The sequence below is a fragment of the Mesoplodon mirus genome, assembly GCF_964341445.2.
Source record: "Mesoplodon mirus genome assembly, chromosome: 9".
In the NCBI taxonomy this organism is placed as follows: domain Eukaryota; kingdom Metazoa; phylum Chordata; class Mammalia; order Artiodactyla; family Ziphiidae; genus Mesoplodon; species Mesoplodon mirus.
In genome coordinates, this window is record NC_138985.1 from 7,114,041 (window position 1) to 7,258,219 (window position 144,179).

Here is a 144,179-nt window from a genome sequence, read left to right on the forward strand (position 1 = left end):
AATTCCTTCAGGGTCTCTGATGCAACCTGGAATGACCCTATCTACAATGACAGCTGGATGTGGCATAAGGCTGGACACTTTGGACTGAGGGGATGGGTGAGATTGGGTGAGCAAATGCAGACCCTTTAAAGCAATAATGCATGGCTCCCATTCCTTGGGTCCCAGCTCTCCAGGTTGAAGGGAATATTACTACAGCTATAACATGTACGGGAAACCTAGAGAATGGACACACTCTGAATACAAATGGTTTCTAAAACTCAACGAAGAGCCCCTCTCCTGGTGCTCCGGTTTGACTTTCCAACTGCTTTCCTATCAATCTCCCAACTTGGAGAGACAGCCCCTTTAAGCTCCTGGTTCGCACAGGTTGCCAATTTGGCAGAGGATGAAAGGGAAGAGGGAGAACCAATGAGAGAGTAGCTGTTAGGCATTTGTATGGGCACATGTCACTCTAATTTCCCGGCAGGAAGAAGAATTAACCAAAGTCTCAGCCACCCACCGGGAACCAGTATAGGTCCTGAACCAAAAGTTTGGACTTGCGTTCAGCTCACAAGAAACGAGTTGAAAAATGGAGCTCAGGGGCACAGCAATTCACAAACTGGCAGAGTAATCAAGGCCAACTATCGTCCAAAAATCTGTTGAGGGAAGGCAACGAGGCGGACTTGAAAGCGAGGCAGAATAGCAGGAAACAGATTTCAAGAGGTACGTTGGAATCACCTGTAAAGCACAGGAAGAGGGGCACAACTTCGACAATGATGCACTTGGCCAAAAAGGGCGTATGCGTTTTCTCCTGAATATATTCAGGAGAAAACGCATACGCCCTTTTTGGCCAAGCAAGCAAGCGGGCAATGCAAATCTGCACTACAAAGAAGTATCACTTCCCACCGGTCAAAAGGGACATCCACAAAATGTGTAAAAACCAGAAAGGCAAGACAGGCCCTGGAGAACAGGGAGCCTTGTTATGCTGATGGGCCGGATGTAAGTTGCCAACTGCCTCACTGGAGGAGTGCATTGTGTTCCCTAAAACAAGTAAACAACAGAGCTACAGAGCCAAGGGCACTTCCAGTCTAGGGAATATACCTTGGGAAAACTGAAAATCCATAAGACAGAGCCACCCCCAAATTGAGGGCTGCACTGCTTACAAGAACCTCAACCTGGATACACCTGAAATATCCCAGGAAATATAAAAATGGTTCCAAACATTGTGGAACTTACGTACGATGGAATATCCCTCAGCCATGAAATCAATGTCATAAGACCAGTAGCAGCAAAATGAGTGGATTCAGGTACGATGATTCTAATGAAAGAAGTCACACAGGAAAAGAAACTTATCATAAGATATCACTTAGGAAGATCCTGTAAACATGGCTACACATGAACTGAGTTAGGCAAGAGAACAGAGTCTCACATTTAGAAAACACTCTTATGCCTGCTTAAGGGGGAAGGAGAGGTGGGGTGATGCATCAAACCAGAGTTTGATATAAGCACAGGTACCGTTCCAAAATCCAACTATGGTATAGACAAGACCTACACCTTCCTCAGTGAAAGGGACTCAAAACCCCATATTTCCCGCAGAGGAATAGATCTGACTAGTAAGAATCTTAAAACCTATGTATTGATATGTCTCCGTAAGGGAATCAAGTGTGTCTAGACTGGCATAAACAGGGCAGCGAGAATCAGCTCAAACCCACTCTAAAAATGAATTTCAAAAACAGAACAAAGAAACAGGGAAATTCTTTACAATTCCTTCAGGGTCTCTGATGCAACCTGGAATGACCCTATCTACAATGACAGCTGGATGTGGCATAAGGCTGGACACTTGGGACTGAGAGGATTGGAGAGATTGGGTGAGCAACTGCAGACCCTTTAAAGCAATAATGCATGGCACGCATTCCATGGGTGGCAGCTCTCCAGGTTGAAGGGAATATTACTACAGCTATAACATGTACGGGAAACCTAGAGAATGGACACACTTTGAATACAAAAGGTTTCTAAAACTCAACGAAGAGCCCCTCTCCTGGTGCTCCGGTTTGACTTTCCAACTGCTTTCCTATCAATCTCCCAACTTGGAGAGACAGCCCCTTTAAGCTCCTGGTTCGCACAGGTTGCCAATTTGGCAGAGGATGAAAGGGAAGAGGGAGAACCAATGAGAGAGTAGCTGTTAGGCATTTGTATGGGCACATGTCACTCTAATTTCCCGGCAGGAAGAAGAATTAACCAAAGTCTCAGCCACCCACCGGGAACCAGTATAGGTCCTGAACCAAAAGTTTGGACTTGCGTTCAGCTCACAAGAAACGAGTTGAAAAATGGAGCTCAGGGGCACAGCAATTCACAAACTGGCAGAGTAATCAAGGCCAACTATCGTCCAAAAATCTGTTAAGGGAAGGCAACGAGGCGGACTTGAAAGCGAGGCAGAATAGCAGGAAACAGATTTCAAGAGGTACGTTGGAATCACCTGTAAAGCACAGGAAGAGGGGCACAACTTCGACAATGATGCACTTGGCCAAAAAGGGCGTATGCGTTTTCTCCTGAATATATTCAGGAGAAAACGCATACGCCCTTTTTGGCCAAGCAAGCAAGCGGGCAATGCAAATCTGCACTACAAAGAAGTATCACTTCCCACCGGTCAAAAGGGACATCCACAAAATGTGTAAAAACCAGAAAGGCAAGACAGGCCCTGGAGAACAGGGAGCCTTGTTATGCTGATGGGCCGGATGTAAGTTGCCAACTGCCTCACTGGAGGAGTGCATTGTGTTCCCTAAAACAAGTAAACAACAGAGCTACAGAGCCAAGGGCACTTCCAGTCTAGGGAATATACCTTGGGAAAACTGAAAATCCATAAGACAGAGCCACCCCCAAATTGAGGGCTGCACTGCTTACAAGAACCTCAACCTGGATACACCTGAAATATCCCAGGAAATATAAAAATGGTTCCAAACATTGTGGAACTTACGTACGATGGAATATCCCTCAGCCATGAAATCAATGTCATAAGACCAGTAGCAGCAAAATGAGTGGATTCAGGTACGATGATTCTAATGAAAGAAGTCACACAGGAAAAGAAACTTATCATAAGATATCACTTAGGAAGATCCTGTAAACATGGCTACACATGAACTGAGTTAGGCAAGAGAACAGAGTCTCACATTTAGAAAACACTCTTATGCCTGCTTAAGGGGGAAGGAGAGGTGGGGTGATGCATCAAACCAGAGTTTGATATAAGCACAGGTACCGTTCCAAAATCCAACTATGGTATAGACAAGACCTACACCTTCCTCAGTGAAAGGGACTCAAAACCCCATATTTCCCGCAGAGGAATAGATCTGACTAGTAAGAATCTTAAAACCTATGTATTGATATGTCTCCGTAAGGGAATCAAGTGTGTCTAGACTGGCATAAACAGGGCAGCGAGAATCAGCTCAAACCCACTCTAAAAATGAATTTCAAAAACAGAACAAAGAAACAGGGAAATTCTTTACAATTCCTTCAGGGTCTCTGATGCAACCTGGAATGACCCTATCTACAATGACAGCTGGATGTGGCATAAGGCTGGACACTTGGGACTGAGAGGATTGGAGAGATTGGGTGAGCAACTGCAGACCCTTTAAAGCAATAATGCATGGCACGCATTCCATGGGTGGCAGCTCTCCAGGTTGAAGGGAATATTACTACAGCTATAACATGTACGGGAAACCTAGAGAATGGACACACTTTGAATACAAAAGGTTTCTAAAACTCAACGAAGAGCCCCTCTCCTGGTGCTCCGGTTTGACTTTCCAACTGCTTTCCTATCAATCTCCCAACTTGGAGAGACAGCCCCTTTAAGCTCCTGGTTCGCACAGGTTGCCAATTTGGCAGAGGATGAAAGGGAAGAGGGAGAACCAATGAGAGAGTAGCTGTTAGGCATTTGGATGGGCACATGTCACTCTAATTTCCCGGCAGGAAGAAGAATTAACCAAAGTCTCAGCCACCCACCGGGAACCAGTATAGGTCCTGAACCAAAAGTTTGGACTTGCGTTCAGCTCACAAAAAACGAGTTGAAAAATGGAGCTCAGGGGCACAGCAATTCACAAACTGGCAGAGTAATCAAGGCCCACTATCGTCCAAAAATCTGTTGAGGGAAGGCAACGAGGCGGACTTGAAAGCGAGGCAGAATAGCAGGAAAGAGATTTCAAGAGGTACGTTGGAATCGCCTGTAAAGCACAGGAAGAGGGGCACAACTTCGACAATGATGCACTTGGCCAAAAAGGGCATATGCGTTTTCTCCTGAATATATTCAGGAGAAAACGCATACGCCCTTTTTGGCCAAGCAAGCAAGCAGGCAATGCAAATCTGCACTACAAAGAAGTATCACTTCCCACCGGTCAAAAGGGACATCCACAAAATGTGTAAAAACCAGAAAGGCAAGACAGGCCCCGGAGAACAGGGAGCCTTGTTATGCTGATGGGCCGGATGTAAGTTGCCAACTGCCTCACTGGAGGAGTGCATTGTGTTCCCTAAAACAAGTAAACAACAGAGCTACAGAGCCAAGGGCACTTCCAGTCTAGGGAATATACCTTGGGAAAACTGAAAATCCATAAGACAGAGCCACCCCCAAATTGAGGGCTGCACTGCTTACAGGAACCTCAACCTGGGTACACCTGAAATATCCCAGGAAATATAAAAATGGTTCCAAACATTGTGGAACTTACGTACGATGGAATATCCCTCAGCCATGAAATCAATGTCATAAGACCAGTAGCAGCAAAATGAGTGGATTCAGGTACGATGATTCTAAGTGAAAGAAGTCACACAGGAAAAGAAACTTATCATAAGATATCACTTAGGAAGATCCTGTAAACATGGCTACACATGAACTGAGTTAGGCAAGAGAACAGAGTCTCACATTTAGAAAACACTCTTATGCCTGCTTAAGGGGGAAGGAGAGGTGGGGTGATGCATCAAACCAGAGTTTGATATAAGCACAGGTACCGTTCCAAAAACCAACTATGGAATAGACAAGACCTACACCTTCCTCAGTGAAAGGGACTCAAAACCCCATATTTCCCGCAGAGGAATAGATCTGACTAGTAAGAATCTTAAAACCTATGTATTGATATGTCTCCTTAAGGGAATCAAGTGTGTCTAGACTGGCATAAACAGGGCAGCGAGAATCAGCTCAAACCCACTCTAAACAGGAATTTCAAAAACAGAACAAAGAAACAGGGAAATTCTTTACAATTCCTTCAGGGTCTCTGATGCAACCTGGAATGACCCTATCTACAATGACAGCTGGATGAGGCATAAGGCTGGACACTTGGGACTGAGGGGATTGGTGAGATTGGGTGAGCAACTGCAGACCCTTTAAAGCAATAATGCATGGCTCCCATTCCTTGGGTCCCAGCTCTCCATGTTGAAGGGAATATTACTACAGCTATAACATGTACGGGAAACCTAGAGAATGGACACACTGTGAATACAAAAGGTTTCTAAAACTCAAAGAAGAGCCCCTCTCCTGGTGCTCCGGTTTGACTTTCCAACTGCTTTCCTATCAATCTCCCAACTTGGAGAGACAGCCCCTTTAAGCTCCTGGTTCGCACAGGTTGCCAATTTGGCAGAGGATGAAAGGGAAGAGGGAGAACCAATGAGAGAGTAGCTGTTAGGCATTTGGATGGGCACATGTCACTCTAATTTCCCGGCAGGAAGAAGAATTAACCAAAGTCTGAGCCACCCACCGGGAACCAGTATAGGTCCTGAACCAAAAGTTTGGACTTGCGTTCAGCTCACAAGAAACGAGTTGAAAAATGGAGCTCAGGGGCACAGCAATTCACAAACTGGCAGAGTAATCAAGGCCAACTATCGTCCAAAAATCTGTTGAGGGAAGGCAACGAGGCGGACTTGAAAGCGAGGCAGAATAGCAGGAAACAGATTTCAAGAGGTACGTTGGAATCGCCTGTAAAGCACAGGAAGAGGGGCACAACTTCGACAATGATGCACTTGGCCAAAAAGGGCGTATGCGTTTTCTCCTGAATATATTCAGGAGAAAACGCATACGCCCTTTTTGGCCAAGCAAGCAAGCGGGCAATGCAAATCTGCACTACAAAGAAGTATCACTTCCCACCGGTCAAAAGGGACATCCACAAAATGTGTAAAAACCAGAAAGGCAAGACAGGCCCTGGAGAACAGGGAGCCTTGTTATGCTGATGGGCCGGATGTAAGTTGCCAACTGCCTCACTGGAGGAGTGCATTGTGTTCCCTAAAACAAGTAAACAACAGAGCTACAGAGCCAAGGGCACTTCCAGTCTAGGGAATATACCTTGGGAAAACTGAAAATCCATAAGACAGAGCCACCCCCAAATTGAGGGCTGCACTGCTTACAGGAACCTCAACCTGGGTACACCTGAAATATCCCAGGAAATATAAAAATGGTTCCAAACATTGTGGAACTTACGTACGATGGAATATCCCTCAGCCATGAAATCAATGTCATAAGACCAGTAGCAGCAAAATGAGTGGATTCAGGTACGATGATTCTAAGTGAAAGAAGTCACACAGGAAAAGAAACTTATCATAAGATATCACTTAGGAAGATCCTGTAAACATGGCTACACATGAACTGAGTTAGGAAAGAGAACAGAGTCTCACATTTAGAAAACACTCTTATGCCTGCTTAAGGGGGAAGGAGAGGTGGGGTGATGCATCAAACCAGAGTTTGATATAAGCACAGGTACCGTTCCAAAATCCAACTATGGAATAGACAAGACCTACACCTTCCTCAGTGAAAGGGACTCAAAACCCCATATTTCCCGCAGAGGAATAGATCTGACTAGTAAGAATCTTAAAACCTATGTATTGATATGTCTCTGTAAGGGAATCAAGTGTGTCTAGACTGGCATAAACAGGGCAGCGAGAATCAGCTCAAACCCACTCTAAAAATGAATTTCAAAAACAGAACAAAGAAACAGGGAAATTCTTTACAATTCCTTCAGGGTCTCTGATGCAACCTGGAATGACCCTATCTACAATGACAGCTGGATGTGGCATAAGGCTGGACACTTGGGACTGAGAGGATTGGTGAGATTGGGTGAGCAAATGCAGACCCTTTAAAGCAATAATGCATGGCACCCATTCCATGGGTCCCAGCTCTCCAGGTTGAAGGGAATATTACTACAGCTATAACGTATACGGGAAACCTAGAGAATGGACACACTGTGAATACGAAAGGTTTCTATAACTCAACGAAGAGCCCCTCTCCTGGTGCTCCGGTTTGACTTTCCAACTGCTTTCCTATCAATCTCCCAACTTGGAGAGACAGCCCCTTTAAGCTCCTGGTTCGCACAGGTTGCCAATTTGGCAGAGGATGAAAGGGAAGAGGGAGAACCAATGAGAGAGTAGCTGTTAGGCATTTGGATGGGCACATGTCACTCTAATTTCCCGGCAGGAAGAAGAATTAACCAAAGTCTCAGCCACCCACCGGGAACCAGTATAGGTCCTGAACCAAAAGTTTGGACTTGTGTTCAGCTCACAAGAAACGAGTTGAAAAATGGAGCTCAGGGGCACAGCAATTCACAAACTGGCAGAGTAATCAAGGCCAACTATCGTCCAAAAATCTGTTGAGGGAAGGCAACGAGGCGGACTTGAAAGCGAGGCAGAATAGCAGGAAAGAGATTTCAAGAGGTACGTTGGAATCGCCTGTAAAGCACAGGAAGAGGGGCACAACTTCGACAATGATGCACTTGGCCAAAAAGGGCTTATGCGTTTTCTCCTGAATATATTCAGGAGAAAACGCATACGCCCTTTTTGGCCAAGCAAGCAAGCGGGCAATGCAAATCTGCACTACAAAGAAGTATCACTTCCCACCGGTCAAAAGGGACATCCACAAAATGTGTAAAAACCAGAAAGGCAAGACAGGCCCTGGAGAACATGGAGCATTGTTATGCTGATGGGCCGGATGTAAGTTGCCAACTGCCTCACTGGAGGAGTGCATTGTGTTCCCTAAAACAAGTAAACAACAGAGCTACAGAGCCAAGGGCACTTCCAGTCTAGGGAATATACCTTGGGAAAACTGAAAATCCATAAGACAGAGCCACCCCCAAATTGAGGGCTGCACTGCTTACAGGAACCTCAACCTGGGTACACCTGAAATATCCCAGGAAATATAAAAATGGTTCCAAACATTGTGGAACTTATGTACGATGGAATATCCCTCAGCCATGAAATCAATGTCATAAGACCAGTAGCAGCAAAATGAGTGGATTCAGGTACGATGATTCTAAGTGAAAGAAGTCACACAGGAAAAGAAACTTATCATAAGATATCACTTAGGAAGATCCTGTAAACATGGCTACACATGAACTGAGTTAGGAAAGAGAACAGAGTCTCACATTTAGAAAACACTCTTATGCCTGCTTAAGGGAGAAGGAGAGGTGGGGTGATGCATCAAACCAGAGTTTGATATAAGCACAGGTACCGTTCCAAAATCCAACTATGGAATAGACAAGGCCTACACCTTCCTCAGTGAAAGGGACTCAAAACCCCATATTTCCCGCAGAGGAATAGATCTGACTAGTAAGAATCTTAAAACCTATGTATTGATATGTCTCTGTAAGGGAATCAAGTGTGTCTAGACTGGCATAAACAGGGCAGCGAGAATCAGCTCAAACCCACTCTAAAAAGGAATTTCAAAAACAGAACAAAGAAACAGGGAAATTCTTTACAATTCCTTCAGGTTCTCTGATGCAACCTGGAATGACCCTATCTACAATGACAGCTGGATGTGGCATAAGGCTGGACACTTGGGACTGAGAGGATTGGAGAGATTGGGTGAGCAAATGCAGACCCTTTAAAGCAATAATGCATGGCACCCATTCCATGGGTCGCAGCTCTCCAGGTTGAAGGGAATATTACTACAGCTATAACGTGTACGGGAAACCTAGAGAATGGACACACTGTGAATACAAAAGGTTTCTAAAACTCAACGAACAGCCCCTCTCCTGGTGCTCCGGTTTGACTTTCCAACTGCTTTCCTATCAATCTCCCAACTTGGAGAGACAGCCCCTTTAAGCTCCTGGTTCGCACAGGTTGCCAATTTGGCAGAGGATGAAAGGGAAGAGGGAGAACCAATGAGAGAGTAGCTGTTAGGCATTTGGATGGGCACATGTCACTCTAATTTCCCGGCAGGAAGAAGAATTAACCAAAGTCTGAGCCACCCACCGGGAACCAGTATAGGTCCTGAACCAAAAGTTTGGACTTGCGTTCAGCTCACAAGAAACGAGTTGAAAAATGGAGCTCAGGGGCACAGCAATTCACAAACTGGCAGAGTAATCAAGGCCAACTATCGTCCAAAAATCTGTTGAGGGAAGGCAACGAGGCGGACTTGAAAGCGAGGCAGAATAGCAGGAAAGAGATTTCAAGAGGTACGTTGGAATCGCCTGTAAAGCACAGGAAGAGGGGCACAACTTCGACAATGATGCACTTGGCCAAAAAGGGCGTATGCGTTTTCTCCTGAATATATTCAGGAGAAAACGCATACGCCCTTTTTGGCCAAGCAAGCAAGCGGGCAATGCAAATCTGCACTACAAAGAAGTATCACTTCCCACCGGTCAAAAGGGACATCCACAAAATGTGTAAAAACCAGAAAGGCAAGACAGGCCCTGGAGAACAGGGAGCCTTGTTATGCTGATGGGCCGGATGTAAGTTGCCAACTGCCTCACTGGAGGAGTGCATTGTGTTCCCTAAAACAAGTAAACAACAGAGCTACAGAGCCAAGGGCACTTCCAGTCTAGGGAATATACCTTGGGAAAACTGAAAATCCATAAGACAGAGCCACCCCCAAATTGAGGGCTGCACTGCTTACAGGAACCTCAACCTGGGTACACCTGAAATATCCCAGGAAATATAAAAATGGTTCCAAACATTGTGGAACTTACGTACGATGGAATATCCCTCAGCCATGAAATCAATGTCATAAGACCAGTAGCAGCAAAATGAGTGGATTCAGGTACGATGATTCTAAGTGAAAGAAGTCACACAGGAAAAGAAACTTATCATAAGATATCACTTAGGAAGATCCTGTAAACATGGCTACACATGAACTGAGTTAGGAAAGAGAACAGAGTCTCACATTTAGAAAACACTCTTATGCCTGCTTAAGGGGGAAGGAGAGGTGGGGTGATGCATCAAACCAGAGTTTGATATAAGCACAGGTAACGTTCCAAAATCCAACTATGGAATAGACAAGACCTACACCTTCCTCAGTGAAAGGGACTCAAAACCCCATATTTCCCGCAGAGGAATAGATCTGACTAGTAAGAATCTTAAAACCTATGTATTGATATGTCTCTGTAAGGGAATCAAGTGTGTCTAGACTGGCATAAACAGGGCAGCGAGAATCAGCTCAAACCCACTCTAAAAAGGAATTTCAAAAACAGAACAAAGAAACAGGGAAATGCTTTACAATTCCTTCAGGGTCTCTGATGCAACCTGGAATGACCCTATCTACAATGACAGCTGGATGTGGCATAAGGCTGGACACTTGGGACTGAGAGGACTGGTGAGATTGGGTGAGCAAATGCAGACCCTTTAAAGCAATAATGCATGGCACCCATTCCATGGGTCGCAGCTCTCAAGGTTGAAGGGAATATTACTACAGCTATAACGTGTACGGGAAACCTAGAGAATGGACACACTGTGAATACAAAAGGTTTCTAAAACTCAACGAAGAGCCCCTCTCCTGGTGCTCCAGTTTGACTTTCCAACTGCTTTCCTATCAATCTCCCAACTTGGAGAGACAGCCCCTTTAAGCTCGTGGTTCGCACAGGTTGCCAATTTGGCAGAGGATGAAAGGGAAGAGGGAGAACCAATGAGAGAGTAGCTGTTAGGCATTTGGATGGGCACATGTCACTCTAATTTCCCGGCAGGAAGAAGAATTAACCAAAGTCTCAGCCACCCACCGGGAACCAGTATAGGTCCTGAACCAAAAGTTTGGACTTGCGTTCAGCTCACAAGAAACGAGTTGAAAAATGGAGCTCAGGGGCACAGCAATTCACAAACTGGCAGAGTAATCAAGGCCAACTATCGTCCAAAAATCTGTTGAGGGAAGGCAACGAGGCGGACTTGAAAGCGAGGCAGAATAGCAGGAAAGAGATTTCAAGAGGTACGTTGGAATCGCCTGTAAAGCACAGGAAGAGGGGCACAACTTCGACAATGATGCACTTGGCCAAAAAGGGCGTATGCGTTTTCTCCTGAATATATTCAGGAGAAAACGCATACGCCCTTTTTGGCCAAGCAAGCAAGCGGGCAATGCAAATCTGCACTACAAAGAAGTATCACTTCCCACCGGTCAAAAGGGACATCCACAAAATGTGTAAAAACCAGAAAGGCAAGACAGGCCCTGGAGAACAGGGAGCCTTGTTATGCTGATGGGCGGGATGTAAGTTGCCAACTGCCTCACTGGAGGAGTGCATTGTGTTCCCTAAAACAAGTAAACAACAGAGCTACAGAGCCAAGGGCACTTCCAGTCTAGGGAATATACCTTGGGAAAACTGAAAATCCATAAGACAGAGCCACCCCCAAATTGTGGGCTGCACTGCTTACAGGAACCTCAACCTGGGTACACCTGAAATATCCCAGGAAATATAAAAATGGTTCCAAACATTGTGGAACTTATGTACGATGGAATATCCCTCAGCCATGAAATCAATGTCATAAGACCAGTAGCAGCAAAATGAGTGGATTCAGGTACGATGATTCTAAGTGAAAGAAGTCACACAGGAAAAGAAACTTATCATAAGATATCACTTAGGAAGATCCTGTAAACATGGCTACACATGAACTGAGTTAGGAAAGAGAACAGAGTCTCACATTTAGAAAACACTCTTATGCCTGCTTAAGGGGGAAGGAGAGGTGGGGTGATGCATCAAACCAGAGTTTGATATAAGCACAGGTACCGTTCCAAAATCCAACTATGGAATAGACAAGACCTACACCTTCCTCAGTGAAAGGGACTCAAAACCCCATATTTCCCGCAGTGGAATAGATCTGACTAGTAAGAATCTTAAAACCTATGTATTGATATGTCTCTCTAAGGGAATCAAGTGTGTCTAGACTGGCATAAACAGGGCAGCGAGAATCAGCTCAAACCCACTCTAAAAAGGAATTTCAAAAACAGAACAAAGAAACAGGGAAATTCTTTACAATTCCTTCAGGGTCTCTGATGCAACCTGGAATGACCCTATCTACAATGACAGCTGGATGTGGCATAAGGCTGTACACTTGGGACTGAGAGGTTTGGAGAGATTGGGTGAGCAACTGCAGACCCTTTAAAGCAATAATGCATGGCACCCATTCCATGGGTCCCAGCTCTCCAGGTTGAAGGGAATATTACTACAGCTATAACGTGTACGGGAAACCTAGAGAATGGACACACTGTGAATACAAAAGGTTTCTAAAACTCAACGAAGAGCCCCTCTCCTGGTGCTCCGGTTTGACTTTCCAACTGCTTTCCTATCAATCTCCCAACTTGGAGAGACAGCCCCTTTAAGCTCCTGGTTCGCACAGGTTGCCAATTTGGCAGAGGATGAAAGGGAAGAGGGAGAACCAATGAGAGAGTAGCTGTTAGGCATTTGGATGGGCACATGTCACTCTAATTTCCCGGCAGGAAGAAGAATTAACCAAAGTCTCAGCCACCCACCGGGAACCAGTATAGGTCCTGAACCAAAAGTTTGGACTTGCGTTCAGCTCACAAGAAACGAGTTGAAAAATGGAGCTCAGGGGCACAGCAATTCACAAACTGGCAGAGTAATCAAGGCCAACTATCGTCCAAAAATCTGTTGAGGGAAGGCAACGAGGCGGACTTGAAAGCGAGGCAGAATAGCAGGAAAGAGATTTCAAGAGGTACGTTGGAATCGCCTGTAAAGCACAGGAAGAGGGGCACAACTTCGACAATGATGCACTTGGCCAAAAAGGGCGTATGCGTTTTCTCCTGAATATATTCAGGAGAAAACGCATACGCCCTTTTTGGCCAAGCAAGCAAGCGGGCAATGCAAATCTGCACTACAAAGAAGTATCACTTCCCACCGGTCAAAAGGGACATCCACAAAATGTGTAAAAACCAGAAAGGCAAGACAGGCCCTGGAGAACAGGGAGCCTTGTTATGCTGATGGGCCGGATGTAAGTTGCCAACTGCCTCACTGGAGGAGTGCATTGTGTTCCCTAAAACAAGTAAACAACAGAGCTACAGAGCCAAGGGCACTTCCAGTCTAGGGAATATACCTTGGGAAAACTGAAAATCCATAAGACAGAGCCACCCCCAAATTGAGGGCTGCACTGCTTACAGGAACCTCAACCTGGGTACACCTGAAATATCCCAGGAAATATAAAAATGGTTCCAAACATTGTGGAACTTACGTACGATGGAATACCCCTCAGCCATGAAATCAATGTCATAAGACCAGTAGCAGCAAAATGAGTGGATTCAGGTACGATGATTCTAAGTGAAAGAAGTCACACAGGAAAAGAAACTTATCATAAGATATCACTTAGGAAGATCCTGTAAACATGGCTACACATGAACTGAGTTAGGCAAGAGAACAGAGACTCACATTTAGAAAACACTCTTATGCCTGCTTAAGGGGGAAGGAGAGGTGGGGTGATGCATCAAACCAGAGTTTGATATAAGCACAGGTACCGTTCCAAAAACCAACTATGGAATAGACAAGACCTACACCTTCCTCAGTGAAAGGGACTCAAAACCCCATATTTCCCGAAGAGGAATAGATCTGACTAGTAAGAATCTTAAAACCTATGTATTGATATGTCTCCTTAAGGGAATCAAGTGTGTCTAGACTGGCATAAACAGGGCAGCGAGAATCAGCTCAAACCCACTCTAAACAGGAATTTCAAAAACAGAACAAAGAAACAGGGAAATTCTTTACAATTCCTTCAGGGTCTCTGATGCAACCTGGAATGACCCTATCTACAATGACAGCTGGATGTGGCATAAGGCTGGACACTTGGGACTGAGGGGATTGGTGAGATTGGGTGAGCAACTGCAGACCCTTTAAAGCAATAATGCATGGCTCCCATTCCTTGGGTCCCAGCTCTCCATGTTGAAGGGAATATTACTACAGCTATAACATGTACGGGAAACCTAGAGAATGGACACACTGTGAATACAAAAGGTTTCTAAAACTCAAAGAAGAGCCCCTCTCCTGGTGCTCCGGTTTGACTTTCCAACTGCTTTCCTATCAATCTCCCAACTTGGAGAGACAGCCCCTTTAAGCTCCTGGTTCGCACAGGTTGCCAATTTGGCAGAGGATGAAAGGGAAGAGGGAGAACCAATGAGAGAGTAGCTGTTAGGCATTTGGATGGGCACATGTCACTCTAATTTCCCGGCAGGAAGAAGAATTAACCAAAGTCTGAGCCACCCACCGGGAACCAGTATAGGTCCTGAACCAAAAGTTTGGACTTGCGTTCAGCTCACAAGAAACGAGTTGAAAAATGGAGCTCAGGGGCACAGCAATTCACAAACTGGCAGAGTAATCAAGGCCAACTATCGTCCAAAAATCTGTTGAGGGAAGGCAACGAGGCGGACTTGAAAGCGAGGCAGAATAGCAGGAAAGAGATTTCAAGAGGTACGTTGGAATCGCCTGTAAAGCACAGGAAGAGGGGCACAACTTCGACAATGATGCACTTGGCCAAAAAGGGCGTATGCGTTTTCTCCTGAATATATTCAGGAGAAAACGCATACGCCCTTTTTGGCCAAGCAAGCAAGCGGGCAATGCAAATCTGCACTACAAAGAAGTATCACTTCCCACCGGTCAAAAGGGACATCCACAAAATGTGTAAAAACCAGAAAGGCAAGACAGGCCCTGGAGAACAGGGAGCCTTGTTATGCTGATGGGCCGGATGTAAGTTGCCAACTGCCTCACTGGAGGAGTGCATTGTGTTCCCTAAAACAAGTAAACAACAGAGCTACAGAGCCAAGGGCACTTCCAGTCTAGGGAATATACCTTGGGAAAACTGAAAATCCATAAGACAGAGCCACCCCCAAATTGAGGGCTGCACTGCTTACAGGAACCTCAACCTGGGTACACCTGAAATATCCCAGGAAATATAAAAATGGTTCCAAACATTGTGGAACTTACGTACGATGGAATATCCCTCAGCCATGAAATCAATGTCATAAGACCAGTAGCAGCAAAATGAGTGGATTCAGGTACGATGATTCTAAGTGAAAGAAGTCACACAGGAAAAGAAACTTATCATAAGATATCACTTAGGAAGATCCTGTAAACATGGCTACACATGAACTGAGTTAGGAAAGAGAACAGAGTCTCACATTTAGAAAACACTCTTATGCCTGCTTAAGGGGGAAGGAGAGGTGGGGTGATGCATCAAACCAGAGTTTGATATAAGCACAGGTACCGTTCCAAAATCCAACTATGGAATAGACAAGACCTACACCTTCCTCAGTGAAAGGGACTCAAAACCCCATATTTCCCGCAGAGGAATAGATCTGACTAGTAAGAATCTTAAAACCTATGTATTGATATGTCTCTGTAAGGGAATCAAGTGTGTCTAGACTGGCATAAACAGGGCAGCGAGAATCAGCTCAAACCCACTCTAAAAATGAATTTCAAAAACAGAACAAAGAAACAGGGAAATTCTTTACAATTCCTTCAGGGTCTCTGATGCAACCTGGAATGACCCTATCTACAATGACAGCTGGATGTGGCATAAGGCTGGACACTTGGGACTGAGAGGATTGGTGAGATTGGGTGAGCAAATGCAGACCCTTTAAAGCAATAATGCATGGCACCCATTCCATGGGTCCCAGCTCTCCAGGTTGAAGGGAATATTACTACAGCTATAACGTATACGGGAAACCTAGAGAATGGACACACTGTGAATACGAAAGGTTTCTATAACTCAACGAAGAGCCCCTCTCCTGGTGCTCCGGTTTGACTTTCCAACTGCTTTCCTATCAATCTCCCAACTTGGAGAGACAGCCCCTTTAAGCTCCTGGTTCGCACAGGTTGCCAATTTGGCAGAGGATGAAAGGGAAGAGGGAGAACCAATGAGAGAGTAGCTGTTAGGCATTTGGATGGGCACATGTCACTCTAATTTCCCGGCAGGAAGAAGAATTAACCAAAGTCTCAGCCACCCACCGGGAACCAGTATAGGTCCTGAACCAAAAGTTTGGACTTGTGTTCAGCTCACAAGAAACGAGTTGAAAAATGGAGCTCAGGGGCACAGCAATTCACAAACTGGCAGAGTAATCAAGGCCAACTATCGTCCAAAAATCTGTTGAGGGAAGGCAACGAGGCGGACTTGAAAGCGAGGCAGAATAGCAGGAAAGAGATTTCAAGAGGTACGTTGGAATCGCCTGTAAAGCACAGGAAGAGGGGCACAACTTCGACAATGATGCACTTGGCCAAAAAGGGCTTATGCGTTTTCTCCTGAATATATTCAGGAGAAAACGCATACGCCCTTTTTGGCCAAGCAAGCAAGCGGGCAATGCAAATCTGCACTACAAAGAAGTATCACTTCCCACCGGTCAAAAGGGACATCCACAAAATGTGTAAAAACCAGAAAGGCAAGACAGGCCCTGGAGAACATGGAGCATTGTTATGCTGATGGGCCGGATGTAAGTTGCCAACTGCCTCACTGGAGGAGTGCATTGTGTTCCCTAAAACAAGTAAACAACAGAGCTACAGAGCCAAGGGCACTTCCAGTCTAGGGAATATACCTTGGGAAAACTGAAAATCCATAAGACAGAGCCACCCCCAAATTGAGGGCTGCACTGCTTACAGGAACCTCAACCTGGGTACACCTGAAATATCCCAGGAAATATAAAAATGGTTCCAAACATTGTGGAACTTATGTACGATGGAATATCCCTCAGCCATGAAATCAATGTCATAAGACCAGTAGCAGCAAAATGAGTGGATTCAGGTACGATGATTCTAAGTGAAAGAAGTCACACAGGAAAAGAAACTTATCATAAGATATCACTTAGGAAGATCCTGTAAACATGGCTACACATGAACTGAGTTAGGAAAGAGAACAGAGTCTCACATTTAGAAAACACTCTTATGCCTGCTTAAGGGAGAAGGAGAGGTGGGGTGATGCATCAAACCAGAGTTTGATATAAGCACAGGTACCGTTCCAAAATCCAACTATGGAATAGACAAGACCTACACCTTCCTCAGTGAAAGGGACTCAAAACCCCATATTTCCCGCAGAGGAATAGATCTGACTAGTAAGAATCTTAAAACCTATGTATTGATATGTCTCTGTAAGGGAATCAAGTGTGTCTAGACTGGCATAAACAGGGCAGCGAGAATCAGCTCAAACCCACTCTAAAAAGGAATTTCAAAAACAGAACAAAGAAACAGGGAAATTCTTTACAATTCCTTCAGGTTCTCTGATGCAACCTGGAATGACCCTATCTACAATGACAGCTGGATGTGTCATAAGGCTGGACACTTGGGACTGAGAGGATTGGAGAGATTGGGTGAGCAAATGCAGACCCTTTAAAGCAATAATGCATGGCACCCATTCCATGGGTCGCAGCTCTCCAGGTTGAAGGGAATATTACTACAGCTATAACGTGTACGGGAAACCTAGAGAATGGACACACTGTGAATACAAAAGGTTTCTAAAACTCAACGAACAGCCCCTCTCCTGGTGCTCCGGTTTGACTTTCCAACTGCTTTCCTATCAATCTCCCAACTTGGAGAGACAGCCCCTTTAAGCTCCTGGTTCGCACAGGTTGCCAATTTGGCAGAGGATGAAAGGGAAGAGGGAGAACCAATGAGAGAGTAGCTGTTAGGCATTTGGATGGGCACATGTCACTCTAATTTCCCGGCAGGAAGAAGAATTAACCAAAGTCTGAGCCACCCACCGGGAACCAGTATAGGTCCTGAACCAAAAGTTTGGACTTGCGTTCAGCTCACAAGAAACGAGTTGAAAAATGGAGCTCAGGGGCACAGCAATTCACAAACTGGCAGAGTAATCAAGGCCAACTATCGTCCAAAAATCTGTTGAGGGAAGGCAACGAGGCGGACTTGAAAGCGAGGCAGAATAGCAGGAAAGAGATTTCAAGAGGTACGTTGGAATCGCCTGTAAAGCACAGGAAGAGGGGCACAACTTCGACAATGATGCACTTGGCCAAAAAGGGCGTATGCGTTTTCTCCTGAATATATTCAGGAGAAAACGCATACGCCCTTTTTGGCCAAGCAAGCAAGCGGGCAATGCAAATCTGCACTACAAAGAAGTATCACTTCCCACCGGTCAAAAGGGACATCCACAAAATGTGTAAAAACCAGAAAGGCAAGACAGGCCCTGGAGAACAGGGAGCCTTGTTATGCTGATGGGCCGGATGTAAGTTGCCAACTGCCTCACTGGAGGAGTGCATTGTGTTCCCTAAAACAAGTAAACAACAGAGCTACAGAGCCAAGGGCACTTCCAGTCTAGGGAATATACCTTGGGAAAACTGAAAATCCATAAGACAGAGCCACCCCCAAATTGAGGGCTGCACTGCTTACAGGAACCTCAACCTGGGTACACCTGAAATATCCCAGGAAATATAAAAATGGTTCCAAACATTGTGGAACTTACGTACGATGGAATATCCCTCAGCCATGAAATCAATGTCATAAGACCAGTAGCAGCAAAATGAGTGGATTCAGGTACGATGATTCTAAGTGAAAGAAGTCACACAGGAAAAGAAACTTATCATAAGATATCACTTAGGAAGATCCTGTAAACATGGCTACACATGAACTGAGTTAGGAAAGAGAACAGAGTCTCACATTTAGAAAACACTCTTATGCCTGCTTAAGGGGGAAGGAGAGGTGGGGTGATGCATCAAACCAGAGTTTGATATAAGCACAGGTAACGTTCCAAAATCCAACTATGGAATAGACAAGACCTACACCTTCCTCAGTGAAAGGGACTCAAAACCCCATATTTCCCGCAGAGGAATAGATCTGACTAGTAAGAATCTTAAAACCTATGTATTGATATGTCTCTGTAAGGGAATCAAGTGTGTCTAGACTGGCATAAACAGGGCAGCGAGAATCAGCTCAAACCCACTCTAAAAAGGAATTTCAAAAACAGAACAAAGAAACAGGGAAATGCTTTACAATTCCTTCAGGGTCTCTGATGCAACCTGGAATGACCCTATCTACAATGACAGCTGGATGTGGCATAAGGCTGGACACTTGGGACTGAGAGGACTGGTGAGATTGGGTGAGCAAATGCAGACCCTTTAAAGCAATAATGCATGGCACCCATTCCATGGGTCGCAGCTCTCCAGGTTGAAGGGAATATTACTACAGCTATAACGTGTACGGGAAACCTAGAGAATGGACACACTGTGAATACAAAAGGTTTCTAAAACTCAACGAAGAGCCCCTCTCCTGGTGCTCCAGTTTGACTTTCCAACTGCTTTCCTATCAATCTCCCAACTTGGAGAGACAGCCCCTTTAAGCTCGTGGTTCGCACAGGTTGCCAATTTGGCAGAGGATGAAAGGGAAGAGGGAGAACCAATGAGAGAGTAGCTGTTAGGCATTTGGATGGGCACATGTCACTCTAATTTCCCGGCAGGAAGAAGAATTAACCAAAGTCTCAGCCACCCACCGGGAACCAGTATAGGTCCTGAACCAAAAGTTTGGACTTGCGTTCAGCTCACAAGAAACGAGTTGAAAAATGGAGCTCAGGGGCACAGCAATTCACAAACTGGCAGAGTAATCAAGGCCAACTATCGTCCAAAAATCTGTTGAGGGAAGGCAACGAGGCGGACTTGAAAGCGAGGCAGAATAGCAGGAAAGAGATTTCAAGAGGTACGTTGGAATCGCCTGTAAAGCACAGGAAGAGGGGCACAACTTCGACAATGATGCACTTGGCCAAAAAGGGCGTATGCGTTTTCTCCTGAATATATTCAGGAGAAAACGCATACGCCCTTTTTGGCCAAGCAAGCAAGCGGGCAATGCAAATCTGCACTACAAAGAAGTATCACTTCCCACCGGTCAAAAGGGACATCCACAAAATGTGTAAAAACCAGAAAGGCAAGACAGGCCCTGGAGAACAGGGAGCCTTGTTATGCTGATGGGCGGGATGTAAGTTGCCAACTGCCTCACTGGAGGAGTGCATTGTGTTCCCTAAAACAAGTAAACAACAGAGCTACAGAGCCAAGGGCACTTCCAGTCTAGGGAATATACCTTGGGAAAACTGAAAATCCATAAGACAGAGCCACCCCCAAATTGTGGGCTGCACTGCTTACAGGAACCTCAACCTGGGTACACCTGAAATATCCCAGGAAATATAAAAATGGTTCCAAACATTGTGGAACTTATGTACGATGGAATATCCCTCAGCCATGAAATCAATGTCATAAGACCAGTAGCAGCAAAATGAGTGGATTCAGGTACGATGATTCTAAGTGAAAGAAGTCACACAGGAAAAGAAACTTATCATAAGATATCACTTAGGAAGATCCTGTAAACATGGCTACACATGAACTGAGTTAGGAAAGAGAACAGAGTCTCACATTTAGAAAACACTCTTATGCCTGCTTAAGGGGGAAGGAGAGGTGGGGTGATGCATCAAACCAGAGTTTGATATAAGCACAGGTACCGTTCCAAAATCCAACTATGGAATAGACAAGACCTACACCTTCCTCAGTGAAAGGGACTCAAAACCCCATATTTCCCGCAGTGGAATAGATCTGACTAGTAAGAATCTTAAAACCTATGTATTGATATGTCTCTCTAAGGGAATCAAGTGTGTCTAGACTGGCATAAACAGGGCAGCGAGAATCAGCTCAAACCCACTCTAAAAAGGAATTTCAAAAACAGAACAAAGAAACAGGGAAATTCTTTACAATTCCTTCAGGGTCTCTGATGCAACCTGGAATGACCCTATCTACAATGACAGCTGGATGTGGCATAAGGCTGTACACTTGGGACTGAGAGGTTTGGAGAGATTGGGTGAGCAACTGCAGACCCTTTAAAGCAAAAATGCATGGCACCCATTCCATGGGTCCCAGCTCTCCAGGTTGAAGGGAATATTACTACAGCTATAACGTGTACGGGAAACCTAGAGAATGGACACACTGTGAATACAAAAGGTTTCTAAAACTCAACGAAGAGCCCCTCTCCTGGTGCTCCGGTTTGACTTTCCAACTGCTTTCCTATCAATCTCCCAACTTGGAGAGACAGCCCCTTTAAGCTCCTGGTTCGCACAGGTTGCCAATTTGGCAGAGGATGAAAGGGAAGAGGGAGAACCAATGAGAGAGTAGCTGTTAGGCATTTGGATGGGCACATGTCACTCTAATTTCCCGGCAGGAAGAAGAATTAACCAAAGTCTCAGCCACCCACCGGGAACCAGTATAGGTCCTGAACCAAAAGTTTGGACTTGCGTTCAGCTCACAAGAAACGAGTTGAAAAATGGAGCTCAGGGGCACAGCAATTCACAAACTGGCAGAGTAATCAAGGCCAACTATCGTCCAAAAATCTGTTGAGGGAAGGCAACGAGGCGGACTTGAAAGCGAGGCAGAATAGCAGGAAACAGATTTCAAGAGGTACGTTGGAATCGCCTGTAAAGCACAGGAAGAGGGGCACAACTTCGACAATGATGCACTTGGCCAAAAAGGGCGTATGCGTTTTCTCCTGAATATATTCAGGAGAAAACGCATACGCCCTTTTTGGCCAAGCAAGCAAGCGGGCAATGCAAATCTGCACTACAAAGAAGTATCACTTCCCACCGGTCAAAAGGGACATCCACAAAATGTGTAAAAACCAGAAAGGCAAGACAGGCCCTGGAGAACAGGGAGCCTTGTTATGCTGATGGGCCGGATGTAAGTTGCCAACTGCCTCACTGGAGGAGTGCATTGTGTTCCCTAAAACAAGTAAATAACAGAGCTACAGAGCCAAGGGCACTTCCAGTCTAGGGAATATACCTTGGGAAAACTGAAAATCCATAAGACAGAGCCACCCCCAAATTGAGGGCTGCACTGCTTACAGGAACCTCAACCTGGGTACACCTGAAATATCCCAGGAAATATAAAAATGGTTCCAAACATTGTGGAACTTACGTACGATTGAATATCCCTCAGCCATGAAATCAATGTCATAAGACCAGTAGCAGCAAAATGAGTGGATTCAGGTACGATGATTCTAAGTGAAAGAAGTCACACAGGAAAAGAAACTTATCATAAGGTATCACTTAGGAAGATCCTGTAAACATGGCTACACATGAACTGAGTTAGGAAAGAGAACAGAGTCTCACATTTAGAAAACACTCTTATGCCTGCTTAAGGGGGAAGGAGAGGTGGGGAGATGCATCAAACCAGAGTTTGATATAAGCACAGGTACCGTTCCAAAAACCAACTATGGAATAGACAAGACCTACACCTTCCTCAGTGAAAGGGACTCAAAACCACATATTTCCCGCAGAGGAATAGATCTGACTAGTAAGAATCTTAAAACCTATGTATTGATATGTCTCCGTAAGGGAATCAAGTGTGTCTAGACTGGCATAAACAGGGCAGCGAGAATCAGCTCAAACCCACTCTAAAAAGGAATTTCAAAAACAGAACAAAGAAACAGGGAAATTCTTTACAATTCCTTCAGGGTCTCTGATGCAACCTGGAATGACCCTATCTACAATGACAGCTGGATGTGGCATAAGGCTGGACACTTGGGACTGAGAGGATTGGAGAGATTGGGTGAGCAACTGCAGACCCTTTAAAGCAATAATGCATGGCACCCATTCCATGGGTCGCAGCTCTCCAGGTTGAAGGGAGTATTACTACAGCTATAACATATACGGGAAACCTAGATAATGGACACACTGTGAATACAAAAGGTTTCTAAAACTCAACGAAGAGCCCCTCTCCTGGTGCTCCGGTTTGACTTTCCAACTGCTTTCCTATCAATCTCCCAACTTGGAGAGACAGCCCTTTTAAGCTCCTGGTTTGCACAGGTTGCCAATTTGGCAGAGGATGAAAGGGAAGAGGGAGAACCAATGAGAGAGTAGCTGTTAGGCATTTGGATGGGCACATGTCACTCTAATTTCCCGGCAGGAAGAAGAATTAACCAAAGTCTCAGCCACCCACCGGGAACCAGTATAGGTCCTGAACCAAAAGTTTGGACTTGCGTTCAGCTCAAAAGAAACGAGTTGAAAAATGGAGCTCAGGGGCACAACAATTCACAAACTGGCAGAGTAATCAAGGCCAACTATCGTCCAAAAATCTGTTGAGGGAAGGCAACGAGGCGGACTTGAAAGCGAGGCAGAATAGCAGGAAACAGATTTCAAGAGGTACGTTGGAATCGCCTGTAAAGCACAGGAAGAGGGGCACAACTTCGACAATGATGCACTTGGCCAAAAAGGGCGTATGCGTTTTCTCCTGAATATATTCAGGAGAAAACGCATACGCCCTTTTTGGCCAAGCAAGCAAGCGGGCAATGCAAATCTGCACTACAAAGAAGTATCACTTCCCACCGGTCAAAAGGGACATCCACAAAATGTGTAAAAACCAGAAAGGCAAGACAGGCCCTGGAGAACAGGGAGCCTTGTTATGCTGATGGGCCGGATGTAAGTTGCCAACTGCCTCACTGGAGGAGTGCATTGTGTTCCCTAAAACAAGTAAACAACAGAGCTACAGAGCCAAGGGCACTTCCAGTCTAGGGAATATACCTTGGGAAAACTGAAAATCCATAAGACAGAGCCACCCCCAAATTGAGGGCTGCACTGCTTACAGGAACCTCAAACTGGATACACCTGAAATATCCCAGGAAATATAAAAATGGTTCCAAACATTGTGGAACTTACGTACGATGGAATATCCCTCAGCCATGAAATCAATGTCATAAGACCAGTAGCAGCAAAATGAGTGGATTCAGGTACGATGATTCTAAGTGAAAGAAGTCACACAGGAAAAGAAACTTATCATAAGATATCACTTAGGAAGATCCTGTAAACATGGCTACACATGAACTGAGTTAGGCAAGAGAACAGAGTCTCACATTTAGAAAACACTCTTATGCCTGCTTAAGGGGGAAGGAGAGGTGGGGTGATGCATCAAACCAGAGTTTGATATAAGCACAGGTACCGTTCCAAAAACCACCTATGGTATAGACAAGACCTACACCTTCCTCAGTGAAAGGGACTCAAAACCTCATATTTCCCGCAGAGGAATAGATCTGACTAGTAAGAATCTTAAAACCTATGTATTGATATGTATCCGTAAGGGAATCAAGTGTGTCTAGACTGGCATAAACATGGCAGCGAGAATCAGCTCAAACCCACTCTCAAAAGGAATTTCAAAAACAGAACAAAGAAACAGGGAAATTCTTTACAATTCCTTCAGGGTCTCTGATGCAACCTGGAATGACCCTATCTACAATGACAGCTGGATGTGGCATAAGGCTGGACACTTTGGACTGAGGGGATTGGTGAGATTGGGTGAGCAAACGCAGACCCTTTAAAGCAATAATGCATGGCACCGATTCCATGGGTCGCAACTCTCCACGTTGAAGGGAATATTACTATAGCTATAACATGTACGGGAAACCTAGAGAATGGACACACTGTGAATACGAAAGGTTTCTAAAACTCAACGAAGAGCCCCTCTCCTGGTGCTCCGGTTTGACTTTCCAACTGCTTTCCTATCAATCTCCCAACTTGGAGAGACAGCCCCTTTAAGCTCCTGGTTTGCACAGGTTGCCAATTTGGCAGAGGATGAAAGGGAAGAGGGAGAACCAATGAGAGAGTAGCTGTTAGGCATTTGGATGGGCACATGTCACTCTAATTTCCCGGCAGGAAGAAGAATTAACCAAAGTCTCAGCCACCCACCGGGAACCAGTATAGGTCCTGAACCAAAAGTTTGGACTTGCGTTCAGCTCACAAGAAACGAGTTGAAAAATGGAGCTCAGGGGCACAGCAATTCACAAACTGGCAGAGTAATCAAGGCCAACTATCGTCCAAAAATCTGTTGAGGGAAGGCAACGAGGCGGACTTGAAAGCGAGGCAGAATAGCAGGAAACAGATTTCAAGAGGTACGTTGGAATCGCCTGTAAAGCACAGGAAGAGGGGCACAACTTCGACAATGATGCACTTGGCCAAAAAGGGCATATGTGTTTTCTCCTGAATATATTCAGGAGAAAACGCATACGCCCTTTTTGGCCAAGCAAGCAAGCGGGCAATGCAAATCTGCACTACAAAGAAGTATCACTTCCCACCGGTCAAAAGGGACATCCACAAAATGTGTAAAAACCAGAAAGGCAAGACAGGCCCTGGAGAACAGGGAGCCTTGTTATGCTGATGGGCCGGATGTAAGTTGCCAACTGCCTCACTGGAGGAGTGCATTGTGTTCCCTAAAACAAGTAAATAACAGAGCTACAGAGCCAAGGGCACTTCCAGTCTAGGGAATATACCTTGGGAAAACTGAAAATCCATAAGACAGAGCCACCCCCAAATTGAGGGCTGCACTGCTTACAGGAACCTCAACCTGGGTACACCTGAAATATCCCAGGAAATATAAAAATGGTTCCAAACATTGTGGAACTTACGTACGATTGAATATCCCTCAGCCATGAAATCAATGTCATAAGACCAGTAGCAGCAAAATGAGTGGATTCAGGTACGATGATTCTAAGTGAAAGAAGTCACACAGGAAAAGAAACTTATCATAAGGTATCACTTAGGAAGATCCTGTAAACATGGCTACACATGAACTGAGTTAGGAAAGAGAACAGAGTCTCACATTTAGAAAACACTCTTATGCCTGCTTAAGGGGGAAGGAGAGGTGGGGAGATGCATCAAACCAGAGTTTGATATAAGCACAGGTACCGTTCCAAAAACCAACTATGGAATAGACAAGACCTACACCTTCCTCAGTGAAAGGGACTCAAAACCACATATTTCCCGCAGAGGAATAGATCTGACTAGTAAGAATCTTAAAACCTATGTATTGATATGTCTCCGTAAGGGAATCAAGTGTGTCTAGACTGGCATAAACAGGGCAGCGAGAATCAGCTCAAACCCACTCTAAAAAGGAATTTCAAAAACAGAACAAAGAAACAGGGAAATTCTTTACAATTCCTTCAGGGTCTCTGATGCAACCTGGAATGACCCTATCTACAATGACAGCTGGATGTGGCATAAGGCTGGACACTTGGGACTGAGAGGATTGGAGAGATTGGGTGAGCAACTGCAGACCCTTTAAAGCAATAATGCATGGCACCCATTCCATGGGTCGCAGCTCTCCAGGTTGAAGGGAGTATTACTACAGCTATAACATATACGGGAAACCTAGATAATGGACACACTGTGAATACAAAAGGTTTCTAAAACTCAACGAAGAGCCCCTCTCCTGGTGCTCCGGTTTGACTTTCCAACTGCTTTCCTATCAATCTCCCAACTTGGAGAGACAGCCCTTTTAAGCTCCTGGTTTGCACAGGTTGCCAATTTGGCAGAGGATGAAAGGGAAGAGGGAGAACCAATGAGAGAGTAGCTGTTAGGCATTTGGATGGGCACATGTCACTCTAATTTCCCGGCAGGAAGAAGAATTAACCAAAGTCTCAGCCACCCACCGGGAACCAGTATAGGTCCTGAACCAAAAGTTTGGACTTGCGTTCAGCTCAAAAGAAACGAGTTGAAAAATGGAGCTCAGGGGCACAACAATTCACAAACTGGCAGAGTAATCAAGGCCCACTATCGTCCAAAAATCTGTTGAGGGAAGGCAAGGAGGCGGACTTGAAAGCGAGGCAGAATAGCAGGAAACAGATTTCAAGAGGTACGTTGGAATCGCCTGTAAAGCACAGGAAGAGGGGCACAACTTCGACAATGATGCACTTGGCCAAAAAGGGCGTATGCGTTTTCTCCTGAATATATTCAGGAGAAAACGCATACGCCCTTTTTGGCCAAGCAAGCAAGCGGGCAATGCAAATCTGCACTACAAAGAAGTATCACTTCCCACCGGTCAAAAGGGACATCCACAAAATGTGTAAAAACCAGAAAGGCAAGACAGGCCCTGGAGAACAGGGAGCCTTGTTATGCTGATGGGCCGGATGTAAGTTGCCAACTGCCTCACTGGAGGAGTGCATTGTGTTCCCTAAAACAAGTAAACAACAGAGCTACAGAGCCAAGGGCACTTCCAGTCTAGGGAATATACCTTGGGAAAACTGAAAATCCATAAGACAGAGCCACCCCCAAATTGAGGGCTGCACTGCTTACAGGAACCTCAACCTGGATACACCTGAAATATCCCAGGAAATATAAAAATGGTTCCAAACATTGTGGAACTTACGTACGATGGAATATCCCTCAGCCATGAAATCAATGTCATAAGACCAGTAGCAGCAAAATGAGTGGATTCAGGTACGATGATTCTAAGTGAAAGAAGTCACACAGGAAAAGAAACTTATCATAAGATATCACTTAGGAAGATCCTGTAAACATGGCTACACATGAACTGAGTTAGGAAAGAGAACAGAGTCTCACATTTAGAAAACACTCTTATGCCTGCTTAAGGGGGAAGGAGAGGTGGGGTGATGCATCAAACCAGAGTTTGATATAAGCACAGGTACCGTTCCAAAATCCAACTATGGAATAGACAAGACCTACACCTTCCTCAGTGAAAGGGACTCAAAACCCCATATTTCCCGCAGAGGAATAGATCTGACTAGTAAGAATCTTAAAACCTATGTATTGATATGTCTCTGTAAGGGAATCAAGTGTGTCTAGACTGGCATAAACAGGGCAGCGAGAATCAGCTCAAACCCACTCTCAAAAGGAATTTCAAAAACAGAACAAAGAAACAGGGAAATTCTTTACAATTCCTTCAGGGTCTCTGATGCAACCTGGAATGACCCTATCTACAATGACAGCTGGATGTGGCATAAGGCTGGACACTTTGGACTGAGGGGATTGGTGAGATTGGGTGAGCAAACGCAGACCCTTTAAAGCAATAATGCATGGCACCGATTCCATGGGTCGCAACTCTCCACGTTGAAGGGAATATTACTATAGCTATAACATGTACGGGAAACCTAGAGAATGGACACACTGTGAATACGAAAGGTTTCTAAAACTCAACGAAGAGCCCCTCTCCTGGTGCTCCGGTTTGACTTTCCAACTGCTTTCCTATCAATCTCCCAACTTGGAGAGACAGCCCCTTTAAGCTCCTGGTTTGCACAGGTTGCCAATTTGGCAGAGGATGAAAGGGAAGAGGGAGAACCAATGAGAGAGTAGCTGTTAGGCATTTGGATGGGCACATGTCACTCTAATTTCCCGGCAGGAAGAAGAATTAACCAAAGTCTCAGCCACCCACCGGGAACCAGTATAGGTCCTGAACCAAAAGTTTGGACTTGCGTTCAGCTCACAAGAAACGAGTTGAAAAATGGAGCTCAGGGGCACAGCAATTCACAAACTGGCAGAGTAATCAAGGCCAACTATCGTCCAAAAATCTGTTGAGGGAAGGCAACGAGGCGGACTTGAAAGCGAGGCAGAATAGCAGGAAAGAGATTTCAAGAGGTACGTTGGAATCGCCTGTAAAGCACAGGAAGAGGGGCACAACTTCGACAATGATGCACTTGGCCAAAAAGGGCGTATGCGTTTTCTCCTGAATATATTCAGGAGAAAACGCATACGCCCTTTTTGGCCAAGCAAGCAAGCGGGCAATGCAAATCTGCACTACAAAGAAGTATCACTTCCCACCGGTCAAAAGGGACATCCACAAAATGTGTAAAAACCAGAAAGGCAAGACAGGCCCTGGAGAACAGGGAGCCTTGTTATGCTGATGGGCCGGATGTAAGTTGCCAACTGCCTCACTGGAGGAGTGCATTGTGTTCCCTAAAACAAGTAAACAACAGAGCTACAGAGCCAAGGGCACTTCCAGTCTAGGGAATATACCTTGGGAAAACTGAAAATCCATAAGACAGAGCCACCCCCAAATTGAGGGCTGCACTGCTTACAGGAACCTCAACCTGGGTACACCTGAAATATCCCAGGAAATATAAAAATGGTTCCAAACATTGTGGAACTTACGTACGATGGAATATCCCTCAGCCATGAAATCAATGTCATAAGACCAGTAGCAGCCAAATGAGTGGATTCAGGTACGATGATTCTAAGTGAAAGAAGTCACACAGGAAAAGAAACTTATCCTAAGATATCACTTAGGAAGATCCTGTAAACATGGCTACACATGAACTGAGTTAGGAAAGAGAACAGAGTCTCACATTTAGAAAACACTCTTATGCCTGCTTAAGGGGGAAGGAGAGGTGGGGTGATGCATCAAACCAGAGTTTGATATAAGCACAGGTACCGTTCCAAAAACCAACTATGGAATAGACAAGACCTACACTTTCCTCAGTGAAAGGGACTCAAAACCTCATATTTCCCGCAGAGGAATAGATCTGACTAGTAAGAATCTTAAAACCTATGTATTGATATGTCTCTGTAAGGGAATCAAGTGTGTCTAGACTGGCATAAACAGGGCAGCGAGAATCAGCTCAAACCCACTCTAAAAAGGAATTTCAAAAACAGAACAAAGAAACAGGGAAATTCTTTACAATTCCTTCAGGGTCTCTGATGCAACCTGGAATGACCCTATCTAAAATGACAGCTGGATGTGGCATAAGGCTGGACACTTTGGACTGAGAGGATTGGTGAGATTGGGTGAGCAAATGCAGACCCTTTAAAGCAATAATGCATGGCACCCATTCCATGGGTCCCAGCTCTCCAGGTTGAAGGGAATATTACTACAGCTATAACGTATACGGGAAACCTAGAGAATGGACACACTGTGAATACGAAAGGTTTCTAAAACTCAACGAAGAGCCCCTCTCCTGGTGCTCCGGTTTGACTTTCCAACTGCTTTCCTATCAATCTCCCAACTTGGAGAGACAGCCCCTTTAAGCTCCTGGTTCGCACAGGTTGCCAATTTGGCAGAGGATGAAAGGGAAGAGGGAGAACCAATGAGAGAGTAGCTGTTAGGCATTTGGATGGGCACATGTCACTCTAATTTCCCGGCAGGAAGAAGAATTAACCAAAGTCTCAGCCACCCACCGGGAACCAGTATAGGTCCTGAACCAAAAGTTTGGACTTGCGTTCAGCTCACAAGAAACGAGTTGAAAAATGGAGCTCAGGGGCACAGCAATTCACAAACTGGCAGAGTAATCAAGGCCAACTATCGTCCAAAAATCTGTTGAGGGAAGGCAACGAGGCGGACTTGAAAGCGAGGCAGAATAGCAGGAAAGAGATTTCAAGAGGTACGTTGGAATCGCCTGTAAAGCACAGGAAGAGGGGCACAACTTCGACAATGATGCACTTGGCCAAAAAGGGCGTATGCGTTTTCTCCTGAATATATTCAGGAGAAAACGCATACGCCCTTTTTGGCCAAGCAAGCAAGCGGGCAATGCAAATCTGCACTACAAAGAAGTATCACTTCCCACCGGTCAAAAGGGACATCCACAAAATGTGTAAAAACCAGAAAGGCAAGACAGGCCCTGGAGAACAGGGAGCCTTGTTATGCTGATGGGCGGGATGTAAGTTGCCAACTGCCTCACTGGAGGAGTGCATTGTGTTCCCTAAAACAAGTAAACAACAGAGCTACAGAGCCAAGGGCACTTCCAGTCTAGGGAATATACCTTGGGAAAACTGAAAATCCATAAGACAGAGCCACCCCCAAATTGAGGGCTGCACTGCTTACAGGAACCTCAACCTGGGTACACCTGAAATATCCCAGGAAATATAAAAATGGTTCCAAACATTGTGGAACTTACGTACGATGGAATATCCCTCAGCCATGAAATCAATGTCGTAAGACCAGTAGCAGCCAAATGAGTGGATTCAGGTACGATGATTCTAAGTGAAAGCAGTCACACAGGAAAAGAAACTTATCCTAAGATATCACTTAGGAAGATCCTGTAAACATGGCTACACATGAACTGAGTTAGGCAAGAGAACAGAGTCTCACATTTAGAAAACACTCTTATGCCTGCTTAAGGGGGAAGGAGAGGTGGGGTGATGCATCAAACCAGAGTTTGATATAAGCACAGGTACCGTTCCAAAAATCAACTATGGTATAGACAAGACCTACACCTTCCTCAGTGAAAGGGACTCAAAACCTCATATTTCCCGCAGAGGAATAGATCTGACTAGTAAGAATCTTAAAACCTATGTATTGATATGTCTCCGTAAGGGAATCAAGTGTGTCTAGACTGGCATAAACAGGGCAGCGAGAATCAGCTCAAACCCACTCTAAAAAGGAATTTCAAAAACAGAACAAAGAAACAGGGAAATTCTTTACAATTCCTTCAGGGTCTCTGATGCAACCTGGAATGACCCTATCTACAATGACAGCTGGATGTGGCATAAGGCTGGACACTTTGGACTGAGGGGATTGGTGAGATTGGGTGAGCAAACGCAGACCCTTTAAAGCAATAATGCATGGCACCGATTCCATGGGTCGCAACTCTCCAGGGTGAAGGGAATATTACTATAGCTATAACATGTACGGGAAACCTAGAGAATGGACACACTGTGAATACGAAAGGTTTCTAAAACTCAACGAAGAGCCCCTCTCCTGGTGCTCCGGTTTGACTTTCCAACTGCTTTCCTATCAATCTCCCAAGTTGGAGAGACAGCCCCTTTAAGCTCCTGGTTTGCACAGGTTGCCAATTTGGCAGAGGATGAAAGGGAAGAGGGAGAACCAATGAGAGAGTAGCTGTTAGGCATTTGGATGGGCACATGTCACTCTAATTTCCCGGCAGGAAGAAGAATTAACCAAAGTCTCAGCCACCCACCGGGAACCAGTATAGGTCCTGAACCAAAAGTTTGGACTTGCGTTCAGCTCACAAGAAACGAGTTGAAAAATGGAGCTCAGGGGCACAGCAATTCACAAACTGGCAGAGTAATCAAGGCCAACTATCGTCCAAAAATCTGTTGAGGGAAGGCAACGAGGCGGACTTGAAAGCGAGGCAGAATAGCAGGAAACAGATTTCAAGAGGTACGTTGGAATCGCCTGTAAAGCACAGGAAGAGGGGCACAACTTCGACAATGATGCACTTGGCCAAAAAGGGCGTATGCGTTTTCTCCTGAATATATTCAGGAGAAAACGCATACGCCCTTTTTGGCCAAGCAAGCAAGCGGGCAATGCAAATCTGCACTACAAAGAAGTATCACTTCCCACCGGTCAAAAGGGACATCCACAAAATGTGTAAAAACCAGAAAGGCAAGACAGGCCCTGGAGAACAGGGAGCCTTGTTATGCTGATGGGCCGGATGTAAGTTGCCAACTGCCTCACTGGAGGAGTGCATTGTGTTCCCTAAAACAAGTAAACAACAGAGCTACAGAGCCAAGGGCACTTCCAGTCTAGGGAATATACCTTGGGAAAACTGAAAATCCATAAGACAGAGCCACCCCCAAATTGAGGGCTGCACTGCTTACAAGAACCTCAACCTGGATACACCTGAAATATCCCAGGAAATATAAAAATGGTTCCAAACATTGTGGAACTTACGTACGATGGAATATCCCTCAGCCATGAAATCAATGTCATAAGACCAGTAGCAGCAAAATGAGTGGATTCAGGTACGATGATTCTAAGTGAAAGAAGTCACACAGGAAAAGAAACTTATCATAAGATATCACTTAGGAAGATCCTGTAAACATGGCTACACATGAACTGAGTTAGGCAAGAGAACAGAGTCTCACATTTAGAAAACACTCTTATGCCTGCTTAAGGGGGAAGGAGAGGTGGGGTGATGCATCAAACCAGAGTTTGATATAAGCACAGGTACCGTTCCAAAAACCAACTATGGTATAGACAAGACCTACACCTTCCTCAGTGAAAGGGACTCAAAACCTCATATTTCCCGCAGAGGAATTGATCTGACTAGTAAGAATCTTAAAACCTATGTATTGATATGTATCCGTAAGGGAATCAAGTGTGTCTAGACTGGCATAAACATGGCAGCGAGAATCAGCTCAAACCCACTCTAAAAAGGAATTTCAAAAACAGAACAAAGAAACAGGGAAATTCTTTACAATTCCTTCAGGGTCTCTGATGCAACCTGGAATGACCCTATCTACAATGACAGCTGGATGTGGCATAAGGCTGGACACTTGGGACTGAGGGGATTGGTGAGATTGGGTGAGCAAATGCAGACCCTTTAAAGCAATAATGCATGGCACCGATTCCATGGGTCGCAACTCTCCACGTTGAAGGGAATATTACTATAGCTATAACATGTACGGGAAACCTAGAGAATGGACACACTGTGAATACGAAAGGTTTCTAAAACTCAACGAAGAGCCCCTCTCCTGGTGCTCCGGTTTGACTTTCCAACTGCTTTCCTATCAATCTCCCAACTTGGAGAGACAGCCCCTTTAAGCTCCTGGTTTGCACAGGTTGCCAATTTGGCAGAGGATGAAAGGGAAGAGGGAGAACCAATGAGAGAGTAGCTGTTAGGCATTTGGATGGGCACATGTCACTCTAATTTCCCGGCAGGAAGAAGAATTAACCAAAGTCTCAGCCACCCACCGGGAACCAGTATAGGTCCTGAACCAAAAGTTTGGACTTGCGTTCAGCTCACAAGAAACGAGTTGAAAAATGGAGCTCAGGGGCACAGCAATTCACAAACTGGCAGAGTAATCAAGGCCAACTATCGTCCAAAAATCTGTTGAGGGAAGGCAACGAGGCGGACTTGAAAGCGAGGCAGAATAGCAGGAAACAGATTTCAAGAGGTACGTTGGAATCGCCTGTAAAGCACAGGAAGAGGGGCACAACTTCGACAATGATGCACTTGGCCAAAAAGGGCGTATGCGTTTTCTCCTGAATATATTCAGGAGAAAACGCATACGCCCTTTTTGACCAAGCAAGCAAGCGGGCAATGCAAATCTGCACTACAAAGAAGTATCACTTCCCACCGGTCAAAAGGGACATCCACAAAATGTGTAAAAACCAGAAAGGCAAGACAGGCCCTGGAGAACAGGGAGCCTTGTTATGCTGATGGGCCGCATGTAAGTTGCCAACTGCCTCACTGGAGGAGTGCATTGTGTTCCCTAAAACAAGTAAACAACAGAGCTACAGAGCCAAGGGCACTTCCAGTCTAGGGAATATACCTTGGGAAAACTGAAAATCCATAAGACAGAGCCACCCCCAAATTGAGGGCTGCACTGCTTACAAGAAACTCAACCTGGATACACCTGAAATATCCCAGGAAATATAAAAATGGTTCCAAACATTGTGGAACTTACGTACGATGGAATATCCCTCAGCCATGAAATCAATGTCATAAGACCAGTAGCAGCAAAATGAGTGGATTCAGGTACGATGATTCTAAGTGAAAGAAGTCACACAGGAAAAGAAACTTATCCTAAGATATCACTTAGGAAGATCCTGTAAACATGGCTACACATGAACTGAGTTAGGCAAGAGAACAGAGTCTCACATTTAGAAAACACTCTTATGCCTGCTTAAGGGGGAAGGAGAGGTGGGGTGATGCATCAAACCAGAGTTTGATATAAGCACAGGTACCGTTCCAAAAATCAACTATGGTATAGACAAGACCTACACCTTCCTCAGTGAAAGGGACTCAAAACCTCATATTTCCCGCAGAGGAATAGATCTGACTAGTAAGAATCTTAAAACCTATGTATTGATATGTCTCCGTAAGGGAATCAAGTGTGTCTAGACTGGCATAAACATGGCAGCGAGAATCAGCTCAAACCCACTCTCAAAAGGAATTTCAAAAACAGAACAAAGAAACAGGGAAATTCTTTACAATTCCTTCAGGGTCTCTGATGCAACCTGGAATGACCCTATCTACAATGACAGCTGGATGTGGCATAAGGCTGGACACTTTGGACTGAGGGGATTGGTGAGATTGGGTGAGCAAACCCAGACCCTTTAAAGCAATAATGCATGGCACCGATTCCATGGGTCGCAACTCTCCAGGTTGAAGGGAATATTACTATAGCTATAACATGTACGGGAAACCTAGAGAATGGACACACTGTGAATACGAAAGGTTTCTAAAACTCAACGAAGAGCCCCTCTCCTGGTGCTCCGGTTTGACTTTCCAACTGCTTTCCTATCAATCTCCCAACTTGGAGAGACAGCCCCTTTAAGCTCCTGGTTTGCACAGGTTGCCAATTTGGCAGAGGATGAAAGGGAAGAGGGAGAACCAATGAGAGAGTAGCTGTTAGGCATTTGGATGGGCACATGTCACTCTAATTTCCCGGCAGGAAGAAGAATTAACCAAAGTCTCAGCCACCCACCGGGAACCAGTATAGGTCCTGAACCTAAAGTTTGGACTTGCGTTCAGCTCACAAGAAACGAGTTGAAAAATGGAGCTCAGGGGCACAGCAATTCACAAACTGGCAGAGTAATCAAGGCCAACTATCGTCCAAAAATCTGTTGAGGGAAGGCAACGAGGCGGACTTGAAAGCGAGGCAGAATAGCAGGAAAGAGATTTCAAGAGGTACGTTGGAATCGCCTGTAAAGCACAGGAAGAGGGGCACAACTTCGACAATGATGCACTTGGCCAAAAAGGGCGTATGCGTTTTCTCCTGAATATATTCAGGAGAAAACGCATACGCCCTTTTTGGCCAAGCAAGCAAGCGGGCAATGCAAATCTGCACTACAAAGAAGTATCACTTCCCACCGGTCAAAAGGGACATCCACAAAATGTGTAAAAACCAGAAAGGCAAGACAGGCCCTGGAGAACAGGGAGCCTTGTTATGCTGATGGGCCGGATGTAAGTTGCCAACTGCCTCACTGGAGGAGTGCACTGTGTTCCCTAAAACAAGTAAACAACAGAGCTACAGAGCCAAGGGCACTTCCAGTCTAGGGAATATACCTTGGGAAAACTGAAAATCCATAAGACAGAGCCACCCCCAAATTGAGGGCTGCACTGCTTACAGGAACCTCAACCTGGGTACACCTGAAATATCCCAGGAAATATAAAAATGGTTCCAAACATTGTGGAACTTACGTACGATGGAATATCCCTCAGCCATGAAATCAATGTCATAAGACCAGTAGCAGCCAAATGAGTGGATTCAGGTACGATGATTCCAAGTGAAAGAAGTCACACAGGAAAAGAAACTTATCCTAAGATATCACTTAGGAAGATCCTGTAAACATGGCTACACATGAACTGAGTTAGGCAAGAGAACAGAGTCTCACATTTAGAAAACACTCTTATGCCTGCTTAAGGGGGAAGGAGAGGTGGGGTGATGCATCAAACCAGAGTTTGATATAAGCACAGGTACCGTTCCAAAAATCAACTATGGTATAGACAAGACCTACACCTTCCTCAGTGAAAGGGACTCAAAACCTCATATTTCCCGCAGAGGAATAGATCTGACTAGTAAGAATCTTAAAACCTATGTATTGATATGTCTCCGTAAGGGAATCAAGTGTGTCTAGACTGGCATAAACAGGGCAGCGAGAATCAGCTCAAACCCACTCTAAAAAGGAATTTCAAAAACAGAACAAAGAAACAGGGAAATTCTTTACAATTCCTTCAGGGTCTCTGATGCAACCTGGAATGACCCTATCTACAATGACAGCTGGATGTGGCATAAGGCTGGACACTTTGGACTGAGGGGATTGGTGAGATTGGGTGAGCAAACGCAGACCCTTTAAAGCAATAATGCATGGCACCGATTCCATGGGTCGCAACTCTCCAGGTTGAAGGGAATATTACTATAGCTATAACATGTACAGGAAACCTAGAGAATGGACACACTGTGAATACGAAAGGTTTCTAAAACTCAACGAAGAGCCCCTCTCCTGGTGCTCCGGTTTGACTTTCCAACTGCTTTCCTATCAATCTCCCAACTTGGAGAGACAGCCCCTTTAAGCTCCTGGTTTGCACAGGTTGCCAATTTGGCAGAGGATGAAAGGGAAGAGGGAGAACCAATGAGAGAGTAGCTGTTAGGCATTTGGATGGGCACATGTCACTCTAATTTCCCGGCAGGAAGAAGAATTAACCAAAGTCTCAGCCACCCACCGGGAACCAGTATAGGTCCTGAACCAAAAGTTTGGACTTGCGTTCAGCTCACAAGAAACGAGTTGAAAAATGGAGCTCAGGGGCACAGCAATTCACAAACTGGCAGAGTAATCAAGGCCAACTATCGTCCAAAAATCTGTTGAGGGAAGGCAACGAGGCGGACTTGAAAGCGAGGCAGAATAGCAGGAAACAGATTTCAAGAGGTACGTTGGAATCGCCTGTAAAGCACAGGAAGAGGGGCACAACTTCGACAATGATGCACTTGGCCAAAAAGGGCGTATGCGTTTTCTCCTGAATATATTCAGGAGAAAACGCATACGCCCTTTTTGGCCAAGCAAGCAAGCGGGCAATGCAAATCTGCACTACAAAGAAGTATCACTTCCCACCGGTCAAAAGGGACATCCACAAAATGTGTAAAAACCAGAAAGGCAAGACAGGCCCTGGAGAACAGGGAGCCTTGTTATGCTGATGGGCCGGATGTAAGTTGCCAACTGCCTCACTGGAGGAGTGCATTGTGTTCCCTAAAACAAGTAAACAACAGAGCTACAGAGCCAAGGGCACTTCCAGTCTAGGGAATATACCTTGGGAAAACTGAAAATCCATAAGACAGAGCCACCCCCAAATTGAGGGCTGCACTGCTTACAAGAAACTCAACCTGGATACACCTGAAATATCCCAGGAAATATAAAAATGGTTCCAAACATTGTGGAACTTACGTACGATGGAATATCCCTCAGCCATGAAATCAATGTCATAAGACCAGTAGCAGCAAAATGAGTGGATTAAGGTACGATGATTCTAAGTGAAAGAAGTCACACAGGAAAAGAAACTTATCATAAGATATCACTTAGGAAGATCCTGTAAACATGGCTACACATGAACTGAGTTAGGCAAGAGAACAGAGTCTCACATTTAGAAAACACTCTTATGCCTGCTTAAGGGGGAAGGAGAGGTGGGGTGATGCATCAAACCAGAGTTTGATATAAGCACAGGTACCGTTCCAAAAACCAACTATGGTATAGACAAGACCTACACCTTCCTCAGTGAAAGGGACTCAAAACCTCATATTTCCCGCAGAGGAATAGATCTGACTAGTAAGAATCTTAAAACCTATGTATTGATATGTATCCGTAAGGGAATCAAGTGTGTCTAGACTGGCATAAACATGGCAGCGAGAATCAGCTCAAACCCACTCTAAAAAGGAATTTCAAAAACAGAACAAAGAAACAGGGAAATTCTTTACAATTCCTTCAGGGTCTCTGATGCAACCTGGAATGACTCTATCTACAATGACAGCTGGATGTGGCATAAGGCTGGACACTTTGGACTGAGGGGATTGGTGAGATTGGGTGAGTAAATGCAGACCCTTTAAAGCAATAATGCATGGCACCGATTCCATGGGTTGCAACTCTCCACGTTGAAGGGAATATTACTATAGCTATAACATGTACGGGAAACCTAGAGAATGGACACACTGTGAATACGAAAGGTTTCTAAAACTCAACGAAGAGCCCCTCTCCTGGTGCTCCGGTTTGACTTTCCAACTGCTTTCCTATCAATCTCCCAACTTGGAGAGACAGCCCCTTTAAGCTCCTGGTTTGCACAGGTTGCCAATTTGGCAGAGGATGAAAGGGAAGAGGGAGAACCAATGAGAGAGTAGCTGTTAGGCATTTGGATGGGCACATGTCACTCTAATTTCCCGGCAGGAAGAAGAATTAACCAAAGTCTCAGCCACCCACCGGGAACCAGTATAGGTCCTGAACCAAAAGTTTGGACTTGCGTTCAGCTCACAAGAAACGAGTTGAAAAATGGAGCTCAGGGGCACAGCAATTCACAAACTGGCAGAGTAATCAAGGCCAACTATCGTCCAAAAATCTGTTGAGGGAAGGCAACGAGGCGGACTTGAAAGCGAGGCAGAATAGCAGGAAAGAGATTTCAAGAGGTACGTTGGAATCGCCTGTAAAGCACAGGAAGAGGGGCACAACTTCGACAATGATGCACTTGGCCAAAAAGGGCGTATGCGTTTTCTCCTGAATATATTCAGGAGAAAACGCATACGCCCTTTTTGGCCAAGCAAGCAAGCGGGCAATGCAATTCTGCACTACAAAGAAGTATCACTTCCCACCGGTCAAAAGGGACAGCCACAAAATGTGTAAAAACCAGAAAGGCAAGACAGGCCCTGGAGAACAGGGAGCCTTGTTATGCTGATGGGCGGGATGTAAGTTGCCAACTGCCTCACTGGAGGAGTGCATTGTGTTCCCTAAAACAAGTAAACAACAGAGCTACAGAGCCAAGGGCACTTCCAGTCTAGGGAATATACCTTGGGAAAACTGAAAATCCATAAGACAGAGCCACCCCCAAATTGAGGGCTGCACTGCTTACAGGAACCTCAACCTGGGTACACCTGAAATATCCCAGGAAATATAAAAATGGTTCCAAACATTGTGGAACTTACGTACGATGGAATATCCCTCAGCCATGAAATCAATGTCATAAGACCAGTAGCAGCAAAATGAGTGGATTCAGGCACGATGGTTCTAAGTGAAAGAAGTCACACAGGAAAAGAAACTTATCATAAGATATCACTTAGGAAGATCCTGTAAACATGGCTACACATGAACTGAGTTAGGCAAGAGAACAGAGTCTCACATTTAGAAAACACTCTTATGCCTGCTTAAGGGGGAAGGAGAGGTGGGGTGATGCATCAAACCAGAGTTTGATATAAGCACAGGTACCGTTCCAAAATCCAACTATGGAATAGACAAGACCTACACCTTCCTCAGTGAAAGGGACTCAAAACCCCATATTTCCCACAGAGGAATAGATCTGACTAGTAAGAATCTTAAAACCTATGTATTGATATGTCTCTGTAAGGGAATCAAGTGTGTCTAGACTGGCATAAACAGGGCAGCGAGAATCATCTCAAACCCACTCTAAAAAGGAATTAAAAAACAGAACAAAGAAACAGGGAAATTCTTTACAATTCCTTCAGGGTCTCTGTTGCAACCTGGAATGACCTTATCTACAATGACAGCTGGATGTGGCATAAGGCTGGACACTTGGGACTGAGAGGATTGGTGAGATTGGGTGAGCAAATGCAGACCCTTTAAAGCAATAATGCATGGCACCCATTCCATGGGTCGCAACTCTCCAGGTTGAAGGGAATATTACTACAGCTATAACGTGTACGGGAAACCTAGAGAATGGACACACTGTGAATACGAAAGGTTTCTAAAACTCAACGAAGAGCCCCTCTCCTGGTGCTCCGGTTTGACTTTCCAACTGCTTTCCTATCAATCTCCCAACTTGGAGAGACAGCCCCTTTAAGCTCCTGGTTTGCACAGGTTGCCAATTTGGCAGAGGATGAAAGGGAAGAGGGAGAACCAATGAGAGAGTAGCTGTTAGGCATTTGGATGGGCACATGTCACTCTAATTTCCCGGCAGGAAGAAGAATTAACCAAAGTCTCAGCCACCCACCGGGAACCAGTATAGGTCCTGAACCAAAAGTTTGGACTTGCGTTCAGCTCACAAGAAACGAGTTGAAAAATGGAGCTCAGGGGCACAGCAATTCACAAACTGGCAGAGTAATCAAGGCCAACTATCGTCCAAAAATCTGTTGAGGGAAGGCAACGAGGCGGACTTGAAAGCGAGGCAGAATAGCAGGAAAGAGATTTCAAGAGGTACGTTGGAATCGCCTGTAAAGCACAGGAAGAGGGGCACAACTTCGACAATGATGCACTTGGCCAAAAAGGGCGTATGCGTTTTCTCCTGAATATATTCAGGAGAAAACGCATACGCCCTTTTTGGCCAAGCAAGCAAGCGGGCAATGCAAATCTGCACTACAAAGAAGTATCACTTCCCACCGGTCAAAAGGGACATCCACAAAATGTGTAAAAACCAGAAAGGCAAGACAGGCCCTGGAGAACAGGGAGCCTTGTTATGCTGATGGGCCGGATGTAAGTTGCCAACTGCCTCACTGGAGGAGTGCATTGTGTTCCCTAAAACAAGTAAACAACAGAGCTACAGAGCCAAGGGCACTTCCAGTCTAGGGAATATACCTTGGGAAAACTGAAAATCCATAAGACAGAGCCACCCCCAAATTGAGGGCTGCACTGCTTACAAGAACCTCAACCTGGATACACCTGAAATATCCCAGGAAATATAAAAATGGTTCCAAACATTGTGGAACTTACGTACGATGGAATATCCCTCAGCCATGAAATCAATGTCATAAGACCAGTAGCAGCCAAATGAGTGGATTCAGGTACGATGATTCTAAGTGAAAGAAGTCACACAGGAAAAGAAACTTATCCTAAGATATCACTTAGGAAGATCCTGTAAACATGGCTACACATGAACTGAGTTAGGCAAGAGAACAGAGTCTCACATTTAGAAAACACTCTTATGCCTGCTTAAGGGGGAAGGAGAGGTGGGGTGATGCATCAAACCAGAGTTTGATATAAGCACAGGTACCGTTCCAAAATCCAACTATGGAATAGACAAGACCTACACCTTCCTCAGTGAAAGGGACTCAAAACCCCATATTTCCCGCAGAGGAATAGATCTGACTAGTAAGAATCTTAAAACCTATGTATTGATATGTCTCCGTAAGGGAATCAAGTGTGTCTACACTGGCATAAACATGGCAGCGAGAATCAGCTCAAACCCACTCTAAAAAGGAATTTCAAAAACAGAACAAAGAAACAGGGAAATTCTTTACAATTCCTTCAGGGTCTCTGATGCAACCTGGAATGACCCTATCTACAATGACAGCTGGATGTGGCATAAGGCTGGACACTTGGGACTGAGAGGATTGGTGAGATTGGGTGAGCAAATGCAGACCCTTTAAAGCAATAATGCATGGCACCGATTCCATGGGTCCCAGCTCTCCAGGTTGAAGGGAATATTACTACAGCTATAACGTGTACGGGAAACCTAGAGAATGGACACACTGTGAATACAAAAGGTTTCTAAAACTCAACGAAGAGCCCCTCTCCTGGTGCTCCGGTTTGACTTTCCAACTGCTTTCCTATCAATCTCCCAACTTGGAGAGACAGCCCCTTTAAGCTCCTGGTTCGCACAGGTTGCCAATTTGGCAGAGGATGAAAGGGAAGAGGGAGAACCAATGAGAGAGTAGCTGTTAGGCATTTGGATGGGCACATGTCACTCTAATTTCCCGGCAGGAAGAAGAATTAACCAAAGTCTCAGCCACCCACCGGGAACCAGTATAGGTCCTGAACCAAAAGTTTGGACTTGCGTTCAGCTCACAAGAAACGAGTTGAAAAATGGAGCTCAGGGGCACAGCAATTCACAAACTGGCAGAGTAATCAAGGCCAACTATCGTCCAAAAATCTGTTGAGGGAAGGCAACGAGGCGGACTTGAAAGCGAGGCAGAATAGCCGGAAAGAGATTTCAAGAGGTACGTTGGAATCGCCTGTAAAGCACAGGAAGAGGGGCACAACTTCGACAATGATGCACTTGGCCAAAAAGGGCGTATGCGTTTTCTCCTGAATATATTCAGGAGAAAACGCATACGCCCTTTTTGGCCAAGCAAGCAAGCGGGCAATGCAAATCTGCACTACAAAGAAGTATCACTTCCCACCGGTCAAAAGGGACATCCACAAAATGTGTAAAAACCAGAAAGGCAAGACAGGCCCTGGAGAACAGGGAGCCTTGTTATGCTGATGGGCCGGATGTAAGTTGCCAACTGCCTCACTGGAGGAGTGCATTGTGTTCCCTAAAACAAGTAAACAACAGAGCTACAGAGCCAAGGGCACTTCCAGTCTAGGGAATATACCTTGGGAAAACTGAAAATCCATAAGACAGAGCCACCCCCAAATTGAGGGCTGCACTGCTTACAGGAACCTCAACCTGGGTACACCTGAAATATCCCAGGAAATATAAAAATGGTTCCAAACATTGTGGAACTTACGTACGATGGAATATCCCTCAGCCATGAAATCAATGTCATAAGACCAGTAGCAGCAAAATGAGTGGATTCAGGTACGATGATTCTAAGTGAAAGAAGTCACACAGGAAAAGAAACTTATCATAAGATATCACTTAGGAAGATTCTGTAAACATGGCTACACATGAACTGAGTTAGGCAAGAGAACAGAGTCTCACATTTAGAAAACACTCTTATGCCTGCTTAAGGGGGAAGGAGAGGTGGGGTGATGCATCAAACCAGAGTTTGATATAAGCACAGGTACCGTTCCAAAAACCAACTATGGAATAGACAAGACCTACACCTTCCTCAGTGAAAGGGACTCAAAACCCCATATTTCCCACAGAGGAATATATCTGACTAGTAAGAATCTTAAAACCTATGTATTGATATGTCTCTGTAAGGGAATCAAGTGTGTCTAGACTGGCATAAACAGGGCAGCGAGAATCAGCTCAAACCCACTCTAAAAAGGAATTTCAAAAACAGAACAAAGAAACAGGGAAATTCTTTACAATTCCTTCAGGGTCTCTGATGCAACCTGGAATGACCCTATCTACAATGACAGCTGGATGTGGCATAAGGCTGGACACTTGGGACTGAGAGGATTGGTGAGATTGGGTGAGCAAATGCAGACCCTTTAAAGCAATAATGCATGGCACCCATTCCATGGGTCCCAGCTCTCCAGGTTGAAGGGAATATTACTACAGCTATAACGTATACGGGAAACCTAGAGAATGGACACACTGTGAATACGAAAGGTTTCTAAAACTCAACGAAGAGCCCCTCTCCTGGTGCTCCGGTTTGACTTTCCAACTGCTTTCCTATCAATCTCCCAACTTGGAGAGACAGCCCCTTTAAGCTCCTGGTTCGCACAGGTTGCCAATTTGGCAGAGGATGAAAGGGAAGAGGGAGAACCAATGAGAGAGTAGCTGTTAGGCATTTGGATGGGCACATGTCACTCTAATTTCCCGGCAGGAAGAAGAATTAACCAAAGTCTCAGCCACCCACCGGGAACCAGTATAGGTCCTGAACCAAAAGTTTGGACTTGCGTTCAGCTCACAAGAAACGAGTTGAAAAATGGTGCTCAGGGGCACAGCAATTCACAAACTGGCAGAGTAATCAAGGCCAACTATCGTCCAAAAATCTGTTGAGGGAAGGCAACGAGGCGGACTTGAAAGCGAGGCAGAATAGCAGGAAAGAGATTTCAAGAGGTACGTTGGAATCGCCTGTAAAGCACAGGAAGAGGGGCACAACTTCGACAATGATGCACTTGGCCAAAAAGGGCGTATGCGTTTTCTCCTGAATATATTCAGGAGAAAACGCATACGCCCTTTTTGGCCAAGCAAGCAAGCGGGCAATGCAATTCTGCACTACAAAGAAGTATCACTTCCCACCGGTCAAAAGGGACATCCACAAAATGTGTAAAAACCAGAAAGGCAAGACAGGCCCTGGAGAACAGGGAGCCTTGTTATGCTGATGGGCGGGATGTAAGTTGCCAACTGCCTCACTGGAGGAGTGCATTGTGTTCCCTAAAACAAGTAAACAACAGAGCTACAGAGCCAAGGGCACTTCCAGTCTAGGGAATATACCTTGGGAAAACTGAAAATCCATAAGACAGAGCCACCCCCAAATTGAGGGCTGCACTGCTTACAGGAACCTCAACCTGGGTACACCTGAAATATCCCAGGAAATATAAAAATGGTTCCAAACATTGTGGAACTTACGTACGATGGAATATCCCTCAGCCATGAAATCAATGTCATAAGACCAGTAGCAGCAAAATGAGTGGATTCAGGCACGATGGTTCTAAGTGAAAGAAGTCACACAGGAAAAGAAACTTATCATAAGATATCACTTAGGAAGATCCTGTAAACATGGCTACACATGAACTGAGTTAGGCAAGAGAACAGAGTCTCACATTTAGAAAACACTCTTATGCCTGCTTAAGGGGGAAGGAGAGGTGGGGTGATGCATCAAACCAGAGTTTGATATAAGCACAGGTACCGTTCCAAAATCCAACTATGGAATAGACAAGACCTACACCTTCCTCAGTGAAAGGGACTCAAAACCCCATATTTCCCACAGAGGAATAGATCTGACTAGTAAGAATCTTAAAACCTATGTATTGATATGTCTCTGTAAGGGAATCATGTGTGTCTAGACTGGCATAAACAGGGCAGCGAGAATCATCTCAAACCCACTCTAAAAAGGAATTAAAAAACAGAACAAAGAAACAGGGAAATTCTTTACAATTCCTTCAGGGTCTCTGTTGCAACCTGGAATGACCTTATCTACAATGACAGCTGGATGTGGCATAAGGCTGGACACTTGGGACTGAGAGGATTGGTGAGATTGGGTGAGCAAATGCAGACCCTTTAAAGCAATAATGCATGGCACCCATTCCATGGGTCGCAACTCTCCAGGTTGAAGGGAATATTACTACAGCTATAACGTGTACGGGAAACCTAGAGAATGGACACACTGTGAATACGAAAGGTTTCTAAAACTCAACGAAGAGCCCCTCTCCTGGTGCTCCGGTTTGACTTTCCAACTGCTTTCCTATCAATCTCCCAACTTGGAGAGACAGCCCCTTTAAGCTCCTGGTTTGCACAGGTTGCCAATTTGGCAGAGGATGAAAGGGAAGAGGGAGAACCAATGAGAGAGTAGCTGTTAGGCATTTGGATGGGCACATGTCACTCTAATTTCCCGGCAGGAAGAAGAATTAACCAAAGTCTCAGCCACCCACCGGGAACCAGTATAGGTCCTGAACCAAAAGTTTGGACTTGCGTTCAGCTCACAAGAAACGAGTTGAAAAATGGAGCTCAGGGGCACAGCAATTCACAAACTGGCAGAGTAATCAAGGCCAACTATCGTCCAAAAATCTGTTGAGGGAAGGCAACGAGGCGGACTTGAAAGCGAGGCAGAATAGCAGGAAAGAGATTTCAAGAGGTACGTTGGAATCGCCTGTAAAGCACAGGAAGAGGGGCACAACTTCGACAATGATGCACTTGGCCAAAAAGGGCGTATGCGTTTTCTCCTGAATATATTCAGGAGAAAACGCATACGCCCTTTTTGGCCAAGCAAGCAAGCGGGCAATGCAAATCTGCACTACAAAGAAGTATCACTTCCCACCGGTCAAAAGGGACATCCACAAAATGTGTAAAAACCAGAAAGGCAAGACAGGCCCTGGAGAACAGGGAGCCTTGTTATGCTGATGGGCCGGATGTAAGTTGCCAACTGCCTCACTGGAGGAGTGCATTGTGTTCCCTAAAACAAGTAAACAACAGAGCTACAGAGCCAAGGGCACTTCCAGTCTAGGGAATATACCTTGGGAAAACTGAAAATCCATAAGACAGAGCCACCCCCAAATTGAGGGCTGCACTGCTTACAAGAACCTCAACCTGGATACACCTGAAATATCCCAGGAAATATAAAAATGGTTCCAAACATTGTGGAACTTACGTACGATGGAATATCCCTCAGCCATGAAATCAATGTCATAAGACCAGTAGCAGCCAAATGAGTGGATTCAGGTACGATGATTCTAAGTGAAAGAAGTCACACAGGAAAAGAAACTTATCCTAAGATATCACTTAGGAAGATCCTGTAAACATGGCTACACATGAACTGAGTTAGGCAAGAGAACAGAGTCTCACATTTAGAAAACACTCTTATGCCTGCTTAAGGGGGAAGGAGAGGTGGGGTGATGCATCAAACCAGAGTTTGATATAAGCACAGGTACCGTTCCAAAATCCAACTATGGAATAGACAAGACCTACACCTTCCTCAGTGAAAGGGACTCAAAACCCCATATTTCCCGCAGAGGAATAGATCTGACTAGTAAGAATCTTAAAACCTATGTATTGATATGTCTCCGTAAGGGAATCAAGTGTGTCTACACTGGCATAAACATGGCAGCGAGAATCAGCTCAAACCCACTCTAAAAAGGAATTTCAAAAACAGAACAAAGAAACAGGGAAATTCTTTACAATTCCTTCAGGGTCTCTGATGCAACCTGGAATGACCCTATCTACAATGACAGCTGGATGTGGCATAAGGCTGGACACTTGGGACTGAGAGGATTGGTGAGATTGGGTGAGCAAATGCAGACCCTTTAAAGCAATAATGCATGGCACCGATTCCATGGGTCCCAGCTCTCCAGGTTGAAGGGAATATTACTACAGCTATAACGTGTACGGGAAACCTAGAGAATGGACACACTGTGAATACAAAAGGTTTCTAAAACTCAACGAAGAGCCCCTCTCCTGGTGCTCCGGTTTGACTTTCCAACTGCTTTCCTATCAATCTCCCAACTTGGAGAGACAGCCCCTTTAAGCTCCTGGTTCGCACAGGTTGCCAATTTGGCAGAGGATGAAAGGGAAGAGGGAGAACCAATGAGAGAGTAGCTGTTAGGCATTTGGATGGGCACATGTCACTCTAATTTCCCGGCAGGAAGAAGAATTAACCAAAGTCTCAGCCACCCACCGGGAACCAGTATAGGTCCTGAACCAAAAGTTTGGACTTGCGTTCAGCTCACAAGAAACGAGTTGAAAAATGGAGCTCAGGGGCACAGCAATTCACAAACTGGCAGAGTAATCAAGGCCAACTATCGTCCAAAAATCTGTTGAGGGAAGGCAACGAGGCGGACTTGAAAGCGAGGCAGAATAGCCGGAAAGAGATTTCAAGAGGTACGTTGGAATCGCCTGTAAAGCACAGGAAGAGGGGCACAACTTCGACAATGATGCACTTGGCCAAAAAGGGCGTATGCGTTTTCTCCTGAATATATTCAGGAGAAAACGCATACGCCCTTTTTGGCCAAGCAAGCAAGCGGGCAATGCAAATCTGCACTACAAAGAAGTATCACTTCCCACCGGTCAAAAGGGACATCCACAAAATGTGTAAAAACCAGAAAGGCAAGACAGGCCCTGGAGAACAGGGAGCCTTGTTATGCTGATGGGCCGGATGTAAGTTGCCAACTGCCTCACTGGAGGAGTGCATTGTGTTCCCTAAAACAAGTAAACAACAGAGCTACAGAGCCAAGGGCACTTCCAGTCTAGGGAATATACCTTGGGAAAACTGAAAATCCATAAGACAGAGCCACCCCCAAATTGAGGGCTGCACTGCTTACAGGAACCTCAACCTGGGTACACCTGAAATATCCCAGGAAATATAAAAATGGTTCCAAACATTGTGGAACTTACGTACGATGGAATATCCCTCAGCCATGAAATCAATGTCATAAGACCAGTAGCAGCAAAATGAGTGGATTCAGGTACGATGATTCTAAGTGAAAGAAGTCACACAGGAAAAGAAACTTATCATAAGATATCACTTAGGAAGATTCTGTAAACATGGCTACACATGAACTGAGTTAGGCAAGAGAACAGAGTCTCACATTTAGAAAACACTCTTATGCCTGCTTAAGGGGGAAGGAGAGGTGGGGTGATGCATCAAACCAGAGTTTGATATAAGCACAGGTACCGTTCCAAAAACCAACTATGGAATAGACAAGACCTACACCTTCCTCAGTGAAAGGGACTCAAAACCCCATATTTCCCACAGAGGAATATATCTGACTAGTAAGAATCTTAAAACCTATGTATTGATATGTCTCTGTAAGGGAATCAAGTGTGTCTAGACTGGCATAAACAGGGCAGCGAGAATCAGCTCAAACCCACTCTAAAAAGGAATTTCAAAAACAGAACAAAGAAACAGGGAAATTCTTTACAATTCCTTCAGGGTCTCTGATGCAACCTGGAATGACCCTATCTACAATGACAGCTGGATGTGGCATAAGGCTGGACACTTGGGACTGAGAGGATTGGTGAGATTGGGTGAGCAAATGCAGACCCTTTAAAGCAATAATGCATGGCACCCATTCCATGGGTCCCAGCTCTCCAGGTTGAAGGGAATATTACTACAGCTATAACGTATACGGGAAACCTAGAGAATGGACACACTGTGAATACGAAAGGTTTCTAAAACTCAACGAAGAGCCCCTCTCCTGGTGCTCCGGTTTGACTTTCCAACTGCTTTCCTATCAATCTCCCAACTTGGAGAGACAGCCCCTTTAAGCTCCTGGTTCGCACAGGTTGCCAATTTGGCAGAGGATGAAAGGGAAGAGGGAGAACCAATGAGAGAGTAGCTGTTAGGCATTTGGATGGGCACATGTCACTCTAATTTCCCGGCAGGAAGAAGAATTAACCAAAGTCTCAGCCACCCACCGGGAACCAGTATAGGTCCTGAACCAAAAGTTTGGACTTGCGTTCAGCTCACAAGAAACGAGTTGAAAAATGGTGCTCAGGGGCACAGCAATTCACAAACTGGCAGAGTAATCAAGGCCAACTATCGTCCAAAAATCTGTTGAGGGAAGGCAACGAGGCGGACTTGAAAGCGAGGCAGAATAGCAGGAAAGAGATTTCAAGAGGTACGTTGGAATCGCCTGTAAAGCACAGGAAGAGGGGCACAACTTCGACAATGATGCACTTGGCCAAAAAGGGCGTATGCGTTTTCTCCTGAATATATTCAGGAGAAAACGCATACGCCCTTTTTGGCCAAGCAAGCAAGCGGGCAATGCAAATCTGCACTACAAAGAAGTATCACTTCCCACCGGTCAAAAGGGACATCCACAAAATGTGTAAAAACCAGAAAGGCAAGACAGGCCCTGGAGAACAGGGAGCCTTGTTATGCTGATGGGCCGGATGTAAGTTGCCAACTGCCTCACTGGAGGAGTGCATTGTGTTCCCTAAAACAAGTAAACAACAGAGCTACAGAGCCAAGGGCACTTCCAGTCTAGGGAATATACCTTGGGAAAACTGAAAATCCATAAGACAGAGCCACCCCCAAATTGAGGGCTGCACTGCTTACAGGAACCTCAACCTGGGTACACCTGAAATATCCCAGGAAATATAAAAATGGTTCCAAACATTGTGGAACTTACGTACGATGGAATATCCCTCAGCCATGAAATCAATGTCATAAGACCAGTAGCAGCAAAATGAGTGGATTCAGGTACGATGATTCTAAGTGAAAGAAGTCACACAGGAAAAGAAACTTATCATAAGATATCACTTAGGAAGATCCTGTAAACATGGCTACACATGAACTGAGTTAGGCAAGAGAACAGAGTCTCACATTTAGAAAACATTCTTATGCCTGCTTAAGGGGGAAGGAGAGGTGGGGTGATGCATCAAACCAGAGTTTGATATAAGCACAGGTACCGTTCCAAAATCCAACTATGGAATAGACAAGACCTACACCTTCCTCAGTGAAAGGGACTCAAAACCCCATATTTCCCGCAGAGGAATAGATCTGACTAGTAAGAATCTTAAAACCTATGTATTGATATGTCTCTGTAAGGGAATCAAGTGTGTCTAGACTGGCATAAACAGGGCAGCGAGAATCAGCTCAAACCCACTCTAAAAAGGAATTAAAAAACAGAACAAAGAAACAGGGAAATTCTTTACAATTCCTTCAGGGTCTCTGTTGCAACCTGGAATGACCTTATCTACAATGACAGCTGGATGTGGCATAAGGCTGGACACTTGTGACTGAGAGGATTGGTGAGATTGGGTGAGCAAATGCAGACCCTTTAAAGCAATAATGCATGGCACCCATTCCATGGGTCCCAGCTCTCCAGGTTGAAGGGAATATTACTACAGCTATAACGTATACGGGAAACCTAGAGAATGGACACACTGTGAATACAAAAGGTTTCTAAAACTGAACGGAGAGCCCCTCTCCTGGTGCTCCGGTTTGACTTTCCAACTGCTTTCCTATCAATCTCCCAACTTGGAGAGACAGCCCCTTTAAGCTCCTGGTTCTCACAGGTTGCCAATTTGGCAGAGGATGAAAGGGAAGAGGGAGAACCAATGAGAGAGTAGCTGTTAGGCATTTGGATGGGCACATGTCACTCTAATTTCCCGGCAGGAAGAAGAATTAAACAAAGTCTCAGCCACCCACCGGGAACCAGTATAGGTCCTGAACCAAAAGTTTGGACTTGCGTTCAGCTCACAAGAAACGAGTTGAAAAATGGAGCTCAGGGGCACAGCAATTCACAAACTGGCAGAGTAATCAAGGCCAACTATCGTCCAAAAATCTGTTGAGGGAAGGCAACGAGGCGGACTTGAAAGCGAGGCAGAATAGCAGGAAAGAGATTTCAAGAGGTACGTTGGAATTGCCTGTAAAGCACAGGAAGAGGGGCACAACTTCGACAATGATGCACTTGGCCAAAAAGGGCGTATGCGTTTTCTCCTGAATATATTCAGGAGAAAACGCATACGCTCTTTTTGGCCAAGCAAGCAAGCGGGCAATGCAAATCTGCACTACAAAGAAGTATCACTTCCCACCGGTCAAAAGGGACATCCACAAAATGTGTAAAAACCAGAAAGGCAAGACAGGCCCTGGAGAACAGGGAGCCTTGTTATGCTGATGGGCCGGATGTAAGTTGCCAACTGCCTCACTGGAGGAGTGCATTGTGTTCCCTAAAACAAGTAAACAACAGAGCTACAGAGCCAAGGGCACTTCCAGTCTAGGGAATATACCTTGGGAAAACTGAAAATCCATAAGACAGAGCCACCCCCAAATTGAGGGCTGCACTGCTTACAAGAACCTCAACCTGGATACACCTGAAATAACCCAGGAAATATAAAAATGGTTCCAAACTTTGTGGAACTTACGTACGATGGAATATCCCTCAGCCATGAAATCAATGTCATAAGACCAGTAGCAGCCAATTGAGTGGATTCAGGTACGATGATTCTAAGTGAAAGAAGTCACACAGGAAAAGAAACTTATCATAAGATATCACTTAGGAAGATCCTGTAAACATGGCTACACATGAACTGAGTTAGGCAAGAGAACAGAGTCTCACATTTAGAAAACACTCTTATGCCTGCTTAAGGGGGAAGGAGAGGTGGGGTGATGCATCAAACCAGAGTTTGATATAAGCACAGGTACCGTTCCAAAAACCAACTATGGTATAGAAAAGACCTACACCTTCCTCAGTGAAAGGGACTCAAAACCTCATATTTCCCGCAGTGGAATAGATCTGACTAGTAAGAATCTTAAAACCTATGTATTGATATGTCTCCGTAAGGGAATCAAGTGTGTCTAGACTGGCATAAACAGGGCAGCGAGAATCAGCTCAAACCCACTCTAAAAAGGAATTTCAAAAACAGAACATAGAAACAGGGAAATTCTTTACAATTCCTTCAGGGTCTCTGATGCAACCTGGAATGACACTATCTACAATGACAGCTGGATGTGGCATAAGGCTGGACACTTTGGACTGAGGGGATTTGTGAGATTGGGTGAGCAAATGCAGACCCTTTAAAGCAATAATGCATGGCACTGATTCCATGGGTCGCAACTCTCCAGGTTGAAGGGAATATTACTATAGCAATAACATGTACGGGAAACCTAGAGAATGGACACACTGTGAATACGAAAGGTTTCTAAAACTCAACGAAGAGCCCCTCTCCTGGTGCTCCGGTTTGACTTTCCAACTGCTTTCCTATCAATCTCCCAACTTGGAGAGACAGCCCCTTTAAGCTCCTGGTTCGCACAGGTTGCCAATTTGGCAGAGGATGAAAGGGAAGAGGGAGAACCAATGAGAGAGTAGCTGTTAGGCATTTGGATGGGCACATGTCACTCTAATTTCCCGGCAGGAAGAAGAATTAACCAAAGTCTCAGCCACCCACCGGGAACCAGTATAGGTCCTGAACCAAAAGTTTGGACTTGCGTTCAGCTCACAAGAAACGAGTTGAAAAATGGAGCTCAGGGGCACAGCAATTCACAAACTGGCAGAGTAATCAAGGCCAACTATCGTCCAAAAATCTGTTGAGGGAAGGCAACGAGGCGGACTTGAAAGCGAGGCAGAATAGCAGGAAAGAGATTTCAAGAGGTACGTTGGAATCGCCTGTAAAGCACAGGAAGAGGGGCACAACTTCGACAATGATGCACTTGGCCAAAAAGGGCGTATGCGTTTTCTCCTGAATATATTCAGGAGAAAACGCATACGCCCTTTTTGGCCAAGCAAGCAAGCGGGCAATGCAAATCTGCACTACAAAGAAGTATCACTTCCCACCGGTCAAAAGGGACATCCACAAAATGTGTAAAAACCAGAAAGGCAAGACAGGCCCTGGAGAACAGGGAGCCTTGTTATGCTGATGGGCGGGATGTAAGTTGCCAACTGCCTCACTGGAGGAGTGCATTGTGTTCCCTAAAACAAGTAAACAACAGAGCTACAGAGCCAAGGGCACTTCCAGTCTAGGGAATATACCTTGGGAAAACTGAAAATCCATAAGACAGAGCCACCCCCAAATTGAGGGCTGCACTGCTTACAGGAACCTCAACCTGGGTACACCTGAAATATCCCAGGAAATATAAAAATGGTTCCAAACATTGTGGAACTTACGTACGATGGAATATCCCTCAGCCATGAAATCAATGTCATAAGACCAGTAGCAGCCAAATGAGTGGATTCAGGTACGATGATTCTAAGTGAAAGAAGTCACACAGGAAAAGAAACTTATCCTAAGATATCACTTAGGAAGATCCTGTAAACATGGCTACACATGAACTGAGTTAGGCAAGAGAACAGAGTCTCACATTTAGAAAACACTCTTATGCCTGCTTAAGGGGGAAGGAGAGGTGGGGTGATGCATCAAACCAGAGTTTGATATAAGCACAGGTACCGTTCCAAAAATCAACTATGGTATAGACAAGACCTACACCTTCCTCAGTGAAAGGGACTCAAAACCTCATATTTCCCGCAGAGGAATAGATCTGACTAGAAAGAATCTTAAAACCTATGTATTGATATGTCTCCGTAAGGGAATCAAGTGTGTCTAGACTGGCATAAACAGGGCAGCGAGAATCAGCTCAAACCCACTCTAAAAAGGAATTTCAAAAACAGAACAAAGAAACAGGGAAATTCTTTACAATTCCTTCAGGGTCTCTGATGCAACCTGGAATGACCCTATCTACAATGACAGCTGGATGTGGCATAAGGCTGGACACTTTGGACTGAGAGGATTGGTGAGATTGGGTGAGCAAACGCAGACCCTTTAAAGCAATAATGCATGGCACCGATTCCATGGGTCGCAACTCTCCAGGTTGAAGGGAATATTACTATAGCTATAACATGTACGGGAAACCTAGAGAATGGACACACTGTGAATACGAAAGGTTTCTAAAACTCAACGAAGAGCCCCTCTCCTGGTGCTCCGGTTTGACTTTCCAACTGCTTTCCTATCAATCTCCCAACTTGGAGAGACAGCCCCTTTAAGCTCCTGGTTTGCACAGGTTGCCAATTTGGCAGAGGATGAAAGGGAAGAGGGAGAACCAATGAGAGAGTAGCTGTTAGGCATTTGGATGGGCACATGTCACTCTAATTTCCCGGCAGGAAGAAGAATTAACCAAAGTCTCAGCCACCCACCGGGAACCAGTATAGGTCCTGAACCAAAAGTTTGGACTTGCGTTCAGCTCACAAGAAACGAGTTGAAAAATGGTGCTCAGGGGCACAGCAATTCACAAACTGGCAGAGTAATCAAGGCCAACTATCGTCCAAAAATCTGTTGAGGGAAGGCAACGAGGCGGACTTGAAAGCGAGGCAGAATAGCAGGAAAGAGATTTCAAGAGGTACGTTGGAATCGCCTGTAAAGCACAGGAAGAGGGGCACAACTTCGACAATGATGCACTTGGCCAAAAAGGGCGTATGCGTTTTCTCCTGAATATATTCAGGAGAAAACGCATACGCCCTTTTTGGCCAAGCAAGCAAGCGGGCAATGCAAATCTGCACTACAAAGAAGTATCACTTCCCACCGGTCAAAAGGGACATCCACAAAATGTGTAAAAACCAGAAAGGCAAGACAGGCCCTGGAGAACAGGGAGCCTTGTTATGCTGATGGGCCGGATGTAAGTTGCCAACTGCCTCACTGGAGGAGTGCATTGTGTTCCCTAAAACAAGTAAACAACAGAGCTACAGAGCCAAGGGCACTTCCAGTCTAGGGAATATACCTTGGGAAAACTGAAAATCCATAAGACAGAGCCACCCCCAAATTGAGGGCTGCACTGCTTACAAGAACCTCAACCTGGATACACCTGAAATATCCCAGGAAATATAAAAATGGTTCCAAACATTGTGGAACTTACGTACGATGGAATATCCCTCAGCCATGAAATCAATGTCATAAGACCAGTAGCAGCCAAATGAGTGGATTCAGGTACGATGATTCTAAGTGAAAGAAGTCACACAGGAAAAGAAACTTATCCTAAGATATCACTTAGGAAGATCCTGTAAACATGGCTACACATGAACTGAGTTAGGCAAGAGAACAGAGTCTCACATTTAGAAAACACTCTTATGCCTGCTTAAGGGGGAAGGAGAGGTGGGGTGATGCATCAAACCAGAGTTTGATATAAGCACAGGTACCGTTCCAAAATCCAACTATGGAATAGACAAGACCTACACCTTCCTCAGTGAAAGGGACTCAAAACCCCATATTTCCCGCAGAGGAATAGATTTGACTAGTAAGAATCTTAAAACCTATGTATTGATATGTCTCTGTAAGGGAATCAAGTGTGTCTAGACTGGCATAAACAGGGCAGCGAGAATCAGCTCAAACCCACTCTAAAAAGGAATTAAAAAACAGAACAAAGAAACAGGGAAATTCTTTACAATTCCTTCAGGGTCTCTGTTGCAACCTGGAATGACCTTATCTACAATGACAGGTGGATGTGGCATAAGGCTGGACACTTGGGACTGAGAGGATTGGTGAGATTGGGTGAGCAAATGCAGACCCTTTAAAGCAATAATGCATGGCACCGATTCCATGGGTCCCAGCTCTCCAGGTTGAAGGGAATATTACTACAGCTATAACGTGTACGGGAAACCTAGAGAATGGACACACTGTGAATACAAAAGGTTTCTAATACTCAACGAAGAGCCCCTCTCCTGGTGCTCCGGTTTGACTTTCCAACTGCTTTCCTATCAATCTCCCAACTTGGAGAGACAGCCCCTTTAAGCTCCTGGTTCGCACAGGTTGCCAATTTGGCAGAGGATGAAAGGGAAGAGGGAGAACCAATGAGAGAGTAGCTGTTAGGCATTTGGATGGGCACATGTCACTCTAATTTCCCGGCAGGAAGAAGAATTAACCAAAGTCTCAGCCACCCACCGGGAACCAGTATAGGTCCTGAACCAAAAGTTTGGACTTGCGTTCAGCTCACAAGAAACGAGTTGAAAAATGGAGCTCAGGGGCACAGCAATTCACAAACTGGCAGAGTAATCAAGGCCAACTATCGTCCAAAAATCTGTTGAGGGAAGGCAACGAGGCGGACTTGAAAGCGAGGCAGAATAGCCGGAAAGAGATTTCAAGAGGTACGTTGGAATCGCCTGTAAAGCACAGGAAGAGGGGCACAACTTCGACAATGATGCACTTGGCCAAAAAGGGCGTATGCGTTTTCTCCTGAATATATTCAGGAGAAAACGCATACGCCCTTTTTGGCCAAGCAAGCAAGCGGGCAATGCAAATCTGCACTACAAAGAAGTATCACTTCCCACCGGTCAAAAGGGACATCCACAAAATGTGTAAAAACCAGAAAGGCAAGACAGGCCCTGGAGAACAGGGAGCCTTGTTATGCTGATGGGCCGGATGTAAGTTGCCAACTGCCTCACTGGAGGAGTGCATTGTGTTCCCTAAAACAAGTAAACAACAGAGCTACAGAGCCAAGGGCACTTCCAGTCTAGGGAATATACCTTGGGAAAACTGAAAATCCATAAGACAGAGCCACCCCCAAATTGAGGGCTGCACTGCTTACAGGAACCTCAACCTGGGTACACCTGAAATATCCCAGGAAATATAAAAATGGTTCCAAACATTGTGGAACTTACGTACGATGGAATATCCCTCAGCCATGAAATCAATGTCATAAGACCAGTAGCAGCAAAATGAGTGGATTCAGGTACGATGATTCTAAGTGAAAGAAGTCACACAGGAAAAGAAACTTATCCTAAGATATCACTTAGGAAGATTCTGTAAACATGGCTACACATGAACTGAGTTAGGCAAGAGAACAGAGTCTCACATTTAGAAAACACTCTTATGCCTGCTTAAGGGGGAAGGAGAGGTGGGGTGATGCATCAAACCAGAGTTTGATATAAGCACAGGTACCGTTCCAAAAACCAACTATGGAATAGACAAGACCTACACCTTCCTCAGTGAAAGGGACTCAAAACCCCATATTTCCCGCAGAGGAATATATCTGACTAGTAAGAATCTTAAAACCTATGTATTGATATGTCTCTGTAAGGGAATCAAGTGTGTCTAGACTGGCATAAACAGGGCAGCGAGAATCAGCTCAAACCCACTCTAAAAAGGAATTTCAAAAACAGAACAAAGAAACAGGGAAATTCTTTACAATTCCTTCAGGGTCTCTGATGCAACCTGGAATGACCCTATCTACAATGACAGCTTGATGTGGCATAAGGCTGGACACTTGGGACTGAGAGGATTGGTGAGATTGGGTGAGCAAATGCAGACCCTTTAAAGCAATAATGCATGGCACCCATTCCATGGGTCCCAGCTCTCCAGGTTGAAGGGAATATTACTACAGCTATAACGTATACGGGAAACCTAGAGAATGGACACACTGTGAATACGAAAGGTTTCTAAAACTCAACGAAGAGCCCCTCTCCTGGTGCTCCGGTTTGACTTTCCAACTGCTTTCCTATCAATCTCCCAACTTGGAGAGACAGCCCCTTTAAGCTCCTGGTTCGCACATGTTGCCAATTTGGCAGAGGATGAAAGGGAAGAGGGAGAACCAATGAGAGAGTAGCTGTTAGGCATTTGGATGGGCACATGTCACTCTAATTTCCCGGCAGGAAGAAGAATTAACCAAAGTCTCAGCCACCCACCGGGAACCAGTATAGGTCCTGAACCAAAAGTTTGGACTTGCGTTCAGCTCACAAGAAACGAGTTGAAAAATGGAGCTCAGGGGCACAGCAATTCACAAACTGGCAGAGTAATCAAGGCCAACTATCGTCCAAAAATCTGTTGAGGGAAGGCAACGAGGCGGACTTGAAAGCGAGGCAGAATAGCAGGAAAGAGATTTCAAGAGGTACTTTGGAATCGCCTGTAAAGCACAGGAAGAGGGGCACAACTTCGACAATGATGCACTTGGCCAAAAAGGGCGTATGCGTTTTCTCCTGAATATATTCAGGAGAAAACGCATACGCCCTTTTTGGCCAAGCAAGCAAGCGGGCAATGCAAATCTGCACTACAAAGAAGTATCACTTCCCACCGGTCAAAAGGGACATCCACAAAATGTGTAAAAACCAGAAAGGCAAGACAGGCCCTGGAGAACAGGGAGCCTTGTTATGCTGATGGGCCGGATGTAAGTTGCCAACTGCCTCACTGGAGGAGTGCATTGTGTTCCCTAAAACAAGTAAACAACAGAGCTACAGAGCCAAGGGCACTTCCAGTCTAGGGAATATACCTTGGGAAAACTGAAAATCCATAAGACAGAGCCACCCCCAAATTGAGGGCTGCACTGCTTACAGGAACCTCAACCTGGGTACACCTGAAATATCCCAGGAAATATAAAAATGGTTCCAAACATTGTGGAACTTACGTACGATGGAATATCCCTCAGCCATGAAATCAATGTCATAAGACCAGTAGCAGCCAAATGAGTGGATTCAGGTACGATGATTCTAAGTGAAAGAAGTCACACAGGAAAAGAAACTTATCATAAGATATCACTTAGGAAGATCCTGTAAACATGGCTACACATGAACTGAGTTAGGCAAGAGAACAGAGTCTCACATTTAGAAAACATTCTTATGCCTGCTTAAGGGGGAAGGAGAGGTGGGGTGATGCATCAAACCAGAGTTTGATATAAGCACAGGTACCGTTCCAAAATCCAACTATGGAATAGACAAGACCTACACCTTCCTCAGTGAAAGGGACTCAAAACCCCATATTTCCCGCAGAGGAATAGATCTGACTAGTAAGAATCTTAAAACCTATGTATTGATATGTCTCTGTAAGGGAATCAAGTGTGTCTAGACTGGCATAAACAGGGCAGCGAGAATCAGCTCAAACCCACTCTAAAAAGGAATTAAAAAACAGAACAAAGAAACAGGGAAATTCTTTACAATTCCTTCAGGGTCTCTGTTGCAACTTGGAATGACCTTATCTACAATGACAGCTGGATGTGGCATAAGGCTGGTCACTTGGGACTGAGAGGATTGGTGAGATTGGGTGAGCAAATGCAGACCCTTTAAAGCAATAATGCATGGCACCGATTCCATGGGTCGCAACTCTCCAGGTTGAAGGGAATATTACTATAGAAATAACATGTACGGGAAACCTAGAGAATGGACACACTGTGAATACGAAAGGTTTCTAAAACTCAACGAAGAGCCCCTCTCCTGGTGCTCCGGTTTGACTTTCCAACTGCTTTCCTATCAATCTCCCAACTTGGAGAGACAGCCCCTTTAAGCTCCTGGTTCGCACAGGTTGCCAATTTGGCAGAGGATGAAAGGGAAGAGGGAGAACCAATGAGAGAGTAGCTGTTAGGCATTTGGATGGGCACATGTCACTCTAATTTCCCGGCAGGAAGAAGAATTAACCAAAGTCTCAGCCACCCACCGGGAACCAGTATAGGTCCTGAACCAAAAGTTTGGACTTGCGTTCAGCTCACAAGAAACGAGTTGAAAAATGGAGCTCAGGGGCACAGCAATTCACAAACTGGCAGAGTAATCAAGGCCAACTATCGTCCAAAAATCTGTTGAGGGAAGGCAACGAGGCGGACTTGAAAGCGAGGCAGAATAGCAGGAAACAGATTTCAAGAGGTACGTTGGAATCGCCTGTAAAGCACAGCAAGAGGGGCACAACTTCGACAATGATGCACTTGGCCAAAAAGGGCGTATGCGTTTTCTCCTGAATATATTCAGGAGAAAACGCATACGCCCTTTTTGGCCAAGCAAGCAAGCGGGCAATGCAAATCTGCACTACAAAGAAGTATCACTTCCCACCGGTCAAAAGGGACATCCACAAAATGTGTAAAAACCAGAAAGGCAAGACAGGCCCTGGAGAACAGGGAGCCTTGTTATGCTGATGGGCGGGATGTAAGTTGCCAACTGCCTCACTGGAGGAGTGCATTGTGTTCCCTAAAACAAGTAAACAACAGAGCTACAGAGCCAAGGGCACTTCCAGTCTAGGGAATATACCTTGGGAAAACTGAAAATCCATAAGACAGAGCCACCCCCAAATTGAGGGCTGCACTGCTTACAGGAACCTCAACCTGGGTACACCTGAAATATCCCAGGAAATATAAAAATGGTTCCAAACATTGTGGAACTTACGTACGATGGAATATCCCTCAGCCATGAAATCAATGTCATAAGACCAGTAGCAGCCAAATGAGTGGATTCAGGTACGATGATTCTAAGTGAAAGAAGTCACACAGGAAAAGAAACTTATCCTAAGATATCACTTAGGAAGATCCTGTAAACATGGCTACACATGAACTGAGTTAGGCAAGAGAACAGAGTCTCACATTTAGAAAACACTCTTATGCCTGCTTAAGGGGGAAGGAGAGGTGGGGTGATGCATCAAACCAGAGTTTGATATAAGCACAGGTACCGTTCCAAAAATCAACTATGGTATAGACAAGACCTACACCTTCCTCAGTGAAAGGGACTCAAAACCTCATATTTCCCGCAGAGGAATAGATCTGACTAGTAAGAATCTTAAAACCTATGTATTGATATGTCTCCGTGAGGGAATCAAGTGTGTCTAGACTGGCATAAACAGGGCAGCGAGAATCAGCTCAAACCCACTCTAAAAAGGAATTTCAAAAACAGAACAAAGAAACAGGGAAATTCTTTACAATTCCTTCAGGGTCTCTGATGCAACCTGGAATGACCCTATCTACAATGACAGCTGGATGTGGCATAAGGCTGGACACTTTGGACTGAGGGGATTGGTGAGATTGGGTGAGCAAACGCAGACCCTTTAAAGCAATAATGCATGGCACCGATTCCATGGGTCGCAACTCTCCAGGTTGAAGGGAATATTACTATAGCTATAACATGTACGGGAAACCTAGAGAATGGACACACTGTGAATACGAAAGGTTTCTAAAACTCAACGAAGAGCCCCTCTCCTGGTGCTCCGGTTTGACTTTCCAACTGCTTTCCTATCAATCTCCCAACTTGGAGAGACAGCCCCTTTAAGCTCCTGGTTCGCACAGGTTGCCAATTTGGCAGAGGATGAAAGGGAAGAGGGAGAACCAATGAGAGAGTAGCTGTTAGGCATTTGGATGGGCACATGTCACTCTAATTTCCCGGCAGGAAGAAGAATTAACCAAAGTCTCAGCCACCCACCGGGAACCAGTATAGGTCCTGAACCAAAAGTTTGGACTTGCGTTCAGCTCACAAGAAACGAGTTGAAAAATGGAGCTCAGGGGCACAGCAATTCACAAACTGGCAGAGTAATCAAGGCCAACTATCGTCCAAAAATCTGTTGAGGGAAGGCAACGAGGCGGACTTGAAAGCGAGGCAGAATAGCAGGAAAGAGATTTCAAGAGGTACGTTGGAATCGCCTGTAAAGCACAGGAAGAGGGGCACAACTTCGACAATGATGCACTTGGCCAAAAAGGGCGTATGCGTTTTCTCCTGAATATATTCAGGAGAAAACGCATACGCCCTTTTTGGCCAAGCAAGCAAGCGGGCAATGCAAATCTGCACTACAAAGAAGTATCACTTCCCACCGGTCAAAAGGGACATCCACAAAATGTGTAAAAACCAGAAAGGCAAGACAGGCCCTGGAGAACAGGGAGCCTTGTTATGCTGATGGGCCGGATGTAAGTTGCCAACTGCCTCACTGGAGGAGTGCATTGTGTTCCCTAAAACAAGTAAACAACAGAGCTACAGAGCCAAGGGCACTTCCAGTCTAGGGAATATACCTTGGGAAAACTGAAAATCCATAAGACAGAGCCACCCCCAAATTGAGGGCTGCACTGCTTACAAGAACCTCAACCTGGATACACCTGAAATATCCCAGGAAATATAAAAATGGTTCCAAACATTGTGGAACTTACGTACGATGGAATATCCCTCAGCCATGAAATCAATGTCATAAGACCAGTAGCAGCCAAATGAGTGGATTCAGGTACGATGATTCTAAGTGAAAGAAGTCACACAGGAAAAGAAACTTATCCTAAGATATCACTTAGGAAGATCCTGTAAACATGGCTACACATGAACTGAGTTAGGCAAGAGAACAGAGTCTCACATTTAGAAAACACTCTTATGCCTGCTTAAGGGGGAAGGAGAGGTGGGGTGATGCATCAAACCAGAGTTTGATATAAGCACAGGTACCGTTCCAAAATCCAACTATGGAATAGACAAGACCTACACCTTCCTCAGTGAAAGGGACTCAAAACCCCATATTTCCCGCAGAGGAATAGATTTGACTAGTAAGAATCTTAAAACCTATGTATTGATATGTCTCTGTAAGGGAATCAAGTGTGTCTAGACTGGCATAAACAGGGCAGCGAGAATCAGCTCAAACCCACTCTAAAAAGGAATTAAAAAACAGAACAAAGAAACAGGGAAATTCTTTACAATTCCTTCAGGGTCTCTGTTGCAACCTGGAATGACCTTATCTACAATGACAGCTGGATGTGGCATAAGGCTGGACACTTGGGACTGAGAGGATTGGTGAGATTGGGTGAGCAAATGCAGACCCTTTAAAGCAATAATGCATGGCACCGATTCCATGGGTCCCAGCTCTCCAGGTTGAAGGGAATATTACTACAGCTATAACGTGTACGGGAAACCTAGAGAATGGACACACTGTGAATACAAAAGTTTTCTAAAACTCAACGAAGAGCCCCTCTCCTGGTGCTCCGGTTTGACTTTCCAACTGCTTTCCTATCAATCTCCCAACTTGGAGAGACAGCCCCTTTAAGCTCCTGGTTCGCACAGGTTGCCAATTTGGCAGAGGATGAAAGGGATGAGGGAGAACCAATGAGAGAGTAGCTGTTAGGCATTTGGATGGGCACATGTCACTCTAATTTCCCGGCAGGAAGAAGAATTAACCAAAGTCTCAGCCACCCACCGGGAACCAGTATAGGTCCTGAACCAAAAGTTTGGACTTGCGTTCAGCTCACAAGAAACGAGTTGAAAAATGGAGCTCAGGGGCACAGCAATTCACAAACTGGCAGAGTAATCAAGGCCAACTATCGTCCAAAAATCTGTTGAGGGAAGGCAACGAGGCGGACTTGAAAGCGAGGCAGAATAGCAGGAAACAGATTTCAAGAGGTACGTTGGAATCGCCTGTAAAGCACAGCAAGAGGGGCACAACTTCGACAATGATGCACTTGGCCAAAAAGGGCGTATGCGTTTTCTCCTGAATATATTCAGGAGAAAACGCATACGCCCTTTTTGGCCAAGCAAGCAAGCGGGCAATGCAAATCTGCACTACAAAGAAGTATCACTTCCCACCGGTCAAAAGGGACATCCACAAAATGTGTAAAAACCAGAAAGGCAAGACAGGCCCTGGAGAACAGGGAGCCTTGTTATGCTGATGGGCCGGATGTAAGTTGCCAACTGCCTCACTGGAGGAGTGCATTGTGTTCCCTAATACAAGTTAACAACAGAGCTACAGAGCCAAGGGCACTTCCAGTCTAGGGAATATACCTTGGGAAAACTGAAAATCCATAAGACAGAGCCACCCCCAAATTGAGGGCTGCACTGCTTACAGGAACCTCAACCTGGGTACACCTGATATATCCCAGGAAATATAAAAATGGTTCCAAACATTGTGGAACTTACGTACGATGGAATATCCCTCAGCCATGAAATCAATGTCATAAGACCAGTAGCAGCAAAATGAGTGGATTCAGGTACGATGATTCTAAGTGAAAGAAGTCACACAGGAAAAGAAACTTATCATAAGATATCACTTAGGAAGATTCTGTAAACATGGCTACACATGAACTGAGTTAGGCAAGAGAACAGAGTCTCACATTTAGAAAACACTCTTATGCCTGCTTAAGGGGGAAGGAGAGGTGGGGTGATGCATCAAACCAGAGTTTGATATAAGCACAGGTACCGTTCCAAAAACCAACTATGGAATAGACAAGACCTACACCTTCCTCAGTGAAAGGGACTCAAAACCCCATATTTCCCGCAGAGGAATAGATCTGACTAGTAAGAATCTTAAAACCTATGTATTGATATGTCTCTGTAAGGGAATCAAGTGTGTCTAGACTGGCATAAACAGGGCAGCGAGAATCAGCTCAAACCCACTCTAAAAAGGAATTTCAAAAACAGAACAAAGAAACAGGGAAATTCTTTACAATTCCTTCAGGGTCTCTGATGCAACCTGGAATGACCCTATCTACAATGACAGCTGGATGTGGCATAAGGCTGGACACTTGGGACTGAGAGGATTGGTGAGATTGGGTGAGCAAATGCAGACCCTTTAAAGCAATAATGCATGGCACCCATTCCATGGGTCCCAGCTCTCCAGGTTGAAGGGAATATTACTACAGCTATAACGTATACGGGAAACCTAGAGAATGGACACACTGTGAATACGAAAGGTTTCTAAAACTCAACGAAGAGCCCCTCTCCTGGTGCTCCGGTTTGACTTTCCAACTGCTTTCCTATCAATCTCCCAACTTGGAGAGACAGCCCCTTTAAGCTCCTGGTTCGCACAGGTTGCCAATTTGGCAGAGGATGAAAGGGAAGAGGGAGAACCAATGAGAGAGTAGCTGTTAGGCATTTGGATGGGCACATGTCACTCTAATTTCCCGGCAGGAAGAAGAATTAACCAAAGTCTCAGCCACCCACCGGGAACCAGTATAGGTCCTGAACCAAAAGTTTGGACTTGCGTTCAGCTCACAAGAAACGAGTTGAAAAATGGAGCTCAGGGGCACAGCAATTCACAAACTGGCAGAGTAATCAAGGCCAACTATCGTCCAAAAATCTGTTGAGGGAAGGCAACGAGGCGGACTTGAAAGCGAGGCAGAATAGCCGGAAAGAGATTTCAAGAGGTACGTTGGAATCGCCTGTAAAGCACAGGAAGAGGGGCACAACTTCGACAATGATGCACTTGGCCAAAAAGGGCGTATGCGTTTTCTCCTGAATATATTCAGGAGAAAACGCATACGCCCTTTTTGGCCAAGCAAGCAAGCGGGCAATGCAAATCTGCACTACAAAGAAGTATCACTTCCCACCGGTCAAAAGGGACATCCACAAAATGTGTAAAAACCAGAAAGGCAAGACAGGCCCTGGAGAACAGGGAGCCTTGTTATGCTGATGGGCCGGATGTAAGTTGCCAACTGCCTCACTGGAGGAGTGCATTGTGTTCCCTAAAACAAGTAAACAACAGAGCTACAGAGCCAAGGGCACTTCCAGTCTAGGGAATATACCTTGGGAAAACTGAAAATCCATAAGACAGAGCCACCCCTAAATTGAGGGCTGCACTGCTTACAGGAACCTCAACCTGGGTACACCTGAAATATCCCAGGAAATATAAAAATGGTTCCAAACATTGTGGAACTTACGTACGATGGAATATCCCTCAGCCATGAAATCAATGTCATAAGACCAGTAGCAGCAAAATGAGTGGATTCAGGTACGATGATTCTAAGTGAAAGAAGTCACACAGGAAAAGAAACTTATCATAAGATATCACTTAGGAAGATCCTGTAAACATGGCTACACATGAACTGAGTTAGGCAAGAGAACAGAGTCTCACATTTAGAAAACATTCTTATGCCTGCTTAAGGGGGAAGGAGAGGTGGGGTGATGCATCAAACCAGAGTTTGATATAAGCACAGGTACCGTTCCAAAAACCAACTATGGTATAGACAAGACCTACACCTTCCTCAGTGAAAGGGACTCAAAACCTCATATTTCCCGCAGAGGAATAGATCTGACTAGTAAGAATCTTAAAACCTATGTATTCATATGTATCCGTAAGGGAATCAAGTGTGTCTAGACTGGCATAAACAGGGCAGCGAGAATCAGCTCAAACCCACTCTAAAAAGGAATTTCAAAAACAGAACATAGAAACAGGGAAATTCTTTACAATTCCTTCAGGGTCTCTGACGCAACCTGGAATGACACTATCTACAATGACAGCTGGATGTGGCATAAGGCTGGACACTTTGGACTGAGGGGATTGGTGAGATTGGGTGAGCAAATGCAGACCCTTTAAAGCAATAATGCATGGCACTGATTCCATGGGTCGCAACTCTCCAGGTTGAAGGGAACATTACTATAGCAATAACATGTACGGGAAACCTAGAGAATGGACACACTGTGAATACGAAAGGTTTCTAAAACTCAACGAAGAGCCCCTCTCCTGGTGCTCCGGTTTGACTTTCCAACTGCTTTCCTATCAATCTCCCAACTTGGAGAGACAGCCCCTTTAAGCTCCTGGTTCGCACAGGTTGCCAATTTGGCAGAGGATGAAAGGGAAGAGGGAGAACCAATGAGAGAGTAGCTGTTAGGCATTTGGATGGGCACATGTCACTCTAATTTCCCGGCAGGAAGAAGAATTAACCAAAGTCTCAGCCACCCACCGGGAACCAGTATAGGTCCTGAACCAAAAGTTTGGACTTGCGTTCAGCTCACAAGAAACGAGTTGAAAAATGGAGCTCAGGGGCACAGCAATTCACAAACTGGCAGAGTAATCAAGGCCAACTATCGTCCAAAAATCTGTTGAGGGAAGGCAACGAGGCGGACTTGAAAGCGAGGCAGAATAGCAGGAAAGAGATTTCAAGAGGTACGTTGGAATCGCCTGTAAAGCACAGGAAGAGGGGCACAACTTCGACAATGATGCACTTGGCCAAAAAGGGCGTATGCGTTTTCTCCTGAATATATTCAGGAGAAAACGCATACGCCCTTTTTGGCCAAGCAAGCAAGCGGGCAATGCAAATCTGCACTACAAAGAAGTATCACTTCCCACCGGTCAAAAGGGACATCCACAAAATGTGTAAAAACCAGAAAGGCAAGACAGGCCCTGGAGAACAGGGAGCCTTGTTATGCTGATGGGCCGGATGTAAGTTGCCAACTGCCTCACTGGAGGAGTGCATTGTGTTCCCTAAAACAAGTAAACAACAGAGCTACAGAGCCAAGGGCACTTCCAGTCTAGGGAATATACCTTGGGAAAACTGAAAATCCATAAGACAGAGCCACCCCCAAATTGAGGGCTGCACTGCTTACAGGAACCTCAACCTGGGTACACCTGAAATATCCCAGGAAATATAAAAATGGTTCCAAACATTGTGGAACTTACGTACGATGGAATATCCCTCAGCCATGAAATCAATGTCATAAGACCAGTAGCAGCCAAATGAGTGGATTCAGGTACGATGATTCTACGTGAAAGAAGTCACACAGGAAATGAAACTTATCATAAGATATCACTTAGGAAGATCCTGTAAACATGGCTACACATGAACTGAGTTAGGCAAGAGAACAGAGTCTCACATTTACAAAACACTCTTATGCCTGCTTAAGGGGGAAGGAGAGGTGGGGTGATGCATCAAACCAGAGTTTGATATAAGCACAGGTACCGTTCCAAAATCCAACTATGGAATAGACAAGACCTACACCTTCCTCAGTGAAAGGGACTCAAAACCCCATATTTCCCGCAGAGGAATAGATCTGACTAGTAAGAATCTTAAAACCTATGTATTGATATGTCTCTGTAAGGGAATCAAGTGTGTCTAGACTGGCATAAACAGGGCAGCGAGAATCAGCTCAAACCCACTCTAAAAAGGAATTAAAAAACAGAACAAAGAAACAGGGAAATTCTTTACAATTCCTTCAGGGTCTCTGTTGCAACCTGGAATGACCTTATCTACAATGACAGCTGGATGTGGCATAAGGCTGGACACTTGGGACTGAGAGGATTGGTGAGATTGGGTGAGCAAATGCAGACCCTTTAAAGTAATAATGCATGGCACCCATTCCATGGGTCCCAGCTCTCCAGGTTGAAGGGAATATTACTACAGCTATAACGTGTACGGGAAACCTAGAGAATGGACACACTGTGAATACAAAAGGTTTCTAAAACTCAACGAAGAGCCCCTCTCCTGGTGCTCCGGTTTGACTTTCCAACTGCTTTCCTATCAATCTCCCAACTTGGAGAGACAGCCCCTTTAAGCTCCTGGTTCGCACAGGTTGCCAATTTGGCAGAGGATGAAAGGGAAGAGGGAGAACCAATGAGAGAGTAGCTGTTAGGCATTTGGATGGGCACATGTCACTCTAATTTCCCGGCAGGAAGAAGAATTAACCAAAGTCTCAGCCACCCACCGGGAACCAGTATAGGTCCTGAACCAAAAGTTTGGACTTGCGTTCAGCTCACAAGAAACGAGTTGAAAAATGGAGCTCAGGGGCACAGCAATTCACAAACTGGCAGAGTAATCAAGGCCAACTATCGTCCAAAAATCTCTTGAGGGAAGGCAACGAGGCGGACTTGAAAGCGAGGCAGAATAGCAGGAAAGAGATTTCAAGAGGTACGTTGGAATCGCCTGTAAAGCACAGGAAGAGGGGCACAACTTCGACAATGATGCACTTGGCCAAAAAGGGCGTATGCGTTTTCTCCTGAATATATTCAGGAGAAAACGCATACGCCCTTTTTGGCCAAGCAAGCAAGCGGGCAATGCAAATCTGCACTACAAAGAAGTATCACTTCCCACCGGTCAAAAGGGACATCCACAAAATGTGTAAAAACCAGAAAGGCAAGACAGGCCCTGGAGAACAGGGAGCCTTGTTATGCTGATGGGCCGGATGTAAGTTGCCAACTGCCTCACTGGAGGAGTGCATTGTGTTCCCTAATACAAGTAAACAACAGAGCTACAGAGCCAAGGGCACTTCCAGTCTAGGGAATATACCTTGGGAAAACTGAAAATCCATAAGACAGAGCCACCCCCAAATTGAGGGCTGCACTGCTTACAGGAACCTCAACCTGGGTACACCTGATATATCCCAGGAAATATAAAAATGGTTCCAAACATTGTGGAACTTACGTACGATGGAATATCCCTCAGCCATGAAATCAATGTCATAAGACCAGTAGCAGCAAAATGAGTGGATTCAGGTACGATGATTCTAAGTGAAAGAAGTCACACAGGAAAAGAAACTTATCATAAGATATCACTTAGGAAGATTCTGTAAACATGGCTACACATGAACTGAGTTAGGCAAGAGAACAGAGTCTCACATTTAGAAAACACTCTTATGCCTGCTTAAGGGGGAAGGAGAGGTGGGGTGATGCATCAAACCAGAGTTTGATATAAGCACAGGTACCGTTCCAAAAACCAACTATGGAATAGACAAGACCTACACCTTCCTCAGTGAAAGGGACTCAAAACCCCATATTTCCCGCAGAGGAATAGATCTGACTAGTAAGAATCTTAAAACCTATGTATTGATATGTCTCTGTAAGGGAATCAAGTGTGTCTAGACTGGCATAAACAGGGCAGCGAGAATCAGCTCAAACCCACTCTAAAAAGGAATTTCAAAAACAGAACAAAGAAACAGGGAAATTCTTTACAATTCCTTCAGGGTCTCTGATGCAACCTGGAATGACCCTATCTACAATGACAGCTGGATGTGGCATAAGGCTGGACACTTGGGACTGAGAGGATTGGTGAGATTGGGTGAGCAAATGCAGACCCTTTAAAGCAATAATGCATGGCACCCATTCCATGGGTCCCAGCTCTCCAGGTTGAAGGGAATATTACTACAGCTATAACGTATACGGGAAACCTAGAGAATGGACACACTGTGAATACGAAAGGTTTCTAAAACTCAACGAAGAGCCCCTCTCCTGGTGCTCCGGTTTGACTTTCCAACTGCTTTCCTATCAATCTCCCAACTTGGAGAGACAGCCCCTTTAAGCTCCTGGTTCGCACAGGTTGCCAATTTGGCAGAGGATGAAAGGGAAGAGGGAGAACCAATGAGAGAGTAGCTGTTAGGCATTTGGATGGGCACATGTCACTCTAATTTCCCGGCAGGAAGAAGAATTAACCAAAGTCTCAGCCACCCACCGGGAACCAGTATAGGTCCTGAACCAAAAGTTTGGACTTGCGTTCAGCTCACAAGAAACGAGTTGAAAAATGGAGCTCAGGGGCACAGCAATTCACAAACTGGCAGAGTAATCAAGGCCAACTATCGTCCAAAAATCTGTTGAGGGAAGGCAACGAGGCGGACTTGAAAGCGAGGCAGAATAGCAGGAAAGAGATTTCAAGAGGTACGTTGGAATCGCCTGTAAAGCACAGGAAGAGGGGCACAACTTCGACAATGATGCACTTGGCCAAAAAGGGCGTATGCGTTTTCTCCTGAATATATTCAGGAGAAAACGCATACGCCCTTTTTGGCCAAGCAAGCAAGCGGGCAATGCAAATCTGCACTACAAAGAAGTATCACTTCCCACCGGTCAAAAGGGACATCCACAAAATGTGTAAAAACCAGAAAGGCAAGACAGGCCCTGGAGAACAGGGAGCCTTGTTATGCTGATGGGCCGGATGTAAGTTGCCAACTGCCTCACTGGAGGAGTGCATTGTGTTCCCTAAAACAAGTAAACAACAGAGCTACAGAGCCAAGGGCACTTCCAGTCTAGGGAATATACCTTGGGAAAATTGAAAATCCATAAGACAGAGCCACCCCTAAATTGAGGGCTGCACTGCTTACAGGAACCTCAACCTGGGTACACCTGAAATATCCCAGGAAATATAAAAATGGTTCCAAACATTGTGGAACTTACGTACGATGGAATATCCCTCAGCCATGAAATCAATGTCATAAGACCAGTAGCAGCAAAATGAGTGGATTCAGGTACGATGATTCTAAGTGAAAGAAGTCACACAGGAAAAGAAACTTATCATAAGATATCACTTAGGAAGATCCTGTAAACATGGCTACACATGAACTGAGTTAGGCAAGAGAACAGAGTCTCACATTTAGAAAACATTCTTATGCCTGCTTAAGGGGGAAGGAGAGGTGGGGTGATGCATCAAACCAGAGTTTGATATAAGCACAGGTACCGTTCCAAAAACCAACTATGGTATAGACAAGACCTACACCTTCCTCAGTGAAAGGGACTCAAAACCTCATATTTCCCGCAGAGGAATAGATCTGACTAGTAAGAATCTTAAAACCTATGTATTGATATGTATCCGTAAGGGAATCAAGTGTGTCTAGACTGGCATAAACAGGGCAGCGAGAATCAGCTCAAACCCACTCTAAAAAGGAATTTCAAAAACAGAACATAGAAACAGGGAAATTCTTTACAATTCCTTCAGGGTCTCTGATGCAACCTGGAATGACACTATCTACAATGACAGCTGGATGTGGCATAAGGCTGGACACTTTGGACTGAGGGGATTGGTGAGATTGGGTGAGCAAATGCAGACCCTTTAAAGCAATAATGCATGGCACTGATTCCATGGGTCGCAACTCTCCAGGTTGAAGGGAACATTACTATAGCAATAACATGTACGGGAAACCTAGAGAATGGACACACTGTGAATACGAAAGGTTTCTAAAACTCAACGAAGAGCCCCTCTCCTGGTGCTCCGGTTTGACTTTCCAACTGCTTTCCTATCAATCTCCCAACTTGGAGAGACAGCCCCTTTAAGCTCCTGGTTCGCACAGGTTGCCAATTTGGCAGAGGATGAAAGGGAAGAGGGAGAACCAATGAGAGAGTAGCTGTTAGGCATTTGGATGGGCACATGTCACTCTAATTTCCCGGCAGGAAGAAGAATTAACCAAAGTCTCAGCCACCCACCGGGAACCAGTATAGGTCCTGAACCAAAAGTTTGGACTTGCGTTCAGCTCACAAGAAACGAGTTGAAAAATGGAGCTCAGGGGCACAGCAATTCACAAACTGGCAGAGTAATCAAGGCCAACTATCGTCCAAAAATCTGTTGAGGGAAGGCAACGAGGCGGACTTGAAAGCGAGGCAGAATAGCAGGAAAGAGATTTCAAGAGGTACGTTGGAATCGCCTGTAAAGCACAGGAAGAGGGGCACAACTTCGACAATGATGCACTTGGCCAAAAAGGGCGTATGCGTTTTCTCCTGAATATATTCAGGAGAAAACGCATACGCCCTTTTTGGCCAAGCAAGCAAGCGGGCAATGCAAATCTGCACTACAAAGAAGTATCACTTCCCACCGGTCAAAAGGGACATCCACAAAATGTGTAAAAACCAGAAAGGCAAGACAGGCCCTGGAGAACAGGGAGCCTTGTTATGCTGATGGGCCGGATGTAAGTTGCCAACTGCCTCACTGGAGGAGTGCATTGTGTTCCCTAAAACAAGTAAACAACAGAGCTACAGAGCCAAGGGCACTTCCAGTCTAGGGAATATACCTTGGGAAAACTGAAAATCCATAAGACAGAGCCACCCCCAAATTGAGGGCTGCACTGCTTACAGGAACCTCAACCTGGGTACACCTGAAATATCCCAGGAAATATAAAAATGGTTCCAAACATTGTGGAACTTACGTACGATGGAATATCCCTCAGCCATGAAATCAATGTCATAAGACCAGTAGCAGCCAAATGAGTGGATTCAGGTACGATGATTCTAAGTGAAAGAAGTCACACAGGAAATGAAACTTATCATAAGATATCACTTAGGAAGATCCTGTAAACATGGCTACACATGAACTGAGTTAGGCAAGAGAACAGAGTCTCACATTTACAAAACACTCTTATGCCTGCTTAAGGGGGAAGGAGAGGTGGGGTGATGCATCAAACCAGAGTTTGATATAAGCACAGGTACCGTTCCAAAATCCAACTATGGAATAGACAAGACCTACACCTTCCTCAGTGAAAGGGACTCAAAACCCCATATTTCCCGCAGAGGAATAGATCTGACTAGTAAGAATCTTAAAACCTATGTATTGATATGTCTCTGTAAGGGAATCAAGTGTGTCTAGACTGGCATAAACAGGGCAGCGAGAATCAGCTCAAACCCACTCTAAAAAGGAATTAAAAAACAGAACAAAGAAACAGGGAAATTCTTTACAATTCCTTCAGGGTCTCTGTTGCAACCTGGAATGACCTTATCTACAATGACAGCTGGATGTGGCATAAGGCTGGACACTTGGGACTGAGAGGATTGGTGAGATTGGGTGAGCAAATGCAGACCCTTTAAAGTAATAATGCATGGCACCCATTCCATGGGTCCCAGCTCTCCAGGTTGAAGGGAATATTACTACAGCTATAACGTGTACGGGAAACCTAGAGAATGGACACACTGTGAATACAAAAGGTTTCTAAAACTCAACGAAGAGCCCCTCTCCTGGTGCTCCGGTTTGACTTTCCAACTGCTTTCCTATCAATCTCCCAACTTGGAGATAGAGCCCCTTTAAGCTCCTGGTTCGCACAGGTTGCCAATTTGGCAGAGGATGAAAGGGAAGAGGGAGAACCAATGAGAGAGTAGCTGTTAGGCATTTGGATGGGCACATGTCACTCTAATTTCCCGGCAGGAAGAAGAATTAACCAAAGTCTCAGCCACCCACCGGGAACCAGTATAGGTCCTGAACCAAAAGTTTGGACTTGCGTTCAGCTCACAAGAAACGAGTTGAAAAATGGAGCTCAGGGGCACAGCAATTCACAAACTGGCAGAGTAATCAAGGCCAACTATCGTCCAAAAATCTCTTGAGGGAAGGCAACGAGGCGGACTTGAAAGCGAGGCAGAATAGCAGGAAAGAGATTTCAAGAGGTACGTTGGAATCGCCTGTAAAGCACAGGAAGAGGGGCACAACTTCGACAATGATGCACTTGGCCAAAAAGGGCGTATGCGTTTTCTCCTGAATATATTCAGGAGAAAACGCATACGCCCTTTTTGGCCAAGCAAGCAAGCGGGCAATGCAAATCTGCACTACAAAGAAGTATCACTTCCCACCGGTCAAAAGGGACATCCACAAAATGTGTAAAAACCAGAAAGGCAAGACAGGCCCTGGAGAACAGGGAGCCTTGTTATGCTGATGGGCCGGATGTAAGTTGCCAACTGCCTCACTGGAGGAGTGCATTGTGTTCCCTAAAACAAGTAAACAACAGAGCTACAGAGCCAAGGGCACTTCCAGTCTAGGGAATATACCTTGGGAAAACTGAAAATCCATAAGACAGAGCCACCCCCAAATTGAGGGCTGCACTGCTTACAAGAACCTCAACCTGGATACACCTGAAATATCCCAGGAAATATAAAAATGGTTCCAAACATTGTGGAACTTACGTACGATGGAATATCCCTCAGCCATGAAATCAATGTCATAAGACCAGTAGCAGCCAATTGAGTGGATTCAGGTACGATGATTCTAAGTGAAAGAAGTCACACAGGAAAAGAAACTTATCATAAGATATCACTTAGGAAGATCCTGTAAACATGGCTACACATGAACTGAGTTAGGCAAGAGAACAGAGTCTCACATTTAGAAAACACTCTTATGCCTGCTTAAGGGGGAAGGAGAGGTGGGGTGATGCATCAAACCAGAGTTTGATATAAGCACAGGTACCGTTCCAAAAACCAACTATGGTATAGAAAAGACCTACACCTTCCTCAGTGAAAGGGACTCAAAACCTCATATTTCCCGCAGAGGAATAGATCTGACTAGTAAGAATCTTAAAACCTATGTATTGATATGTCTCCGTAAGGGAATCAAGTGTGTCTAGACTGGCATAAACAGGGCAGCGAGAATCAGCTCAAACCCACTCTAAAAAGGAATTTCAAAAACAGAACAAAGAAACAGGGAAATTCTTTACAATTCCTTCAGGGTCTCTGATGCAACCTGGAATGACCCTATCTACAATGACAGCTGGATGTGGCATAAGGCTGGACACTTTGGACTGAGGGGATTGGTGAGATTGGGTGAGCAAATGCAGACCCTTTAAACAATAATGCATGGCACCGATTCCATGGGTCGCAACTCTCCAGGTTGAAGGGAATATTACTATAGCAATAACATGTACGGGAAACCTAGAGAATGGACACACTGTGAATACGAAAGGTTTCTAAAACTCAACGAAGAGCCCCTCTCCTGGTGCTCCGGTTTGACTTTCCAACTGCTTTCCTATCAATCTCCCAACTTGGAGAGACAGCCCCTTTAAGCTCCTGGTTTGCACAGGTTGCCAATTTGGCAGAGGATGAAAGGGAAGAGGGAGAACCAATGAGAGAGTAGCTGTTAGGCATTTGGATGGGCACATGTCACTCTAATTTCCCGGCAGGAAGAAGAATTAACCAAAGTCTCAGCCACCCACCGGGAACCAGTATAGGTCCTGAACCAAAAGTTTGGACTTGCGTTCAGCTCACAAGAAACGAGTTGAAAAATGGAGCTCAGGGGCACAGCAATTCACAAACTGGCAGAGTAATCAAGGCCAACTATCGTCCAAAAATCTGTTGAGGGAAGGCAACGAGGCGGACTTGAAAGCGAGGCAGAATAGCAGGAAAGAGATTTCAAGAGGTACGTTGGAATCGCCTGTAAAGCACAGGAAGAGGGGCACAACTTCGACAATGATGCACTTGGCCAAAAAGGGCGTATGCGTTTTCTCCTGAATATATTCAGGAGAAAACGCATACGCCCTTTTTGGCCAAGCAAGCAAGCGGGCAATGCAAATCTGCACTACAAAGAAGTATCACTTCCCACCGGTCAAAAGGGACATCCACAAAATGTGTAAAAACCAGAAAGGCAAGACAGGCCCTGGAGAACAGGGAGCCTTGTTATGCTGATGGGCCGGATGTAAGTTGCCAACTGCCTCACTGGAGGAGTGCATTGTGTTCCCTAAAACAAGTAAACAACAGAGCTACAGAGCCAAGGGCACTTCCAGTCTAGGGAATATACCTTGGGAAAACTGAAAATCCATAAGACAGAGCCACCCCCAAATTGAGGGCTGCACTGCTTACAAGAACCTCAACCTGGATACACCTGAAATATCCCAGGAAATATAAAAATGGTTCCAAACATTGTGGAACTTACGTACGATGGAATATCCCTCAGCCATGAAATCAATGTCATAAGACCAGTAGCAGCAAAATGAGTGGATTCAGGTACGATGATTCTAAGTGAAAGAAGTCACACAGGAAAAGAAACTTATCATAAGATATCACTTAGGAAGATCCTGTAAACATGGCTACACATGAACTGAGTTAGGCAAGAGAACAGAGTCTCACATTTAGAAAACACTCTTATGCCTGCTTAAGGGGGAAGGAGAGGTGGGGTGATGCATCAAACCAGAGTTTGATATAAGCACAGGTACCGTTCCAAAAACCAACTATGGTATAGAAAAGACCTACACCTTCCTCAGTGAAAGGGACTCAAAACCTCATATTTCCCGCAGAGGAATAGATCTGACTAGTAAGAATCTTAAAACCTATGTATTGATATGTCTCCGTAAGGGAATCAAGTGTGTCTAGACTGGCATAAACAGGGCAGCGAGAATCAGCTCAAACCCACTCTAAAAAGGAATTTCAAAAACAGAACATAGAAACAGGGAAATTCTTTACAATTCCTTCAGGGTCTCTGATGCAACCTGGAATGACCCTATCTACAATGACAGCTGGATGTGGCATAAGGCTGGACACTTTGGACTGAGGGGATTGGTGAGATTGGGTGAGCAAATGCAGACCCTTTAAAGCAATAATGCATGGCACCGATTCCATGGGTCGCAACTCTCCAGGTTGAAGGGAATATTACTATAGCAATAACATGTACGGGAAACCTATTGAATGGACACACTGTGAATACGAAAGGTTTCTAAAACTCAACCAAGAGCCCCTCTCCTGGTGCTCCGGTTTGACTTTCCAACTGCTTTCCTATCAATCTCCCAACTTGGAGAGACAGCCCCTTTAAGCTCCTGGTTCGCACAGGTTGCCAATTTGGCAGAGGATGAAAGGGAAGAGGGAGAACCAATGAGAGAGTAGCTGTTAGGCATTTGGATGGGCACATGTCACTCTAATTTCCCGGCAGGAAGAAGAATTAACCAAAGTCTCAGCCACCCACCGGGAACCAGTATAGGTCCTGAACCAAAAGTTTGGACTTGCGTTCAGCTCACAAGTAACGAGTTGAAAAATGGAGCTCAGGGGCACAGCAATTCACAAACTGGCAGAGTAATCAAGGCCAACTATCGTCCAAAAATCTGTTGAGGGAAGGCAACGAGGCGGACTTGAAAGCGAGGCAGAATAGCAGGAAAGAGATTTCAAGAGGTACGTTGGAATCGCCTGTAAAGCACAGGAAGAGGGGCACAACTTCGACAATGATGCACTTGGCCAAAAAGGGCGTATGCGTTTTCTCCTGAATATATTCAGGAGAAAACGCATACGCCCTTTTTGGCCAAGCAAGCAAGCGGGCAATGCAAATCTGCACTACAAAGAAGTATCACTTCCCACCGGTCAAAAGGGACATCCACAAAATGTGTAAAAACCAGAAAGGCAAGACAGGCCCTGGAGAACAGGGAGCCTTGTTATGCTGATGGGCCGGATGTAAGTTGCCAACTGCCTCACTGGAGGAGTGCATTGTGTTCCCTAAAACAAGTAAACAACAGAGCTACAGAGCCAAGGGCACTTCCAGTCTAGGGAATATACCTTGGGAAAACTGAAAATCCATAAGACAGAGCCACCCCCAAATTGAGGGCTGCACTGCTTACAGGAACCTCAACCTGGGTACACCTGAAATATCCCAGGAAATATAAAAATGGTTCCAAACATTGTGGAACTTACGTACGATGGAATATCCCTCAGCCATGAAATCAATGTCATAAGACCAGTAGCAGCCAAATGAGTGGATTCAGGTACGATGATTCTAAGTGAAAGAAGTCACACAGGAAAAGAAACTTATCATAAGATATCACTTAGGAAGATCCTGTAAACATGGCTACACATGAACTGAGTTAGGCAAGAGAACAGAGTCTCACATTTAGAAAACACTCTTATGCCTGCTTAAGGGGGAAGGAGAGGTGGGGTGATGCATCAAACCAGAGTTTGATATAAGCACAGGTACCGTTCCAAAATCCAACTATGGAATAGACAAGACCAACACCTTCCTCAGTGAAAGGGACTCAAAACCCCATATTTCCCGCAGAGGAATAGATCTGACTAGTAAGAATCTTAAAACCTATGTATTGATATGTCTCTGTAAGGGAATCAAGTGTGTCTAGACTGGCATAAACAGGGCAGCGAGAATCAGCTCAAACCCACTCTAAAAAGGAATTAAAAAACAGAACAAAGAAACAGGGAAATTCTTTACAATTCCTTCAGGGTCTCTGTTGCAACCTGGAATGACCTTATCTACAATGACAGCTGGATGTGGCATAAGGCTGGACACTTGGGACTGAGAGGATTGGTGAGATTGGGTGAGCAAATGCAGACCCTTTAAAGTAATAATGCATGGCACCCATTCCATGGGTCCCAGCTCTCCAGGTTGAAGGGAATATTACTACAGCTATAACGTGTACGGGAAACCTAGAGAATGGACACACTGTGAATACAAAAGGTTTCTAAAACTCAACGAAGAGCCCCTCTCCTGGTGCTCCGGTTTGACTTTCCAACTGCTTTCCTATCAATCTCCCAACTTGGAGAGACAGCCCCTTTAAGCTCCTGGTTCGCACAGGTTGCCAATTTGGCAGAGGATGAAAGGGAAGAGGGAGAACCAGTGAGAGAGTAGCTGTTAGGCATTTGGATGGGCACATGTCACTCTAATTTCCCGGCAGGAAGAAGAATTAACCAAAGTCTCAGCCACCCACCGGGAACCAGTATAGGTCCTGAACCAAAAGTTTGGACTTGCGTTCAGCTCACAAGAAACGAGTTGAAAAATGGAGCTCAGGGGCACAGCAATTCACAAACTGGCAGAGTAATCAAGGCCAACTATCGTCCAAAAATCTGTTGAGGGAAGGCAACGAGGCGGACTTGAAAGCGAGGCAGAATAGCAGGAAAGAGATTTCAAGAGGTACGTTGGAATCGCCTGTAAAGCACAGGAAGAGGGGCACAACTTCGACAATGATGCACTTGGCCAAAAAGGGCGTATGCGTTTTCTCCTGAATATATTCAGGAGAAAACGCATACGCCCTTTTTGGCCAAGCAAGCAAGCGGGCAATGCAAATCTGCACTACAAAGAAGTATCACTTCCCACCGGTCAAAAGGGACATCCACAAAATGTGTAAAAACCAGAAAGGCAAGACAGGCCCTGGAGAACAGGGAGCCTTGTTATGCTGATGGGCCGGATGTAAGTTGCCAACTGCCTCACTGGAGGAGTGCATTGTGTTCCCTAAAACAAGTAAACAACAGAGCTACAGAGCCAAGGGCACTTCCAGTCTAGGGAATATACCTTGGGAAAACTGAAAATCCATAAGACAGAGCCACCCCCAAATTGAGGGCTGCACTGCTTACAAGAACCTCAACCTGGATACACCTGAAATATCCCAGGAAATATAAAAATGGTTCCAAACATTGTGGAACTTACGTACGATGGAATATCCCTCAGCCATGAAATCAATGTCATAAGACCAGTAGCAGCCAAATGAGTGGATTCAGGTACGATGATTCTAAGTGAAAGAAGTCACACAGGAAAAGAAACTTATCATAAGATATCACTTAGGAAGATCCTGTAAACATGGCTACACATGAACTGAGTTAGGCAAGAGAACAGAGTCTCACATTTAGAAAACACTCTTATGCCTGCTTAAGGGGGAAGGAGAGGTGGGGTGATGCATCAAACCAGAGTTTGATATAAGCACAGGTACCGTTCCAAAAACCAACTATGGTATAGAAAAGACCTACACCTTCCTCAGTGAAAGGGACTCAAAACCTCATATTTCCCGCAGAGGAATAGATCTGACTAGTAAGAATCTTAAAACCTATGTATTGATATGTCACCGTAAGGGAATCAAGTGTGTCTAGACTGGCATAAACAGGGCAGCGAGAATCAGCTCAAACCCACTCTAAAAAGGAATTTCAAAAACAGAACATAGAAACAGGGAAATTCTTTACAATTCCTTCAGGGTCTCTGATGCAACCTGGAATGACCCTATCTACAATGACAGCTGGATGTGGCATAAGGCTGGACACTTTGGACTGAGGGGATTGGTGAGATTGGGTGAGCAAATGCAGACCCTTTAAAGCAATAATGCATGGCACCGATTCCATGGGTCGCAACTCTCCAGGTTGAAGGGAATATTACTATAGCAATAACATGTACGGGAAACCTAGAGAATGGACACACTGTGAATACGAAAGGTTTCTAAAACTCAACCAAGAGCCCCTCTCCTGGTGCTCCGGTTTGACTTTCCAACTGCTTTCCTATCAATCTCCCAACTTGGAGAGACAGCCCCTTTAAGCTCCTGGTTCGCACAGGTTGCCAATTTGGCAGAGGATGAAAGGGAAGAGGGAGAACCAATGAGAGAGTAGCTGTTAGGCATTTGGATGGGCACATGTCACTCTAATTTCCCGGCAGGAAGAAGAATTAACCAAAGTCTCAGCCACCCACCGGGAACCAGTATAGGTCCTGAACCAAAAGTTTGGACTTGCGTTCAGCTCACAAGAAACGAGTTGAAAAATGGAGCTCAGGGGCACAGCAATTCACAAACTGGCAGAGTAATCAAGGCCAACTATCGTCCAAAAATCTGTTGAGGGAAGGCAACGAGGCGGACTTGAAAGCGAGGCAGAATAGCAGGAAAGAGATTTCAAGAGGTACGTTGGAATCGCCTGTAAAGCACAGGAAGAGGGGCACAACTTCGACAATGATGCACTTGGCCAAAAAGGGCGTATGCGTTTTCTCCTGAATATATTCAGGAGAAAACGCATACGCCCTTTTTGGCCAAGCAAGCAAGCGGGCAATGCAAATCTGCACTACAAAGAAGTATCACTTCCCACCGGTCAAAAGGGACATCCACAAAATGTGTAAAAACCAGAAAGGCAAGACAGGCCCTGGAGAACAGGGAGCCTTGTTATGCTGATGGGCCGGATGTAAGTTGCCAACTGCCTCACTGGAGGAGTGCATTGTGTTCCCTAAAACAAGTAAACAACAGAGCTACAGAGCCAAGGGCACTTCCAGTCTAGGGAATATACCTTGGGAAAACTGAAAATCCATAAGACAGAGCCACCCCCAAATTGAGGGCTGCACTGCTTACAGGAACCTCAACCTGGGTACACCTGAAATATCCCAGGAAATATAAAAATGGTTCCAAACATTGTGGAACTTACGTACGATGGAATATCCCTCAGCCATGAAATCAATGTCATAAGACCAGTAGCAGCCAAATGAGTGGATTCAGGTACGATGATTCTAAGTGAAAGAAGTCACACAGGAAAAGAAACTTATCATAAGATATCACTTAGGAAGATCCTGTAAACATGGCTACACATGAACTGAGTTAGGCAAGAGAACAGAGTCTCACATTTAGAAAACACTCTTATGCCTGCTTAAGGGGGAAGGAGAGGTGGGGTGATGCATCAAACCAGAGTTTGATATAAGCACAGGTACCGTTCCAAAAACCAACTATGGTATAGAAAAGACCTACACCTTCCTCAGTGAAAGGGACTCAAAACCTCATATTTCCCGCAGAGGAATAGATCTGACTAGTAAGAATCTTAAAACCTATGTATTGATATGTCTCCGTAAGGGAATCAAGTGTGTCTAGACTGGCATAAACAGGGCAGCGAGAATCAGCTCAAACCCACTCTAAAAAGGAATTTCAAAAACAGAACATAGAAACAGGGAAATTCTTTACAATTCCTTCAGGGTCTCTGATGCAACCTGGAATGACCCTATCTACAATGACAGCTGGATGTGGCATAAGGCTGGACACTTTGGACTGAGGGGATTGGTGAGATTGGGTGAGCAAATGCAGACCCTTTAAAGCAATAATGCATGGCACCGATTCCATGGGTCGCAACTCTCCAGGTTGAAGGGAATATTACTATAGCAATAACATGTACGGGAAACCTAGAGAATGGACACACTGTGAATACGAAAGGTTTCTAAAACTCAACCAAGAGCCCCTCTCCTGGTGCTCCGGTTTGACTTTCCAACTGCTTTCCTATCAATCTCCCAACTTGGAGAGACAGCCCCTTTAAGCTCCTGGTTCGCACAGGTTGCCAATTTGGCAGAGGATGAAAGGGAAGAGGGAGAACCAATGAGAGAGTAGCTGTTAGGCATTTGGATGGGCACATGTCACTCTAATTTCCCGGCAGGAAGAAGAATTAACCAAAGTCTCAGCCACCCACCGGGAACCAGTATAGGTCCTGAACCAAAAGTTTGGACTTGCGTTCAGCTCACAAGAAACGAGTTGAAAAATGGAGCTCAGGGGCACAGCAATTCACAAACTGGCAGAGTAATCAAGGCCAACTATCGTCCAAAAATCTGTTGAGGGAAGGCAACGAGGCGGACTTGAAAGCGAGGCAGAATAGCAGGAAAGAGATTTCAAGAGGTACGTTGGAATCGCCTGTAAAGCACAGGAAGAGGGGCACAACTTCGACAATGATGCACTTGGCCAAAAAGGGCGTATGCGTTTTCTCCTGAATATATTCAGGAGAAAACGCATACGCCCTTTTTGGCCAAGCAAGCAAGCGGGCAATGCAAATCTGCACTACAAAGAAGTATCACTTCCCACCGGTCAAAAGGGACATCCACAAAATGTGTAAAAACCAGAAAGGCAAGACAGGCCCTGGAGAACAGGGAGCCTTGTTATGCTGATGGGCCGGATGTAAGTTGCCAACTGCCTCACTGGAGGAGTGCATTGTGTTCCCTAAAACAAGTAAACAACAGAGCTACAGAGCCAAGGGCACTTCCAGTCTAGGGAATATACCTTGGGAAAACTGAAAATCCATAAGACAGAGCCACCCCCAAATTGAGGGCTGCACTGCTTACAGGAACCTCAACCTGGGTACACCTGAAATATCCCAGGAAATATAAAAATGGTTCCAAACATTGTGGAACTTACGTACGATGGAATATCCCTCAGCCATGAAATCAATGTCATAAGACCAGTAGCAGCAAAATGAGTGGATTCAGGTACGATGATTCTACGTGAAAGAAGTCACACAGGAAAAGAAACTTATCATAAGATATCACTTAGGAAGATCCTGTAAACATGGCTACACATGAACTGAGTTAGGCAAGAGAACAGAGTCTCACATTTAGAAAACACTCTTATGCCTGCTTAAGGGGGAAGGAGAGGTGGGGTGATGCATCAAACCAGAGTTTGATATAAGCACAGGTACCGTTCCAAAATCCAACTATGGAATAGACAAGACCTACACCTTCCTCAGTGAAAGGGACTCAAAACCCCATATTTCCCGCAGAGGAATAGATCTGACTAGTAAGAATCTTAAAACCTATGTATTGATATGTCTCTGTAAGGGAATCAAGTGTGTCTAGACTGGCATAAACAGGGCAGCGAGAATCAGCTCAAACCCACTCTAAAAAGGAATTAAAAAACAGAACAAAGAAACAGGGAAATTCTTTACAATTCCTTCAGGGTCTCTGTTGCAACCTGGAATGACCTTATCTACAATGACAGCTGGATGTGGCATAAGGCTGGACACTTGGGACTGAGAGGATTGGTGAGATTGGGTGAGCAAATGCAGACCCTTTAAAGCAATAATGCATGGCACCCATTCCATGGGTCCCAGCTCTCCAGGTTGAAGGGAATATTACTACAGCTATAACGTGTACGGGAAACCTAGAGAATGGACACACTGTGAATACAAAAGGTTTCTAAAACTCAACGAAGAGCCCCTCTCCTGGTGCTCCGGTTTGACTTTCCAACTGCTTTCCTATCAATCTCCCAACTTGGAGAGACAGCCCCTTTAAGCTCGTGGTTCGCACAGGTTGCCAATTTGGCAGAGGATGAAAGGGAAGAGGGAGAACCAATGAGAGAGTAGCTGTTAGGCATTTGGATGGGCACATGTCACTCTAATTTCCCGGCAGGAAGAAGAATTAACCAAAGTCTCAGCCACCCACCGGGAACCAGTATAGGTCCTGAACCAAAAGTTTGGACTTGCGTTCAGCTCACAAGAAACGAGTTGAAAAATGGAGCTCAGGGGCACAGCAATTCACAAACTGGCAGAGTAATCAAGGCCAACTATCGTCCAAAAATCTGTTGAGGGAAGGCAACGAGGCGGACTTGAAAGCGAGGCAGAATAGCAGGAAAGAGATTTCAAGAGGTACGTTGGAATCGCCTGTAAAGCACAGGAAGAGGGGCACAACTTCGACAATGATGCACTTGGCCAAAAAGGGCGTATGCGTTTTCTCCTGAATATATTCAGGAGAAAACGCATACGCCCTTTTTGGCCAAGCAAGCAAGCGGGCAATGCAAATCTGCACTACAAAGAAGTATCACTTCCCACCGGTCAAAAGGGACATCCACAAAATGTGTAAAAACCAGAAAGGCAAGACAGGCCCTGGAGAACAGGGAGCCTTGTTATGCTGATGGGCCGGATGTAAGTTGCCAACTGCCTCACTGGAGGAGTGCATTGTGTTCCCTAAAACAAGTAAACAACAGAGCTACAGAGCCAAGGGCACTTCCAGTCTAGGGAATATACCTTGGGAAAACTGAAAATCCATAAGACAGAGCCACCCCCAAATTGAGGGCTGCACTGCTTACAGGAACCTCAACCTGGGTACACCTGAAATATCCCAGGAAATATAAAAATGGTTCCAAACATTGTGGAACTTACGTACGATGGAATATCCCTCAGCCATGAAATCAATGTCATAAGACCAGTAGCAGCCAAATGAGTGGATTCAGGTACGATGATTCTAAGTGAAAGAAGTCACACAGGAAAAGAAACTTATCATAAGATATCACTTAGGAAGATCCTGTAAACATGGCTACACATGAACTGAGTTAGGCAAGAGAACAGAGTCTCACATTTAGAAAACACTCTTATGCCTGCTTAAGGGGGAAGGAGAGGTGGGGTGATGCATCAAACCAGAGTTTGATATAAGCAGAGGTACCGTTCCAAAAACCAACTATGGAATAGACAAGACCTACACCTTCCTCAGTGAAAGGGACTCAAAACCCCATATTTCCCGCAGAGGAATAGATCTGACTAGTAAGAATCTTAAAACCTATGTATTGATATGTCTTTGTAAGGGAATCAAGTGTGTCTAGACTGGCATAAACAGGGCAGCGAGAATCAGCTCAAACCCACTCTAAAAAGGAATTTCAAAAACAGAACAAAGAAACAGGGAAATTCTTTACAATTCCTTCAGGGTCTCTGATGCAACCTGGAATGACCCTATCTACAATGACAGCTGGATGTGGCATAAGGCTGGACACTTGGGACTGAGAGGATTGGTGAGATTGGGTGAGCAAATGCAGACCCTTTAAAGCAATAATGCATGGCACCCATTCCATGGGTCCCAGCTCTCCAGGTTGAAGGGAATATTACTACAGCTATAACGTATACGGGAAACCTAGAGAATGGACACACTGTGAATACGAAAGGTTTCTAAAACTCAACCAAGAGCCCCTCTCCTGGTGCTCCGGTTTGACTTTCCAACTGCTTTCCTATCAATCTCCCAACTTGGAGAGACAGCCCCTTTAAGCTCCTGGTTCGCACAGGTTGCCAATTTGGCAGAGGATGAAAGGGAAGAGGGAGAACCAATGAGAGAGTAGCTGTTAGGCATTTGGATGGGCACATGTCACTCTAATTTCCCGGCAGGAAGAAGAATTAACCAAAGTCTCAGCCACCCACCGGGAACCAGTATAGGTCCTGAACCAAAAGTTTGGACTTGCGTTCAGCTCACAAGAAACGAGTTGAAAAATGGAGCTCAGGGGCACAGCAATTCACAAACTGGCAGAGTAATCAAGGCCAACTATCGTCCAAAAATCTGTTGAGGGAAGGCAACGAGGCGGACTTGAAAGCGAGGCAGAATAGCAGGAAAGAGATTTCAAGAGGTACGTTGGAATCGCCTGTAAAGCACAGGAAGAGGGGCACAACTTCGACAATGATGCACTTGGCCAAAAAGGGCATATGCGTTTTCTCCTGAATATATTCAGGAGAAAACGCATACGCCCTTTTTGGCCAAGCAAGCAAGCGGGCAATGCGAATCTGCACTACAAAGAAGTATCACTTCCCACCGGTCAAAAGGGACATCCACAAAATGTGTAAAAACCAGAAAGGCAAGACAGGCCCTGGAGAACAGGGAGCCTTGTTATGCTGATGGGCCGGATGTAAGTTGCCAACTGCCTCACTGGAGGAGTGCATTGTGTTCCCTAAAACAAGTAAATAACAGAGCTACAGAGCCAAGGGCACTTCCAGTCTAGGGAATATACCTTGGGAAAACTGAAAATCCATAAGACAGAGCCACCCCCAAATTGAGGGCTGCACTGCTTACAGGAACCTCAACCTGGGTACACCTGAAATATCCCAGGAAATATAAAAATGGTTCCAAACATTGTGGAACTTACGTACGATGGAATATCCCTCAGCCATGAAATCAATGTCATAAGACCAGTAGCAGCCAATTGAGTGGATTCAGGTACGATGATTCTAAGTGAAAGAAGTCACACAGGAAAAGAAACTTATCATAAGATATCACTTAGGAAGATCCTGTAAACATGGCTACACATGAACTGAGTTAGGCAAGAGAACAGAGTCTCACATTTAGAAAACACTCTTATGCCTGCTTAAGGGGGAAGGAGAGGTGGGGTGATGCATCAAACCAGAGTTTGATATAAGCACAGGTACCGTTCCAAAAACCAACTATGGTATAGAAAAGACCTACACCTTCCTCAGTGAAAGGGACTCAAAACCTCATATTTCCCGCAGAGGAATAGATCTGACTAGTAAGAATCTTAAAACCTATGTATTGATATGTCTCCGTAAGGGAATCAAGTGTGTCTAGACTGGCATAAACAGGGCAGCGAGAATCAGCTCAAACCCACTCTAAAAAGGAATTTCAAAAACAGAACATAGAAACAGGGAAATTCTTTACAATTCCTTCAGGGTCTCTGATGCAACCTGGAATGACCCTATCTACAATGACAGCTGGATGTGGCATAAGGCTGGACACTTTGGACTGAGGGGATTGGTGAGATTGGGTGAGCAAATGCAGACCCTTTAAAGCAATAATGCATGGCACCGATTCCATGGGTCGCAACTCTCCAGGTTGAAGGGAATATTACTATAGCAATAACATGTACGGGAAACCTAGAGAATGGACACACTGTGAATACGAAAGGTTTCTAAAACTCAACCAAGAGCCCCTCTCCTGGTGCTCCGGTTTGACTTTCCAACTGCTTTCCTATCAATCTCCCAACTTGGAGAGACAGCCCCTTTAAGCTCCTGGTTCGCACAGGTTGCCAATTTGGCAGAGGATGAAAGGGAAGAGGGAGAACCAATGAGAGAGTAGCTGTTAGGCATTTGGATGGGCACATGTCACTCTAATTTCCCGGCAGGAAGAAGAATTAACCAAAGTCTCAGCCACCCACCGGGAACCAGTATAGGTCCTGAACCAAAAGTTTGGACTTGCGTTCAGCTCACAAGAAACGAGTTGAAAAATGGAGCTCAGGGGCACAGCAATTCACAAACTGGCAGAGTAATCAAGGCCAACTATCGTCCAAAAATCTGTTGAGGGAAGGCAACGAGGCGGACTTGAAAGCGAGGCAGAATAGCAGGAAAGAGATTTCAAGAGGTACGTTGGAATCGCCTGTAAAGCACAGGAAGAGGGGCACAACTTCGACAATGATGCACTTGGCCAAAAAGGGCGTATGCGTTTTCTCCTGAATATATTCAGGAGAAAACGCATACGCCCTTTTTGGCCAAGCAAGCAAGCGGGCAATGCAAATCTGCACTACAAAGAAGTATCACTTCCCACCGGTCAAAAGGGACATCCACAAAATGTGTAAAAACCAGAAAGGCAAGACAGGCCCTGGAGAACAGGGAGCCTTGTTATGCTGATGGGCCGGATGTAAGTTGCCAACTGCCTCACTGGAGGAGTGCATTGTGTTCCCTAAAACAAGTAAACAACAGAGCTACAGAGCCAAGGGCACTTCCAGTCTAGGGAATATACCTTGGGAAAACTGAAAATCCATAAGACAGAGCCACCCCCAAATTGAGGGCTGCACTGCTTACAGGAACCTCAACCTGGGTACACCTGAAATATCCCAGGAAATATAAAAATGGTTCCAAACATTGTGGAACTTACGTACGATGGAATATCCCTCAGCCATGAAATCAATGTCATAAGACCAGTAGCAGCCAAATGAGTGGATTCAGGTACGATGATTCTAAGTGAAAGAAGTCACACAGGAAAAGAAACTTATCATAAGATATCACTTAGGAAGATCCTGTAAACATGGCTACACATGAACTGAGTTAGGCAAGAGAACAGAGTCTCACATTTAGAAAACACTCTTATGCCTGCTTAAGGGGGAAGGAGAGGTGGGGTGATGCATCAAACCAGAGTTTGATATAAGCACAGGTACCGTTCCAAAAACCAACTATGGAATAGACAAGACCTACACCTTCCTCAGTGAAAGGGACTCAAAACCCCATATTTCCCGCAGAGGAATAGATCTGACTAGTAAGAATCTTAAAACCTATGTATTGATATGTCTCCGTAAGGGAATCAAGTGTGTCTAGACTGGCATAAACAGGGCAGCGAGAATCAGCTCAAACCCACTCTAAAAAGGAATTAAAAAACAGAACAAAGAAACAGGGAAATTCTTTACAATTCCTTCAGGGTCTCTGTTGCAACCTGGAATGACCTTATCTACAATGACAGCTGGATGTGGCATAAGGCTGGACACTTGGGACTGAGAGGATTGGTGAGATTGGGTGAGCAAATGCAGACCCTTTAAAGTAATAATGCATGGCACCCATTCCATGGGTCCCAGCTCTCCAGGTTGAAGGGAATATTACTACAGCTATAACGTGTACGGGAAACCTAGAGAATGGACACACTGTGAATACAAAAGGTTTCTAAAACTCAACGAAGAGCCCCTCTCCTGGTGCTCCGGTTTGACTTTCCAACTGCTTTCCTATCAATCTCCCAACTTGGAGAGACAGCCCCTTTAAGCTCCTGGTTCGCACAGGTTGCCAATTTGGCAGAGGATGAAAGGGAAGAGGGAGAACCAATGAGAGAGTAGCTGTTAGGCATTTGGATGGGCACATGTCACTCTAATTTCCCGGCAGGAAGAAGAATTAACCAAAGTCTCAGCCACCCACCGGGAACCAGTATAGGTCCTGAACCAAAAGTTTGGACTTGCGTTCAGCTCACAAGAAACGAGTTGAAAAATGGAGCTCAGGGGCACAGCAATTCACAAACTGGCAGAGTAATCAAGGCCAACTATCGTCCAAAAATCTGTTGAGGGAAGGCAACGAGGCGGACTTGAAAGCGAGGCAGAATAGCAGGAAAGAGATTTCAAGAGGTACGTTGGAATCGCCTGTAAAGCACAGGAAGAGGGGCACAACTTCGACAATGATGCACTTGGCCAAAAAGGGCGTATGCGTTTTCTCCTGAATATATTCAGGAGAAAACGCATACGCCCTTTTTGGCCAAGCAAGCAAGCGGGCAATGCAAATCTGCACTACAAAGAAGTATCACTTCCCACCGGTCAAAAGGGACATCCACAAAATGTGTAAAAACCAGAAAGGCAAGACAGGCCCTGGAGAACAGGGAGCCTTGTTATGCTGATGGGCCGGATGTAAGTTGCCAACTGCGTCACTGGAGGAGTGCATTGTGTTCCCTAAAACAAGTAAACAACAGAGCTACAGAGCCAAGGGCACTTCCAGTCTAGGGAATATACCTTGGGAAAACTGAAAATCCATAAGACAGAGCCACCCCCAAATTGAGGGCTGCACTGCTTACAGGAACCTCAACCTGGGTACACCTGAAATATCCCAGGAAATATAAAAATGGTTCCAAACATTGTGGAACTTACGTACGATGGAATATCCCTCAGCCATGAAATCAATGTCATAAGACCAGTAGCAGCAAAATGAGTGGATTCAGGTACGATGATTCTAAGTGAAAGAAGTCACACAGGAAAAGAAACTTATCATAAGATATCACTTAGGAAGATCCTGTAAACATGGCTACACATGAACTGAGTTAGGCAAGAGAACAGAGTCTCACATTTAGAAAACACTCTTATGCCTGCTTAAGGGGGAAGGAGAGGTGGGGTGATGCATCAAACCAGAGTTTGATATAAGCACAGGTACCGTTCCAAAAACCAACTATGGAATAGACAAGACCTACACCTTCCTCAGTGAAAGGGACTCAAAACCCCATATTTCCCACAGAGGAATATATCTGACTAGTAAGAATCTTAAAACCTATGTATTGATATGTCTCTGTAAGGGAATCAAGTGTGTCTAGACTGGCATAAACAGGGCAGCGAGAATCAGCTCAAACCCACTCTAAAAAGGAATTTCAAAAACAGAACAAAGAAACAGGGAAATTCTTTACAATTCCTTCAGGGTCTCTGATGCAACCTGGAATGACCCTATCTACAATGACAGCTGGATGTGGCATAAGGCTGGACACTTGGGACTGAGAGGATTGGTGAGATTGGGTGAGCAAATGCAGACCCTTTAAAGCAATAATGCATGGCACCCATTCCATGGGTCCCAGCTCTCCAGGTTGAAGGGAATATTACTACAGCTATAACGTATACGGGAAACCTAGAGAATGGACACACTGTGAATACGAAAGGTTTCTAAAACTCAACAAAGAGCCCCTCTCCTGGTGCTCCGGTTTGACTTTCCAACTGCTTTCCTATCAATCTCCCAACTTGGAGAGACAGCCCCTTTAAGCTCCTGGTTCGCACAGGTTGCCAATTTGGCAGAGGATGAAAGGGAAGAGGGAGAACCAATGAGAGAGTAGCTGTTAGGCATTTGGATGGGCACATGTCACTCTAATTTCCCGGCAGGAAGAAGAATTAACCAAAGTCTCAGCCACCCACCGGGAACCAGTATAGGTCCTGAACCAAAAGTTTGGACTTGCGTTCAGCTCACAAGAAACGAGTTGAAAAATGGAGCTCAGGGGCACAGCAATTCACAAACTGGCAGAGTAATCAAGGCCAACTATCGTCCAAAAATCTGTTGAGGGAAGGCAACGAGGCGGACTTGAAAGCGAGGCAGAATAGCAGGAAAGAGATTTCAAGAGGTACGTTGGAATCGCCTGTAAAGCACAGGAAGAGGGGCACAACTTCGACAATGATGCACTTGGCCAAAAAGGGCGTATGCGTTTTCTCCTGAATATATTCAGGAGAAAACGCATACGCCCTTTTTGGCCAAGCAAGCAAGCGGGCAATGCGAATCTGCACTACAAAGAAGTATCACTTCCCACCGGTCAAAAGGGACATCCACAAAATGTGTAAAAACCAGAAAGGCAAGACAGGCCCTGGAGAACAGGGAGCCTTGTTATGCTGATGGGCCGGATGTAAGTTGCCAACTGCCTCACTGGAGGAGTGCATTGTGTTCCCTAAAACAAGTAAACAACAGAGCTACAGAGCCAAGGGCACTTCCAGTCTAGGGAATATACCTTGGGAAAACTGAAAATCCATAAGACAGAGCCACCCCCAAATTGAGGGCTGCACTGCTTACAGGAACCTCAACCTGGGTACACCTGAAATATCCCAGGAAATATAAAAATGGTTCCAAACATTGTGGAACTTACGTACGATGGAATATCCCTCAGCCATGAAATCAATGTCATAAGACCAGTAGCAGCCAAATGAGTGGATTCAGGTACGATGATTCTAAGTGAAAGAAGTCACACAGGAAAAGAAACTTATCATAAGATATCACTTAGGAAGATCCTGTAAACATGGCTACACATGAACTGAGTTAGGCAAGAGAACAGAGTCTCACATTTAGAAAACACTCTTATGCCTGCTTAAGGGGGAAGGAGAGGTGGGGTGATGCATCAAACCAGAGTTTGATATAAGCACAGGTACCGTTCCAAAATCCAACTATGGAATAGACAAGACCTACACCTTCCTCAGTGAAAGGGACTCAAAACCCCATATTTCCCGCAGAGGAATATATCTGACTACTAAGAATCTTAAAACCTATGTATTGATATGTCTCTGTAAGGGAATCAAGTGTGTCTAGACTGGCATAAACAGGGCAGCGAGAATCAGCTCAAACCCACTCTAAAAAGGAATTTCAAAAACAGAACAAAGAAACAGGGAAATTCTTTACAATTCCTTCAGGGTCTCTGATGCAACCTGGAATGACCCTATCTACAATGACAGCTGGATGTGGCATAAGGCTGGACACTTGGGACTGAGAGGATTGGTGAGATTGGGTGAGCAAATGCAGACCCTTTAAAGCAATAATGCATGGCACCCTTTCCATGGGTCCCAGCTCTCCAGGTTGAAGGGAATATTACTACAGCTATAACGTATACGGGAAACCTAGAGAATGGACACACTGTGAATACGAAAGGTTTCTAAAACTCAACGAAGAGCCCCTCTCCTGGTGCTCCGGTTTGACTTTCCAACTGCTTTCCTATCAATCTCCTAACTTGGAGAGACAGCCCCTTTAACCTCCTCGTTCGCACAGGTTGCCAATTTGGCAGAGGATGAAAGGGAAGAGGGAGAACCAATGAGAGAGTAGCTGTTAGGCATTTGGATGGGCACATGTCACTCTAATTTCCCGGCAGGAAGAAGAATTAACCAAAGTCTCAGCCACCCACCGGGAACCAGTATAGGTCCTGAACCAAAAGTTTGGACTTGCGTTCAGCTCACAAAAAACGTGTTGAAAAATGGAGCTCAGGGGCACAGCAATTCACAAACTGGCAGAGTAATCAAGGCCAACTATCGTCCAAAAATCTGTTGAGGGAAGGCAACGAGGCGGACTTGAAAGCGAGGCAGAATAGCAGGAAAGAGATTTCAAGAGGTACGTTGGAATCGCCTGTAAAGCACAGGAAGAGGGGCACAACTTCGACAATGATGCACTTGGCCAAAAAGGGCGTATGCGTTTTCTCCTGAATATATTCAGGAGAAAACGCATACGCCCTTTTTGGCCAAGCAAGCAAGCGGGCAATGCAAATCTGCACTACAAAGAAGTATCACTTCCCACCGGTCAAAAGGGACATCCACAAAATGTGTAAAAACCAGAAAGGCAAGACAGGCCCTGGAGAACAGGGAGCCTTGTTATGCTGATGGGCCGGATGTAAGTTGCCAACTGCCTCACTGGAGGAGTGCATCGTGTTCCCTAAAACAAGTAAACAACAGAGCTACAGAGCCAAGGGCACTTCCAGTCTAGGGAATATACCTTGGGAAAACTGAAAATCCATAAGACAGAACCACCCCCAAATTGAGGGCTGCACTGCTTACAAGAACCTCAACCTGGATACACCTGAAATATCCCAGGAAATATAAAAATGGTTCCAAACATTGTGGAACTTACATACGATGGAATATCCCTCAGCCATGAAATCAATGTCATAAGACCAGTAGCAGCCAAATGAGTGGATTCAGGTACGATGATTCTAAGTGAAAGAAGTCACACAGGAAAAGAAACTTATCATAAGATATCACTTAGGAAGATCCTGTAAACATGGCTACACATGAACTGAGTTAGGCAAGAGAACAGAGTCTCACATTTAGAAAACACTCTTATGCCTGCTTAAGGGGGAAGGAGAGGTGGGGTGATGCATCAAACCAGAGTTTGATATAAGCACAGGTACCGTTCCAAAAACCAACTATGGTATAGAAAAGACCTACACCTTCCTCAGTGAAAGGGACTCAAAACCCCATATTTCCCGCAGAGGAATAGATCTGACTAGTAAGAATCTTAAAACCTATGTATTGATATGTCTCCGTAAGGGAATCAAGTGTGTCTAGACTGGCATAAACAGGGCAGCGAGAATCAGCTCAAACCCACTCTAAAAAGGAATTTCAAAAACAGAACATAGAAACAGGGAAATTCTTTACAATTCCTTCAGGGTCTCTGATGCAACCTGGAATGACCCTATCTACAATGACAGCTGGATGTGGCATAAGGCTGGACACTTTGGACTGAGGGGATTGGTGAGATTGGGTGAGCAAATGCAGACCCTTTAAAGCAATAATGCATGGCACCGATTCCATGAGTCGCAACTCTCCAGGTTGAAGGGAATATTACTATAGCAATAACATGTACGGGAAACCTAGAGAATGGACACACTGTGAATACGAAAGGTTTCTAAAACTCAACCAAGAGCCCCTCTCCTGGTGCTCCAGTTTGACTTTCCAACTGCTTTCCTATCAATCTCCCAACTTGGAGAGACAGCCCCTTTAAGCTCCTGGTTCGCACAGGTTGCCAATTTGGCAGAGGATGAAAGGGAAGAGGGAGAACCAATGAGAGAGTAGCTGTTAGGCATTTGGATGGGCACATGTCACTCTAATTTCCCGGCAGGAAGAAGAATTAACCAAAGTCTCAGCCACCCACCGGGAACCAGTATAGGTCCTGAACCAAAAGTTTGGACTTGCGTTCAGCTCACAAGAAACGAGTTGAAAAATGGAGCTCAGGGGCACAGCAATTCACAAACTGGCAGAGTAATCAAGGCCAACTATCGTCCAAAAATCTGTTGAGGGAAGGCAACGAGGCGGACTTGAAAGCGAGGCAGAATAGCAGGAAAGAGATTTCAAGAGGTACGTTGGAATCGCCTGTAAAGCACAGGAAGAGGGGCACAACTTCGACAATGATGCACTTGGCCAAAAAGGGCGTATGCGTTTTCTCCTGAATATATTCAGGAGAAAACGCATACGCCCTTTTTGGCCAAGCAAGCAAGCGGGCAATGCAAATCTGCACTACAAAGAAGTATCACTTCCCACCGGTCAAAAGGGACATCCACAAAATGTGTAAAAACCAGAAAGGCAAGACAGGCCCTGGAGAACAGGGAGCCTTGTTATGCTGATGGGCCGGATGTAAGTTGCCAACTGCCTCACTGGAGGAGTGCATTGTGTTCCCTAAAACAAGTAAACAACAGAGCTACAGAGCCAAGGGCACTTCCAGTCTAGGGAATATACCTTGGGAAAACTGAAAATCCATAAGACAGAGCCACCCCCAAATTGAGGGCTGCACTGCTTACAGGAACCTCAACCTGGGTACACCTGAAATATCCCAGGAAATATAAAAATGGTTCCAAACATTGTGGAACTTACGTACGATGGAATATCCCTCAGCCATGAAATCAATGTCATAAGACCAGTAGCAGCAAAATGAGTGGATTCAGGTACGATGATTCTACGTGAAAGAAGTCACACAGGAAAAGAAACTTATCATAAGATATCACTTAGGAAGATCCTGTAAACATGGCTACACATGAACTGAGTTAGGCAAGAGAACAGAGTCTCACATTTAGAAAACACTCTTATGCCTGCTTAAGGGGGAAGGAGAGGTGGGGTGATGCATCAAACCAGAGTTTGATATAAGCACAGGTACCGTTCCAAAATCCAACTATGGAATAGACAAGACCTACACCTTCCTCAGTGAAAGGGACTCAAAACCCCATATTTCCCGCAGAGGAATAGATCTGACTAGTAAGAATCTTAAAACCTATGTATTGATATGTCTCTGTAAGGGAATCAAGTGTGTCTAGACTGGCATAAACAGGGCAGCGAGAATCAGCTCAAACCCACTCTAAAAAGGAATTAAAAAACAGAACAAAGAAACAGGGAAATTCTTTACAATTCCTTCAGGGTCTCTGTTGCAACCTGGAATGACCTTATCTACAATGACAGCTGGATGTGGCATAAGGCTGGACACTTGGGACTGAGAGGATTGGTGAGATTGGGTGAGCAAATGCAGACCCTTTAAAGCAATAATGCATGGCACCCATTCCATGGGTCCCAGCTCTCCAGGTTGAAGGGAATATTACTACAGCTATAACGTGTACGGGAAACCTAGAGAATGGACACACTGTGAATACAAAAGGTTTCTAAAACTCAACGAAGAGCCCCTCTCCTGGTGCTCCGGTTTGACTTTCCAACTGCTTTCCTATCAATCTCCCAACTTGGAGAGACAGCCCCTTTAAGCTCGTGGTTCGCACAGGTTGCCAATTTGGCAGAGGATGAAAGGGAAGAGGGAGAACCAATGAGAGAGTAGCTGTTAGGCATTTGGATGGGCACATGTCACTCTAATTTCCCGGCAGGAAGAAGAATTAACCAAAGTCTCAGCCACCCACCGGGAACCAGTATAGGTCCTGAACCAAAAGTTTGGACTTGCGTTCAGCTCACAAGAAACGAGTTGAAAAATGGAGCTCAGGGGCACAGCAATTCACAAACTGGCAGAGTAATCAAGGCCAACTATCGTCCAAAAATCTGTTGAGGGAAGGCAACGAGGCGGACTTGAAAGCGAGGCAGAATAGCAGGAAAGAGATTTCAAGAGGTACGTTGGAATCGCCTGTAAAGCACAGGAAGAGGGGCACAACTTCGACAATGATGCACTTGGCCAAAAAGGGCGTATGCGTTTTCTCCTGAATATATTCAGGAGAAAACGCATACGCCCTTTTTGGCCAAGCAAGCAAGCGGGCAATGCAAATCTGCACTACAAAGAAGTATCACTTCCCACCGGTCAAAAGGGACATCCACAAAATGTGTAAAAACCAGAAAGGCAAGACAGGCCCTGGAGAACAGGGAGCCTTGTTATGCTGATGGGCCGGATGTAAGTTGCCAACTGCCTCACTGGAGGAGTGCATTGTGTTCCCTAAAACAAGTAAACAACAGAGCTACAGAGCCAAGGGCACTTCCAGTCTAGGGAATATACCTTGGGAAAACTGAAAATCCATAAGACAGAGCCACCCCCAAATTGAGGGCTGCACTGCTTACAGGAACCTCAACCTGGGTACACCTGAAATATCCCAGGAAATATAAAAATGGTTCCAAACATTGTGGAACTTACGTACGATGGAATATCCCTCAGCCATGAAATCAATGTCATAAGACCAGTAGCAGCAAAATGAGTGGATTCAGGTACGATGATTCTAAGTGAAAGAAGTCACACAGGAAAAGAAACTTATCATAAGATATCACTTAGGAAGATTCTGTAAACATGGCTACACATGAACTGAGTTAGGCAAGAGAACAGAGTCTCACATTTAGAAAACACTCTTATGCCTGCTTAAGGGGGAAGGAGAGGTGGGGTGATGCATCAAACCAGAGTTTGATATAAGCACAGGTACCGTTCCAAAAACCAACTATGGAATAGACAAGACCTACACCTTCCTCAGTGAAAGGGACTCAAAACCCCATATTTCCCACAGAGGAATATATCTGACTAGTAAGAATCTTAAAACCTATGTATTGATATGTCTCTGTAAGGGAATCAAGTGTGTCTAGACTGGCATAAACAGGGCAGCGAGAATCAGCTCAAACCCACTCTAAAAAGGAATTTCAAAAACAGAACAAAGAAACAGGGAAATTCTTTACAATTCCTTCAGGGTCTCTGATGCAACCTGGAATGACCCTATCTACAATGACAGCTGGATGTGGCATAAGGCTGGACACTTGGGACTGAGAGGATTGGTGAGATTGGGTGAGCAAATGCAGACCCTTTAAAGCAATAATGCATGGCACCCATTCCATGGGTCCCAGCTCTCCAGGTTGAAGGGAATATTACTACAGCTATAACGTATACGGGAAACCTAGAGAATGGACACACTGTGAATACGAAAGGTTTCTAAAACTCAACCAAGAGCCCCTCTCCTGGTGCTCCGGTTTGACTTTCCAACTGCTTTCCTATCAATCTCCCAACTTGGAGAGACAGCCCCTTTAAGCTCCTGGTTCGCACAGGTTGCCAATTTGGCAGAGGATGAAAGGGAAGAGGGAGAACCAATGAGAGAGTAGCTGTTAGGCATTTGGATGGGCACATGTCACTCTAATTTCCCGGCAGGAAGAAGAATTAACCAAAGTCTCAGCCACCCACCGGGAACCAGTATAGGTCCTGAACCAAAAGTTTGGACTTGCGTTCAGCTCACAAGAAACGAGTTGAAAAATGGAGCTCAGGGGCACAGCAATTCACAAACTGGCAGAGTAATCAAGGCCAACTATCGTCCAAAAATCTGTTGAGGGAAGGCAACGAGGCGGACTTGAAAGCGAGGCAGAATAGCAGGAAAGAGATTTCAAGAGGTACGTTGGAATCGCCTGTAAAGCACAGGAAGAGGGGCACAACTTCGACAATGATGCACTTGGCCAAAAAGGGCATATGCGTTTTCTCCTGAATATATTCAGGAGAAAACGCATACGCCCTTTTTGCCCAAGCAAGCAAGCGTGCAATGCAAATCTGCACTACAAAGAAGTATCACTTCCCACCGGTCAAAAGGGACATCCACAAAATGTGTAAAAACCAGAAAGGCAAGACAGGCCCTGGAGAACAGGGAGCCTTGTTATGCTGATGGGCCGGATGTAAGTTGCCAACTGCCTCACTGGAGGAGTGCATTGTGTTCCCTAAAACAAGTAAACAACAGAGCTACAGAGCCAAGGGCACTTCCAGTCTAGGGAATATACCTTGGGAAAACTGAAAATCCATAAGACAGAGCCACCCCCAAATTGAGGGCTGCACTGCTTACAGGAACCTCAACCTGGGTACACCTGAAATATCCCAGGAAATATAAAAATGGTTCCAAACATTGTGGAACTTACGTACGATGGAATATCCCTCAGCCATGAAATCAATGTCATAAGACCAGTAGCAGCAAAATGAGTGGATTCAGGTACGATGATTCTAAGTGAAAGAAGTCACACAGGAAAAGAAACTTATCATAAGATATCACTTAGGAAGATTCTGTAAACATGGCTACACATGAACTGAGTTAGGCAAGAGAACAGAGTCTCACATTTAGAAAACACTCTTATGCCTGCTTAAGGGGGAAGGAGAGGTGGGGTGATGCATCAAACCAGAGTTTGATATAAGCACAGGTACCGTTCCAAAATCCAACTATGGAATAGACAAGACCTACACCTTCCTCAGTGAAAGGGACTCAAAACCCCATATTTCCCGCAGAGGAATATATCTGACTACTAAGAATCTTAAAACCTATGTATTGATATGTCTCTGTAAGGGAATCAAGTGTGTCTAGACTGGCATAAACAGGGCAGCGAGAATCAGCTCAAACCCACTCTAAAAAGGAATTTCAAAAACAGAACAAAGAAACAGGGAAATTCTTTACAATTCCTTCAGGGTCTCTGATGCAACCTGGAATGACCCTATCTACAATGACAGCTGGATGTGGCATAAGGCTGGACACTTGGGACTGAGAGGATTGGTGAGATTGGGTGAGCAAATGCAGACCCTTTAAAGCAATAATGCATGGCACCCATTCCATGGGTCCCAGCTCTCCAGGTTGAAGGGAATATTACTACAGCTATAACGTGTACGGGAAACCTAGAGAATGGACACACTGTGAATACGAAAGGTTTCTAAAACTCAACGAAGAGCCCCTCTCCTGGTGCTCCGGTTTGACTTTCCAACTGCTTTCCTATCAATCTCCTAACTTGGAGAGACAGCCCCTTTAACCTCCTGGTTCGCACAGGTTGCCAATTTGGCAGAGGATGAAAGGGAAGAGGGAGAACCAATGAGAGAGTAGCTGTTAGGCATTTGGATGGGCACATGTCACTCTAATTTCCCGGCAGGAAGAAGAATTAACCAAAGTCTCAGCCACCCACCGGGAACCAGTATAGGTCCTGAACCAAAAGTTTGGACTTGCGTTCAGCTCACAAGAAACGAGTTGAAAAATGGAGCTCAGGGGCACAGCAATTCACAAACTGGCAGAGTAATCAAGGCCAACTATCGTCCAAAAATCTGTTGAGGGAAGGCAACGAGGCGGACTTGAAAGCGAGGCAGAATAGCAGGAAAGAGATTTCAAGAGGTACGTTGGAATCGCCTGTAAAGCACAGGAAGAGGGGCACAACTTCGACAATGATGCACTTGGCCAAAAAGGGCGTATGCGTTTTCTCCTGAATATATTCAGGAGAAAACGCATACGCCCTTTTTGGCCAAGCAAGCAAGCGGGCAATGCAAATCTGCACTACAAAGAAGTATCACTTCCCACCGGTCAAAAGGGACATCCACAAAATGTGTAAAAACCAGAAAGGCAAGACAGGCCCTGGAGAACAGGGAGCCTTGTTATGCTGATGGGCCGGATGTAAGTTGCCAACTGCCTCACTGGAGGAGTGCATCGTGTTCCCTAAAACAAGTAAACAGCAGAGCTACAGAGCCAAGGGCACTTCCAGTCTAGGGAATATACCTTGGGAAAACTGAAAATCCATAAGACAGAGCCACCCCCAAATTGAGGGCTGCACTGCTTACAGGAACCTCAACCTGGGTACACCTGAAATATCCCAGGAAATATAAAAATGGTTCCAAACATTGTGGAACTTACGTACGATGGAATATCCCTCAGCCATGAAATCAATGTCATAAGACCAGTAGCAGCCAAATGAGTGGATTCAGGTACGATGATTCTAAGTGAAAGAAGTCACACAGGAAAAGAAACTTATCATAAGATATCACTTAGGAAGATCCTGTAAACATGGCTACACATGAACTGAGTTAGGCAAGAGAACAGAGTCTCACATTTAGAAAACACTCTTATGCCTGCTTAAGGGGGAAGGAGAGGTGGGGTGATGCATCAAACCAGAGTTTGATATAAGCACAGGTACCGTTCCAAAAACCAACTATGGAATAGACAAGACCTACACCTTCCTCAGTGAAAGGGACTCAAAACCCCATATTTCCCGCAGAGGAATAGATCTGACTAGTAAGAATCTTAAAACCTATGTATTGATATGTCTCTGTAAGGGAATCAAGTGTGTCTAGACTGGCATAAACAGGGCAGCGAGAATCAGCTCAAACCCACTCTAAAAAGGAATTTCAAAAACAGAACAAAGAAACAGGGAAATTCTTTACAATTCCTTCAGGGTCTCTGATGCAACCTGGAATGACCCTATCTACAATGACAGCTGGATGTGGCATAAGGCTGGACACTTGGGACTGAGAGGATTGGAGAGATTGGGTGAGCAACTGCAGACCCTTTAAAGCAATAATGCATGGAACCCATTCCATGGGTCGCAGCTCTCCAGGTTGAAGGGAATATTACTACAGCTATAACATGTACGGGAAACCTAGAGAATGGACACACTGTGAATACAAAAGGTTTCTAAAACTCAACGAAGAGCCCCTCTCCTGGTGCTCCGGTTTGACTTTCCAACTGCTTTCCTATCAATCTCCCAACTTGGAGAGACAGCCCCTTTAAGCTCCTGGTTTGCACAGGTTGCCAATTTGGCAGAGGATGAAAGGGAAGAGGGAGAACCAATGAGAGAGTAGCTGTTAGGCATTTGGATGGGCACATGTCACTCTAATTTCCCGGCAGGAAGAAGAATTAACCAAAGTCTCAGCCACCAACCGGGAACCAGTATAGGTCCTGAACCAAAAGTTTGGACTTGCGTTCAGCTCACAAAAAACGAGTTGAAAAATGGAGCTCAGGGGCACAGCAATTCACAAACTGGCAGAGTAATCAAGGCCAACTATCGTCCAAAAATCTGTTGAGGGAAGGCAACGAGGCGGACTTGAAAGCGAGGCAGAATAGCAGGAAAGAGATTTCAAGAGGTACGTTGGAATCGCCTGTAAAGCACAGGAAGAGGGGCACAACTTCGACAATGATGCACTTGGCCAAAAAGGGCGTATGCGTTTTCTCCTGAATATATTCAGGAGAAAACGCATACGCCCTTTTTGGCCAAGCAAGCAAGCGGGCAATGCAAATCTGCACTACAAAGAAGTATCACTTCCCACCGGTCAAAAGGGACATCCACAAAATGTGTAAAAACCAGAAAGGCAAGACAGGCCCTGGAGAACAGGGAGCCTTGTTATGCTGATGGGCCGGATGTAAGTTGCCAACTGCCTCACTGGAGGAGTGCATTGTGTTCCCTAAAACAAGTAAACAACAGAGCTACAGAGCCAAGGGCACTTCCAGTCTAGGGAATATACCTTGGGAAAACTGAAAATCCATAAGACAGAGCCACCCCCAAATTGAGGGCTGCACTGCTTACAGGAACCTCAACCTGGGTACACCTGAAATATCCCAGGAAATATAAAAATGGTTCCAAACATTGTGGAACTTACGTACGATGGAATATCCCTCAGCCATGAAATCAATGTCATAAGACCAGTAGCAGCAAAATGAGTGGATTCAGGTACGATGATTCTAAGTGAAAGAAGTCACACAGGAAAAGAAACTTATCATATGATATCACTTAGGAAGATCCTGTAAACATGGCTACACATGAACTGAGTTAGGCAAGAGAACAGAGTCTCACATTTAGAAAACACTCTTATGCCTGCTTAAGGGGGAAGGAGAGGTGGGGTGATGCATCAAACCAGAGTTTGATATAAGCACAGGTACCGTTCCAAAATCCAACTATGGAATAGACAAGACCTACACCTTCCTCAGTGAAAGGGACTCAAAACCCCATATTTCCCGCAGAGGAATAGATCTGACTAGTAAGAATCTTAAAACCTATGTATTGATATGTCTCTGTAAGGGAATCAAGTGTGTCTAGACTGGCATAAACAGGGCAGCGAGAATCAGCTCAAACCCACTCTAAAAAGGAATTAAAAAACAGAACAAAGAAACAGGGAAATTCTTTACAATTCCTTCAGGGTCTCTGTTGCAACCTGGAATGACCTTATCTACAATGACAGCTGGATGTGGCATAAGGCTGGACACTTGGGACTGAGAGGATTGGTGAGATTGGGTGAGCAAATGCAGACCCTTTAAAGCAATAATGCATGGCACCCATTCCATGGGTCCCAGCTCTCCAGGTTGAAGGGAATATTACTACAGCTATAACGTGTACGGGAAACCTAGAGAATGGACACACTGTGAATACAAAAGGTTTCTAAAACTCAACGAAGAGCCCCTCTCCTGGTGCTCCGGTTTGACTTTCCAACTGCTTTCCTATCAATCTCCCAACTTGGAGAGACAGCCCCTTTAAGCTCCTGGTTCGCACAGGTTGCCAATTTGGCAGAGGATGAAAGGGAAGAGGGAGAACCAATGAGAGAGTAGCTGTTAGGCATTTGGATGGGCACATGTCACTCTAATTTCCCGGCAGGAAGAAGAATTAACCAAAGTCTCAGCCACCCACCGGGAACCAGTATAGGTCCTGAACCAAAAGTTTGGACTTGCGTTCAGCTCACAAGAAACGAGTTGAAAAATGGAGCTCAGGGGCACAGCAATTCACAAACTGGCAGAGTAATCAAGGCCAACTATCGTCCAAAAATCTGTTGAGGGAAGGCAACGAGGCGGACTTGAAAGCGAGGCAGAATAGCAGGAAAGAGATTTCAAGAGGTACGTTGGAATCGCCTGTAAAGCACAGGAAGAGGGGCACAACTTCGACAATGATGCACTTGGCCAAAAAGGGCATATGCGTTTTCTCCTGAATATATTCAGGAGAAAACGCATACGCCCTTTTTGGCCAAGCAAGCAAGCGGGCAATGCGAATCTGCACTACAAAGAAGTATCACTTCCCACCGGTCAAAAGGGACATCCACAAAATGTGTAAAAACCAGAAAGGCAAGACAGGCCCTGGAGAACAGGGAGCCTTGTTATGCTGATGGGCCGGATGTAAGTTGCCAACTGCCTCACTGGAGGAGTGCATTGTGTTCCCTAAAACAAGTAAACAACAGAGCTACAGAGCCAAGGGCACTTCCAGTCTAGGGAATATACCTTGGGAAAACTGAAAATCCATAAGACAGAGCCACCCCCAAATTGAGGGCTGCACTGCTTACAGGAACCTCAACCTGGGTACACCTGAAATATCCCAGGAAATATAAAAATGGTTCCAAACATTGTGGAACTTACGTACGATGGAATATCCCTCAGCCATGAAATCAATGTCATAAGACCAGTAGCAGCCAAATGAGTGGATTCAGGTACGATGATTCTAAGTGAAAGAAGTCACACAGGAAAAGAAACTTATCATAAGATATCACTTAGGAAGATCCTGTAAACATGGCTACACATGAACTGAGTTAGGCAAGAGAACAGAGTCTCACATTTAGAAAACACTCTTATGCCTGCTTAAGGGGGAAGGAGAGGTGGGGTGATGCATCAAACCAGAGTTTGATATAAGCACAGGTACCGTTCCAAAATCCAACTATGGAATAGACAAGACCTACACCTTCCTCAGTGAAAGGGACTCAAAACCCCATATTTCCCGCAGAGGAATATATCTGACTACTAAGAATCTTAAAACCTATGTATTGATATGTCTCTGTAAGGGAATCAAGTGTGTCTAGACTGGCATAAACAGGGCAGCGAGAATCAGCTCAAACCCACTCTAAAAAGGAATTTCAAAAACAGAACAAAGAAACAGGGAAATTCTTTACAATTCCTTCAGGGTCTCTGATGCAACCTGGAATGACCCTATCTACAATGACAGCTGGATGTGGCATAAGGCTGGACACTTGGGACTGAGAGGATTGGTGAGATTGGGTGAGCAAATGCAGACCCTTTAAAGCAATAATGCATGGCACCCATTCCATGGGTCCCAGCTCTCCAGGTTGAAGGGAATATTACTACAGCTATAACGTGTACGGGAAACCTAGAGAATGGACACACTGTGAATACGAAAGGTTTCTAAAACTCAACGAAGAGCCCCTCTCCTGGTGCTCCGGTTTGACTTTCCAACTGCTTTCCTATCAATCTCCTAACTTGGAGAGACAGCCCCTTTAACCTCCTGGTTCGCACAGGTTGCCAATTTGGCAGAGGATGAAAGGGAAGAGGGAGAACCAATGAGAGAGTAGCTGTTAGGCATTTGGATGGGCACATGTCACTCTAATTTCCCGGCAGGAAGAAGAATTAACCAAAGTCTCAGCCACCCACCGGGAACCAGTATAGGTCCTGAACCAAAAGTTTGGACTTGCGTTCAGCTCACAAGAAACGAGTTGAAAAATGGAGCTCAGGGGCACAGCAATTCACAAACTGGCAGAGTAATCAAGGCCAACTATCGTCCAAAAATCTGTTGAGGGAAGGCAACGAGGCGGACTTGAAAGCGAGGCAGAATAGCAGGAAAGAGATTTCAAGAGGTACGTTGGAATCGCCTGTAAAGCACAGGAAGAGGGGCACAACTTCGACAATGATGCACTTGGCCAAAAAGGGCGTATGCGTTTTCTCCTGAATATATTCAGGAGAAAACGCATACGCCCTTTTTGGCCAAGCAAGCAAGCGGGCAATGCAAATCTGCACTACAAAGAAGTATCACTTCCCACCGGTCAAAAGGGACATCCACAAAATGTGTAAAAACCAGAAAGGCAAGACAGGCCCTGGAGAACAGGGAGCCTTGTTATGCTGATGGGCCGGATGTAAGTTGCCAACTGCCTCACTGGAGGAGTGCATCGTGTTCCCTAAAACAAGTAAACAGCAGAGCTACAGAGCCAAGGGCACTTCCAGTCTAGGGAATATACCTTGGGAAAACTGAAAATCCATAAGACAGAGCCACCCCCAAATTGAGGGCTGCACTGCTTACAGGAACCTCAACCTGGGTACACCTGAAATATCCCAGGAAATATAAAAATGGTTCCAAACATTGTGGAACTTACGTACGATGGAATATCCCTCAGCCATGAAATCAATGTCATAAGACCAGTAGCAGCCAAATGAGTGGATTCAGGTACGATGATTCTAAGTGAAAGAAGTCACACAGGAAAAGAAACTTATCATAAGATATCACTTAGGAAGATCCTGTAAACATGGCTACACATGAACTGAGTTAGGCAAGAGAACAGAGTCTCACATTTAGAAAACACTCTTATGCCTGCTTAAGGGGGAAGGAGAGGTGGGGTGATGCATCAAACCAGAGTTTGATATAAGCACAGGTACCGTTCCAAAAACCAACTATGGAATAGACAAGACCTACACCTTCCTCAGTGAAAGGGACTCAAAACCCCATATTTCCCGCAGAGGAATAGATCTGACTAGTAAGAATCTTAAAACCTATGTATTGATATGTCTCCTTAAGGGAATCAAGTGTGTCTAGACTGGCATAAACAGGGCAGCGAGAATCAGCTCAAACCCACTCTAAAAAGGAATTTCAAAAACAGAACAAAGAAACAGGGAAATTCTTTACAATTCCTTCAGGGTCTCTGATGCAACCTGGAATGACCCTATCTACAATGACAGCTGGATGTGGCATAAGGCTGGACACTTGGGACTGAGAGGATTGGTGAGATTGGGTGAGCAAATGCAGACCCTTTAAAGCAATAATGCATGGCACCCATTCCATGGGTCCCAGCTCTCCAGGTTGAAGGGAATATTACTACAGCTATAACGTATACGGGAAACCTAGAGAATGGACACACTGTGAATACGAAAGGTTTCTAAAACTCAACGAAGAGCCCCTCTCCTGGTGCTCCGGTTTGACTTTCCAACTGCTTTCCTATCAATCTCCCAACTTGGAGAGACAGCCCCTTTAAGCTCCTGGTTCGCACAGGTTGCCAATTTGGCAGAGGATGAAAGGGAAGAGGGAGAACCAATGAGAGAGTAGCTGTTAGGCATTTGGATGGGCACATGTCACTCTAATTTCCCGGCAGGAAGAAGAATTAACCAAAGTCTCAGCCACCCACCGGGAACCAGTATAGGTCCTGAACCAAAAGTTTGGACTTGCGTTCAGCTCACAAGAAACGAGTTGAAAAATGGAGCTCAGGGGCACAGCAATTCACAAACTAGCAGAGTAATCAAGGCCAACTATCGTCCAAAAATCTGTTGAGGGAAGGCAACGAGGCGGACTTGAAAGCGAGGCAGAATAGCAGGAAAGAGATTTCAAGAGGTACGTTGGAATCGCCTGTAAAGCACAGGAAGAGGGGCACAACTTCGACAATGATGCACTTGGCCAAAAAGGGCGTATGCGTTTTCTCCTGAATATATTCAGGAGAAAACGCATACGCCCTTTTTGGCCAAGCAAGCAAGCGGGCAATGCGAATCTGCACTACAAAGAAGTATCACTTCCCACCGGTCAAAAGGGACATCCACAAAATGTGTAAAAACCAGAAAGGCAAGACAGGCCCTGGAGAACAGGGAGCCTTGTTATGCTGATGGGCCGGATGTAAGTTGCCAACTGCCTCACTGGAGGAGTGCATTGTGTTCCCTAAAACAAGTAAACAACAGAGCTACAGAGCCAAGGGCACTTCCAGTCTAGGGAATATACCTTGGGAAAACTGAAAATCCATAAGACAGAGCCACCCCCAAATTGAGGGCTGCACTGCTTACAGGAACCTCAACCTGGGTACACCTGAAATATCCCAGGAAATATAAAAATGGTTCCAAACATTGTGGAACTTACGTACGATGGAATATCCCTCAGCCATGAAATCAATGTCATAAGACCAGTAGCAGCCAAATGAGTGGATTCAGGTACGATGATTCTAAGTGAAAGAAGTCACACAGGAAAAGAAACTTATCATAAGATATCACTTAGGAAGATCCTGTAAACATGGCTACACATGAACTGAGTTAGGCAAGAGAACAGAGTCTCACATTTAGAAAACACTCTTATGCCTGCTTAAGGGGGAAGGAGAGGTGGGGTGATGCATCAAACCAGAGTTTGATATAAGCACAGGTACCGTTCCAAAATCCAACTATGGAATAGACAAGACCTACACCTTCCTCAGTGAAAGGGACTCAAAACCCCATATTTCCCGCAGAGGAATATATCTGACTACTAAGAATCTTAAAACCTATGTATTGATATGTCTCTGTAAGGGAATCAAGTGTGTCTAGACTGGCATAAACAGGGCAGCGAGAATCAGCTCAAACCCACTCTAAAAAGGAATTTCAAAAACAGAACAAAGAAACAGGGAAATTCTTTACAATTCCTTCAGGGTCTCTGATGCAACCTGGAATGACCCTATCTACAATGACAGCTGGATGTGGCATAAGGCTGGACACTTGGGACTGAGAGGATTGGTGAGATTGGGTGAGCAAATGCAGACCCTTTAAAGCAATAATGCATGGCACCCATTCCATGGGTCCCAGCTCTCCAGGTTGAAGGGAATATTACTACAGCTATAACGTGTACGGGAAACCTAGAGAATGGACACACTGTGAATACGAAAGGTTTCTAAAACTCAACGAAGAGCCCCTCTCCTGGTGCTCCGGTTTGACTTTCCAACTGCTTTCCTATCAATCTCCTAACTTGGAGAGACAGCCCCTTTAACCTCCTGGTTCGCACAGGTTGCCAATTTGGCAGAGGATGAAAGGGAAGAGGGAGAACCAATGAGAGAGTAGCTGTTAGGCATTTGGATGGGCACATGTCACTCTAATTTCCCGGCAGGAAGAAGAATTAACCAAAGTCTCAGCCACCCACCGGGAACCAGTATAGGTCCTGAACCAAAAGTTTGGACTTGCGTTCAGCTCACAAGAAACGAGTTGAAAAATGGAGCTCAGGGGCACAGCAATTCACAAACTGGCAGAGTAATCAAGGCCAACTATCGTCCAAAAATCTGTTGAGGGAAGGCAACGAGGCGGACTTGAAAGCGAGGCAGAATAGCAGGAAAGAGATTTCAAGAGGTACGTTGGAATCGCCTGTAAAGCACAGGAAGAGGGGCACAACTTCGACAATGATGCACTTGGCCAAAAAGGGCGTATGCGTTTTCTCCTGAATATATTCAGGAGAAAACGCATACGCCCTTTTTGGCCAAGCAAGCAAGCGGGCAATGCAAATCTGCACTACAAAGAAGTATCACTTCCCACCGGTCAAAAGGGACATCCACAAAATGTGTAAAAACCAGAAAGGCAAGACAGGCCCTGGAGAACAGGGAGCCTTGTTATGCTGATGGGCCGGATGTAAGTTGCCAACTGCCTCACTGGAGGAGTGCATCGTGTTCCCTAAAACAAGTAAACAGCAGAGCTACAGAGCCAAGGGCACTTCCAGTCTAGGGAATATACCTTGGGAAAACTGAAAATCCATAAGACAGAGCCACCCCCAAATTGAGGGCTGCACTGCTTACAGGAACCTCAACCTGGGTACACCTGAAATATCCCAGGAAATATAAAAATGGTTCCAAACATTGTGGAACTTATGTACGATGGAATATCCCTCAGCCATGAAATCAATGTCATAAGACCAGTAGCAGCCAAATGAGTGGATTCAGGTACGATGATTCTAAGTGAAAGAAGTCACACAGGAAAAGAAACTTATCATAAGATATCACTTAGGAAGATCCTGTAAACATGGCTACACATGAACTGAGTTAGGCAAGAGAACAGAGTCTCACATTTAGAAAACACTCTTATGCCTGCTTAAGGGGGAAGGAGAGGTGGGGTGATGCATCAAACCAGAGTTTGATATAAGCACAGGTACCGTTCCAAAAACCAACTATGGAATAGACAAGACCTACACCTTCCTCAGTGAAAGGGACTCAAAACCCCATATTTCCCGCAGAGGAATAGATCTGACTAGTAAGAATCTTAAAACCTATGTATTGATATGTCTCCTTAAGGGAATCAAGTGTGTCTAGACTGGCATAAACAGGGCAGCGAGAATCAGCTCAAACCCACTCTAAAAAGGAATTTCAAAAACAGAACAAAGAAACAGGGAAATTCTTTACAATTCCTTCAGGGTCTCTGATGCAACCTGGAATGACCCTATCTACAATGACAGCTGGATGTGGCATAAGGCTGGACACTTGGGACTGAGAGGATTGGTGAGATTGGGTGAGCAAATGCAGACCCTTTAAAGCAATAATGCATGGCACCCATTCCATGGGTCCCAGCTCTCCAGGTTGAAGGGAATATTACTACAGCTATAACGTATACGGGAAACCTAGAGAATGGACACACTGTGAATACGAAAGGTTTCTAAAACTCAACGAAGAGCCCCTCTCCTGGTGCTCCGGTTTGACTTTCCAACTGCTTTCCTATCAATCTCCCAACTTGGAGAGACAGCCCCTTTAAGCTCCTGGTTCGCACAGGTTGCCAATTTGGCAGAGGATGAAAGGGAAGAGGGAGAACCAATGAGAGAGTAGCTGTTAGGCATTTGGATGGGCACATGTCACTCTAATTTCCCGGCAGGAAGAAGAATTAACCAAAGTCTCAGCCACCCACCGGGAACCAGTATAGGTCCTGAACCAAAAGTTTGGACTTGCGTTCAGCTCACAAGAAACGAGTTGAAAAATGGAGCTCAGGGGCACAGCAATTCACAAACTAGCAGAGTAATCAAGGCCAACTATCGTCCAAAAATCTGTTGAGGGAAGGCAACGAGGCGGACTTGAAAGCGAGGCAGAATAGCAGGAAAGAGATTTCAAGAGGTACGTTGGAATCGCCTGTAAAGCACAGGAAGAGGGGCACAACTTCGACAATGATGCACTTGGCCAAAAAGGGCATATGCGTTTTCTCCTGAATATATTCAGGAGAAAACGCATACGCCCTTTTTGGCCAAGCAAGCAAGCGGGCAATGCGAATCTGCACTACAAAGAAGTATCACTTCCCACCGGTCAAAAGGGACATCCACAAAATGTGTAAAAACCAGAAAGGCAAGACAGGCCCTGGAGAACAGGGAGCCTTGTTATGCTGATGGGCCGGATGTAAGTTGCCAACTGCCTCACTGGAGGAGTGCATTGTGTTCCCTAAAACAAGTAAACAACAGAGCTACAGAGCCAAGGGCACTTCCAGTCTAGGGAATATACCTTGGGAAAACTGAAAATCCATAAGACAGAGCCACCCCCAAATTGAGGGCTGCACTGCTTACAGGAACCTCAACCTGGGTACACCTGAAATATCCCAGGAAATATAAAAATGGTTCCAAACATTGTGGAACTTACGTACGATGGAATATCCCTCAGCCATGAAATCAATGTCATAAGACCAGTAGCAGCCAAATGAGTGGATTCAGGTACGATGATTCTAAGTGAAAGAAGTCACACAGGAAAAGAAACTTATCATAAGATATCACTTAGGAAGATCCTGTAAACATGGCTACACATGAACTGAGTTAGGCAAGAGAACAGAGTCTCACATTTAGAAAACACTCTTATGCCTGCTTAAGGGGGAAGGAGAGGTGGGGTGATGCATCAAACCAGAGTTTGATATAAGCACAGGTACCGTTCCAAAATCCAACTATGGAATAGACAAGACCTACACCTTCCTCAGTGAAAGGGACTCAAAACCCCATATTTCCCGCAGAGGAATATATCTGACTACTAAGAATCTTAAAACCTATGTATTGATATGTCTCTGTAAGGGAATCAAGTGTGTCTAGACTGGCATAAACAGGGCAGCGAGAATCAGCTCAAACCCACTCTAAAAAGGAATTTCAAAAACAGAACAAAGAAACAGGGAAATTCTTTACAATTCCTTCAGGGTCTCTGATGCAACCTGGAATGACCCTATCTACAATGACAGCTGGATGTGGCATAAGGCTGGACACTTGGGACTGAGAGGATTGGTGAGATTGGGTGAGCAAATGCAGACCCTTTAAAGCAATAATGCATGGCACCCATTCCATGGGTCCCAGCTCTCCAGGTTGAAGGGAATATTACTACAGCTATAACGTGTACGGGAAACCTAGAGAATGGACACACTGTGAATACGAAAGGTTTCTAAAACTCAACGAAGAGCCCCTCTCCTGGTGCTCCGGTTTGACTTTCCAACTGCTTTCCTATCAATCTCCTAACTTGGAGAGACAGCCCCTTTAACCTCCTGGTTCGCACAGGTTGCCAATTTGGCAGAGGATGAAAGGGAAGAGGGAGAACCAATGAGAGAGTAGCTGTTAGGCATTTGGATGGGCACATGTCACTCTAATTTCCCGGCAGGAAGAAGAATTAACCAAAGTCTCAGCCACCCACCGGGAACCAGTATAGGTCCTGAACCAAAAGTTTGGACTTGCGTTCAGCTCACAAGAAACGAGTTGAAAAATGGAGCTCAGGGGCACAGCAATTCACAAACTGGCAGAGTAATCAAGGCCAACTATCGTCCAAAAATCTGTTGAGGGAAGGCAACGAGGCGGACTTGAAAGCGAGGCAGAATAGCAGGAAAGAGATTTCAAGAGGTACGTTGGAATCGCCTGTAAAGCACAGGAAGAGGGGCACAACTTCGACAATGATGCACTTGGCCAAAAAGGGCGTATGCGTTTTCTCCTGAATATATTCAGGAGAAAACGCATACGCCCTTTTTGGCCAAGCAAGCAAGCGGGCAATGCAAATCTGCACTACAAAGAAGTATCACTTCCCACCGGTCAAAAGGGACATCCACAAAATGTGTAAAAACCAGAAAGGCAAGACAGGCCCTGGAGAACAGGGAGCCTTGTTATGCTGATGGGCCGGATGTAAGTTGCCAACTGCCTCACTGGAGGAGTGCATCGTGTTCCCTAAAACAAGTAAACAGCAGAGCTACAGAGCCAAGGGCACTTCCAGTCTAGGGAATATACCTTGGGAAAACTGAAAATCCATAAGACAGAGCCACCCCCAAATTGAGGGCTGCACTGCTTACAGGAACCTCAACCTGGGTACACCTGAAATATCCCAGGAAATATAAAAATGGTTCCAAACATTGTGGAACTTACGTACGATGGAATATCCCTCAGCCATGAAATCAATGTCATAAGACCAGTAGCAGCCAAATGAGTGGATTCAGGTACGATGATTCTAAGTGAAAGAAGTCACACAGGAAAAGAAACTTATCATAAGATATCACTTAGGAAGATCCTGTAAACATGGCTACACATGAACTGAGTTAGGCAAGAGAACAGAGTCTCACATTTAGAAAACACTCTTATGCCTGCTTAAGGGGGAAGGAGAGGTGGGGTGATGCATCAAACCAGAGTTTGATATAAGCACAGGTACCGTTCCAAAAACCAACTATGGAATAGACAAGACCTACACCTTCCTCAGTGAAAGGGACTCAAAACCCCATATTTCCCGCAGAGGAATAGATCTGACTAGTAAGAATCTTAAAACCTATGTATTGATATGTCTCCTTAAGGGAATCAAGTGTGTCTAGACTGGCATAAACAGGGCAGCGAGAATCAGCTCAAACCCACTCTAAAAAGGAATTTCAAAAACAGAACAAAGAAACAGGGAAATTCTTTACAATTCCTTCAGGGTCTCTGATGCAACCTGGAATGACCCTATCTACAATGACAGCTGGATGTGGCATAAGGCTGGACACTTGGGACTGAGAGGATTGGAGAGATTGGGTGAGCAACTGCCGACCCTTTAAAGCAATAATGCATGGAACCCATTCCATGGGTCGCAGCTCTCCAGGTTGAAGGGAATATTACTATAGCTATAACATGTACGGGAAACCTAGAGAATGGACACACTGTGAATACAAAAGGTTTCTAAAACTCAACGAAGAGCCCCTCTCCTGGTGCTCCGGTTTGACTTTCCAACTGCTTTCCTATCAATCTCCCAACTTGGAGAGACAGCCCCTTTAAGCTCCTGGTTTGCACAGGTTGCCAATTTGGCAGAGGATGAAAGGGAAGAGGGAGAACCAATGAGAGAGTAGCTGTTAGGCATTTGGATGGGCACATGTCACTCTAATTTCCCGGCAGGAAGAAGAATTAACCAAAGTCTCAGCCACCCACCGGGAACCAGTATAGGTCCTGAACCAAAAGTTTGGACTTGCGTTCAGCTCACAAGAAACGAGTTGAAAAATGGAGCTCAGGGGCACAGCAATTCACAAACTGGCAGAGAAATCAAGGCCAACTATCGTCCAAAAATCTGTTGAGGGAAGGCAACGAGGCGGACTTGAAAGCGAGGCAGAATAGCAGGAAACAGATTTCAAGAGGTACGTTGGAATCGCCTGTAAAGCACAGGAAGAGGGGCACAACTTCGACAATGATGCACTTGGCCAAAAAGGGCGTATGCGTTTTCTCCTGAATATATTCAGGAGAAAACGCATACGCCCTTTTTGGCCAAGCAAGCAAGCGGGCAATGCAAATCTGCACTACAAAGAAGTATCACTTCCCACCGGTCAAAAGGGACATCCACAAAATGTGTAAAAACCAGAAAGGCAAGACAGGCCCTGGAGAACAGGGAGCCTTGTTATGCTGATGGGCCGGATGTAAGTTGCCAACTGCCTCACTGGAGGAGTGCATCGTGTTCCCTAAAACAAGTAAACAGCAGAGCTACAGAGCCAAGGGCACTTCCAGTCTAGGGAATATACCTTGGGAAAACTGAAAATCCATAAGACAGAGCCACCCCCAAATTGAGGGCTGCACTGCTTACAGGAACCTCAACCTGGGTACACCTGAAATATCCCAGGAAATATAAAAATGGTTCCAAACATTGTGGAACTTACGTACGATGGAATATCCCTCAGCCATGAAATCAATGTCATAAGACCAGTAGCAGCCAAATGAGTGGATTCAGGTACGATGATTCTAAGTGAAAGAAGTCACACAGGAAAAGAAACTTATCATAAGATATCACTTAGGAAGATCCTGTAAACATGGCTACACATGAACTGAGTTAGGCAAGAGAACAGAGTCTCACATTTAGAAAACACTCTTATGCCTGCTTAAGGGGGAAGGAGAGGTGGGGTGATGCATCAAACCAGAGTTTGATATAAGCACAGGTACCGTTCCAAAAACCAACTATGGAATAGACAAGACCTACACCTTCCTCAGTGAAAGGGACTCAAAACCCCATATTTCCCGCAGAGGAATAGATCTGACTAGTAAGAATCTTAAAACCTATGTATTGATATGTCTCCTTAAGGGAATCAAGTGTGTCTAGACTGGCATAAACAGGGCAGCGAGAATCAGCTCAAACCCACTCTAAAAAGGAATTTCAAAAACAGAACAAAGAAACAGGGAAATTCTTTACAATTCCTTCAGGGTCTCTGATGCAACCTGGAATGACCCTATCTACAATGACAGCTGGATGTGGCATAAGGCTGGACACTTGGGACTGAGAGGATTGGAGAGATTGGGTGAGCAACTGCCGACCCTTTAAAGCAATAATGCATGGAACCCATTCCATGGGTCGCAGCTCTCCAGGTTGAAGGGAATATTACTATAGCTATAACATGTACGGGAAACCTAGAGAATGGACACACTGTGAATACAAAAGGTTTCTAAAACTCAACGAAGAGCCCCTCTCCTGGTGCTCCGGTTTGACTTTCCAACTGCTTTCCTATCAATCTCCCAACTTGGAGAGACAGCCCCTTTAAGCTCCTGGTTTGCACAGGTTGCCAATTTGGCAGAGGATGAAAGGGAAGAGGGAGAACCAATGAGAGAGTAGCTGTTAGGCATTTGGATGGGCACATGTCACTCTAATTTCCCGGCAGGAAGAAGAATTAACCAAAGTCTCAGCCACCAACCGGGAACCAGTATAGGTCCTGAACCAAAAGTTTGGACTTGCGTTCAGCTCACAAAAAACGAGTTGAAAAATGGAGCTCAGGGGCACAGCAATTCACAAACTGGCAGAGTAATCAAGGCCAACTATCGTCCAAAAATCTGTTGAGGGAAGGCAACGAGGCGGACTTGAAAGCGAGGCAGAATAGCAGGAAAGAGATTTCAAGAGGTACGTTGGAATCGCCTGTAAAGCACAGGAAGAGGGGCACAACTTCGACAATGATGCACTTGGCCAAAAAGGGCGTATGCGTTTTCTCCTGAATATATTCAGGAGAAAACGCATACGCCCTTTTTGGCCAAGCAAGCAAGCGGGCAATGCAAATCTGCACTACAAAGAAGTATCACTTCCCACCGGTCAAAAGGGACATCCACAAAATGTGTAAAAACCAGAAAGGCAAGACAGGCCCTGGAGAACAGGGAGCCTTGTTATGCTGATGGGCCGGATGTAAGTTGCCAACTGCGTCACTGGAGGAGTGCATTGTGTTCCCTAAAACAAGTAAACAACAGAGCTACAGAGCCAAGGGCACTTCCAGTCTAGGGAATATACCTTGGGAAAACTGAAAATCCATAAGACAGAGCCACCCCCAAATTGAGGGCTGCACTGCTTACAGGAACCTCAACCTGGGTACACCTGAAATATCCCAGGAAATATAAAAATGGTTCCAAACATTGTGGAACTTACGTACGATGGAATATCCCTCAGCCATGAAATTAATGTCATAAGACCAGTAGCAGCAAAATGATTGGATTCAGGTACGATGATTCTAAGTGAAAGAAGTCACACAGGAAAAGAAACTTATCATAAGATATCACTTAGGAAGATCCTGTAAACATGGCTACACATGAACTGAGTTAGGCAAGAGAACAGAGTCTCACACTTAGAAAACACTCTTATGCCTGCTTAAGGGGGAAGGAGAGGTGGGGTGATGCATCAAACCAGAGTTTGATATAAGCACAGGTACCGTTCCAAAAACCAACTATGGAATAGACAAGACCTCCACCTTCCTCAGTGAAAGGGACTCAAAACCCCATATTTCCCGCAGAGGAATAGATCTGACTAGTAAGAATCTTAAAACCTATGTATTGATATGTGTCCGTAAGGGAATCAAGTGTGTCTAGACTGGCATAAACATGGCAGCGAGAATCAGCTCAAACCCACTCTAAAAAGGAATTTCAAAAACAGAACAAAGAAACAGGGAAATTCTTGACAATTCCTTCAGGGTCTCTGATGCAACCTGGAATGACCCTATCTACAATGACAGCTGGATGTGGCATAAGGCTGGACACTTGGGACTGAGAGGATTGGTGAGATTGGGTGAGCAAATGCAGACCCTTTAAAGCCATAATGCATGGCACCCATTCCATGGGTCCCAACTCTCCAGGTTGAAGGGAATATTACTACAGCTATAACATGTACGGGAAACCTAGAGAATGGACACACTGTGAATACGAAAGGTTTCTAAAACTCAACGAAGAGTCCCTCTCCTGGTGCTCCGGTTTGACTTTCCAACTGCTTTCCTATCAATCTCCCAACTTGGAGAGACAGCCCCTTTAAGCTCCTGGTTCGCACAGGTTGCCAATTTGGCAGAGGATGAAAGGAAAGAGGGAGAACCAATGAGAGAGTAGCTGTTAGGCATTTGGATGGGCACATGTCACTCTAATTTCCCGGCAGGAAGAAGAATTAACCAAAGTCTCAGCCACCCACCGGGAACCAGTATAGGTCCTGAACCAAAAGTTTGGACTTGCGTTCAGCTCACAAAATACGAGTTGAAAAATGGAGCTCAGGGGCACAGCAACTCACAAACTGGCAGAGTAATCAAGGCCAACTATCGTCCAAAAATCTGTTGAGGGAAGGCAACGAGGCGGACTTGAAAGCGAGGCAGAATAGCAGGAAACAGATTTCAAGAGGTACGTTGGAATCGCCTGTAAAGCACAGGAAGAGGGGCACAACTTCGACAATGATGCACTTGGCCAAAAAGGGCATATGCGTTTTCTCCTGAATATATTCAGGAGAAAACGCATACGCCCTTTTTGGCCAAGCAAGCAAGCGGGCAATGCAAATCTGCACTACAAAGAAGTATCATTTCCCACGGGTCAAAAGGGACATCCACAAAATGTGTAAAAACCAGAAAAGCAAGACAGGCCCTGGAGAACAGGGAGCCTTGTTATGCTGATGGGCGGGATGTAAGTTGCCAACTGCCTCACTGGAGGAGTGCATTGTGTTCCCTAAAACAAGTAAACAACAGAGCTACAGAGCCAAGGGCACTTCCAGTCTAGGGAATATACCTTGGGAAAACTGAAAATCCATAAGACAGAGCCACCCCCAAATGGAGGTCTGCACTGCTTACAAGAACCTCAACCTGGGTACACCTGAAATATCCCAGGAAATATAAAAGTGGTTCCAAACATTGTGGAACTTACGTACGATGGAATATCCCTCAGCCATGAAATCAATGTCATAAGACCAGTAGCAGCCAAATGAGTGGATTCAGGTACGATGATTCTAAGTGAAAGAAGTCACACAGAAAAAGAAACTTATCATAAGATATCACTTAGGAAGATCCTGTAAACATGGCTACACATGAACTGAGTTAGGCAAGAGAACAGAGTCTCACATTTAGAAAACACTCTTATGCCTGCTTAAGGGGGAAGGAGAGGTGGGGTGATGCATCAAACCAGAGTTTGATATAAGCACAGGTACCGTTCCAAAAACCAACTATGGAATAGACAAGACCTACACCTTCCTCAGTGAAAGGGACTCAAAACCCCATATTTCCCGCAGAGGAATAGATCTGACTAGTAAGAATCTTAAAACCTATGTATTGATATGTCTCCTTAAGGGAATCAAGTGTGTCTAGACTGGCATAAACAGGGCAGCGAGAATCAGCTAAAACCCACTCTAAACAGGAATTTCAAAAACAGAACAAAGAAACAGGGAAATTCTTTACAATTCCTTCAGGGTCTCTGATGCAACCTGGAATGACCGTATCTACAATGACAGCTGGATGTGGCATAAGGCTGGACACTTTGGACTGAGGGGATTGGTGAGATTGGGTGAGCAACTGCAGACCCTTTAAAGCAATAATGCATGGCGCCCATTCCTTGGGTCCCAGCTCTCCATGTTGAAGGGAATATTACTACAGCTATAACATGTAAGGGAAACCTAGAGAATGGACACACTGTGAATACAAAAGGTTTCTAAAACTCAACGAAGAGCCCCTCTCCTGGTGCTCCGGTTTGACTTTCCAACTGCTTTCCTATCAATCTCCCAACTTGGAGAGACAGCCCCTTTAAGCTCCTGGTTCGCACAGGTTGCCAATTTGGCAGAGGATGAAAGGGAAGAGGGAGAACCAATGAGAGAGTAGCTGTTAGGCATTTGGATGGGCACATGTCACTCTAATTTCCCGGCAGGAAGAAGAATTAACCAAAGTCTCAGCCACCCACCGGGAACCAGTATAGGTCCTGAACCAAAAGTTTGGACTTGCGTTCAGCTCACAAGAAACGAGTTGAAAAATGGAGCTCAGGGGCACAGCAATTCACAAACTGGCAGAGTAATCAAGGCCCACTATCGTCCAAAAATCTGTTGAGGGAAGGCAACGAGGCGGACTTGAAAGCGAGGCAGAATAGCAGGAAAGAGATTTCAAGAGGTACGTTGGAATCGCCTGTAAAGCACAGGAAGAGGGGCACAACTTCGACAATGATGCACTTGGCCAAAAAGGGCGTATGCCTTTTCTCCTGAATATATTCAGGAGAAAACGCATACGCCCTTTTTGGCCAAGCAAGCAAGCGGGCAATGCAAATCTGCACTACAAAGAAGTATTACTTCCCACCGGTCAAAAGGGACATCCACAAAATGTGTAAAAACCAGAAAGGCAAGACAGGCCCTGGAGAACAGGGAGCCTTGTTATGCTGATGGGCCGGATGTAAGTTGCCAACTGCCTCACTGGAGGAGTGCATTGTGTTCCCTAAAACAAGTAAACAACAGAGCTACAGAGCCAAGGGCACTTCCAGTCTAGGGAATATACCTTGGGAAAACTGAAAATCCATAAGACAGAGCCACCCCCAAATTGAGGGCTGCACTGCTTACAGGAACCTCAACCTGGGTACACCTGAAATATCCCAGGAAATATAAAAATGGTTCCAAACATTGTGGAACTTACGTACGATGGAATATCCCTCAGCCATGAAATCAATGTCATAAGACCAGTAGCAGCAAAATGAGTGGATTCAGGTACGATGATTCTAAGTGAAAGAAGTCACACAGGAAAAGAAACTTATCATAAGATATCACTTAGGAAGATCCTGTAAACATGGCTACACATGAACTGAGTTAGGCAAGAGAACAGAGTCTCACATTTAGAAAACACTCTTATGCCTGCTTAAGGGGGAAGGAGAGGTGGGGTGATGCATCAAACCAGAGTTTGATAAAAGCACAGATACCGTTCCAAAAACCAACTATGGAAGAGACAAGACCTACACCTTCCTCAGTGAAAGGGACTCAAAACCCCATATTTCCCGCAGAGGAATAGATCTGACTAGTAAGAATCTTAAAACCTATGTATTGATATGTCTCCGTAAGGGAATCAAGTGTGTCTAGACTGGCATAAACAGGGCAGCAAGAATCAGCTCAAACCCACTCTAAAAAGGAACTTCAAAAACAGAACAAAGAAACAGGGAAATTCTTTACAATTCCTTCAGGGTCTCTGATGCAACCTGGAATGACCCTATCTACAATGACAGCTGGATGTGGCATAAGGCTGGACACTTTGGACTGAGGGGATTGGTGAGATTGGGTGAGCAAATGCAGACCCTTTAAAGCAATAATGCATGGCTCCCATTCCTTGGGTCCCAGCTCTCCAGGTTGAAGGGAATATTACTACAGCTATAACATGTACGGGAAACCTAGAGAATGGACACACTCTGAATACAAATGGTTTCTAAAACTCAACGAAGAGCCCCTCTCCGGGTGCTCCGGTTTGACTTTCCAACTGCTTTCCTATCAATCTCCCAACTTGGAGAGACAGCCCCTTTAAGCTCCTGGTTCGCACAGGTTGCCAATTTGGCAGAGGATGAAAGGGAAGAGGGAGAACCAATGAGAGAGTAGCTGTTAGGCATTTGGATGGGCACATGTCACTCTAATTTCCCGGCAGGAAGAAGAATTAACCAAAGTCTCAGCCACCCACCGGGAACCAGTATAGGTCCTGAACCAAAAGTTTGGACTTGCGTTCAGCTCACAAGAAACGAGTTGAAAAATGGAGCTCAGGGGCACAGCAATTCACAAACTGGCAGAGTAATCAAGGCCAACTATCGTCCAAAAATCTGTTGAGGGAAGGCAACGAGGCGGACTTGAAAGCGAGACAAATAGCAGGAAACAGATTTCAAGACGTACGTTGGAATCGCCTGTAAAGCACAGGAAGAGGGGCACAACTTCGACAATGATGCACTTGGCCAAAAAGGGCGTATGCGTTTTCTCCTGAATATATTCAGGAGAAAACGCATACGCCCTTTTTGGCCAAGCAAGCAACCGGGCAATGCAAATCTGCACTACAAAGAAGTATCACTTCCCACCGGTCAAAAGGGACATCCACAAAATGTGTAAAAACCAGAAAGGCAAGACAGGCCCTGGAGAACAGGGAGCCTTGTTATGCTGATGGGCCGGATGTAAGTTGCCAACTGCCTCACTGGAGGAGTGCATTGTGTTCCCTAAAACAAGTAAACAACAGAGCTACAGAGCCAAGGGCACTTCCAGTCTAGGGAATATACCTTGGGAAAACTGAAAATCCATAAGACAGAGCCACCCCCAAATTGAGGGCTGCACTGCTTACAAGAACCTCAACCTGGGTACACCTGAAATATCCCAGGAAATATAAAAATGGTTCCAAACATTGTGGAACTTACGTACGATGGAATATCCCTCAGCCATGAAATCAATGTCATAAGACCAGTAGCAGCAAAATGAGTGGATTCAGGTACGATGATTCTAAGTGAAAGAAGTCACACAGGAAAAGAAACTTATCATAAGATATCACTTAGGAAGATCCTGTAAACATGGCTACACATGAACTGAGTTAGGCAAGAGAACAGAGTCTCACATTTAGAACACACTCTTATGCCTGCTTAAGGGGGAAGGAGAGGTGGGGTGATGCATCAAACCAGAGTTTGATATAAGCACAGGTACCGTTCCAAAATCCAACTATGGAATAGACAAGACCTACACCTTCCTCAGTGAAAGGGACTCAAAACCCCATATTTCCCGCAGAGGAATAGATCTGACTAGTAAGAATCTTAAAACCTATGTATTGATATGTCTCCGTAAGGGAATCAAGTGTGTCTAGACTGGCATAAACAGGGCAGCGAGAATCAGCTCAAACCCACTCTAAAAAGGAATTAAAAAACAGAACAAAGAAACAGGGAAATTCTTTACAATTCCTTCAGGGTATCTGTTGCAACCTGGAATGACCCTATCTACAATGACAGCTGGATGTGGCATAAGGCTGTACACTTGGGACTGAGAGGATTGGTGAGATTGGGTGAGCAAATGCAGACCCTTTAAAGCAATAATGCATGGCACCCATTCCATGGGTCGCAGCTCTCCAGGTTGAAGGGAATATTACTACAGCTATAACATGTACGGGAAACCTGGAGAATGGACACACTGTGAATACGAAAGGTTTCTAAAACTCAACGAAGAGTCCCTCTCCTGGTGCTCCGGTTTGATTTTCCAACTACTTTCCTATCAATCTCCCAACTTGGAGAGACAGCCCCTTTAAGCTCGTGGTTCGCACAGGTTGCCAATTTGGCAGAGGATGAAAGGGAAGAGGGAGAACCAATGAGAGAGTAGCTGTTAGGCATTTGGATGGGCACATGTCACTCTAATTTCCCGGCAGGAAGAAGAATTAACCAAAGTCTCAGCCACCCACCGGGAACCAGTATAGGTCCTGAACCAAAAGTTTGGACTTGCGTTCAGCTCACAAAAAACGAGTTGAAAAATGGAGCTTAGGGGCCCAGCAATTCACAAACTGGCAGAGTAATCAAGGCCAACTATCGTCCAAAAATCTGTTGAGGGAAGGCAAAGAGGTGGACTTGAAAGCGAGGCAGAATAGCAGGAAACAGATTTCAAGAGGTACGTTGGAATCGCCTGTAAAGCACAGGAAGAGGGACACAACTTCGACAATGATGCACTTGGCCAAAAAGGGCGTATGCGTTTTCTCCTGAATATATTCAGGAGAAAACTGCAATGAGGTATCACCTCACACCTGTTAGAATCGGTATCATCAGAAAATCTACAAACAACCAATTCTGGGGAGGGTGTGGACAAAAGGAGGCCTCTTCCACTATTGGTGGGAATGTAAATTGATACAGTCACTATGGAGAACAGTATGGAGTTTCCTTAAAAAAACTAGAAATAGAATTACCATCTGATCCAGCAATCCCACTTCTGGGCATATACCGAAAGAAAACCGTATTTCAAAAAGGCACATTCACCACAATGTTCGTTGCAGCACTATTTACAATAGCCAGGTAATGGAAGCCACCTAACTGCCCACAGACAGATGAATGGATAAAGATGTGGTACATATATAAAATGGAATATTACTCGGCCATAAAAAGGAATGAAACTGGGTCATTTGTAGAGACATCGATGGATCGAGAGACTGTCATACAGAATGAAGTAAGTCAGAAAGAGGAAAACAAATATTGTATATTAATGCATATATGTGGAGCCTAAAAAATGGTACAGATGAACAGGTTTGCAGGGAAGAAATAGAGACACAGAGGTAGAGAACAAACGTATGGACACCAAGTGTGGGAAGCCATGGGGTGGTGGTGGTGGGATGAGTTGGGAGATTGGGATTGACCTGTATACATGTATATGCATAAAATACATAACTAATAATAACGTGCTGTATAAAAATAAATAAATAAAATTAAATTTCAAAATTTTAAAAAATAAAATTTAAAAATAAAACAGAAAAAAGTTCTTCCCGTCACACAGATGTATTTATAGGAATGAATTATTTCCATGCTTATATCTATAAATACATAAAAGAGGAATAAAATCTAACTTGAACCATAAAAGAAAAAAAAAAACCTGAACCCACGAGTTATACAGAGGAAAACCCTATCAGGGCACTTGCTCCAGCGGTAAACAATTCTGAAATTGGTCAGAGGTGGGGAACCATCTCCCATACAGCCAGCAACCCAACCCCACGCAAGGAGCGTCCTCATTGCAAAGCTGGGGGACCGTGCCGAGGCATCTGTGAGTAAACGTGAGCTGAGCCCCAGGCCAGCTGCTGCTGAACTGTTCCCACCCTTCCCAGGTAAAACACCTGAATATGTACAAGGGCTTGAAAGCCTAGAGGAAGGGCTGTGGAGCCACACCAGCGAAAGCACGCAGGCCAACTTGGTGCCTGCAGGCCAGCCAGGGTGGTCCTGGCCCAGGGTGCTCTTCCGGAAGCTTTCCATTGCCCTGCCTGAGATACCCCTCCTGTCCCGGCCCCCACTGCTTTTTCCCTTCCTCACCTCTGTCCGGAGAGAAATTCCAGCGGAAGGTATGGGTGACACATCCTCTTCTTTACAGGTGGCAGCCTGGCAACTCCTGCAGAAAGGCCAGCAGAGCCCCACTCACAGCGGGCCACCCACGAAGCTGTGGCCCCTCACTCCCTCCCACCAGCACAGCCCCGAGACTGCTGACGGGGCAGAGAATATGGAGTCAGGCACAGCTTCAGGGGCTATTGCTGCCTGGAGCGCTGTTTATATTGACCTCAACGAGGCACACCTGGGGAGGGCGGGCCGGCAGGGTAAGGCTGCCCAGGTCAGCTAATCCACAACCCTCAGGGAATCACATTGTTGAAAATGGACCTCGCTAAGGCAGAATAGAAACCAAGGGAAAAAAGGACACAATGCCATTTGCAGCACCGTAGATGAGTCTAGAAGTAATCACGTGACTTGGAGTAAGTCAGAAAGTGCAAGACACATATCATATCATATCACTTATAGGTGTTACCTAAAAATGGATACCAGGGCAGATATTTCCACGGAGAAGGGCAATCACAGATTCATTAAACAAACTTATGGTTCACCAATGGAAAGGTGTGAGGATTGGTTTCATTACGATATCGGGGTTAACAGACATATACAAACACAGGTGACATATATAATCACCAAAGACCTACAGAATACCAAGAGAGGACTACTCAACATTCTGTCATAACGTACATGGGAAAAGGATCCCAGGAAGAACAGACATCTGTATATGTGTAAAAGAACCACATCTTCCACACCTACAACAAGCCAAACATTGTAATCAAACTTGCTGTAATAAAAAATAAAAAAAAAATAAATTAAAAACACGAAGAAGAAGTAGTGAGACAAACTTGAGGGGCTTTCTCCTGGCACATTCCATTCTAAATTCCAATCTAGAACACCACTTCCATTGAGGCTCTGTTGCCCTAGTCACCAGATTTGGTAAGGGAGAACTGCTGCCACCTTGTGGCCGTTTCACACAACAGCAGCTTTAATCCCAGCGCTAATGGTCAGTTGATATTCAAAATCATTGCAGGCCTGTAAATGACACCTGCCCTGAAAACAAATCCTGGGGTCACATATCGACCAAAAACTTCAAAGGACGTCCATATTTCAAAACGACCGTTTCAAAAGGCATATTTTACGCACATTAGTGTTCTGCTTCTTTTCCTTTCTTTCCTTTTTTGTTAAAAAAAACGGGAATGGAAAAAGGCATCCCTCAGAATGGGCGAAAATCGTTGCAAACGAATCAATGGACAGAGGTTTAATCTCCAATATATATAAACAGCTCATGCAGCTTAATATTAAAAAAAACAAACAACCCAATACAAAAATGGGCAGAAGATCTAAAGAGACGTTTCTTCAAAGGAGACACAGACATGGCCAAGACGCACATGAAAAGCTGCTCAACAGCACTAATTATTAGAGAAATGCAAATCAAAACTACAGTGAGGTATCACCTCACACCTGTTAGAATCGGCATCATCATGAAATCTACAAACAACCAATTCTGGGGAGGGTGTGGACAAAAGGAGCCCTCTTCCACTATTGGTGGGAATGTAAATTGATACAGTCACTATGGAGAAGAGTATGGAGTTTCCTTAAAAAAAACTAGAAATAGAATTACCATCTGATCCAGCAATCCCACTTCTGGGCATATACCCAGAGCAAACCGTAAATCAAAAAGGCACATTCACCACAATGTTCGTTGCAGCACTATTTACAATAGCCAGGTAATGGAAGCCACCTAACTGCCCACAGACAGATGAATGGATAAAGATGTGGTACATATATAAAATGGAATATTACTCGGCCATAAAAAGGAATGAAACTGGGTCATTTGTAGAGACATCGATGGATCGAGAGACTGTCATACAGAATGAAGTAAGTCAGAAAGAGGAAAACAAATATTGTATATTAATGCATATATGTGGAGCCTAAAAAATGGTACAGATGAACTGGTTTGCAGGGAAGAAATAGAGACACAGAGGTAGAGAACAAACGTATGGACACCAAGTGTGGGAAGCCATGGGGTGGTGGTGGTGGGATGAGTTGGGAGATTGGGATTGACCTGTATACATGTATATGCATAAAATACATAACTAATAATAACGTGCTGTATAAAAATAAATAAATAAAATTAAATTTAAATATTTTAAAGAATAAAATTTAAAAATAAAACAGAATAAAGTTCTTCCCGGCACACAGATGTATTTATAGGAATGAATTATTTCCATGCTTATATCTATAAATACATAAAAGAGGAATAAAATCTAACTTGAACCATAAAAGAAAAAAAAAACCTGAACCCACGAGTTATACAGAGGAAAACCCTATCAGGTCACTTGCTCCAGCGGTAAACAATTCTGAAATTGGTCAGAGGTGGGGAACCATCTCCCATACAGCCAGCAACCCACCCCCCACGCAAGGAGCGTCCTCATTGCAAAGCTGGGGGACCGTGCCGAGGCATCTGTGAGTAAACGTGAGCTGAGCCCCAGGCCAGCTGCTGCTGAACTGTTCCCACCCTTCCCAGGTAAAACACCTGAATATGTACAAGGGCTTGAAAGCCTAGAGGAAGGGCCGTGGAGCCACACCAGCGAAAGCACGCAGGCCAACTTGGTGCCTGCAGGCCAGCCAGGGTGGTCCTGGCCCCGGGCGCTCTTCCGGAAGCTTTCCATTGCCCTGCCTGAGATACCCCTCCTGTCACGGCCCCCACTGCTTTTTTCCTTCCTCACCTCTGTCCGGAGAGAAATTCCAGCGGAAGATATGGGTGACACATCCTCTTCTTTACAGGTGGCAGCCTGGCAACTCCTGCAGAAAGGCCAGCAGAGCCCCACTCACAGCGGGCCACCCACAAAGCTGTGGCCCCTCTCTCCCTCCCACCAGCACAGCCCCGAGTCTGCTGACGGGGCAGAGAATATGGAGTCAGGCACAGCTTCAGGGGCTATTGCTGCCTGGAGCGCTGTTTATATTGACCTCAAAGAGGCACACCTGGGGAGGGCGGGCCGGCAGGGTAAGGCTGCCCAGGTCAGCTAATCCACAACACTCAGGGAATCACATTGTTGAAAATGGACCTCGCTAAGGCAGAATAGAAGCCAAGGGAAAAATGGACACAGTGCCATTTGCAGCACCGTAGATGAGTCTAGAAGTAATCACGTGACTTGGAGTAAGTCAGAAAGTGAAAGACACATATCATATCATATCACTTATAGGTGTTACCTAAAAATGGATACCAGGGCAGATATTTCCACGGAGACGGGCAATCACAGATTCATTAAACAAACATATGGTTCAACAATGGAAAGGTGTGAGGATTGGTTTCATTACGATATCGGGGTTAACAGACATATACAAACACAGGTGACATATATAATCACCAAAGACCTACAGAATACCAAGAGAGGACTACTCAACATTCTGTCGTAACGTACATGGGAAAAGGATCCCAGGAAGAACAGACATCTGTATATGTGTAAAAGAACCACATCTTCCACACCTACAACAAGCCAAACATTGTAATCAAACTTGCTGTAATAAAAAATAAAAAAAAAATAAATTAAAAACACGAAGAAGAAGTAGTGAGACAAACTTGAGGGGCTTTCTCCTGGCACATTCCATTCTAAATTCCAATCTAGAACACCACTTCCATTGAGGCTCTGTTGCCCTAGTCACCAGATTTGGTAAGGGAGAACTGCTCCCACCTTGTGGCCGTTTCACACAACAGCAGCTTTAATCCCAGCGCTAATGGTCAGTTGATATTCAAAATCATTGCAGGCCTGTAAATGACAACTGCCCTGAAAACAAATCCTGGGGTCACATATCAACCAAAAAATTCAAAGGACGTCCATATTTCAAAACGACCGTTTCAAAAGGCATATTTTACGCACATTAGTGTTCTGCTTCTTTCCTTTCTTTCCTTTTTTGTTAAAAAAAACGGGAATGGAAAAAGGCATCCCTCAGAATGGGCGAAAATCGTTGCAAACGAATCAATGGACAGAGGTTTAATCTCCAATATATATAAACAGCTCATGCAGCTTAATATTAAAAAAACAAACAACCCAATACAAAAATGGGCAGAAGATCTAAAGAGACGTTTCTTCAAAGGAGACACAGACATGGCCAAGACGCACATGAAAAGCTGCTCAACAGCACTAATTATTAGAGAAATGCAAATCAAAACTACAGTGAGGTATCACCTCACACCTGTTAGAATCGGCATCATCAGAAAATCTACAAACAACCAATTCTGGGGAGGGTGTGGACAAAAGGAGCCCTCTTCCACTATTGGTGGGAATGTAAATTGATACAGACACTATGGAGAAGAGTATGGAGTTTCCTTAAAAAAAAATAAAAATAGAATTACCATCTGATCCAGCAATCCCACTTCTGGGCATATACCCAGAGCAAACCGTAAATCAAAAAGGCACATTCACCACAATGTTCGTTGCAGCACTATTTACAATAGCCAGGTAATGGAAGCCACCTAACTGCCCACAGACAGATGAATGGATAAAGATGTGGTACATATATAAAATGGAATATTACTCGGCCATAAAAAGGAATGAAACTGGGTCATTTGTAGAGACATCGTTGGATCGAGAGACTGTCATACAAAATGAAGTAAGTCAGAAAGAGGAAAACAAATATTGTATATTAATGCATATATGTGGAGCCTAAAAAATGGTACAGATGAACTGGTTTGCAGGGAAGAAATAGAGACACAGAGGTAGAGAACAAACGTATGGACACCAAGTGTGGGAAGCCATGGGGTGGTGGTGGTGGGATGAGTTGGGAGATTGGGATTGACCTGTATACATGTATATGCATAAAATACATAACTAATAATAACGTGCTGTATAAAAATAAATAAATAAAATTAAGTTTCAAAATTTTAAAAAATAAAATTTAAAAATAAAACAGAATAAAGTTCTTCCCGTCACACAGATGTATTTATAGGAATGAATTATTTCCATGCTTATATCTATAAATACATAAAAGAGGAATAAAATCTAACTTGAACCATAAAAGAAAAAAAAAAACCTGAACCCACGAGTTATACAGAGGAAAACACTATCAGGTCACTTGCTCCAGCGGTAAACAATTCTGAAATTGGTCAGAGGTGGGGAACCATCTCCCATACAGCCAGCAACCCACCCCCCACGCAAGGAGCGTCCTCATTGCAAAGCTGGGGGACCGTGCCGAGGCATCTGTGAGTAAACGTGAGCTGAGCCCCAGGCCAGCTGCTGCTGAACTGTTCCCACCCTTCCCAGGTAAAACACCTGAATATGTACAAGGGCTTGAAAGCCTAGAGGAAGGGCCGTGGAGCCACACCAGCGAAAGCACGCAGGCCAACTTGGTGCCTGCAGGCCAGCCAGGGTGGTCCTGGCCCCGGGCGCTCTTCCGGAAGCTTTCCATTGACCTGCCTGAGATACCCCTCCTGTCACGGCCCCCACTGCTTTTTTCCTTCCTCACCTCTGTCCGGAGAGAAATTCCAGCGGAAGATATGGGTGACACATCCTCTTCTTTACAGGTGGCAGCCTGGCAACTCCTGCAGAAAGGCCAGCAGAGCCCCACTCACAGCGGGCCACCCACAAAGCTGTGGCCCCTCTCTCCCTCCCAACAGCACAGCCCCGAGTCTGCTGACGGGGCAGAGAATATGGAGTCAGGCACAGCTTCAGGGGCTATTGCTGCCTGGAGCGCTGTTTATATTGACCTCAAAGAGGCACACCTGGGGAGGGCGGGCCGGCAGGGTAAGGCTGCCCAGGTCAGCTAATCCACAACACTCAGGGAATCACATTGTTGAAAGTGGACCTCGCTAAGGCAGAATAGAAGCCAAGGGAAAAAAGGACACAGTGCCATTTGCAGCACCGTAGATGAGTCTAGAAGTAATCACGTGACTTGGAGTAAGTCAGAAAGTGAAAGACACATATCATATCATATCACTTATAGGTGTTACCTAAAAATGGATACCAGGGCAGATATTTCCACGGAGACGGGCAATCACAGATTCATTAAACAAACTTATGGTTCACCAATGGAAAGGTGTGAGGATTGGTTTCATTACGATATCGGGGTTAACAGACATATACAAACACAGGTGACATATATAATCACCAAAGACCTACAGAATACCAAGAGAGGACTACTCAACATTCTGTCGTAAGGTACATGGGAAAAGGATCCCAGGAAGAACAGACATCTGTATATGTGTAAAAGAACCACATCTTCCACACCTACAACAAGCCAAACATTGTAATCAAACTTGCTGTAATAAAAAATAAAAAAAAAATAAATTAAAAACACGAAGAAGAAGTAGTGAGACAAACTTGAGGGGCTTTCTCCTGGCACATTCCATTCTAAATTCCAATCTAGAACACCACTTCCATTGAGGCTCTGTTACCCTAGTCACCAGATTTGGTAAGGGAGAACTGCTGCCACCTTGTGGCCGTTTCACACCACAGCAGCTTTAATCCCAGCGCTAATGGTCAGTTGATATTCAAAATCATTGCAGGCCTGTAAATGACACCTGCCCTGAAAACAAATCCTGGGGTCACATATCGACCAAAAACTTCAAAGGACATCCATATTTCAAAACGACCGTTTCAAAAGGCATATTTTACGCACATTAGTGTTCTGCTTCTTTTCCTTTCTTTCCTTTTTTGTTAAAAAAAAACGGGAATGGAAAAAGTCATCCCTCAGAATGGGCGAAAATCGTTGCAAACGAATCAATGGACAGAGGTTTAATCTCCAATATATATAAACAGCTCATGCAGCTTAATATTAAAAAAACAAACAACCCAATACAAAAATGGGCAGAAGATCTAAAGAGACGTTTCTTCAAAGGAGACACAGACATGGCCAAGACGCACATAAAAAGCTGCTCAACAGCACTAATTATTAGAGAAATGCAAATCAAAACTACAGTGAGGTATCACCTCACACCTGTTAGAATCGGCATCATCAGAAAATCTACAAACAACCAATTCTGGGGAGGGTGTGGACAAAAGGAGCCCTCTTCCACTATTGGTGGGAATGTAAATTGATACAGTCACTATGGAGAAGAGTATGGAGTTTCCTTAAAAAAAACTAGAAATAGAATTACCATCTGATCCAGCAATCCCACTTCTGGGCATATACCCAGAGCAAACCGTAAATCAAAAAGGCACATTCACCACAATGTTCGTTGCAGCACTATTTACAATAGCCAGGTAATGGAAGCCACCTAACTGCCCACAGACAGATGAATGGATAAAGATGTGGTACATATATAAAATGGAATATTACTCGGCCATAAAAAGGAATGAAACTGGGTCATTTGTAGAGACATCGATGGATCGAGAGACTGTCATACAGAATGAAGTAAGTCAGAAAGAGGAAAACAAATATTGTATATTAATGCATATATGTGGAGCCTAAAAAATGGTACAGATGAACTGGTTTGCAGGGAAGAAATAGAGACACAGAGGTAGAGAGCAAACGTATGGACACCAAGTGTGGGAAGCCATGGGGTGGTGGTGGTGGGATGAGTTGGGAGATTGGGATGGACCTGTATACATGTATATGCATAAAATACATAACTAATAATAACGTGCTGTATAAAAATAAATAAATAAAATTAAATTTCAAAATTTTAAAAAATAAAATTTAAAAATAAAACAGAATAAAGTTCTTCCCGTCACACAGATGTATTTATAGGAATGAATTATTTCCATGCTTATATCTATAAATACATAAAAGAGGAATAAAATCTAACTTGAACCATAAAAGAAAAAAAAAAACCTAAACCCACGAGTTATACAGAGGAAAACCCTATCAGGGCACTTGCTCCAGCGGTAAACAATTCTGAAATTGGTCAGAGGTGGGGAACCATCACCCATACAGCCAGCAACCCAACCCCACGCAAGGAGCGTCCTCATTGCAAAGCTGGGGGACCGTGCCGAGGCATCTGTGAGTAAACGTGAGCTGAGCCCCAGGCCAGCTGCTGCTGAACTGTTCCCACCCTTCCCAGGTAAAACACCTGAATATGTACAAGGGCTTGAAAGCCTAGAGGAAGGGCCGTGGAGCCACACCAGCGAAAGCACGCAGGCCAACTTGGTGCCTGCAGGCCAGCCAGGGTGGTCCTGGCCCCGGGCGCTCTTCCGGAAGCTTTCCATTGCCCTGCCTGAGATACCCCTCCTGTCCCGGCCCCCACTGCTTTTTTCTTTCCTCACCTCTGTCCGGAGAGAAATTCCAGCGGAAGGTATGGGTGACACATCCTCTTCTTTACAGGTGGCAGCCTGGCAACTACTGCAGAAAGGCCAGCAGAGCCCCACTCACAGCGGGACACCCACAAAGCTGTGGCCCCTCACTCCCTCCCACCAGCACAGCCCCGAGACTGCTGACGGGGCAGAGAATATGGAGTCAGGCACAGCTTCAGGGGCTATTGCTGCCTGGAGCGCTGTTTATATTGACCTCAACGAGGCACACCTGGGGAGGGCGGGCCGGCAGGGTAAGGCTGCCCAGGTCAGCTAATCCACAACCCTCAGGGAATCACATTGTTGAAAATGGACCTCGCTAAGGCAGAATAGAAGCCAAAGGAAAAAAGGAACAGTGTCATTTGCAGCACCGTAGATGAGTCTAGAAGTAATCACGTGACTTGGAGTAAGTCAGAAAGTGCAAGACACATATCATATCATATCACTTATAGGTGTTACCTAAAATTGGATACCAGGGCAGATATTTCCACGGAGAAGGGCAATCACAGATTCATTAAACAAACTTATGGTTCACCAATGGAAAGGTGTGAGGATTGGTTTCATTACGATATCGGATTTAACAGACATATACAAACACAGGTGACATATATAATCACCAAAGACCTACAGAATACCAAGAGAGGACTACTCAACATTCTGTCATAACGTACATGGGAAAAGGATCCCAGGAAGGACAGACATCTGTATATGTGTAAAAGAACCACATCTTCCACACCTACAACAAGCCAAACATTGTAATCAAACTTGCTGTAATGAAAAATAAAAAAAATATTAAATTAAAAACACGAAGAAGAAGTAGTGAGACAAACTTGAGGGGCTTTCTCCTGGCACATTCCATTCTAAATTCCAATCTAGAACACCACTTCCATTGAGGCTCTGTTGCCCTAGTCACCAGATTTGGTAAGGGAGAACTGCTGCCACCTTGTGGCCGTTTCACACAACAGCAGCTTTAATCCCAGCGCTAATGGTCAGTTGATATTCAAAATCATTGCAGGCCTGTAAATGACACCTGCCCTGAAAACAAATCCTGGGGTCACATATCGACCAAAAAATTCAAAGGACGTCCATATTTCAAAACGACCATTTCAAAAGGCATATTTTACGCACATTAGTGTTCTGCTTCTTTTCCTTTCTTTCCTTTTTTGTTAAAAATAACAGGAATGGAAAAAGGCATCCCTCAGAATGGGCGAAAATCGTTGCAAACGAATCAATGGACAGAGGTTTAATCTCCTATATATATAAACAGCTCATGCAGCTTAATATTAAAAAAAACAAACAACCCAATACAAAAATGGGCAGAAGATCTAAAGAGACCTTTCTTCAAAGGAGACACAGACATGGCCAAGACGCACATGAAAAGCTGCTCAACAGCACTAATTATTAGAGAAATGCAAATCAAAACTACAGTGAGGTATCACCTCACACCTGTTAGAATCGGCATCATCAGAAAATCTACAAACAACCAATTCTGGGGAGGGTGTGGACAAAAGGAGCCCTCTTCCACTATTGGTGGGAATGTAAATTGATACAGTCACTATGGAGAAGAGTATGGAGTTTCCTTAAAAAAAACTAGAAATAGAATTACCATCTGATCCAGCAATCCCACTTCTGGGCATATACCCAGAGCAAACCGTAAATCAAAAAGGCACATTCACCACAATGTTCGTTGCAGCACTATTTACAATAGCCAGGTAATGGAAGCCACCTAACTGCCCACAGACAGATGAATGGATAAAGATGTGGTACATATATAAAATGGAATATTACTCGGCCATAAAAAGGAATGAAACTGGGTCATTTGTAGAGACATCGATGGATCGAGAGACTGTCATACAGAATGACGTAAGTCAGAAAGAGGAAAACAAATATTGTATATTAATGCATATATGTGGAGCCTAAAAATGGTACAGATGAACTGGTTTGCAGGGAAGAAATAGACACAGAGGTAGAGAACAAACGTATGGACACCAAGTGTGGGAAGCCATGGGGTGGTGGTGGTGGGATGAGTTGGGAGATTGGGATTGACCTGTATACATGTATATGCATAAAATACATAACTAATAATAACGTGCTGTATAAAAAAAATAAATAAAATTTAATTTCAATATTTTAAAGAATAAAATTTAAAAATAAAACAGAAAAAAGTTCTTCCCGTCACACAGATGTATTTATAGGAATGAATTATTTCCATGCTTATATCTATAAATACATAAAAGAGGAATAAAATCTAACTTGAACCATAAAAGAAAAAAAAAAACCTAAACCCACGAGTTATACAGAGGAAAACCCTATCAGGGCACTTGCTCCAGCGGTAAACAATTCTGAAATTGGTCAGAGGTGGGGAACCATCTCCCATACAGCCAGCAACCCACCCCCCACGCAAGGAGCGTCCTCATTGCAAAGCTGGGGGACCGTGCCGAGGCATCTGTGAGTAAACGTGAGCTGAGCCCCAGGCCAGCTGCTGCTGAACTGTTCCCACCCTTCCCAGGTAAAACACCTGAATATGTACAAGGGCTTGAAAGCCTAGAGGAAGGGCTGTGGAGCCACACCAGCGAAAGCACGCAGGCCAACTTGGTGCCTGCAGGCCAGCCAGGGTGGTCCTGGCCCCGGGCGCTCTTCCGGAAGCTTTCCATTGCCCTGCCTGAGATACCCCTCCTGTCCCGGCCCCCACTGCTTTTTCCTTCCTCACCTCTGTCCGGAGAGAAATTCCAGCGGAAGGTATGGGTGACACATCCTCTTCTTTACAGGTGGCAGCCTGGCAACTCCTGCAGAAAGGCCAGCAGAGCCCCACTCACAGCGGGACACCCACAAAGCTGTGGCCCCTCACTCCCTCCCACCAGCACAGCCCCGAGACTGCTGACGGGGCAGAGAATATGGAGTCAGGCACAGCTTCAGGGGCTATTGCTGCCTGGAGCGCTGTTTATATTGACCTCAACGAGGCACACCTGGGGAGGGCGGGCCGGCAGGTTAAGGCTGCCCAGGTCAGCTAATCCACAACCCTCAGGGAATCACATTGTTGAAAATGGACCTCGCTAAGGCAGAATAGAAACCAAGGGAAAAAAGGACACAATGCCATTTGCAGCACCGTAGATGAGTCTAGAAGTAATCACGTGACTTGGAGTAAGTCAGAAAGTGCAAGACACATATCATATCATATCACTTATAGGTGTTACCTAAAAATGGATACCAGGGCAGATATTTCCACGGAGAAGGGCAATCACAGATTCATTAAACAAACTTATGGTTCACCAATGGAAAGGTGTGAGGATTGGTTTCATTACGATATCGGGGTTAACAGACATATACAAACACAGGTGACATATATAATCACCAAAGACCTACAGAATACCAAGAGAGGACTACTCAACATTCTGTCGTAACGTACATGGGAAAAGGATCCCAGGAAGAACAGACATCTGTATATGTGTAAAAGAACCACATCTTCCACACCTACAACAAGCCAAACATTGTAATCAAACTTGCTGTAATAAAAAATAAAAAAATATATAAATTAAAAACACGAAGAAGAAGTAGTGAGACAAACTTGAGGGGCTTTCTCCTGGCACATTCCATTCTAAATTCCAATCTAGAACACCACTTCCATTGAGGCTCTGTTGCCCTAGTCACCAGATTTGGTAAGGGAGAACTGCTGCCACCTTGTGGCCGTTTCACACAACAGCAGCTTTAATCCCAGCGCTAATGGTCAGTTGATATTCAAAATCATTGCAGGCCTGTAAATGACACCTGCCCTGAAAACAAATCCTGGGGTCACATATCGACCAAAAACTTCAAAGGACGTCCATATTTCAAAACGACCATTTCAAAAGGCATATTTTATGCACATTAGTGTTCTGCTTCTTTTCCTTTCTTTCCTTTTTTGTTAAAAAAAACGGGAATGGAAAAAGGCATCCCTCAGAATGGGCGAAAATCGTTGCAAACGAATCAATGGACAGAGGTTTAATCTCCAATATATATAAACAGCTCATGCAGCTTAATATTAAAAAAAACAAACAACCCAATACAAAAATGGGCAGAAGATCTAAAGAGACGTTTCTTCAAAGGAGACACAGACATGGCCAAGACGCACATGAAAAGCTGCTCAACAGCACTAATTATTAGAGAAATGCAAATCAAAACTACAGTGAGGTATCACCTCACACCTGTTAGAATCGGCATCATCAGGAAATCTACAAACAACCAATTCTGGGGAGGGTGTGGACAAAAGGAGCCCTCTTCCACTATTGGTGGGAATGTAAATTGATACAGTCACTATGGAGAAGAGTATGGAGTTTCCTTAAAAAAAACTAGAAATAGAATTACCATCTGATCCAGCAATCCCACTTCTGGGCATATACCCAGAGCAAACCGTAAATCAAAAAGGCACATTCACCACAATGTTCGTTGCAGCACTATTTACAATAGCCAGGTAATGGAAGCCACCTAACTGCCCACAGACAGATGAATGGATAAAGATGTGGTACATATATAAAATGGAATATTACTCGGCCATAAAAAGGAATGAAACTGGGTCATTTGTAGAGACATCGATGGATCGAGAGACTGTCATACAGAATGAAGTAAGTCAGAAAGAGGAAAACAAATATTGTATATTAATGCATATATGTGGAGCCTAAAAAATGGTACAGATGAACTGGTTTGCAGGGAAGAAATAGAGACACAGAGGTAGAGAACAAACGTATGGACACCAAGTGTGGGAAGCCATGGGGTGGTGGTGGTGGGATGAGTTGGGAGATTGGGATGGACCTGTATACATGTATATGCATAAAATACATAACTAATAATAACGTGCTGTATAAAAAAAATAAATAAAATTTAATTTCAATATTTTAAAGAATAAAATTTAAAAATAAAACAGAAAAAAGTTCTTCCCGTCACACAGATGTATTTATAGGAATGAATTATTTCCATGCTTATATCTATAAATACATAAAAGAGGAATAAAATCTAACTTGAACCATAAAAGAAAAAAAAAAACCTGAACCCACGAGTTATACAGAGGAAAACCCTATCAGGGCACTTGCTCCAGCGGTAAACAATTCTGAAATTGGTCAGAGGTGGGGAACCATCTCCCATACAGCCAGCAACCCACCCCCCACGCAAGGAGCGTCCTCATTGCAAAGCTGGGGGACCGTGCCGAGGCATCTGTGAGTAAACGTGAGCTGAGCCCCAGGCCAGCTGCTGCTGAACTGTTCCCACCCTTCCCAGGTAAAACACCTGAATATGTACAAGGGCTTGAAAGCCTAGAGGAAGGGCCGTGGAGCGACACCAGGGAAAGCACGCTGGCCAACTTGGTGCCTGCAGGCCAGCCAGGGTGGTCCTGGCCCCGGGCGCTCTTCCGGAAGCTTTCCATTGCCCTGCCTGAGATACCCCTCCTGTCCCGGCCCCCACTGCTTTTTTCCTTCCTCACCTCTGTCCGGAGAGAAATTCCAGCGGAAGGTATGGGTGACACATCCTCTTCTTTACAGGTGGCAGCCTGGCAACTCCTGCAGAAAGGCCAGCAGAGCCCCACTCACAGTGGGCCACACACAAAGCTGTGGCCCGTCACTCCCTCCCACCAGCACAGCCCCGAGACTGCTGACGGGGCCGAGAATATGGAGTCAGGCACAGCTTCAGGGGCTATTGCTGCCTGGAGCGCTGTTTATATTGACCTCAATGAGGCACACCTGGGGAGGGCGGGCCGGCAGGGTAAGGCTGCTCAGGTCAGCTAATCCACAACCCTCAGGGAATCACATTGTTGAAAGTGGACCTCGCTAAGGCAGAATAGAAGCCAAGGGAAAAAAGGACACAATGCCATTTGCAGCACCGTAGATGAGTCTAGAAGTAATCACGTGACTTGGAGTAAGTCAGAAAGTGCAAGACACATATCATATCATATCACTTATAGGTGTTACCTAAAAATGGATACCAGGGCAGATATTTCCACGGAGAAGGGCAATCACAGATTCATTAAACAAACTTATGGTTCACCAATGGAAAGGTGTGAGGATTGGTTTCATTACGATATCGGGGTTAACAGACATATACAAACACAGGTGACATATATAATCACCAAAGACCTACAGAATACCAAGAGAGGACTACTCAACATTCTGTCGTAACGTACATGGGAAAAGGATCCCAGGAAGAACAGACATCTGTATATGTGTAAAAGAACCACATCTTCCACACCTACAACAAGCCAAACATTGTAATCAAACTTGCTGTAATAAAAAATAAAAAATAAATAAATTAAAAACACGAAGAAGAAGTAGTGAGACAAACTTGAGGGGCTTTCTCCTGGCACATTCCATTCTAAATTCCAATCTAGAACACCACTTCCATTGAGGCTCTGTTGCCCTAGTCACCAGATTTGGTAAGGGAGAACTGCTGCCACCTTGTGGCCGTTTCACACAACAGCAGCTTTAATCCCAGCGCTAATGGTCAGTTGATATTCAAAATCATTGCAGGCCTGTAAATGACACCTGCCCTGAAAACAAATCCTGGGGTCACATATCGACCAAAAACTTCAAAGGACGTCCATATTTCAAAACGACCGTTTCAAAAGGCATATTTTACGCACATTAGTGTTCTGCTTCTTTTCCTTTCTTTCCTTTTTTGTTAAAAAAAACGGGAATGGAAAAAGGCATCCCTCAGAATGGGCGAAAATCGTTGCAAACGAATCAATGGACAGAGGTTTAATCTCCAATATATATAAACAGCTCATGCAGCTTAATATTAAAAAAAACAAACAACCCAATACAAAAATGGGCAGAAGATCTAAAGAGACGTTTCTTCAAAGTAGACACAGACATGACCAAGACGCACATGAAAAGCTGCTCAACAGCACTAATTATTAGAGAAATGCAAATCAAAACTACAGTGAGGTATCACCTCACACCTGTTAGAATCGGCATCATCAGGAAATCTACAAACAACCAATTCTGGGGAGGGTGTGGACAAAAGGAGCCCTCTTCCACTATTGGTGGGAATGTAAATTGATACAGTCACTATGGAGAAGAGTATGGAGTTTCCTTAAAAAAAACTAGAAATAGAATTACCATCTGATCCAGCAATCCCACTTCTGGGCATATACCCAGAGCAAACCGTAAATCAAAAAGGCACATTCACCACAATGTTCGTTGCAGCACTATTTACAATAGCCAGGTAATGGAAGCCACCTAACTGCCCACAGACAGATGAATGGATAAAGATGTGGTACATATATAAAATGGAATATTACTCGGCCATAAAAAGGAATGAAACTGGGTCATTTGTAGAGACATCGATGGATCGAGAGACTGTCATACAGAATGAAGTAAGTCAGAAAGAGGAAAACAAATATTGTATATTAATGCATATATGTGGAGCCTAAAAAATGGTACAGATGAACTGGTTTGCAGGGAAGAAATAGAGACACAGAGGTAGAGAACAAACGTATGGACACCAAGTGTGGGAAGCCATGGGGTGGTGGTGGTGGGATGAGTTGGGAGATTGGGATGGACCTGTATACATGTATATGCATAAAATACATAACTAATAATAACGTGCTGTATAAAAAAAATAAATAAAATTTAATTTCAATATTTTAAAGAATAAAATTTAAAAATAAAACAGAAAAAAGTTCTTCCCGTCACACAGATGTATTTATAGGAATGAATTATTTCCATGCTTATATCTATAAATACATAAAAGAGGAATAAAATCTAACTTGAACCATAAAAGAAAAAAAAAAACCTGAACCCACGAGTTATACAGAGGAAAACCCTATCAGGGCACTTGCTCCAGCGGTAAACAATTCTGAAATTGGTCAGAGGTGGGGAACCATCTCCCATACAGCCAGCAACCCACCCCCCATGCAAGGAGCGTCCTCATTGCAAAGCTGGGGGACCGTGCCGAGGCATCTGTGAGTAAACGTGAGCTGAGCCCCAGGCCAGCTGCTGCTTAACTGTTCCCACCCTTCCCAGGTAAAACACCTGAATATGTACAAGGGCTTGAAAGCCTAGAGGAAGGGCCGTGGAGCCACACCAGCGAAAGCACGCTGGCCAACTTGGTGCCTGCAGGCCAGCCAGGGTGGTCCTGGCCCCGGGCGCTCTTCCGGAAGCTTTCCATTGCCCTGCCTGAGATACCCCTCCTGTCCCGGCCCCCACTGCTTTTTTCCTTCCTCATCTCTGTCCGGAGAGAAATTCCAGCGGAAGGTATGGGTGACACATCCTCTTCTTTACAGGTGGCAGCCTGGCAACTCCTGCAGAAAGGCCAGCAGAGCCCCACTCACAGTGGGCCACACACAAAGCTGTGGCCCGTCACTCCCTCCCACCAGCACAGCCCCGAGACTGCTGACGGGGCAGAGAATATGGAGTCAGGCACAGCTTCAGGGGCTATTGCTGCCTGGAGCGCTGTTTATATTGACCTCAACGAGGCACACCTGGGGAGGGCGGGCCGGCAGGGTAAGGCTGCTCAGGTCAGCTAATCCACAACCCTCAGGGAATCACATTGTTGAAAGTGGACCTCGCTAAGGCAGAATAGAAGCCAAGGGAAAAAAGGACACAATGCCATTTGCAGCACCGTAGATGAGTCTAGAAGTAATCACGTGACTTGGAGTAAGTTAGAAAGTGCAAGACACATATCATATCATATCACTTATAGGTGTTACCTAAAAATGGATACCAGGGCAGATATTTCCACGGAGAAGGGCAATCACAGATTCATTAAACAAACTTATGGTTCACCAATGGAAAGGTGTGAGGATTGGTTTCATTACGATATCGGGGTTAACAGACATATACAAACACAGGTGACATATATAATCACCAAAGACCTACAGAATACCAAGAGAGGACTACTCAACATTCTGTCATAACGTACATGGGAAAAGGATCCCAGGAAGAACAGACATCTGTATATGTGTAAAAGAACCACATCTTCCACACCTACAACAAGCCAAACATTGTAATCAAACTTGCTGTAATAAAAAATAAAAAAAAAATTAAATTAAAAACACGAAGAAGAAGTAGTGAGACAAACTTGAGGGGCTTTCTCCTGGCACATTCCATTCTAAATTCCAATCTAGAACACCACTTCCATTGAGGCTCTGTTGCCCTAGTCACCAGATTTGGTAAGGGAGAACTGCTGCCACCTTGTGGCCGTTTCACACAACAGCAGCTTTAATCCCAGCGCTAATGGTCAGTTGATATTCAAAATCATTGCAGGCCTGTAAATGACACCTGCCCTGAAAACAAATCCTGGGGTCACATATCGACCAAAAACTTCAAAGGACGTCCATATTTCAAAACGACCGTTTCAAAAGGCATATTTTACGCACATTAGTGTTCTGCTTCTTTTCCTTTCTTTCCTTTTTTGTTAAAAAAAACGGGAATGGAAAAAGGCATCCCTCAGAATGGGCGAAAATCGTTGCAAACGAATCAATGGACAGAGGTTTAATCTCCAATATATATAAACAGCTCATGCAGCTTAATATTAAAAAAAACAAACAACCCAATACAAAAATGGGCAGAAGATCTAAAGAGACGTTTCTTCAAAGTAGACACAGACATGGCCAAGACGCACATGAAAAGCTGCTCAACAGCACTAATTATTAGAGAAATGCAAATCAAAACTACAGTGAGGTATCACCTCACACCTGTTAGAATCGGCATCATCAGGAAATCTACAAACAACCAATTCTGGGGAGGGTGTGGACAAAAGGAGCCCTCTTCCACTATTGGTGGGAATGTAAATTGATACAGTCACTATGGAGAAGAGTATGGAGTTTCCTTAAAAAAAACTAGAAATAGAATTACCATCTGATCCAGCAATCCCACTTCTGGGCATATACCCAGAGCAAACCGTAAATCAAAAAGGCACATTCACCACAATGTTCGTTGCAGCACTATTTACAATAGCCAGGTAATGGAAGCCACCTAACTGCCCACAGACAGATGAATGGATAAAGATGTGGTACATATATAAAATGGAATATTACTCGGCCATAAAAAGGAATGAAACTGGGTCATTTGTAGAGACATCGATGGATCGAGAGACTGTCATACAGAATGAAGTAAGTCAGAAAGAGGAAAACAAATATTGTATATTAATGCATATATGTGGAGCCTAAAAATGGTACAGATGAACTGGTTTGCAGGGAAGAAATAGAGACACAGAGGTAGAGAACAAACGTATGGACACCAAGTGTGGGAAGCCATGGGGTGGTGGTGGTGGGATGAGTTGGGAGATTGGGATGGACCTGTATACATGTATATGCATAAAATACATAACTAATAATAACGTGCTGTATAAAAAAAATAAATAAAATTTAATTTCAATATTTTAAAGAATAAAATTTAAAAATAAAACAGAAAAAAGTTCTTCCCGTCACACAGATGTATTTATAGGAATGAATTATTTCCACGCTTATATCTATAAATACATAAAAGAGGAATAAAATCTAACTTGAACCATAAAAGAAAAAAAAAAAAACCTGAACCCACGAGTTATACAGAGGAAAACCCTATCAGGGCACTTGCTCCAGCGGTAAACAATTCTGAAATTGGTCAGAGGTGGGGAACCATCTCCCATACAGCCAGCAACCCACCCCCCACGCAAGGAGCATCCTCATTGCAAGGCTGGGGGACCGTGCCGAGGCATCTGTGAGTAAACGTGAGCTGAGCCCCAGGCCAGCTGCTGCTGAACTGTTCCCACCCTTCCCAGGTAAAACACCTGAATATGTACAAGGGCTTGAAAGCCTAGAGGAAGGGCCGTGGAGCCACACCAGCGAAAGCACGCAGGCCAACTTGGTGCCTGCAGGCCAGCCAGGGTGGTCCTGGCCCCGGGCGCTCCTCCGGAAGCTTTCCATTGCCCTGCCTGAGATACCCCTCCTGTCCCGGCCCCCACTGCTTTTTCCCTTCCTCACCTCTGTCCGGAGAGAAATTCCAGCGGAAGGTATGGGTGACACATCCTCTTCTTTACAGGTGGCAGCCTGGCAACTCCTGCAGAAAGGCCAGCAGAGCCCCACTCACAGTGGGCCACACACAAAGCTGTGGCCCGTCACTCCCTCCCACCAGCACAGCCCCGAGACTGCTGACGGGGCAGAGAATATGGAGTCAGGCACAGCTTCAGGGGCTATTGCTGCCTGGAGCGCTGTTTATATTGACCTCAACGAGGCACACCTGGGGAGGGCGGGCCGGCAGGGTAAGGCTGCTCAGGTCAGCTAATCCACAACCCTCAGGGAATCACATTGTTGAAAGTGGACCTCGCTAAGGCATAATAGAAGCCAAGGGAAAAAAGGACACAATGCCATTTGCAGCACCGTAGATGAGTCTAGAAGTAATCACGTGACTTGGAGTAAGTCAGAAAGTGCAAGACACATATCATATCATATCACTTATAGGTGTTACCTAAAAATGGATACCAGGGCAGATATTTCCACGGAGAAGGGCAATCACAGATTCATTAAACAAACTTATGGTTCACCAATGGAAAGGTGTGAGGATTGGTTTCATTACGATATCGGGGTTAACAGACATATACAAACACAGGTGACATATATAATCACCAAAGACCTACAGAATACCAAGAGAGGACTACTCAACATTCTGTCGTAACGTACATGGGAAAAGGATCCCAGGAAGAACAGACATCTGTATATGTGTAAAAGAACCACATCTTCCACACCTACAACAAGCCAAACATTGTAATCAAACTTGCTGTAATAAAAAATAAAAAAAAAATAAATTAAAAACACGAAGAAGAAGTAGTGAGACAAACTTGAGGGGCTTTCTCCTGGCACATTCCATTCTAAATTCCAATCTAGAACACCACTTCCATTGAGGCTCTGTTGCCCTAGTCACCAGATTTGGTAAGGGAGAACTGCTGCCACCTTGTGGCCGTTTCACACAACAGCAGCTTTAATCCCAGCGCTAATGGTCAGTTGATATTCAAAATCATTGCAGGCCTGTAAATGACACCTGCCCTGAAAACAAATCCTGGGGTCACATATCGACCAAAAACTTCAAAGGACGTCCATATTTCAAAACGACCGTTTCAAAAGGCATATTTTACGCACATTAGTGTTCTGCTTCTTTTCCTTTCTTTCCTTTTTTGTTAAAAAACACGGG